We start from the raw sequence: 138,768 nt of genomic DNA, 5'->3' as shown, positions 1-138,768 counted from the left end.
CCACAACAATTTCCACTTAAAGACAATTAGAAGATGGATAATCTTCCAGTGGTCATATTACTTCCTCCAGTTCAGTTGCTTGCTTGTTCAGCGTGTGATGATGTGGTCGCATATAGCTCACAAAGCCATTTTCAATTATTTTCCAGACCAGTTCCTGAGTTCTTATAGATCATCAGTTGAAGGGGTGAAAGACACGGACTCCTGATGGCTCTTGAACAGGAGACCTTTATTGCCATTTTTCTCCACTACATATACTTTCCCCATAGCCCCATGCACTGTCCATGCGCCCGAATCCATCATACAGTTGGTTAGAGACCCTCAGACACGCACCTCAAGCCAGCCAGCAATTGCCCACTGCCAAAAGCTCCTCTTTAACACTGTAGCCAAGTTAATTTATCTTGACCTTGCTCAAGTTTTTGTCTCTACTGCTTATTTCCTCATTATCTCTAATTCAGGGACGTGTGAAACAGGGCAAAGCAACCTGCAAATTCCCTTCCCACAAGCTGCCTGCCTCTTCCACTTCCTCTTCCCCTCCTTGAAAGGGCGCCTTGGGGTGCGGCTGCCCCAGCAGCCTGGCTCAGCCCCAGCACAGTCAGCAGCTGCCAAGTTTCACTTTCAGGCACTGCATCAGGTAACAGCGTGACTTCCAGGAAAGCAGAAATTCTCTCCCCGCCGTGCAAACAGGAAGCTGCAACCAGTGCAGAGGCTTGGGGCCCTATAAAGAGTGGGGTCAGAGCTGGGCTGAGGCTGTGCAGGAGCTGGGCTGAGACGCTGCCGGAGCTGGGCTGAGGCTGTGCAGGCGCTGCAGAGCACCAGGGAGGGCAGGTGGGTCCCTGCTGACAAGCGCTGGGCAGGGCAGGGGCCACACGCGGAGCCCCCTTGGCCTCCTGCTCGCTGTTTCACCCATCCCCTGCTGGGCTGCGAGGTGCCAGGGGGGCAGCAGGGCTTTTCACACAGGTGAAATGGGCTCTGCTCGGGGGCACAGGATGGAGGAGCAGCTCCCTCCGGTCAGGCTGCTGCAGGAGGTGGGGGGCCGTGCTGCAAGGGCTGCCCTGGAGGGCAGGGAGGATCTGGGGGCTGGGGCAGCAGCAGGCAGGGAAGCAGGAGGCCCCTTGGGACAGCCCAATGCCCTGCAGAGGTGCAAAGCCTGGTGGTGGGGCTGGATGGGGCGGTGATTGCTGCTGCTGCAGGAGCCAGCCCTGCAGAGCCAGTGCAGCCACAAGCCCAGCTGGGCTGGAGCTGGTTTTTCTCTCACATGGGGCAGCTGCTGGGCTCTGGGGAGCAGCGAACAAACTCCTTACGTTGCTTTCCTATGTGCAGCTTTCCATTCCTTCCTAAACTCTCTTTACCTCGACCCACGAGCTTGTCTTGCTTTTGTGTCTCCACTTCTCTCCCCGTCCTGTTGGTGGGGAGCGGGTGAGCAGCTGCTGGGTGCTCCTTGTTGGCCGGGGCCAACCCAGCACAGGGTTCCTCTCCCTGCCTTGGGGGCTGCAGCATCACCCACAGCAGGCAGAGGCACGGTTGGGATGGAGTAATTTTTTTCCTTGTAGCTGGTATGGGCTGTGGTTTTGATTTAGGATGAGAATGATGCTGACAGCACCAATGTGTTAGTTGTTGTGGAGCAGTGCTTGCACAGAGCCAAGGACTTTCCCGCTCCTCACGCTGCCCTGGCAGCGAGGAGCCCAGGGTGCACAAGGAGCCAGCAGGGGACAGAACCAGGACAGCTGACCCCAAGGAATCAAAGGGATGTCCCATCCCAGAGGGCATCCTGCTCAGCAATTATATCTAGGGGAGTTGGCTGGGCTGGGGGGTGGCCGCTGCTAAAGCAAGGCTTAGGCTTCAGTCGGTGGTTGGTGACCAATCGCACTGTGTATCACTTGCTTTGGATATTCATTGGTTCATTATTATTATTACCATCATCATCATTATCCCTTCCTTTTCTGTCCTATTAAACTGTCTTCTTCTCAACCCACAAGTTTTTAGCACTTCATAGTATCCTAGAATGGTTTGGATTGGAAGGGACTGCGGTGGTATTATTCTGCTGGGCAGCTGAGCTCCACCACAACTGCTCTCTCGCTCCCCATCCTCATAGGAAAAGTGGGAGAAAATGTAATGAAAAGGGCTCATGGATTGAGATAAGGACAGGGAGATCACTCAACAATTATTGTAACGGGAAAACAGACTCAGCATAGGGTGATTAGAGAAATTTATTACCTATAACTAACAAGCTAAAGCACTGAGAAACAAATAAAAACAAAACAAACAAACAAAAAAGACAACTTCCTCCCCCCGAGCAGCACAGAGGAACCAGGAATGGGGGCTGCGGTCAGTCCCTGACACATTGTCTCTGCCGTTCCTTCTCGGTCCCTCTCTGTCCCTGCTCCACGTGGGGTCCCTCCCACGGGATGCCATCCTTCCCGAACTGAGCCTCCGGGGGCTGCCCACAGGCAGCAGCTCTTCAAGAACTGCTCCCACACAGCTCCGTACCACAGGTCCATCCTCCAGGAGCAAACTGCTCCAGCACGGGTCCCCCACGGGCAGCAGCTCCCCCCAGACCCCTGCTCCTGCGTGGGCTCCTCTCCACGGGCTGCAGCTCCGGCCTGGGGCCTGCTCCTGCGGGGGCTCTCCATGGGCCGCAGCCTCCTCCAGGCCACATCCACCTCCTCCACCGGGGGCTCCTCCACGGGCTGCAGCGTGGAGATCTGCTCCGTGTGGGACCCATGGGCTGCAGGTGGACAGCCTGCTCCACCAGGGGCCTCTCCACAGGCCCCAGGGGAACTGCTGCTGTGTGCCTGGAGCACCTCCTGCCCTCCTGCTGCACTGGCCTATGGAAGCTGCATGGCCCTCCCTTATCTAACATGGGGGAGCTTCTGGATTCTTCTCACAGAGGCCACCCCTGCAGACCCCTGCTAACAAAATCTTGCCACGTAAACCCAATATGGGGACCTTAAAGCTCATCCAGTTCCAACCCTCCTGCCATGGGCAGGGACACCTCCCACTAGACCAGGTTGCCCAAAGCCCCATCCAGCCTGGCCTTGAACACCACCTGGGATGGGGTGTCCACAGCTTCTCGGGGCAGCCTGCGCCAAGGCCTCGCTGCCCTTGGAGGGAAAGATTTCCTCCTTATACATAATCTAAACCTACCCTAAGTAGTTTAAACTCATTACCCCTTGTTCCATCACCCCACTCCCTGACAGAGTCCCTCCCCAGCTTTCCTGCAGCCCCCTTTAGGTACTGGCAGGCCGCTGTAAGATCTCCCCAGAGCCTTCTCTTCTCCAGGCTGAACAACCCCAGCTCCCTCAGTTGGAGCCCTGGTCTCCCTCAGGAGAGGTGCTCCAGCCCCTGGATCATCTCCCTGGCCTCCTCTGGACTTGTTCTAATACTTCCATGTCCTTCTTGTGCTGGGGGCCCCAGAGCTGAGTGCAAGACTCCAGGTGGGGTCTCAGAAGAGCAGAGCAGATGGGGACAATCCCCTCCCTCGTCCTGCTGGCCACGCTGCTTTTGGTGCAGCCCAGGGTACGGATGGCTTTCTGGGCTGCAAGCGCACATGCCAGCTCACACTGAGCTTCTTGTCAACCGGCATCTCCAGGTCCTTCTCCTCAGGGCTACTCTCAATCCATTGTCTGCCCAGGCCTTGCCTCCGGCATGTAGAGTGCACCTCACAGATTGTCATCAGCAAACTTGCTGAGGGTGTGCTCAATCCCAGTGTCCATATCATTGACAAAGATGTTAAACAGCTATGGTCCCAATACTGACCCCTGAGGAACACCACTCATTGCTGGTCTCCACCTGGACATTAATCCTTTGACCACAACTCTTTCAGTGTGACCATCCAGCCAGTTCCTTACCCACCAAGTGGTCCCTCCGTCAAGTCTATTTCTCTGCAATGTACAGACAAGGCTATCATGGGGAATGTGAGAAAAATCTCAAATAATTTTCTTCAGACAGGATCTTCTGTGAAGCTTATTTTATTCGCGATTGCAATGGCGGGCATCCTGTCAATTAGGAGCGCTTTTTAATAAACAAATCATAACCTTTTATTCCCTATTACCCAACACTTGATCACCTCCTCTGTTTCTTCATTGGCTGAGTACTACAGGTTCACAAGCTACTCGACGTTCCTCTATGCCATATATGTACGATTTTTCTTTTTTCTTTTCAACCCTTTAATTTCTCCTTTTTCCCTTTTTTTTCCCCTTTATTATGTTTTGAGAACCTGTGATCTTTGTTTTACTGTTCCCACACTGCTCATCCTGTTTTTCTCAAGCTTCCACCTTACTTTGGAACAGTGAGGCCTTCTACTGTCCACTTATCTACTTAGCATTTCTCCTTATTATGACTACACAACTACCTTGGAATACAGAAAATTAGTTCTCTACTGCAAAAATGCAACTTAGTTTCTTACAGGGAACCACGTCAAATGTTTTGCACAAGTCCAGGTAGGTGATGTCAGTTGCTCTTCCCCTATCCACCGATGCTGTAACCCTGTTGTTGAGGGCCACCAAATTTGTCAGCCACGATCTGCCCTTAGTGAAGCCATGTTGGCTGTCACCAACCATCTCCCAATTTCCCATGTGCCTTAGATGAGCTTCTAAGAGGATCTGGATTTTTTTTTCCTTTTAACATTTTTTTTCTTCAGTTCTCTCCCTCATCCTGCTGTGGGGGTGGGGGGAGCCAGCGAAAGATTGTGTGGTGCTTGGCTGCCTGCTGGGTTAAACCACACCATCCTCCAACACCACCCCAAGTGGGCTTCATGCTCCTCTGGCAGCTCCCCCAGGGCCCTTCCACCACGGCCCTGGGCAGGCATCGGCTGCTCCCTGCATCATGCTCTGAAAACAGCCCCCAAGACATAGAGTCTGTGCATTCCCAGGTCATCTGCCTGACCATGACAAACCAAGGCCCAAAATCCTAAAGAATCCTAGAATGGTTTGGGATGGAAGAGTATTATAGATCATCCAATTCCAACCAGCTGCCCTGGGCAGGGACACCTCCCACTAGATACATAAAATCATAAAGTATGCAAGTTAGAGGGAACCCACAAGGATCATCGAATCCAATGGGTCCATCGCATCCAATGGTTTATCCTGGGTCCCCAGAGAAACACCCAAAAATAAATAAAAATCAGACCGTGCATCTGAGAGCATTGTCCAAACGCTTCTTGAACTCTGGCAGGCTCGGTGACGTGACCACTTCCCTGGGGAGCCTGTTCCGGCGCCTGACCACCCTCTTGGGGAAGAACCTTATCCTGAGATCCAGCCTGAACTTCCCCTGGCACAGCTTCAAGCCATTCCCTCGGGTCCTATTGCTGGTCACCAGCGAGAAGAGAGCAGCGCCTGCCCTTCTGCTCCCCTCGTGAGGAAGTTGGAGGCCACCATGAGGTCTCCCCTCAGTCTCCTCTTCTCCAGGCTGAACAATCCAAGTGACTTCAGCCACTCCTCATATGTCTTCCCCTTTAGACGATTTACCATCTTCGTTCCCTTAGTTAGTAGTTTTGCATGACAAAAGTGTAAGGGTATGTGGATGGTGAGAGCATTGGCTTCATTAAGGTTATCCGGTCTCCGGTGGCTACTTGGTGGGCCAGAGATTGCCTCTCTCCAGGCAATCCCTTTCTCTACCTCGCGTGGGCGAGCGCTCTAAGGACGAGGAGCCAGTGACAGGTGAGACCAGTCCTGGTAGGTTATACATGGGTGCTGTTGAAGGCTGTGCCTTGTCCATGGCTATTTGTGTAGCCATGTCAGTGGTTGTGTGTGTGTCTGTCTGTGTCTGTCTTTCTCAGGAGTGCCCGAGGCTGGGTTCCAGCAGCAGGGCAGAAGAAATCTGTGGACCAGAAACTCTGGAGAGGCCTCTTCTAAGGGGTGGTGGCCTCCTCTAACCTGATGTAACAAAAGTCTGTTTTCCCCTTCCACAGCCATGGGGTCACAGGAGGAGAGAGCAGATGCTGGGGAAAAGGCACATCTTGCTAAGAAATTGCTGGCAGAAGCATTTGAGAAGGAAGGACTTGATGAAGAATACTGGCTCCCCAAACTGTCGGAGATATTGGGTGTTAAGTCAAGAGATGCTTTGAAACATCTGCAATATGAAGACTACCTTAAACTGGAGTGCGAAGTACGGTACGCCTGGGAGACCAAGGCACTCCGAAAGCTCCTGGGAATCACAGACAACAAAACAGCTGTTGATGAGCTGCAGAAGCAGCGCTTGGAGCTGATGAAGCAGAGACAAGAAGCAGCCAAGTCAATCCTACAGGAGCTGGAAGAAATGCAGAAGAGCCGCAGCCACAGCAAGGAAATGATAAGACAGAAAGAGGAGGCACTATGGCAAGCCATGGACATTCCCAAGGAGTACTGGGCACCACCAGAGAAGACATTGGTGAATGAGCTGGCGAGCATCCAGAAGCAACTGGAGCAGCAGGAGAAGTCCATGGGAAAGAGAGAGAATGTCTCCGACAAGGAGGTCCTGAGGCGGGCATCGGGAGGCCTGGCTCTGCAGGGTATTTACCGAACCAACAGCCTGGAGGATGTGCTGGCAAAGCGAGAGCAACTCATCAGGGTCCCCGATGGCTTCACGCTCACTGGTCCAGAGCAAGGGTCACTGCTTGAGAGGAAGGAGTTCTCCTCCTCTGCAGCAGAAGCCACTTTCACCAAGTCCATGGAGCAGCTGGGGTTCAGCATCAGCGCTTCTGCCAAAGCCGGGTTCTGGGGGTTCAGTCTTGAAACAGGTGTAGATTACAGCAAGTCCTCACAGTCAGAGGACTGCCATCGGTCACGCTCGGAGCAGACATACATTTGCACCGCCAAGTACCAGTACATCCCTCTGGCCTCCTACTACTTCCAAAAGGACCAGCTTCGCCTCTCAGACGCGGCCCTGCGAGAGCTGCAAGACATTGAACAGCTTCTGAGCATCACCCAGGAGGCAGAGAGGTTCCACCTACTGAAGAGCAGGTGTGCCAGCTTCTTCAGCAGGTTTGGGTCCCACGTGAACCAGGGACCCCTCCACTTTGGGGGTATATTCTGGTGGAAAGCATCTGCCGAAGGTTTCAGGGCAGAGCAATGGGAAGAGATGAAGCAACAAACATCTGAAGCACTGAACGGCTACATCGGGGCTAGCTTCAGCGGCTTTGGTAGAAATGCAGGATTGAAGGTGGATGCTTCAAACTCCAGCTCACAGGCATCATTTCAGGGAAGAGATAGAAGCAGCGCCCACACAGCAGTTCAGCTCTATGTGACCAAAACAGGGGGCCCATCAGAGACGGATTCCCTTCCCGAGTGGAAATGCGGGCTTGTGGCCAATAACGCAACCTGGTGTGTGATCGACCGGGGCTTTCAGCTGATCCCAGTGTGGGACATAATCCTGTCCAACCACAGCAGCGATTTTAAATCCTCCTATCAAATGAGCAGCAGCCTCAGGGCTGTGTACGAAGCGCTAACGAATCACAGCGTCAGCGTGATCTTTGGAGAGGAACTGGCCAGTGCCGTAGAAGAGGCTAAAGCTTTCCTGGAGCACGTGAAGACCTGGGAGGGGACGGTGGATGAAAAGAAACTGCTCACGTTGATAGATTTTAAACAGGGTCTGAATAACAGAACAAAAAATCACAGTGTCTGGATCAACATATGTCTGTCAGACAAAGCGTTGCAGGAGTTCCTGGTGAATACCGTTTCTTTTTGCCAGAAATCTTCTCCAGAAAACACCACCTATATCAAATCTCTGCTGCAGTGCCTGCTGGATCCTCACATCTATTCTGTCAAGGACTTCCCTGGGGCTTCCTTCATTATGCAATGGGTCTTCCACACAGAGCACATGCTTCCCGAAACTCCCAGTATTTGCAATCTTGAAGATCTTACTAAGACATTGCTGCAAATGAAGGAGTACATCCAGGAAGTCACCTACGCACCGGCAACTTCTGCATCCACCATTCATGAAGCAAAGATTAAAGTCACCTTCACTGTAAGCCTGGCTGTTTACTCTTTGCTCCAGTTTCTGCAGCAAGGCGCACAGGAAGACATAGAACTCTTAGTGCTCTTAGTTACAACCAGCACGGGATACCAAGTAGAAAGCAGCACTTTTCAGTACCTCCTTGGGTGTCCAGAAATTAATTTCATGATAAAGGAAATGCAAAAGGCACATAACGAATATCAGAGCCTGAAGGAACAGGATGTTTACAGAGCTCAGGCTTTCCTGCTGTTGACGGGCCTCACCATAACATCCGAAAATAAGAAGGTGACCCCTGAGCAGAAGAATGACCGCTTAGTTTTCATGAAAGAAAAGATGAAAAATGCATGGTCTACAGAGATGAAAACTCTCCTTGAAAAGCACAATGCATTCAAAGACTGGGAGATGCTGGAAAGAGATTTGCAATCCTTCATTGCTGGGCAACTGGAAGACACATCTGACAACCTGAAGAAAGACAGTATAATCAAAGACATGGAAGATGCTTTTCAAGGCATGCAGCCTCCCAGTCAATGCAAACCCAAATCAGACAGCAGCACATCCAAAGCAAATCAAGCCACTGCAAACCCAGAGTTCCTCAACTTACTTAAGCGCCTCGGGCTGGAAAGGTACTATCCAAGAAAAATGGGCACAGAAGATTTCCACGTAATATACCAGACATCTGTACACAACAGCCAGCCCAGCAAGGACAGCGAGCTACCATTTTACTTCCTGCAAAGGCTACTGACCGTGGATTATCGGGTGAGGTACCTGACTTGCAAGGAGGCAAGTAAGCCGGGAGTCGTGCCCACACCAAACACCTCGGTGGAGGACCACGAGCCCTCTGATTCCTTTGATGACTTTTTCAGTGACTTAGACGAAGGAGCCCCTGAATCTGCAAGCAGGGAGAGTCATGTGCACCCCATGGACCTCCAGATGGCAATTTTTCATTGTGCTGATGATTTCATGAGACAGTACCTTTCATCAAAGCTTGCTTTCTGCCAGTTTGCACTACCCCTCCTGGTACCAAACCCGTGCACTTCACAGATAGAGTTCCCTCTCTGGTCCCTCAGCCAAATCAAGAAGAGCTGGAAAGGGACGGTGAGATCGGGAGAGCAGACGAGGATTAGCAGTCACAACAACAAACTCATTTGTCAGGCAGAGACACCCATCGTGTCCTTCCTACGCATCGGCAGCTCTCCTTCCTCTTCCAAGTCTCAGCTCCTGAATGCCCTGCTGAGCAAGCAAAAACATGACACTTTTTTCCACCGACATTGCAAAGGCAGCACCAAAGACTGCTTCCTGATGAAAGGTGTTGTGGAGATCTCCTGGTACATTCCCCGTGGTAGCGACGACGACAGCTTTAACGGTCCTGTTGCTTTCTGTAACCTGCACGGAGATGCGAGGGATCACGAACTCCAGCTGCAGTTCTTACAGGAGATCTCTGACGTGAACGTGGTTCTTGTCTCTGAGTCTGATCAGAGCAACAAGAAAGGCAGGAAAATTTTACATGATCTGTGGCAGTCTCAGAAGCCTTTGGTTTGTCTTTTCACTGAGAAAGAGAGCATTGCAGCTGGCCCATCTAGCCAAAACATAAGAATAGGGATCAAGAACAGAAATGAAGCAGAATTAATGGGTGAGCTGACAAAGACCATCCGAGACCTAGTGGAAGGGTTGAGCACACTTGTTAGCCTCAATGCATGTCTGAGCACAGCTCGCCAGCATGGCTTCTTAGTCGATGAAGATGCAGAAGCGTGCGTGACAGCCAAAGAAAAGGCAATCACGCTGGTGAACCTGTTGAAGAAAGAGAAGTTGTCTGAGATCAAATCACAGCTACTGCCTCTTCAGGGAAAACTGTGGTACATGTGGTGTAAAAAGGACAAAGAACTCACTCGCTTGCAGGAAAAGAGGAACAAGAGCATAGAGCATCATCGGAGCCAAATTGAATTGGAGAAGTCTGCAATAAGAAAAAAGCAACTAGACAAAGCGTTCCCCCTCAATCAGCTGATGAAATCAGTCCTTGGCTTTCTCCAGTCACAGCCAGACGATATCAAGAAATTCTTTCTGCAGTGGATGAAGGTCTTCATGGACGACCTGTCCTCTGATCGCCTTGACGAGCTGAAGAGAGAGTATCATCAGTTATGGTCTCAAATCTTGGCATTAAAGAAAAGCAATGAAAAAAGCGACCTGAAAAGAATATTGATGAATAAGTTAGATGCCCTTTCCGATGAAATCAATGATTCGTCCATTGGCCTTGAGCATATTTTGAGAGAGGTAGGGCAGATTTATGAGGCGCTGGAATCAACAAACTCCGAAGAAAAATGCTTTATCACACTGCCTGAAATTGCCGCCGATCTGATGGTTTCAGGGTATCCCGTTGAGCTGATGGATGGTGACGCTTCTTACATACCACTGCAATGGATTGGAGCCATCTTTGACAGGTTAATTGAGAAGCTAGGGGACAAGCGAGTATTCGTGCTTTCTGTGCTTGGCATCCAGAGTACAGGGAAGTCAACCCTGCTGAATGCCATGTTTGGTCTCCAGTTTAATGTCAGTGCAGGGAGGTGCACCCGGGGAGCGTTTATGCAGCTCGTTAAAGTGGACGAGAAGCTCCAACAGGATTTGAACTTTGATTACATGCTCGTTGTTGACACAGTAGGACTTCGTGCCATAGAGATGGCCAATAAGCAGTCACTTAACCATGACAATGAGCTGGCCACCTTTGTCATTGGCATGGGCAACATGACTCTGATCAACATCTTTGGAGAAAATCCTTCGGAAATGCAAGACGTCCTTCAGATTGCTGTGCAGGCTTTCCTGAGGATGAAGCAAGTAAATCTTTCCCCAAGCTGCCTGTTTGTGCACCAAAACGTGGGCGAAATAACCGCAAAGGAACAGAACATGGAAGGACAAAGACGCCTGCAGGAGAAGCTGGATGAAATGACCGTGATAGCAGCCCAGCAGGAATTCTGTGACGTCACCTGCTTCAGCGACGTCATCCGCTTTGACGTGAACACCCACATTCATTACTTTGCTCACCTGTGGGAAGGAAACCCACCGATGGCACCGCCCAACCCCACCTACTCCCAGAACGTCCAGGAATTAAAGAGCAGAATTCTCCAAGCTGCCAAGAAGGAATCGCAGAGCAGCATTTTGAGGCTCTCCAGCTTGAAAGTTCGTATTAGTGACCTGTGGAATGCCTTGCTGAACGAAAACTTCGTTTTCAGCTTCAAGAATTCAGTGGAGATTGCCGCATACAAGAAACTGGAAACCGCATTTAGTCAGTGGACCTGGCAGCTGAGAAGTCACATCTTAGACTTGCAAATAAAACTGGAAAATAAGGTTCGGAATGGGGAGTTGAGGAAGGTCACCATGGAACACCTTGAAAAACTGGTGCAAGAGACAAATGATGCCGTCACCAAGAAGATGGAAATATTCTTCGGTGAAGACGGAGACCGTGAAATACTGATCCAGTGGAAAAGCAGCACGGAACTGAAGCTGAAAGAACTGAGAGAGTCCCTTCTTGTTGAAACAAGAAGGAAGTGTGAGAAACTTATAGAACTAAAGAAGAGCCGGAGTAAACTGGATGAGAGGAAGTCCAAATATGAAAAGGAGCTCCTGAAAAAGAGCAGACAGTTGGCCCTGTCTCTAAAAGGCCAGGAATTAAGCAAAAGTGAACTGAGAAAACAATTCATTTCTCTCTGGACGCGGTGGATTGCTGAAGTCTCTGTTGAAGTCTCTGCTGCTCCCGCTCTGGAACAGGTGGACATCGATGTGGACATAGAAGATGTCCTTCTAGATCACTTTAGGGAGCCTAATGTAGATAAACGAATCAGGAAGTTATACCAAAAGACTGTCTTTTCTCTTGACATAGAGAAACACGTGTCTAAGAAAAAACGGTTCGGCATCATTCCTAAGAGTTTTGACAATGCCGATGTGAGCAACATGCACCACATTACAGATAGCATCACAATGCGTGTGAAGGCAAACATTGAGAAGAAGGAAAAGGACAAAATGGATTACAGTCGAACTTTTATTCATGAAATACTAAATGAAGTGGAGAAAGGTATGAACTCTGTTCCTAACACTGCAAATTACAGTTTTAATAAAGATTACAGAATAGATTTATCACTGTACCTGTGCAGAATGGCAGCAGAAAGGTTTAAAGACATGCATGCAGCATTCAGGAAAGCAAACGATCCAGTCGTCTACCTGGAGAGCAAGAGAGAAGACTTCTTTAAAAGTTTCCAGATTTCCTGCCAAGGAGCCTCTTGTATCACAACATTTGCCGATTTCCTGTGCAGCAAGATTGCCCCAGCTCTTCGACATGCCATCTATGAGAAGACAGCTCTTGGCATAGCTCGAGACATGAAGGATAAAATACCAGATTTCAGTGGCAATAGATCCACTCTGGAAACTTGCATACTGAAATACCTAGCAGAAGAAGAAAATTTTGAAAATTTCAAGCATTACCTTAATTCCCCAGGAGACTTTTTAAATAATTACATTAAGACAAAAGTTGAGACATACTGTTTAGATAAGAACAGAAGGCTGGAGATGTTTTTAAGAGACTCCCTCACTCGTTACTATGAAAACATTCAATCAGCTGTTTTTGCATCCACCACAGTTGTCAAAGACAGAAAAGACAGAAACGATAAAATCTCTCTTTGGCTGGATGAATTCTGCAGAGCACTTGGAGACGTGCTAAGCTTGCCCAGAAGTGACCTGAAGAATATTGAACACCAGGAGATAACAGACATAGAGTTCCTGAATAACGCCATGACAGAAGCACTGTCTCCCCTGATTGATGACCTCAGGAAAGAGTTTGCTAATGCTCGTATGAGCTCATTTGAAAGGCAGCCTCACACAATACTGGCTGAGCAGTTTGCAGGGTGCCAGGAGGAGTGCCCATTTTGTGGGGCTCTTTGCACTAACACTATGCCAAACCATGATGGAGACCACCGGGTTGTCTTCCATCGTCCACAAGTTTTGACAGGATACAGATGGTATAAAACAGACAACCTAGTCATTGATATTTGTTCTAGCAGTGTTTCAAGTGACTGCTTATTCAGGATTGGTAAAGACACATGGATCCCCTACAAGAAATACCGGGATGCAGGACATCCCTATTCCACTTGGAACATTTCTCCTGATCCATCCATGCAAGCATACTGGAAATGGTTTGTGTCTTATTTCAGGACACAGCTAGAGCAATACTACAATGGGAAATTTCACGGCAAAGGAGAAATCCCTGCTTCATGGGAGACAGTTACAAAGCAGAATGCACTTGATGAACTGGAGAAATATTAGGCTAAGTTGGTATGAAGGAAAAGCTGCAAGTGCTTTGCATTTTAGAAGAACATAATATGAGGATAACCACAAAATATTGTTGTAATGATTATGACCTTAAACCATGTCAAGAAAACTAAAGGTAATTGCTTGCAAAGTTGGATGAAATAAGGAGTGCTTCTCATGCCACTGCTCAGCGATTCCCTTGCTTTGTGATAAAGTCAAAGTCCTCTTCCTTTCTTGCCATAAATATTTACATCAGCTTTGCCTTAAAGCAAACTAGAAAAATATTCCTGCAGCAAGCAGTCATACCGCCGAGATTAAGACCAAGTACCAGATGAAGAGCAAAGGCAGTATTAGAAAGTACTGATTTTACCAGCTGCTATGAGAAAAGAAATGACACTGGCAAAAGAGCAGTTTCCCTGCAGCAAATACTCGTCACACTTACAGAAAGGACAGTGGGGTCTGTGTGCAGGTGAATATTTGTGGGAAACTCTGCTATTTTGTTTTTTTGGGGGGGCAGGGATCGTTTTACACATTCATAAACTCAGTACTCAGGTGCTGTTCTCTTTCTGATGCTGTTAAAGCAGTTAATGCAGCAGCCTATGTGGATTTAGACAGCAATTTTAACTCTGTGGTTACTAGGTATATGTCCTAGGTTAAGATGTGCCCACACTTCCATGAGCCATTCTTACTCATGGGCCTGGGCCTGGCAAACTTCCCTCCAGCTCCTAGCCAACCCAACTGCTTTTGCCAAGCACGTCTGTGTTGGGTAAAAGCCTTTTATAACCAATGTAGAGAATTAGACAGCTTTGCAGCTTCCTCAGCATCTGTCAGCAGTGCGTGATCTTAGTGTTTGTGCTGTCAAGACAGGCAGGTGGCAACTGAACAAAAATGGTCTGGAGAACATGTAAGTGGCTCTGCCTGCACCAGTGCAGTGGGAGGAGGTTTTTACTGTGCAGTTTTTCTGCAGTCCTGCTGGAAACCCGATGACCAGAGTCTCCTGGAGAGCTGGCAAAAGCAGTGATTCATTATAATTCTTTGTAGTCTTTGCTAATAAACTGTTTGAGTTGGACTGGATTGGTCTCTGCATGCTTTATTTCCAGGTGAGCCACAATTATCATAGAATCATAAAATCAGAACAGTTTGGGTTAGAAGGGACTTTGAAGGTCATCTCATTCCAACCCCCCTGCCATGGTCAAGGCCACCTCCCACTAGATCAGGTTGCTCAAAGCCCCATTCAACCTGGCCTTGAACACCTCCAGGGATAGGGCATCCACAGCATCTCTAGGAAACCTGTGCCAGTGCCTCATTGCTGTCATATTAAAGATTTTCTTCCTCATTTCTAATCTAAATCTCCCCTCTTCTAGTTTAAGGCCATTACTGCTTGTCCTATCACTACACTCCCTGATAAAGAGTCCCTCCCCAGCTTTCCTGTAGAATCCTAGAATCATTAAGGTTGGAAAAGCCCTCCAGGATCTTTTGGTGTGGGAAAGGAATTCGCAGGTGGCTTTGCGCTGTTTCACATGTCCCTGAATTAGAGATAATGAGGAACAAAGCAGTAGAAACAAAAACTTGAGCAGGGTCAAGATAAAGTAAATTGGCTACAGTGTTAAAGAGGAGCTTTGGGCAGTGGCCAATTGCTGGCTGGCTCGAGGCGCATGTCTGAGGGTCTCTAAGCAATTGTATGACAGATTCGGGCGCGTGGACAGTGCGTGGGGCTACAGGGAAAGTATATGTAGTCGTGAAAAAGGGCAACAAAGGTCTCTTGTTCAAGAGCCATCAGGAGTCCGTATCGTGCATCCCTTCAAACGGTGACCCCGACGTGATAGGGGAGGAGCAGCGCTGCACGAGCGTCCGAAGGGAACCCAGCCGAACGAGTCAAGCTCGCAGCTGGACTGCAGCTTCAACCCCGGGGCATCACCTGAAGGACAGGTGGGCGGCTGGGCATCGATCATGGCAGCTAGCCTTTCGGCAGAGGAAGGGGCTACAGTGAAAGTACTAACCCAGCTCCTAATAGACAGGGGAGTAAAATCTGATCCGTTTAAGATAAAGCTATTATTGACATTGTCGCAAGCGCCGCCGCCGCTCCCCCGCTCGCCGCCGACCGCCGCCGCTGCTGCCCGCCCCGGGTCGGCCCCCCCCCGCCTTCAGCCCGCCGGCCCCTCTGCTGGCGCTGCGGGCCGCCGCCGGGAGCTCAGCCAAGGATGTGGGTGGATCCCCTGAAAAGGCAGCCACAGATCTCAGCAGTGAACACAAGCTCAATACATCCCAGCAGCTGAAAAAAGTTTTCAAAGAATGTGGTGCTGTAGGGGTTTCATTCCATGTTGGAATTTCATTAGTATCTCTAGGAATCTTCTACCTGGCTGTGTCAAGTGGTGTGGACATGACTGCAGTTCTCTTCAAACTTGGTTTCAGTGAATCATTGCTGCAATCTAAAGGGCTGCTGGTACAGGCACATTTCTGTTGGCATATGCTATTCACAAATTGTTTGCTCCAGTACGAATAATTTGTGTGCCAGCGATATGGATGGCAATGTTTAACAACAGCAAAACATTCCATTGTTCCTTATCCAGCTAAATTAGACGGCTAAGTACCTAAACATGCTTTCTCACAAACCACTGTGTCCCCTGCTCACCACCTTTGGGTTTTTCCAACTAAAGCAAGAGTTGCTGTTGTAACATCACAATTTGCATGAATAACAATCTGTGTAGCTCAAAAGATTACACTGTTTCTCTCTCGGGGTAGAATATTTGCATTGTGCCAAATGCTAGTAGATATTTTCGTATATTTTCTATGCTCTGTGATACCTTAATATATGCAGATTTTCAGACTTGTGTCCTCTTGTGTTAGAGATAAAACCATAAATGATGGAGAAATTACGTTGTGAATGCATCTTAGGCTGTTAAATATTTGTTTTTCAGATTTTTTTAAAATGTATGTATTTAAGCAAATTTGTTACCATATTTTTGACAATTTATGTTCATAAATGTTTTGAAGTAATTGTTTCAGGGAAAGTATCTGTGCTGCACTCTCAATGAAAATGTGTTAAAAAAAAAAGGGAAAAAAAAAAGAAAAAAAGGAAAAAAGAGAGAAGAATAAAAAAAAAAGAAAAAAGACAAAAAAAGAATAAAAGGAGAAAAAAAGAAAAAAGAAAAAGAAAAAAAAGAAAAAAGAAAAAAAGACAGAAAAAAAGAAAAAAGAGGAAAAAAAAGAAAAACCTAGTACCTTTGAATATTGTATCGGACTCGCAATATTCTGTAAGTGTTGCTCAGCGCATTGAGAGGGCACATTTGAGACATATCCCAAAGGAAAACTTGTTTCTAAAATTTAAAGAGCTGTTATTTTTGGTAGAGCAGCGAGTGCACCCATATTGTATTATTCACATGCAGAGCCACACCGTGTTACCTGGTATTTTTGCAGAGGGTAATGCACGTCCTGACCAGCAAAGTAATATGACCCTGACTGCCCTGGTGCCTAATGTGCTGGAGCAAGCATGGTTATCTCATGCCTTTTTCCATCAATCTGCCAAAGTCTTGGCGAAACAATTCACTATATCGATCGCTGATGCCAAATTGATTGTCCAAACATGTCCTGACTCAACAACATGTTTCGACCCCATCTTTAAGGGTAAACCATAGAGGTCTACGGTCCTTACAGTTATGGCAGACCGACGTAACGCATATTCCAGAATTTGGTCGCTTGAAAAATGTTCACGTATCGGTAGATACTTTCTCTCATGCTATTTCGGCGACAGTTGCGGTGGGTGAAACAAGTCGTCATGTCCAGGCTCACTTCCGTGTTGCTTTCATGGCGCTAGGCACCCCGAAAGAAATAAAACCCGACAGTGGCCCCACCTATGGTAGTCACTCGCTTCAAACCTTTTTTCAAACTTGGGGTATCCAACACATCACAGGCATTCCTCATTCCGCCATGGGTCAAGCCATTGTTGAGCGCACACATCACACCTTGAAAACACTGCTAAACAAACAAAAAGGGGGAGACACCAAGGAAACACCACAGAACAGGTTGGGAAGGGCACTTTATGTAATGAATCACCTATCATTACCCTTTCCTCAAAAGAGGTACTGCCCATAATAAAACATTACAAAAATACGCATTCCGCGCTGTCACAGGTGCCACAATCAGAGCAGGCCTTAGTAATGGTAAAAAATTTAAATACAGGTCTTTGGGAGGGACCCCAGCCTCTAATAACTTGGGGTCGAGGGTATGCTTGTGTCTTCACAGGTCACGGACCAAGATGGGTACCAGCAAGGGGGGTAACGCCACGGTTGGCCTCCTCCTCACAATTGCCGCTGTCATCGGTTATTGCCAGCCCTGGGTCTCCATCCAACCACGCCGCAACATCTGGGTCACCCTCACCAACATGACAGGACAAGAAGCGATGTGCCTGTCCCTGGCTAGTGCTAACGACCCATTTACGACATGTCTGGTGGGGAACCCGGCAGATAACAAAGACTGGACTGTCTACTTGCCACAAGCGCCCCTAGAGCCACAGGAATTAGATATCCTGGGATGTGTAACAGCAACAGCATGTGTAAGGTTTAATTGCTTGGGCAAAAAAACAAATCATGAAACAAATGGTCAACACCACACTTGCTCCTTGTTGCTATGCCTCTCTTGGTGTAATTATACAAAACTATAATAGCATCATTCCTTGCACCAGGAGCCGCTCTGCTCGGCTGTGGGATCGACTGTGGAACGGACGCCCCTAGGTGCACCCCGAGCATTTTTCCTCGGAGGGGTCTCCACTCTCAGCTGCTCACCATGGGAGTAGACAAGGACCTTCTGAAGCCGTGGACAAATTATTTTAAGTGATATTTTCTTGTGTTATGAATGAGAAGTGCAAGAGGCCTCTTTGCGTGATTGTGTGATTGTGCTGTGCGAGTGAGATGCAACATCGCTGTGAAGCAACATCCCTAGTGCTTAGTGGCTTGACCGATGTAGATTCTAGTAGGCACGCTACTTTACAATCATAATTCTGCATATGACTTTCACCCTGTTGCTTATTGTACCTTGCTTATTGCAATGTCTGCGGTGATTGATAGAAAAATCTATAGAAAGTGTTTGGTTGGTTGAAAATAAAAAAAGGGGAATTGTGGGAAAGGAATTCGCAGGTGGCTTTGCGCTGTTTCACATGTCCCTGAATTAGAGATAATGAGGAACAAAGCAGTAGAAACAAAAACTTGAGCAGGGTCGAGATAAAGTAAATTGGCTACAGTGTTAAAGAGGAGCTTTGGGCAGTGGCCAATTGCTGGCTCGAGGCGCATGTCTGAGGGTCTCTAAGCTATTGTATGACAGATTTGGGTGCGTGGGGCTACAGGGAAAGTATATGTAGTCATGAAAAAGGACAATAAACGTCTCCTGTTCAAGAGCCATCAGGAGTCCGTGTCGTGCATCCCTTCAGTCTGGTCCAACCATCACCCTACCACCAATGTCACCCACTAAATCATGTCCCTAAGCACCACGTCCAACTTCTCCTTGAACACCTCCAGGGACGGTGACTCCACCACTTCCCCGGGCAACCCGTTCCAACGCCTGACTGCTCTTTCTGAGAAGAAATGTCTTCTCATTTCCAACCTGAACCTCCCCTGGCACAACTTGAGCCCATTCCCTTCTTATCGATGGGTGTCACATTTGCAAGTCTCCAGTCATCTGCGACCTCTCCAGTTGACCAGGACCGCTGGTAGATGATGGAAAGTGGCTCAGCAATCTCATCTGCCACCTTCCTCAGTATCCTCGGGTGGATCCCATCTGGACCCATGAATTTGTGACAGTCCAGGTGGAGCAGCAAATCTGTAACTGTTTCCACCTGAACTGTGGGGGGGGTTATTCTGCTCCCCATCCCAGACTTCCAGGTCAGGAGGCTGAGATCCTGAGGATAACTGGTCTGACTGTTGAAGACAGATGTAAAGAAGGCATTGAGAATCTCAGCCTTTTCCTTATCCTCGGTAGCCATGTTCCAGTAAAAGATGGAGATTCTCCTTGGTCCTGCTCTTACTGTTAATATAGTTGTAAAAACATTTTTTGTTGTCTTTCACCACAGGTGCCAGATTGAGCTCATACTGAGCTTTAGCCTTTCTGATGTGGCCCAGCTCCCTCAGCTCCCCCAAACTGGAGCCCAACTCCCCCAGCGCCTCAAAATGGAGCCCAGTTCTCTGCAGCTCCCCAAAGCCAGGCCAAGACCCCTCTTCTCCCCCAAAAGGGGGTCCAGCTCCCTCAACTCACCCACAGCAGGGTCTAGCTCCCCTAGAATGGTGCCCAGTTCCCCTTGGTGTTGTGGAAACTCTTCAGCAAAAAAACTGCTGTCCATCTCACAGCAGTTTATGTGTTGTCCAGACTGTTCAGGGATGCTGTGGGCACATACACATATTCCAGCCCAGGATCCTCCTGCCCAGCTGCTGGAGCCCACGAGTCAGCACCAAGCGCTGAAGCTGTGAACGTGGCCTCCCCACCCAGATGCTGGTGCTAAGCCCTGCACTCGCTCCACACACACTGCTCCCCCAGCAGCTGTTTTTGGGGACTGTGCTGGTTTTGACCAGGTGTCACAATCTAAAGGGTGTGCATCCTGCCCAACCTGTGGGTGCATGGAGATCACAGCTGTGAGTTCATGGGATTCCATCACACAGAACAACACAAAGGCTCTGTTTTCTAAAAAAAAGGAAGTGTTTATTATAGATTACCACAAATCACCCCTAGCAATTATATTATAATCAACAAAGCTAATATATCCATATAAAATAAGCTATTACAGATATTACCAGGAAGCAAAAATCTATGTAATAAATATTGAGGCAATGGCACTAATTAATAGCTACAGCAATTAGAAGCAGAAGGAAGGTCATTAGATGTAGTAAAAATCATTAATATAGCAGCAAATATATACCAGCATTATAGGATCAACTAACTTATCAATAATACTATGACAGTGAAAATACTTATGGATTACAAATTTAGCTATAATATAACAGCAAATATAGTTATGGTAGGTTATACTTAGGAAGACTGTGCTTATGATAGGATATATTTATCAATATTGTATTTATGACAGATTCTGTACATATATATATATTTCTTAAATTGGTCAGGATTTAATACTGTGCTTGTCTCCTGCTGTATCCTTAACTTCCCAATAGAGGAAAAGAATACTTCTCACACTCCACATATCTTTACCAATTACTGCCACAGAGCAGCATTTTTCTTAGCATGACCTCCCTTACCACATGTCCAGTACTGTCTCTGTACATTCTTCTACGTGGCTCCTTTGACCAGATCCCATGAAAACAGCAGACACTCTCCTTCCACACGCCCTGACATCTCACTGAAAACACTGTGATTCAAGAGGATCCTTGGCAGGATATTTGGAAACATTTAAAGAAGTCTTCTCTCTTGCTCTCCAGGTAGACGACTGGATCGTTTGCTTTCCTGAATGCTGCATGCATGTCTTTAAACCTTTCTGCTGCCATTCTGCACAGGTACAGTGATAAATCTATTCTGTAATCTTTATTAAAACTATATTTTGCAGCGTTAAGGACAGAGTTCATACCTTCCCCCACTTCATTTAGTATTTCATGAATAAAAGTTCGACTGTAGTCCATTTTGTCCTTTTCCTTCTTCTCAATGTTTGCCTTCACACGCATTGTGATGCTATCTGTAATGTGGTGCATGTTGCTCACATCGGCATTGTCAAAACTCTTAGGAATGATGCCGAACCGTTTTTTCTTAGACACGTGTTTCTCTATGTCAAGAGAAAAGACAGTCTTTTGGTATAACTTCCTGATTCGTTTATCTACATTAGGCTCCCTAAAGTGATCTAGAAGGACATCTTCTATGTCCACATCGATGTCCACCTGTTCCAGAGCGGGAGCAGCAGAGACTTCAACAGAGACTTCAGCAATCCACCGCGTCCAGAGAGAAATGAATTGTTTTCTCAGTTCACTTTTGCTTAATTCCTGGCCTTTTAGAGACAGGGCCAACTGTCTGCTCTTTTTCAGGAGCTCCTTTCATATTTGGACTTCCTCTCATCCAGTTTACTCCGGCTCTTCTTTAGTTCTATAAGTTTCTCACACTTCCTTCTTGTTTCAACAAGAAGGGACTCTCTCAGTTCTTTCAGCTTCAGTTCCGTGCTGCTTTTCCACTGGATCAGTATTTCACGGTCTCCGTCTTCACCGAAGAATATTTCCATGTTCTTGGTGACGGCATCATTTGTCTCTTGCACCAGTTTTTCAAGGTGTTCCATGGTGACCTTCCTCAACTCCCCATTCCGAACCTTATTTTCCAGTTTCATTTGCAAGTCTAAGATGTGACTTCTCAGCTGCCAGGTCCACTGACTAAATGCGGTTTCCAGTTTCTTGTATGCGGCAATCTCCACTGAATTCTTGAAGCTGAAAACGAAGTTTTCGTTCAGCAAGGCATTCCACAGGTCACTAATACGAACTTTCAAGCTGGAGAGCCTCAAAATGCTGCTCTGCGATTCCTTCTTGGCAGCTTGGAGAATTCTGCTCTTTAATTCCTGGACGTTCTGGGAGTAGGTGGGGTTGGGCGGTGCCATCGGTGGGTTTCCTTCCCACAGGTGAGCAAAGTAATGAATGTGGGTGTTCACGTCAAAGCGGATGACGTCGCTGAAGCAGGTGACGTCACAGAATTCCTGCTGGGCTGCTATCACGGTCATTTCATCCAGCTTCTCCTGCAGGCGTCTTTGTCCTTCCATGTTCTGTTCCTTTGCGGTTATTTCGCCCACGTTTTGGTGCACAAACAGGCAGCTTGGGGAAAGATTTACTTGCTTCATCCTCAGGAAAGCCTGCACAGCAATCTGAAGGACGTCTTGCATTTCCGAAGGATTTTCTCCAAAGATGTTGATCAGAGTCATGTTGCCCATGCCAATGACAAAGGTGGCCAGCTCATTGTCATGGTTAAGTGACTGCTTATTGGCCATCTCTATGGCACGAAGTCCTTCTGTGTCAACAACGAGCATGTAATCAAAGTTCAAATCCTGTTGGAGCTTCTCGTCCACTTTAACGAGCTGCATAAACGCTCCCCGGGTGCACCTCCCTGCACTGACATTAAACTGGAGACCAAACATGGCATTCAGCAGGGTTGACTTCCCTGTACTCTGGATGCCAAGCACAGAAAGCACGAATACTCGCTTGTCCCCTAGCTTCTCAATTAACCTGTCAAAGATGGCTCCAATCCATTGCAGTGGTATGTAAGAAGCGTCACCATCCATCAGCTCAACGGGATACCCTGAAACCATCAGATCGGCGGCAATTTCAGGCAGTGTGATAAAGCATTTTTCTTCGGAGTTTGTTGATTCCAGCGCCTCATAAATCTGCCCTACCTCTCTCAAAATATGCTCAAGGCCAATGGACGAACCATTGATTTCATCGGAAAGGGCATCTAACTTATTCATCAATATTCTTTTCAGGTCGCTTTTTTCATTGCTTTTCTTTAATGCCAAGATTTGAGACCATAACTGATGATACTCTCTCTTCAGCTCGTCAAGGCGATCAGAGGACAGGTCGTCCATGAAGACCTTCATCCACTGCAGAAAGAATTTCTTGATATCGTCTGGCTGTGACTGGAGAAAGCCAAGGACTGATTTCATCAGCTGATTGAGGGGGAACGCTTTGTCTAGTTGCTTTTTTCTTATTGCAGACTTCTCCAATTCAATTTGGCTCCGATGATGCTCTATGCTCTTGTTCCTCTTTTCCTGCAAGCGAGTGAGTTCTTTGTCCTTTTTACACCACATGTACCACAGTTTTCCCTGAAGAGGCAGTAGCTGTGATTTGATCTCAGACAACTTCTCTTTCTTCAACAGGTTCACCAGCGTGATTGCCTTTTCTTTGGCTGTCACGCACGCTTCTGCATCTTCATCGACTAAGAAGCCATGCTGGCGAGCTGTGCTCAGACATGCATTGAGGCTAACAAGTGTGCTCAACCCTTCCACTAGGTCTCGGATGGTCTTTGTCAGCTCACCCATTAATTCTGCTTCATTTCTGTTCTTGATCCCTATTCTTATGTTTTGGCTAGATGGGCCAGCTGCAATGCTCTCTTTCTCAGTGAAAAGACAAACCAAAGGCTTCTGAGACTGCCACAGATCATGTAAAATTTTCCTGCCTTTCTTGTTGCTCTGATCAGACTCAGAGACAAGAACCACGTTCACGTCAGAGATCTCCTGTAAGAACTGCAGCTGGAGTTCGTGATCCCTCGCATCTCCGTGCAGGTTACAGAAAGCAACAGGACCGTTAAAGCTGTCGTCGTCGCTACCACGGGGAATGTACCAGGAGATCTCCACAACACCTTTCATCAGGAAGCAGTCTTTGGTGCTGCCTTTGCAATGTCGGTGGAAAAAAGTGTCATGTTTTTGCTTGCTCAGCAGGGCATTCAGGAGCTGAGACTTGGAAGAGGAAGGAGAGCTGCCGATGCGTAGGAAGGACACGATGGGTGTCTCTGCCTGACAAATGAGTTTGTTGTTGTGACTGCTAATCCTCGTCTGCTCTCCCGATCTCACCGTCCCTTTCCAGCTCTTCTTGATTTGGCTGAGGGACCAGAGAGGGAACTCTATCTGTGAAGTGCACGGGTTTGGTACCAGGAGGGGTAGTGCAAACTGGCAGAAAGCAAGCTTTGATGAAAGGTACTGTCTCATGAAATCATCAGCACAATGAAAAATTGCCATCTGGAGGTCCATGGGGTGCACATGACTCTCCCTGCTTGCAGATTCAGGGGCTCCTTCGTCTAAGTCACTGAAAAAGTCATCAAAGGAATCAGAGGGCTCGTGGTCCTCCACCGAGGTGTTTGGTGTGGGCACGACTCCCGGCTTACTTGCCTCCTTGCAAGTCAGGTACCTCACCCGATAATCCACGGTCAGTAGCCTTTGCAGGAAGTAAAATGGTAGCTCGCTGTCCTTGCTGGGCTGGCTGTTGTGTACAGATGTCTGGTATATTACGTGGAAATCTTCTGTGCCCATTTTTCTTGGATAGTACCTTTCCAGCCCGAGGCGCTTAAGTAAGTTGAGGAACTCTGGGTTTGCAGTGGCTTGATTTGCTTTGGATGTGCTGCTGTCTGATTTGGGTTTGCATTGACTGGGAGGCTGCATGCCTTGAAAAGCATCTTCCATGTCTTTGATTATACTGTCTTTCTTCAGGTTGTCAGATGTGTCTTCCAGTTGCCCAGCAATGAAGGATTGCAAATCTCTTTCCAGCATCTCCCAGTCTTTGAATGCATTGTGCTTTTCAAGGAGAGTTTTCATCTCTGTAGACCATGCATTTTTCATCTTTTCTTTCATGAAAACTAAGCGGTCATTCTTCTGCTCAGGGGTCACCTTCTTATTTTCGGATGTTATGGTGAGGCCCGTCAACAGCAGGAAAGCCTGAGCTCTGTAAACATCCTGTTCCTTCAGGCTCTGATATTCGTTATGTGCCTTTTGCATTTCCTTTATCATGAAATTAATTTCTGGACACCCAAGGAGGTACTGAAAAGTGCTGCTTTCTACTTGGTATCCCGTGCTGGTTGTAACTAAGAGCACTAAGAGTTCTATGTCTTCCTGTGCGCCTTGCTGCAGAAACTGGAGCAAAGAGTAAACAGCCAGGCTTACAGTGAAGGTGACTTTAATCTTTGCTTCATGAATGGTGGATGCAGAAGTTGCCGGTGCGTAGGTGACTTCCTGGATGTACTCCTTCATTTGCAGCAATGTCTTAGTAAGATCTTCAAGATTGCAAATACTGGGAGTTTCGGGAAGCATGTGCTCTGTGTGGAAGACCCATTGCATAATGAAGGAAGCCCCAGGGAAGTCCTTGACAGAATAGATGTGAGGATCCAGCAGGCACTGCAGCAGAGATTTGATATAGGTGGTGTTTTCTGGAGAAGATTTCTGGCAAAAAGAAACGGTATTCACCAGGAACTCCTGCAACGCTTTGTCTGACAGACATATGTTGATCCAGACACTGTGATTTTTTGTTCTGTTATTCAGACCCTGTTTAAAATCTATCAACGTGAGCAGTTTCTTTTCATCCACCGTCCCCTCCCAGGTCTTCACGTGCTCCAGGAAAGCTTTAGCCTCTTCTATGGCACTGGCCAGTTCCTCTCCAAAGATCACGCTGACGCTGTGATTCGTTAGCGCTTCGTACACAGCCCTGAGGCTGCTGCTCATTTGATAGGAGGATTTAAAATCGCTGCTGTGGTTGGACAGGATTATGTCCCACACTGGGATCAGCTGAAAGCCCCGGTCGATCACACACCAGGTTGCGTTATTGGCCACAAGCCCGCATTTCCACTCGGGAAGGGAATCCGTCTCTGATGGGCCCCCTGTTTTGGTCACATAGAGCTGAACTGCTGTGTGGGCGCTGCTTCTATCTCTTCCCTGAAATGATGCCTGTGAGCTGGAGTTTGAAGCATCCACCTTCAATCCTGCATTTCTACCAAAGCCGCTGAAGCTAGCCCCGATGTAGCCGTTCAGTGCTTCAGATGTTTGTTGCTTCATCTCTTCCCATTGCTCTGCCCTGAAACCTTCGGCAGATGCTTTCCACCAGAATATACCCCCAAAGTGGAGGGGTCCCTGGTTCACGTGGGACCCAAACCTGCTGAAGAAGCTGGCACACCTGCTCTTCAGTAGGTGGAACCTCTCTGCCTCCTGGGTGATGCTCAGAAGCTGTTCAATGTCTTGCAGCTCTCGCAGGGCCGCGTCTGAGAGGCGAAGCTGGTCCTTTTGGAAGTAGTAGGAGGCCAGAGGGATGTACTGGTACTTGGCGGTGCAAATGTATGTCTGCTCCGAGCGTGACCGATGGCAGTCCTCTGACTGTGAGGACTTGCTGTAATCTACACCTGTTTCAAGACTGAACCCCCAGAACCCGGCTTTGGCAGAAGCGCTGATGCTGAACCCCAGCTGCTCCATGGACTTGGTGAAAGTGGCTTCTGCTGCAGAGGAGGAGAACTCCTTCCTCTCAAGCAGTGACCCTTGCTCTGGACCAGGGGCTGCAAACACCAAGCACGGCTGTCGCAGGATGGCAGGAGACCGGCTGCTGAAAGGGCAGACTGCACTGCAAAGCGACGCACACCCAAAAAGCAGGCTCAACCTCACGCCTCCAGGGATGGATATTATGCCAGCTACTGCTCCCCAGGCGAGACCTTGGGGTTTTAACAAGCAGGTCCACGATGGCAAAGATGTTCGAGCCAGGGAGCTGGGAAGAAACATGTCTGCAGGGCAGGGGAAAATGTGCACATGGCAAGGGTTTGCTGGGCCAGGAGCACGCTCACTGGAAGCATCGCGCTTCATAAAGCCTGGAGCAGACGGAGCTTTCTCCCACCTGAGAGTGGGAGCAGAAAGGAGCCACCAGCACAAGGAGCTCCTGCCCCAGCAGCACCCCTACCGCCAGCAGGAGCACTGATTCCCACTCTGGGCATTCACATCATTATCTTTAACACGTGCCACTATATTGGCAGTGTCTTCTGCTGGGGTCTGCTGCCCGCGGACTGGAGACTTTATTTACGTAACATTTCTATGCAAAAACCTGCTGGGCCCCAGTGCCGCTGCTTACTCCTTGAGATCAAACACGTGGGTTTCATCCGGACTGCAGCGAAATGCCAGCCTGCGCTAGCGACGCCCACGGCTCCTTTAGAACAGCGAGCAATAAAACGCACACCGCACTTTGCTCCATTGCTGAAGGCACCCAGCTGCTTTTAAAAGCCACAATTTCACCTGTCTTGTGTGTTGTTTTTTTTTTCCCTAATGAAAATTAATTTAAGTGTATTAAAAGAGTCTCAATTAGATGACAAAACTGTAGAATATGCCAGCGGACAGGGTTTGGCCTTGATGCTCCCCCAGCTCTCTCCTGTGGCTCTGCAGCCCCATACCCAAAATTTGGCCCTGGTGCTGCAGAGGTCACCTAGCACTGCAGAAAACAAACATGCACACATCTCCGTGAGTTTTGTCTTAAAAAGCCATCATCATTCCAGCTCCCAAGGAAAACAGGAATAGAAAAAAGAAAGAGATGAACAGAAGGGGAGGGAAAGAAAAGCCACTACATGCTACAGCTCAGCTGGCTCAAATTGAAATTGGGGCTTTTAATCCACGAAGTAAAACCTAAAAGCAAATCCCCCTGCTCTAATTTTTGCCTTCCTAAAACTAATGTTAGCCCTAGAGTTGGCAGAGCCATTAGTCGTTAAATAAGCAACCAGCTGCTGTGGCCACAGGGATGTTTCAAGCAGCCTTCTGGCAGGGTGCTGCAAACCAGCAGGGACACGGTAGGGTGGCAGCAAGTGGGGACGGGGATTGGGATGCCCTCGGGCACCCGCGCTCCAGCACAGCCTCCGTTTCCGGTGCCAGGCTGTTGCTCACTGGTCAAAGTGGCAAGCAGGTGAATCTTTTCCCCAATACTATTTCTGGAGCAGAAGAGAAAAATATCAGTCTTATAAATAAACCCAGTAAATGCTCAAAGTTGTGCAAATACACCAAAGTTGCTCCCAACAAGAAACTCGCACCAAGAGCCCCCGGCTCCCCAGTGCCCTGAAGCTCCTGGAGCTCCCAGGGCTCAGGCAGCCCCACAGATGGAAAATCCAGGGGTGCTCGGGCAGCCCCAGGGTTGTGTGGGCAGTCCTGGTGAAGCTCAGGCAGTCGTAGGGATGCTCCAGAATGCCCCAGCAGCCCCCAGACGATGCTTGGACACAGGCTGCTTGGTGATGCTCATGCAAATCCAGCGATGCTCAGGCAGCCCCGGGGATGCTCAGCAGCTCTGAGTGTTTGGGCAGATGGAGAGAAGAGGGCACAGGCACGAGGGGAGCGCCCTGCTGTGGTACCGTGCATGCGGAGAGCACAGCTGGCGTTTCCTCAGCACCTCTACCATAGCTTGGCACAGCCCCAGCTGCACACTGGGAGAGGCTGGGTGTGAGAGGGGTCAGCACGTCCTCCCAGGCTGTGTTCTCCAGCAGTTTCTGCATTCTCCACCCTCCCACGGTGACCAAATCCACTTTGCAGGGGAGCAGGGCAGTCCCCAGGCCAGGCAGACCCTCGGGGACATGCGGCCACCCTGCAGCCGCACCACCCCTGCAGCTCTGCCCCGGTCACTCCCATCACTGCGAAAAGGAGCTGCCAGAGCCCCGAAACTGCAACCACTGAGCTTGGGGCTTCTCCTGTGGGGAAACAGCCCCAAAGGGGCCTGGTGCTGCCGGGGCTGAGCAGAGTCCCTGTGGGGATTCTAGGAGGTGAGATTTGGGATTAGGAGAGGTGAGATTTGGGGATGTGAGATTTGGGATCTGGGGAGCCTTGCCAGCAAGGACTACAGGAGTAAAAGTACAAACGGGTGCAACACCAGATGGCACGGCGTGAAACAAGCTGTGGTCCATGCAGGGGAGCAGCAGGACCTGGCCCCGGCCAGTGCTCCACTGCCCTGTGAGCTCGGGGTCCCCCGGCCCTCTGCAAGCCCCAGCCCCCTGCAAACCCCGGCCCCTTGCTCCTCGCAGAACAGAATGGGCAAATTGGGAGTAAGCCCCCATCAACTGGTGACTCCCCTGTCACCCACCACGCTGGCACCCTCAGGCTGCCCTGGCTGTGCCCCGGACCACCAGGGGAGCCGGGCACATGAGGGGTGCATGAGCCGTGCACGGGTGCGATGGGCTCCCAGCAAGGAGGGCAGTTCAGGAGCGGGGACCCTTCTTCCTTGTGCCCACAGCCCAGGCTGCCTTTCCTTGCCATCTGGGAGGTGGCAGGTCCCTCAAGCACAGCCACTCTGGTGGTTTCACGGCTCCAGCCACGTTTATTGAGGCCCTCAGCTCTGCCCCGTTGCTCTGTGCATCCCGCCAGCCCCGGGGTCGGAGGCAGAGGGTGCCCTGGCACCTCCTTCGTGGGGGGTCCCCCATCAATGTGCTGCTCCCACGCACAGCCAAGGAAGGTGTGACACCTCCGTGTCCCCTCTCTGTATCCCTGACACCCTGGGGTTGCAGCAGGATGCGGTGGCTGGGGACGGTCCCTGCTGCGTTATTGCCACACACCGCAGGGCGCAGTGGCACCTTGTGGGAGCCGGTGTCACCCAGCAGCGGGTGGCTCACGGGGCGAGGGGCGAGGGCAGACACCTTCTCCTCGTGCAGCCCTGCCCTGCCAGCCAGGTTTGGGCTTTTCTGGGGGACACGGTGGCCTCGGGACTCCTTCCAGCACCGTTGCCATGTTGCGTTCTTAATTAATTCCAGCCGCCGCTTTGTCATCCCATGGCATCTCCTCCCTGCCCACAAGCTCTCGTCCACGTCACTCTGGGGACAGAGGTGACCACAGTCCATCTGGGGGGACCCCCCCCGGCGTCGTCACAGCCGGTGCCCCCCGTGGATGCGCTACGGGGGATGCTCACCCCCGGCGATGCTCAGCAGCTCCTCCAGCTCCTGCTGCAGCCGCAGCCCCAGCAGCTCCCGCAGCAGCTCCCGGCGCCGGCTGCGGGGGGCGACCCCCATGCGCCGCAGGGTCCCCTCGGTCAGTCGCAGCAGGGCCCGGCCGGTGACCGCGTGCTCGGCCGCCAGCTGCGCCAGGTCCCCGTCCCTGTGCCGCACACCCAGCCAGGCGCACACCTCTGGCACCGTCCACTGCGCCGGGGGCCCCTCCGATACCTGCACCGGGAAGAGAGGGGTGAGCTGGGGTGTCCCCTCGCCCCCCCCCAGCCTGTACCTCCAGCCCCGTGGGAGATATGGGGTCAGGCTGGCTGCTCCATGCCCAAATTCCACCCCTCCCCGAAATGCGACCCTTCTGCCATCCCTGTGCCCATGCTGGTGCTGGCGCTCACATCCCCGTGGGGTCTCCCGCTCTCCCCCGCGGAGGCTCCAGCCCCCAGCCCCTGCCCTCGCTCACCTCGGCCAGCGAACATCCCTCTGACAGTGCCTCAGCACCATCCTGCACCTCGGCGTCCATGTAGGGGTCCGGCAGGGCGTGGGGGCAGCTGGGGCTCCCTGCAAAGGGGGCTGCAAAAGCTGGGGTGAGCACAGCCCCCTGCGCCCCTATTCCACACCGTCCCTGGGGTGTGGTGGCTGCCCTCCCCCCCTCCCCCGGTGCAGACCCCTCCTGCCCACCCAATTCATGCCCCCCTGGGCTGGCGTTGGGACAAGGCCCCAGCGCCCGTCCCGCCGCGTGGGCGCGCAGAGCCGGGCACACCCGGGAAGTGAGACCAGCCCTAGCTCCCCACCACCTCTGCAAGCCCGGGGGGGCTCCGGCGTGCCCTGGCACCCCCAACCCAGCCGGGACCCCTTCCCCAGCCCAACCTCCCCCTCCCCACCACCCTCTACCACACACCTCTGCCCTGGGTCGAGCAGGAACCCACCACACGGAAAAGCAGGAGAGCAAAAGAAACCTTTGCCCGGGCCCTCCCTCTGCAGGCACAGCCGCACGCGGGCACCCCAACAGCACCGCAAGGCTGCCAGGGGCGCGGCTGCTCTGCAAGCTCGAATCGTGCCCCCCCCTTCCTCTTGGCTACCCCAGCCCTGGCCGCACCCTCCCCATGCAGCGCCAGGGGCCGGTGAGACCCCGGCCAGAGCCAGACACGACATTTCCCGGGGGTCAGAGGAGCGCAGGGCAGGGCAGCGGCCTTACCGCGACCAGGCGAAGGAGCTCTGCAAAGGCTCCCCCCTCTCCCGTCCCCATTAGGTGCAGAATGGGCCCATCGCAGCCCGTCCCACGGCGTAAAAGCCCTCGTGTACCCGTACAGATCGACGTGGGACGCACCGGAGCAGCCTCACCTCCAGCGTGAGCTCCAGAACAGGGCGAGCCCCGAGGATGAGTCACATCCCGAAGGGCTGCAGCCCTGCCCGTACCTGCAACAGCCCCCGGCGCTTGTGCCCCCTTTCCATGCAGCCCCGGCGGGTTCCTGGGGACAGGTCAGTGCCCACGCAGGCAGGGCCAGCCTCGGTAACAAAGCAAGTACCCACACATTTATGTTGGGTGGCGATACGTATCTTTAAAGACTGTTTAACTCAACACATCCCGCGAAGTAGGAGTGCACCGAGTTATTAAGCAACTTCCAGCTGGGGGGGGGGGGGGGGGAGGGAAAAAGGTCTTGTGCAGCCAGGTACACGCAGAGCTCCCAGGACTTCCTCGCTGACAGAGCCCTGGGAATATGCTCCTACGTGTGTGGGAACGCCAGGGATTGCAGTGGTGCTACTTTACACCGTCCTACCCCAATCAGCTCGGAAGCACGGAAAGGCCGGTGTGGATCAGCCCCTGTTCTCCAGCCATCGTGCCCAGACCCCAAAGGGACCTCTGCCCTGTGAAACTCTTCGTGACGTGGACGCACCCAGCTACCCAAACGTGGGCAGAGGAATTGATTTTCAGCCACTCCGGCTGCCCAGCACGGTCCGACCGCAGCTCGGTGCCTGCACGCACCTCCCGGGGGGCCACTGCGCAGAGCCCTTGCGAGCCACCTCCGGCTCAGCTCTGCAGAGCTTCCCTCTGCTGGGACACCAAGTCCACTGCTACCGGTGCTTGACCCCGAAGCACACGAGGTGCTTACAGAAAACCAAAGTGCTGCCCCTTCTCCTCAGGTTCTCTCCCACCCGCAGCCACCTCGCTGAGCAGCGCTCCCGTCAGCGCGGAGCAGCAACGTTGCACAAGATTTCCAGCCACCACCACGCTGGCACCGCCCGCCGTCCCACCCAGCTCTTATCTCAGCTTTGCCTCCACAATTGCAGGGCTGCTCAGCAGCAGGTGACTTGCTGAGGCGGTTCCTTCCATACAAGGGAGCCAAAGATTTTTGGGGGAAGATTCTGTATTGCCTGGCATAACCCAAGCCACCCTCATCACAACAAAAACATGAAAAGATGAGGGAGGAAAATAACTCAGAACATTAACCAAAGGGGCAAGAGCCATCTCATGTTCCCAAAATTCTGGGAGAAAGATGAGTCTGCAGAACTGACGTTTGTCACCAGCTTGCTTCTGCCCAAGTGTTATCCTGTCCCTATTTCTCAATTTTAAAAACACCAGACACCAAAAATGTGTAATTAGGGTGCCACAGAGAAGCATGAGTTATGTCTGAAAAAGCACATGTTACTTTGGTGACTCATTTGGGCACAGGAACTCGAGGTGGATTGTGGAAGCTGTCTCCCGTTTCAGAAAGCAAATACCTGGTTCAACCTTGGAACCCAAAGCCCACACCTTTCAGGCAAGGAGAAGGGAGAGAGGAAAAAAAAAACACAAGCCAAACTTTTTTTCCTGGTTTATTGTGGCAAACATCAGTGACACTCAATTCTCAGAGGCAATTTGCTAACTCCATGCTGTTCAGACATCGTGCAGCAAACCTCCCCCTTTGAACCAGGTCAGCCACTTGAGTTTAAACCTGCTTCTGAAGAAGTTGTTACTCCCGACAACGGCACGTTACCTCACATCTCAGCCTGCCGACACTCAGCACTTTATGGATCTCCATCTCTGAGCTTCATTCTTTGTGCACCACTTGGAAATCATTTTTTTTTTCCAGGGAAAAAAAAAATAAATCTTGCTTACCAAAGAATTACAGTAGAAATCAGACTGGTTACAAGGACCTTGGAGACACTAAGAGCCACATTAACTTTTATTTTCCTCGACCTGGAATACATCTTAGAGTGCGTTTATTAGCTGAAAATTACCAGCAGTGTAGCTATAAGGTATTTACAAAGGCCACCAAAAATCCTTTCCAAGAAGGATTGTTTGTATGTTTTTATTAGTGCATTGAAATGGCATTGCCAGGCACAGGACACATGAATACTCGTTCAGCAGTCCCTTGTCCCATTACTGAGGGTAGAGTTCCACTAGCATTGCATGCCCCTAGAAATGGAGAGAGAGAGAGAGAGAACAGTCACAGAAAGGACTGGGTATTACGGGCAGGAGTCAACAGGAGATGCCCACCTCCCGCCCTTATTAAAATAAAGGTGAGGTAAGAGCCCAGAGCCGATTCACCACCAGGATTTGCTCTGGCAGCTCCGTGACAGCACAGGGCTGCTCCAAGTGCCAAGGCAGCAGCCCGGCTGATCAGCGCACCACGCTGCTCCCAAGGCAGCTCGTAAAGCACTCAGTGAGGAGAGAGCCAGGGGCAGGCCCTTGGGTTACCCACCCGGGCTGGGTTCCTACAGAACTACCTCCCGTCAGCACAGTGCTGAACCAGGGCTCCCATCCACAGCCTCGACTGCTGACGGCAACCAGGCACAGCCCATCTCCCACCCATTTTTCTTGTAAAGATCTTTCTTCCCAAGATTTGGAAGGACGACCCTCGCAAGCCAAAATTTGGGAAGTTTTTGAGAGCCAGCACACAAACCCCTGAGAACATGGCAGAAACCTCTCCTTCCCCTGTGTATCTCACAGGCAGCAACACGCTGCATCCCCGGATGATTCTCCTGCTGGGCTAGAGGGACTCGTAGGCGGTCAGGGCGGAGGGAGCTTGCAAGGGAACAGTGACAGACCCCACGGCATCATTACCTGCCCTCCTGCAGCACAGGCAGCAATCAGGCCATACTGCCCTCCCTCCTTCTTCAACCTGTGGGCAGCAGTAATTGCAAGGCGGCAGCCAGTGGCACCGAAAGGATGTCCCAGCGAGAGGGAGCCGCCCCAGGTGTTGAACTTCTCCAGAGGAGGGGCTCCAACCTGCAGGAACACGGAGGGACACACGTAATAATCGCCTGTCTGGAAGGAGACTGCGACAATACCAAACCCCCACAGCCAGCCTTGACTGCTGGGAAGCGTTCCTTAGCATGCGCAAGTGCCTGATGATGGCACAAAACTACACCAAAAGCTTTAGTGCTTCACCCCCAGTCAGGCAGGTACAGTCTGTGCTGTCAGAAGGAATACAGGAGCTCTGAGCCCCAGCCACTGCTTTAATTCCTGCCTCGCCAGCAATCGCTGCTGCGGCTCTAGGTCTCCACCTGCTGGCAATGGGGACGCCTCCACTCCCACAGAAACTTCTCACGCTGGGATTCACTGGCCCAGAGCTCAAGAAACGTTACTGCCCCTCACAGAACATTACAGCAGCTCTAGCCACGACGTGGAATCCAACAATGCTGAGTATAAACGAAATACAGAGACATCCTGGCTGTGTGCTTACCTTTGACTTCCTGCCCATGTAGTTTTGTGCAAACCAGTCTGAATCCATAGCTTTCAAGTTAGCCAGTATCTGCCCCTGAAAGGGAAGGGAGGGCAGACTTTAAGGAAAGCCTACAGACAGTGCTAGCAAACAGGAGATACCCCAAGATCAGCTCCAGCCACAAAACTAATACAGCCAACTGAAAAAGCATTTTACAGGAGCAACTCTGTTAGCCAACATTAACTCAACCTTAGAATCACAGACCTTAAAGATCACCCAGTTCCAGCCCCCTGCCATGGGCACGACCCCTGCCCCCAGCCCAGGCTGCCCCCAGCCCCATCCAGCCTGGCCTTGGGCACTGCCAGGGATGGGGCACCCACAGCTCCTCGGGCAGCCTGCGCCAGGCCTCGCCGTCCTCAGAGGGAAGGATTTCCTCCTTATACATAATATAAACCTACCTTTTTTTTAGTGTAAAGCCATTCCCCCTTGTCCCATCACCCCACCCCATGACAGAGTCCCTCCCCAGCTCTCCTGCAGCCCCCTTTAGGTACTGGCAGGCCGCTGTAAGGTCTCCCCAGAGCCTTCTCTTCTCCAGGCTGAACAACCCCAGCTCCCTCAGTTGGAGCCCTGGTCTCCCTCAGGAGAGGTGCTCCAGCCCCTGGATCATCTCCCTGGCCTCCTCTGGACTTGTTCTAATACTTCCATGTCCTTCTTGTGCTGGGGGCCCCAGAGCTGAGCGCAGGACTCCAGGTGGGGTCTCACAAGAGCAGAGCAGAGGGGGACAATCCCCGCCCTCGCCCTGCTGGCCACGCTGCTTTTGGTGCAGCCCAGGGTACGGATGGCTTTCTGGGCTGCAAGCGCACGTTGCCGGCTCACATTGAGCTTCTTGTCAACCGGCATCTCCAGGTCCTTCTCCTCAGGGCTACTCTCAATCCGTTCGTCACCCAGCCTGGATTTGTGCTTGGGATTGCCCCGGCCCAGGTGCAGGACCTTGCACTTGGCCTTGTTGACCCTCATGAGGTTCACTCAGGCACACCTCTCAGCCCGTCCAGGTCCCTCTGGATGGCATCACTTCCCTCCAGCGTGTGGACTGCACCACAAAACTTGGTGTCATTTAGCTAGAAAAAGACACTGTCCAATTAACAAGCCATGTCACCAAATTAACACATCCTAACCTGTTAGTAGATGACCTGCAGAAGTGGTTTCCTTCATACAAGGATCTTGGTGACTTAAGATTTTTTTTTTTTTTTTAACACGGTTTCTTGAAGAACCTGTACTCCCTTGGTGACCTCAAGCAACATAAGCCATCCTTCCAATGGATTGTGTCAGCGCATAAAATGTTGGTTATTAACTATATATATACTCCACTTACATATCTACATTCAGGGAAGACCTTAACAAGTGCTTTCACCAACACAGAAGTGAAAAAACAAGAGTCTGTCTACAGAACGGCATTTTACAGCTAGAGGGAGCCTTGGTGTTCAGAGATACTTACAGCAAAGGCTTCATGGAATTCAAACACATCGATATCAGCCATGGTTAGACCAGCCTTCTCCAGCACTTTGGGCGTTGCATATGTTGGACTGAAGAAGAGTTAAGAACCAGGAGTCGCACGTGAATACATTTCCTCCCATTATCATTCCCATTTTTCCGCAGGAAGCCACATTACATTCCGCCTCCCTAGGATGCACGGTACGGCTCTCTGCCTTTCCCACTCTGGCTGAAACAGCCCCAGGAACTACCACCAGCACCAACGTGCTGCGACTCCCTCCAGGAAACCAGGGTGGATATTTCTGCCACTGCTGCTCTCCCACGTTAGCCACCCGCCCTGCCAAGTCACACCTACCACACCAGCTCTCACACCTTCGTGAGAAGGCACAAAGAGAAAAAACAGAACCAAACATGCAATGGCAAGTCAAGGCCGTTGTACAAGTTCGGGCTGCTAGGGGAGGCTATTCGTCGTCGCCACCTACCCCAGCAGCAGTTGGTCCTTTGGGTCCTGGGACACATACACAAAGTCCCTGCAGAGGAGAAATGCTGTTAGTAACGGATGGAGGAGAAGGAAACGAGAGCGGGCTTCAGACCCCACATACAGCAGCCCCCCTGTTACCTTAGGTAGGCCTTCGGCTTGTACCCCATCGCCAGAGCCTTCTCTTCAGACATGATCAGCATTGCCGAGGCGCCGTCTGTCTGCAACAGGCAGAAGAACCCAGTGAGGTCGCTGCCCGACGAGCGGGCGCACACCAGGCACAAAAGGAGCCTGACAACCCCGCGGAGCAGCCCCTAAGAGAGACCCAAACATAGCCAGGGCCGCCAGGCTCTGCCACAGCGCTCCAAGATTTGCAAAGCTGGCTTTGCTGTTACAGAATCGCAGAGTTGTAGGGGTTGGAAGGGACCTCTGGAGATCATCGAGTCCAACCCCCCCGCTAACAGCGGGTTCCCAACAGCAGGTTGAGCAGGAAAACATCCAGGCCACTGCGTCCCCATTGCTTGCCTTGCCGAACTGAATCCCCAGGTTGCACTCCTGTTTGCCCGAGCTACACCCACAGGCCTCACGCACGACGAGGATTTTATGAGGAATTATTTATCTTCCAGCGTGTGCAGGAGCCCTGTGATACAGGACAAGTCTGCCTGACTGAGCGGATGGACAAACAACCTCCGAATGATGCAAGCACACCCTGCTGGAGCACCTCCTTACAGTCCACGACTCCCTCTGGTTTCAAGCAGGACAGAGGTGCCCAGCTGCACTATCGGTCCTTAGGACCAAACACACCTGTTCATTCAGCCCCATCCCAAAACTGGGGTATAATTCTGGGATGCCAAAAGCCACAGGCTCAACACACTGCAAAAAGGAACATCATGGCCTTGGCAACATGATCACTCCTTTCTGGGATAATAGTCCAGCCTGGCCTACAGCTCTGCTGCGTGCAGCACACCAGCAGCGTTTCAAGTGTTCCTAATACCAAGGCTATGGCATTATCAGGCCTCTGCAAGTCCCCACGAACCTTAAGGAGTTGGTATCACTGCTGCTTTAGGAGCCCCAGCAGCAGTTGTGCTCATCGCAATCTGTGGGACAGCCTTTTAAACACACGAGAAACTGTCAGGGCTGCACGCAGAAACAAGACTGTGCCTTCAAGCTCTTTGTGGGAGACTGCCAGTGGCAATCACCTTATGTCGAGTCTCAGGAACTGGGACCCAGACACACCTCACCTAATTCACAAAAAAACTACTTTAGATTTCAGCATGGTTGATGGTTGGACTTGATGTCATCTTGAAGGTCTTTTCCAACCTAAATGATTCTATGAAAAGAGCTTAGCTTAAAAGCCTTAGAGAGAAGACAAGGAGCATACGTGGAAGAGGGCTCCATCACAGATGTGCTAGAGAAATCTCCTCTTCCACTCTGTGCGTTACAGGGTAAGCCTTAACGTGACGAGCTTAGTCCAAAACTACCAACTTCTAGACTTACAATGTGATTGATCTCATCCTGGAACAGAATTTCTACAAATCAACCCCAGGTTGCTTTTTCAAGAGAGACAGCTATGGAAAGGCAAACATGTAAAAAGAAACAATTTCAGGGGCTTAATTCTTGACTTGAAAACAAAACAATCCAGTCCCCAAGTTCACTACAAAAAAAAAAAATCTTATAGCAGGTGATACCACAAAGGAGACAACTCATTCCCACAGATTACACCAGCTGAGTCTACATGCCTGTGGAGGCAGAGGGCGAACCAGACAGTTTCCCCGGCTGGCTCACGAACACCTTACCAGGAAGGATGAGTTGGCAGCTGTGACAGTTCCATACGGTTTGACAAAAGCTGGCTTCAGCTTGCCCATCTGCTCCATAGAGGAAGGACGGATCCCATTATCTTTGGTAACCGTATCTCTGCCTGTTGACGATTAAAAATAAAGTTCAGCAAACATGAATTTGTACATCAGGACTTCAGAAAAAAAAAGTCAGAAAATTATGCTTTTTATGACAGATTGGAGGAAGAAAAAGGGAACATCCATTTGCAGTATCAAGCTATTTAACATGGCCAAAAATATCACTTAAAAATTGAAGCTGCTTTACTTTCTCTTTAAAGACCAAAAAAAAATGAAGTGCTACAGTCTATTTACAATAAGGAAAAAATACCACACAGAAAGCCCAGTTGATAAAAAGACTTTAAATAGAGATTATAAAGCCTAAATTGGAGAGCTGAATCTAAATCAGTATATGCTTATGTGCCAAGTTTTGAGGAAGTGAGAGTGCTGGCAAGAACCAAATACATGCATCTTCAGCTATACTGACTGCTTAAACACACCAGCTAACAAAAAGCACCAATTCTAGTATAAAGACAGCATGAAACTGCAGAACTGTAAAACCAAGGTCTCATTAGGAAACTAAGTACAGAGTAAAAGTGCCCCAAATTAAAGCGCCCAGACCGTTTCACATCCGAGCAATGACCGTGAGGCCTGGTGAACTGGGATCTACCAAGTGGATCATATTTTCGGTGTTCCTACCCAGCACCTGATTCATCAGACCAGGATGAATTTGTTGCTTATTTCTATTTGTTGTTGATAGCTTGGGATATAAAAATCAGTCCTGATTTTCCTTGTTCTATCGTCACATTAGCAAGGATACAAGATGGATACTACAAAATTCAGATATGCAAGGATATGTTCATATATTCAGATATGCGTATTTAGAAACAAGCTCTTTTAGTAGTCTTCCAGGGAGCCAGAGAGGGCGTACCAAAGAGTTAAAATCTGTAACATACACGGAATGTTATGAATTGGTCCCCAGTGCTTCCTCTCCTCTTCTTAATAAAGCACTTCCTTATTTAACTGGTGTGTGCTAGCAGTGAAATACGTGCACTTTTACCTGGCACTTTGAAGGGTACCACATCGAGAAGCAAGCCTCCGTCCTGGGCTTTCTTGGCTAGCGTGTGAGAGCGGAGGGCATACTCATCTTGCTCCACACGGGAAACTGCAAAGGCAGCAGCCAAGCGATCAGCAGAGTGCCCCATGGTCTCGCTGGTGGAGAACTCGGCCACAGCTGGGAGCTACAAAAAAATAAAATAAAGTCAGCACACAGAAATGCCTCTCCCTGTAGCAGTTACAGGTGGTTTACAAAACACCACTAAGTTCAGACACTGGTTAAGCCCCGCACTCAGTGAACGAGACCCTTCCACTCCTTCAGCTGAGCTGTCAATATTAGAGCTATGCAAATAACAGGCGGTACCGTACATTTGACTGAGTCAGTTCTGGTATGAGAAGAATCGTCACTTTCAAAGCGTATGATTTCAGAAAAAATGGATAAAGTGAGATCCAGGCTGCTGCTAAATCCAGGGGTTCGAGAACCACTCTGGATATGCACACGGTGCTCTGTGAATGTAACAAGGGATCCCCAGGAGGGGTGACTGGACTTTTTGGGCCAAGATTAAACAACCTATCCTGGGACCTTAAAAGCTTCTGCTAAACACCTCCACAAGCAAAGCCAGAGACAGCAGGTGAGTTCAGCTTAGCTTTTATTCTTACAGCAGCACCCAGGAAATCCCTGCATGCATTTAAGTCTGCAATTTTAATATATTATTTAGACTTTGGATCTCATCTCTGCTACATGTACACTGAGCTTCCCTGCACTCCAGTTAAAGGTGACCAGCAGGAGAGACACGCAGTTTTCTTGTGAAGAGTTTGGTGGCGTTGGAGAGAAGTGCTCTTCCTTCCAACCTCCATCATGCCGTAGTTCACCTCCCTCATGCTCTCAGAGAGAGGCAAGAGTGGCCCCCTCTACAGCAGGCTCCTGACATTAACCAGCAGGCTACCCGTTCTCATCGGGGCCCAAACACGGGAACTGAACACATTCGGCACCTGGCACGACGCGGCTGGGAACAGCAATCATAAAGCAATATTTAAGAGGCATTAATCAAACAGTAACTACATTATTATACTAAGGATGCGCCTGTCCTGAGCATGTCACTTCATTATTTAGGAAACAAGAATTCCTCTGATGCTTTATGACAATGGCATGAGCTATGAATTGATGGAAAAAAGCTTCCATTTTTTAGTCTCCAGCACACAGTTTGGCCAGGAGCCGCAGGAAGAGGGAGGAGGTTTGAAATGTTGAAGTACATTAGGTTTCCTGAAGACCAACATGTAAGAAGACAAAGTCAAAACACAGCGGAGAGTCACAAATGCTACAAGCTGCATCAGACAACTGTAGCTTTAACGTAAATCGCAGAGATCCAATAAAGGAGAGCCATGGGAAGCTACCTTAGCCCTTTTTAAATCCATGTATGCTCTCCAGTGAAGCTAAAAAATAACCTGAGCCAACTTGTTTCACACCTCCTTATAAAACCGTTCAGTTTTTAGATTAGTAAGTTTTAATAGTTTTTAATAGCGTCTAAATGCCTGCAAGAAAAAAATACCTCAGGAGCAAAGTAGTCAGGGCGAATTTTGGAAATCAGAGCGAGCTTTTGGCCCAAGGTCTTGGCTCGGTTTAGAGTGAGCATAGTCTTCCTCATCTTCCTGCTGTGACGAATGGGAACATCCGACATTAACTCCACACCCCCTGCTACGACGACATCGCACTGTCCAGCTGCAATCAAGCCCACGCCTGCAGAAAGAGACAGTTTGCCATGAGGGCTGCAGGGAGAAGCAACGCTTACCTCATTAGTGCCTAGAACACTATATTTTATGTCCTTCTCCAGCCTCCAGCTTTGGCCAAGTGACACAGCACGTGTTTAACTGAGACAGAGCAGGACAAACAGACATTTTATGAAGCACACTAGCTTTGTAATTTTGCTTCCTTTGTCACACACAGTGTGGGAGAAGAGCATTCCCAGTGATGCAGGATACCAATTTTTTTCTCCTCTGCCCAGGCTTAACCAAAGATGACAGTAGCCTGAAAGGCAGCGACTTCCTTATCAAGATTTAGTCTTTACCTCCCAAGCTAACACGGATACTGAGCAGAGGCTGTGGCTGAATGCAAACAGAGCCAAGCTGCTGGCAGGCCTATCACAGGTGCTCAATTTGCAGTGTATTTTGTTAGTTCACAGTCTTTCTTCTGTTCCAGAATTTCTTCGCCTGCTTAGTTATGTTCACTAAGCAGCATGAGCCAGCTGAGGGACGGAGAGGAATTGCCAAGCTCGGTTTCAAACCACAGCTTGTTCTTCCAGCCAACGTACCTGTGGTCATAGCCTGGTTTGAAGAAATGCACGCCATGGTGACTGTATGGGCTGGAGTTTTGTCAGAGAAGCCAGCTCCCAAGGCAGCCTACGAGCGACAAAGAACGACTGTTAAAACCTGCACCTTTTGCTCCACGGGGCCAGATCTGCCTCCTGCCCAGCAACACGCCTTTGCAGACTAAGTTGAAAACAAGCACCTAGAGGACTTGTTAGTGTTAGGTCAGAGGTTGGACTAGGTGATCTTGGAGGTCTCTACCAACCTAGATGATTCTGTGATTCTGAGTTCCCACTCAGCCAACTACTGCAGCAGCGATTCCCCTCCCTGGACTCTGGGAACTGGAGAAGGCAGCTGCCCCCCTCTCAGGGCTCTCAGTCAGGCTGTGCAATCACCAGGTACAAACTAATTGCATGCCTCATCACTTCAAGAGAGCTTTCAAGCACCTGACGTTGTCTTTGCTTCACATTATTTGCAAAGGTGGCACGTGAAAAGAGTTATTTAGAGCCCTTAGGACAAGGCGCTGTGAGTTGCTTCAACCAGAACAGAGAACATCTGCAGTTCAGCAAGCAGTCTCGTTTGACCCAGCACAGGAAAACTGCTCACAACAAGACCTTCCCTAGTTGAGACGTGGCCAACTGGTTTAAAGTTCACCACTTGTTCCCAAGTTAAAATTAAACCGCGGCCTCATCTGACTGGCAGGTGACCAAAGCAAGTATTTGCATACACAAGGCTAAAGCTGCCGATGGAACTGGAGAGCCTCATAATCTCCTAAGCCTTTCCAGCACGTTACGTAATCGTTTTGCCGGGTTGCAGAGAATAACAGAAAATCACATGCCACCCGCATCACATTCCTGTAGCAGACCAACCTCTTTGCGTGTATAACGCGCGAATTGGGTGTTCTGCCTGCCAGAAGAAAGGGCAACTAAGCTACTGCATTTCAAATCGTTCAAACTCTGCATCTGACCAGGCAACTGAAGTAAATAGATACAAAGCAATCCATCACAGCATGCTCTGGTCCTCCCAACTACTTTGGACATACCAGCCTTTGAGCCCGATCGGTAATTAGAGCTGAGTGATCAGCAGTCATCAACAAAAGCTTCCCTTTCAGGCAAGAATCAAGCAGAGGCTTCAGAGCATTAAAACGTGCTTGATATTGGGCAGATTTCAACAAGGGGCAGAGCCCCATACAGTTACTTGTCTGCCAATACTGGCCCAACTAGCTTATATTCCTAAAGCCAAGTTACACTGGACTTTTTTCGCAAGGGCTTGCTATCTTCATTCTAGAAGAATGAAGAAACAGAAGAAACAGTGCATGTAACCCACCTCTCTGGCAACGTTGCTCGTTTTCACTTCCTGGATCACCGTGCCGTAAACAATGTAATCAACAACATCTTTTGGGACACTGGTCCGGTTCAGCAAGCCCCTAGGGAGAAGACAGAAACAAGGAGAATTTGTACCGTGCAAGCAACGGCGTTGCCACAAGCCCTCAAACATCTACCTGCCACTAGCTTGGCTGGAGAACACAGCAACGACGGGGCTGTAGCTGCCAGAGGTCCAAAGGAAATCTTGTGTGGGGGGTACTTAAGGACAAGTGCAACTGACCACAGACTGCAAATAATCGTAGCGGTATCACGACGCTTTATTACTTAATTTCATGAAACCAGTCACTATCTCCCTCCAGAAGTGGCTGTCAGTATCCTCCCCAGTTTGGAGAATTGGGGCATCCAAATTGTAGGAAGAAGGCCCCAGAGAAACCAAAGCCCATTACATTGGTGTAGGCACATGTAAAGCTTCCATAGAGATGCAGAAAACGAGCAGTGCATTTTCCCAGCTCACTAGGAAATATACTGCATTATTTGCTACAACATCCTGGCAAATATGGCAACACAGGAAATTCCGTTGTAGTGATTAAGGACAGTGGGATTCAGACAGCTTCACGCACTGCAAACCATCAAATAAAAATGAAAATACAGGCACTTCCATCAAGAATTTCTCTCCAGCAGCACTCTAGCCTCCCCCCACCCCAACGCCCAGGACACAGCCCCCAGGCAGCATTAGCACCCTGCCTGCCAACCACAGTAGCCCGCCCTGGCCAAACGCAGCACTCAGATTCGACGTGACTGCACCCAGCCTCCCAACCCTTCCTCGGGCTTTGAAATCTCCTTTCCTCCGCGGTAATGCCTTCTTTCTTCTCAACAGCACTTTGCCCTGCGCCTGAACAACAAAAATCCCACTGCTAAGGACACGCAGCTCTTGTCAAATCGCTACAGAATGCAAGGGACAGGAAGGTGGCGGAATTAGCTGGCTGCTCTCATTGCCAGTTTTCTCTCAATTGCAGATGGTTTTTCCTTTGAATTTTAAGCACACCTCAAGAGTAGCCCCTGTATTTAGAAAACTACGCAGTCAGAATTCAAATTAACTAGTTGTTCAAGTGAGACAACAACGAAACTCCCTGTCACCACACCTTTACTCGTGCCCATTGCAAATCCTGCTGCTCCAGCCACCTACTACGGCAGCAGCTGACCAAGAAAAATGAAGTACTGCTCAGAGACGAGACCAGTCAGCTCTGTGCGTGCCACTGAGCCAACACCAGGACCCCAGCAGTTCTACGAGAGTTTTCTGGGCTCTTTTAGCATTCCGCGTACTTACTGCAGTGCTGCTCTGGCTAAGTCATGGGGCATAAGATCCGCGTATCTGGAAGATAAAGAAGAAAAGCAGAAAATTAAGGGCAATCTTCTTCAAACCGTACTTTTTCCATAAAGACGGGATAACCGTCAGCAATCTGTCATTTCTGGGCTTGCAGGCATAAAAAATAATTACATTAAGATGACAAGTAAGGCAACTTTTTTCAAAAAATGACTCTACTGTTAACCAAGTGAGCGGGCATTTTCTTATTTTGTACTTACGAGGTGCCAGACTGCAAAAAGGGAATACGGACGCCCTCCACCACAACAATGTTCTTCACACCACTTTTGGCCAAGGTCTTCTTACTCTTAGGCTGGACAGCTAAAAGAGAGGCATACCTAACTGTTAACGAGAACACGATCAAGCCTAAAGCTGTTAAAATTAATAGAAAAGTATGGAAAATGTCGTCTTTTAGTGCATAAGTCAAAAGCGCTGTAGGTAGGACCCCTGGGCTGTGATCTTGTCTCTGTCTGGTTAATTATATGATCTGTGAAAGTGCTTTAACAACTCAGTATTTCCCTCGTCAGTCGAGAGACTCATCTACAGCTACACCGAGGCAACAGCACAGCAGAGAATCATGGCACAAACTCGTAGTCTCCGTTACCATCGGCAAGAGCAGTGCAAGAATAGACACCTCTAAAAACGCTGCACGGCTTCTGAAATGAGCGAGGCAGACCACAAAGCCCTGCAGCCAGAATAAGGCCTCACGCAGTCTCTCACTGCAGTGCAGCAAGGAGCACAAACAACGATCCACAACTGCTTGCAGATGTGCTCTTACTGCACGGTGACGGGGAGATACTTCATGGTCAGTCAGCACAGCTCAGGAACTAACCAACTTGCACTTCCCTGGGAAAGCAGTGGCAAAGAGCGCGTACAGTTACTGCAGGTAACTTGCTACTTTTCTTTAAGGCCTCCCATGATTCCAGGGTCAAGATAAAAGCAGTGTCCCGATGCAGTACCATTCAACAGGCCGCTGCCAGAGCTCTTCCGAAGCGACGATTAAGAGTTCAATGACAATTTCCTAACACAATCAGGCCTGCAAATCTTAGCAAGCATTTACAACATGGGGCAGCTCCGTTTACAGTCCATTAAAGCACAAAGATACTTTTTAAAAAAAGTGGATTAAATCCAGCTAAACACCGTGCTCAAGCAAGCAAAGGCACAAGTATGAAGCTCCGGCACTGTTCATGGGTTTTACAAGGCTCTCTGTACAAAGCCAAGGAGGTAAGGGGGAGCTACTGTTCAGGTTCCTTTCCAAAATCCAGGCAGCTCAAAGCATTACAGCCACCTGAGCCAGCCCATGGTGACTCCTAGAGCCCCAGATCACCCCAACTGCCCAGAGAAAGACAGAGCTAATAGCCCGTGTAACGGCGCAGTCAGTGGATCCACTAAGACCCGAGCCTCTTACTGGTCTCACTGGACATCAGAGCTAATCTCACAAGCTTCCCCTAGTCAGGGACAACCCCGTCCCATCCTGGGCAAGAGATGTGGTTACCCCTCGACAGCCTGTAACGTCCTGGCTTAGCTGTTCGGTTTAGACACCAGAAATCATAATCCATCAGGTGAGGACACTGTGAGCTCTGCAATGGGCACAGCTGCTGGGGGCGAGGGTCATTCACGTGTTTGGGGGAACTCCACTGCAGTGCTCTGCCTGTAGTTTTACTTGTTGGCACCTTCCGGGGGGCACTCTTGATCTACTGCTGACTGCACTGTGCTTCTGATATCTGTGCAGGATGAGACACGTCTGGAACAGGGAGGCAGCTTCACGACCTGCCTGTTAGCACAGACCCACTGCGATGCCTGGTGCCATCACCTTACCTGCAGCCTGCAACTGTGGAGAGCAGCTGAGCGACCGAGCGACTGAAAAACAAGGAAAGGAAAAGAGGATCTGTCAAATCTTAAGTGTTAAAAACATTTCCAGCTTCTGTAAGAAATATAAAAAGTTAAAAAAAAGATAACATCACAGTAAGACAACTGCATGCACCTACACATCTGTGAGATATTTTTTATTTCACTCTGTTCAAAAAAGTGGCGTAGTTCATACTGCCAGGGTAACACAAGATTCCTCCCACACTAGAAGACGTGGGAAGGACAAACATGTCAGCAATGGAATCAGTTGTTTAAAAAACAGATGACAACGGAACAAAGATTCAGCTACAAGCACCTACTCCAACCCTAACACAGAAAACGGAACTTTGTGACCTCCCAGTTCAAGCTTTTAATAAATGCAAAGATACTTACAGACCCTGGCAGCCCATGCTGAAGAAGCAGGGAGGTTTCGGATGGTATGGGTCAGCATGGAAGTCATTTTGATATCTAGAGGAGGCAAAGACCGCTATTAGTCCAATCTGACCTCTTCAGAACAACTTCAGAAGAAGCAATCTGCCTGTTTCACGCAGCCAAAAAAGCCAAGAAAGGGAAGGTGATCCAAGGGCAGCTGAGAGCAGCGGCACAGAGAACTACTTGCTGTTACTTTTCAAGCAGCATCTAACAGACAAGCAGACTGGGTTGTAACTGTGGCCTGCTGTAACGCTCTGCAAATAAACATCGCTCTCCCCGATGACCCAGCCCGGTACTACCAGCAGCCAGGGCAGCTTCAGGCTCCCCCCTCAATAACTGTTCCACCACTTCCCCCTGGAAAATTGTCCCAGCGCCCAGCCAGTATCACTGTCTGCGTGACTCGCCAGACGCCCTCTCCTTGGCACCATTTCACACCGCTGCCCCTAATTTTAACTGCTGGTGCTAACCCAGTAACTCCTGCGGTGTTCTCCCTGGGGAGCAGAACGAGCTGGGATCCAGCACCCCAGGCTTCACCTGCAGCCCATCCCGAAACGGGATCCCCAGCCTTCCCCACTGACAAAGCCTCGTCTGCAGCTTTTCCTCCCCAGAGTGAATCCCAGAATCATTCAGGCTGGAAGAGACCTCCGAGATCACCTGGTCCAACCACCCCCCAACCACCAATGTCACCACTAAACCACGTCCCCAAGCACCACATCCAGCCTCTCCTTGAACACCCCCAGGGACGGTGACACCACCACTTCCCCGGGCAACCCGTCCCAACGCCTGACTGCTCTTTCTGAGCAGAAATGTCTCCTCATTTCCAACCCGAACCTCCTCTGGCACAACTCGAGCCCATTCCCTCTGGTCCTATCCCTATTTATCTGTGAGAAGAGGCCGACCCCCAGCTCCCTACCCCTGCTGCCCCATTCCCTCACGCTCTCAGCAGGGCAGCACCGCTCCCTCCCCATAACACCCCTGCCCCAGAGGCCTCCCTTAGACCCCTCACAGACCCCCCATTTCCCCCCCCAGCTCCCCACAACCCCCAGGGCGCCCCCTAAGGAACCCCCCCACGGTCTGGCCCGGCCCTACCCGCCACCAAACCCCTCGGTACCCCCTCGCGTACCCCCTCAGGGATCCCAGAGCCCCCTCACGTACCCGAAACCCGCTCACAGGGCCGCCCCCTCCCCTCAGCAGCCCCGCAACCCCCCCCTCCCGGCCCCACCGCCCCCACCTGAGCCCACTCACCCCAGCGCCGCCACCACCTCCCCTCACGCAGGCCCCCGCTCCCGCCCCGCCCCCGGGGCTGCCCCTCCGCCCGCCTGATCAACGCGCTCCACCCCGCCCCTCTCCCGCCGCCCCCGCTCCCCTCTCGCCGCCCTTCTCGGTAGCTCCGACGACGATCGAGGCGCGGCGAGGCGCGGGGGCGGAGCGGGGGCGGCGGGAGGCGGCGGTTCTGCAAGCCCGGGGACGGGCAGCAGCGGGGGCAGCCTCAGAGGAGGGGAGGGGCGGGGCGCCGGGCGCGAGGCCCCCGCGCGGCCTCTCCCTCATTCGACCTCGCGCGCACGAAGATGGCGGCGGCGGTGCGGGCCATCGGCAGCCTCGGGCGTTTCGCGGCCGCCGCCAAGCACTGCCCGGCCCGGAGACCGCCCCCCGACGGTCAGGGGGGGACCCGCGGGGGGACGGGGGGAGCGTGGGGGGAGCCGTGAGGGGAGCCGTGAGGGGTCAGGGGGAGCGTGGGGGGTCAGGGAGAGCGTGGGGGGAGCCGTGAGGGGTCAGGGGGAGCGTGAGGGGGGCCGTGAGGGGGCCGGGGGGGCCGTGAGGGACCGTGAGGGCCGTGAGGGTCTGGGGGGAGACGTGACGGGCGTGGGGGGGGGCTGCGAGGGGCGTGGGGGGGGGGTTGTGAGGGGCTGGGGGGGGGCTGTGAGGGGCGCGTGGGGGGGTGAGGCACGCGTGGGGTGGTCTCGGGAGAGCCGTGAGGGGAAGGGGGGGGGTGTGAGCACGGGGGGCGGCACGGGGGGCGGTGTATGCACACAGGGGGGTGATACGAGGGGAGCTGTGTCCCCATGGGGGAAGGGGACACAGGGGAGACGCGGGGATGTGCCCCCATGGGGGGGGGTTGCGGATGGGGGGGGTGCCCACGCGGGGGAGGGGCACGAGGGGACGTGGGGGGGCTGTCCACGCGTGGATGTGTCGCCGGGGGGGTGGGGGGCTGCAAGGCACAGGGGTCTGAGAAAGGTGGAGCAGGGTTTGCCTGGGGAGCTGGCGGGGACCCCATGGTTGCGTGTGGCACCCCCCACCCGCGGCCGTGTCCCCACTCGTGGTCGTGTCCCGCACGAGGGTGTGGGCTCCGGGTTCCCCCCAGGGAGGGTCTTTCGCATGTCCCCACCCACCCTCAGTTTCTCCTGGGGCGCTGTGGTGTCCCCGCGGGGCAGGGGCTGCTGCCCCGCGTGTTTTGGGGATCCCTGCGTGGTTGCGGGGGGGGGAGGCCCTGTACTTGGGAGCAGCCACAGAACCACAGAGCTGTGGTTGGAAGGGACCTCCGGGATCATCCAGTTCCGACCCCAGTGGGGGGGGGCTGCGGGTGGGATTGTCCGCAGCCCCTGAGCTGATCCACGGGGGGAGGCTGTCCCCGTGTCCTTCCCGGTGTGCGTGGGGGTGTCCCCGTGGGGGTGTCCCCGTGTCCTTGGGCATCTGGCTCCTGGTGCTGCCCTCCAGGCGTGGCCGTGGGAGGGGGCCGTGCGCCTGCCCCCACCTTGGGTTTCTCCACCCCTGGGGGAGATCTTCATCCTCGGGGCCCCTTTCTCTGCACCTGAGGGCAAGGTGGCCCCGCGTGGCTGGGGACAGGTCCCGGGGCCCCGCGAGCTGCCTTCACGTTGGTGTACGGGCGTCTCCGCCAGTGACCGATGCTGCGCTGCGTTCACTCTGGGAGCTGGGACGTGATTCCTGCCGGGGAGGGCTCGGCCTGGTTGCAAACAGCCGATTTATTTCTGTGCCCCGAAGGCCTCGGGGGCCTTGTATGGGTGTGGAGCTGAAATCCAGCAGTGGTGCGGGGAGCCTAAAGCTTGTCCTGGAGACGTGTGCGTGCCCCGGGTGCTGCAGGAGCTGCTAATGAGCAGGGCCGTGGAGCTCCGGGGGCTGTCCCCAGCAGCCTGGTCGTGTCTGCAAAGCGCTTCCTTACAAACAGTCCTGGGGCTACCGCGAGGCCCCCTGTAATTAACGTCGCTCACCGTAATTAACGGTGTTTTTCTCGCGCCTTGTTCTGCCCTAACAAAGCAAGGAGGCTGGATGCAGACCTGGCCAGGGCAGGCTGAAAACACGCGAACGGCAGTGGGTGGGCAGGAGGCAGGCGAGGCTCAGGAGCCAGCCGTACCTGCCGGGCCGCGTGCTGACAGCTTCCCGGGGGGGAAAGAAGCTCAGCGTGTCGGGAGGGTCCCATCCACAGCTCCCGGCTGGGCGCTCGGTGCGGGCAGTCGTCATCCCAGGCCCCAGCTCGGCGGCTCTGCAGGGCTCGGCGTGGCCCCGGCTGCACGGGGCGTTTCCTCCCCACCGCCCATGGACGCCGTTCCCACTTCGAGCGGCGTAACGCCTCCCGGTGAGTGCAGGGGCGCAGGGGGGAGGGCTGGGCGAGGAGGTGGAAAGAAAGAGGCCCCGGCTCTTAGCTGCTGGGAAGGGGCTGGTTTTCGCTCTGTGCTGCGTCTGAAGGTCTCTGCTGATGCCGCGAGGGATTTTCTGGAGCGTTGCGTGTCCCTTTCTCTAGACAGCCTTTCAGGCGGAGTGAACGAAGTAGCAAAAATCAGACCTTTATTCATGGGTTTTAGTCCTAGAGTAAACGTCAGTGAAAGGGCAGAAGCGTGCATCTGGCCCGCTGCTGTGCCGTTCGCCTCACGATTACCAGGGAGGGTTTCTGGTCCTGGCAGGTTAGCAGTGCTGCTGGATGGGCTGTGACCGTACCAAGTGAACGTGCTTTTAGTTTGGGATGGGGAAGGTGTTAGTTCGGGGTTTGGAAGATGCTTTCCCCAAGTGTTCTGGGACCGAAAATAAAACATTGTCACTCGAATAGTGAGCTGCTGTTACCCTACTGCCACTGCTGTTCCCAGAAGAGCTTGTGTCTAAAATGTAGTGAGATTTGTCTCAGTCTCACCCTTATTTTCTTTTTTCCTGCCTTATATCTTCCGTTTTGCTAAACCTGAAAGCAGAGGGGAATTCAAGGTTTAAGGCCTTCTTGGGAGCAGTCTGTTCAGAAGTGACTTGGAAGAGGAGAGCGTGTTAGAGCACAGAAGGAGGAGTTTAATTCATCCGTTCACTTTTCTTGTTTTGAGCTGGGATCACTTTGTACACGTCATTCTGGACGCAGTAAGCACCCTGCTCTCGGTGGGCGTTGGGGAAAGCTGTCGCTGCTTCCCTTCCTCGTCCCAGCTTTGCCGGATCCTGCGTGTGGAAGGAGAACGTGATCACCTCTTTGCAACTGAGCTTTGGCTGATCTCCTTCTCCTTCTGCTGCAGCGTGCAGCAACGCAGGATTAAAGCGAGTGAGCTCGGTAAGAAGTCACGTGCTTGTGTTCTCCTCGAAGCGGTGGAGCCGTGTGGCTTTTATTGGGTTAAAACGCTGCCGTTGAGTTAAAGGTGCATCGAATTCTGCTGGGGAGCATCTCTCAGCAGAGGAACTGTTGTCAGACCACCCTCACCTCTGGGGAAAAGGAGCGCCTGGGTTCAGAAGCGCGTGGCTTGAGCGCACGCGAAGCTCAGGGAGGTGAGTGCTGAGCACGGGGGCTGCAGCCCGGGCCTGGCTGCAGCCTGCGACTGCTCGAGAGCGGCTTCGGAGCGGAGCCCAGCTCGCTCTTTGTTTGTACGGCGGTATTTGGGCACGTGCCACCCCAGCCCACCTGCTGGGACCGACCGGCGCGCAGTTTCCAGTCCCCGAGGCGTGGCGCCGCGTCTGCCGGGCTGGGGGAATGGAGCGCAAAGGTCGCTCCCCGCTGCCAGCGCTGGAGACGAGTGGAAGGAGGGTCGAAGTGCAGAGGAGCCGGCCCCGGGGCCGCGGGGAGGGAAGGTGCCTGCTGGTGAGGCGTTGCAGGCTTTTTTTTCCCCTCTGCTGGACTTTCTGCCTTGCTGGGACAGGGTGGGTTTATTCCCGAGTGTTATCAGCGCCGAGCAGCGAGCCTCTGCCAGCTAACAGCTGGGTTCCAGTTGGCAGAGGAGCCGTACGCTGGTGGCGGAGCAGCGCTCCTGCTGCATTTCATGTTTCATGCAGCCCTGGCAGTGCTTCAGCCTAGGTCGGTGTTAGAGGATCCTCTCGGGCAGGACCAAGGTCACTTGAACAGAGCTGACGCTCGTGATCCGTTTGTGTAGTGAGAGGTCACCGGGCGAAACAGAACTCAGCAGAACGAGGAGGTTTGGGATTTGTGAGTTCGGGTTTCACTTGCAGACAGGACTTGCTCGTCCTGTGGTCTGAGATCCCTGAGTGCTCTGAAACAGGACGAGTTTGTCCGGATGCTTCCGTCCGTGATTAGCGGAGGTGGATTTAGCATCCAGCTGATAGGCAGCAGAGGAGAGAATAAATATTTTGTGTGCTCCTCCTTTGTTCCTTACCACCTGCTCCCTGCCATCTGGGGTGTCAGTGCCTGGGGTGGCACCGGTCGCTGCCACAGGAGCGTGTGTTTGCAGAGGGATTGTACAGCAATTACGTTTGGTTTGCGGTGAACTTAACTTGTAGACTTGAAACTCCCCCAAGTGCAGCAGGGTCGCTACTTCGTTGTGCCGAACCGCGGGTACTGGTGGCAGAACACCCCCGTGTGCCGCCCGCTTCATCTCTTGTCGGCTCTTGGGGGAGAAAGCTTTGACTTTTGGCCTCAGTTTGGCATTCCTGGTATTGGGAAACTGCAGCGTGGAGGCTGTGCTCTGAAGGTCACTTCAACAGCGTGGAGTCTGCTGAACTCTGGTGGTGGCACGGGTCGAGCCTTCAGAGGGAGCTGGCTGCCGGTCAGGATTTTCTGTAGCACGTTCCTTGGCAGACGAGGGGAGGCCGGAGGGGACGTTAACAAAGGCCACGTACGCTGATATCGCTGAGAATTCCTTTAACATCTGCAACGTCTTTTCTTCAGGTTATGCTTGCCGCAACATTTCCACCTCCACCGCTCTTCAGGGTAAGCACGAAGCTCTTCTGTGCGAGCCCATCCCCTTCCCTAAAGGCAGCTGGCCACCAGCCGATAACACGTTCCCATTTGTTTCCAGCTAGAACCCACGTTAACTACGATATCAAAGGAGATGTCGCTGTTGTACGCTTCAACACGCCGAATTCCAAGGTACTGTTTGAATTGGCTGTGGTTAATTGGTGATCAGCAGAAGTGGCAGGAGTAGTGGCAGTGCGGAGGAGGCCCTGAAAACGCCGGTTTCAGATTAAGGACGTTCCTAACCTGCAGCCGTCAAAAGTTGTGAACAAAGAAATTGGAGCGTGAGCGTTTGGGTGTTTAAAGAGGTACCTGAAAATACCTGATGGAAAGACGTTGCACGTACCGAGATGAATTGTCTTAGCAGCAAAAGGTAGCCCTGAATCTAATTAAGTTCTTGGACTCGAGGTGGTTAAGGAGAGTGTCTGTTACACAGAAGAAAATAAAAGACCAGAAGCTTATAGGACCTGTGTTTGAGGACGCAAACCCACTGCTGGTGAGGTTAAGGAGGAAAGTGAGGTTACTTGAGGACCTGCTTCAGGGTTTCATCTCGGAGGTTTTTCCTGCCCTTATTTTGACACGGGATGAACCAACTTTTCTGTCAAATCTGGGCTCAGTGCGAGTGCCCCGGCAGCGTCATAACTGTGCCAAGCAATGGTCTGGCTGTTGGGGGAACTCCTGGGTGGGCTGTTCCTTCCTTCTGCAGAAGGCAAAAAGGGAAAAAAGGCTGTGGAGCTGCTGTTCCTCCTAGCTTCAGACACATTGGAATGTGCATTCAGACTTGCCGTTGGCTTTGGCTTTTTGTTGTCGGTCTGTCTTCCGTGCAAGTTTTCTGATGATAGGTTGCTTGATTCCAGTGCTTAATCAGAGATTAAACTCCACCACGGGCTCCCTATTTACAGCGTGTGTTTGCTACCTTCAGGTGAACACTCTGTCCAAACAGCTGAGCGCGGAGTTTACTGAAGTAATGAATGAGATCTGGGCCAATGAAGCTGTCAAAAGTGCTGTCCTCATCTCTTCAAAGCCAGGCTCTTTCATTGCTGGAGCAGATATCGAGTAAGTTTGCGGGCGTTACAGGTTATGCCGATGGAGCTCCCTCTGAAGCCCGAAACCTGGGGGCAGTGGCCTGGCGAGCTGTGCACACCGAGCAGCTTGTCACGGCCATCTCCCCGGCGTGAGGCCGAGCATGAAATCCGTGCGCACGGCATGTGCAGCTTGCTCAGATGAGGTCAGGGCCTTGACAAAGCGGAGCATGGCTGGTCAGAAACTCGATTTGGTCGTAGCACTGGGTCGCTCCTTCCTGCGTGCTGGGGTGCAGCCAAGGAAAGTTCCCTTCCTGGCTCCAGGGTTAGCATTGTGCTTCGGTCTGGGGGACAACAAGAGCAGATAATTTACGTGCAGAACTTCATTTAAGCCGGGTTTGAGTGCCTGGCAGCCTGCCGGCACGGCCCCTTGATTAGGCAGGATTTGGCTTTCTGCCACGCCGAGTATCTGAGCGGCCTCCGGGGCCGTTCAGCGTGGGTAACTCACGCAGGGCGTTGGGGACCCGTGTGGGTGCTCTCCCTGGGACCCGGAGTGCCACTGGCTGCTAGTCCTGACCTCGGGCAGGGCAGAAAAGTAGTTTAAAGACACAAAAAGCCAGAAAGCTCTAAGTTTTCAGCAAGGCAAATTACAAATCGACTTTTCAAAAACTTACTACCTCTTCCTCTGCCCCAAAAAAGGCCAGACACTTGATGCAGGTGGGAAGGAGGTGGTAGCAATAGCAGAGCAAAAGGACAGGCTGCGTTTGAGAGGTGCCGGCCGGTCTCAGTGCTGCAAGCCTGCTGAATTGTGCCTGCCTGGCAAACACCGTCAGCCTCCATGGGAATAACTGGCGGAGGGAGTATCTAACTGGCAGAGTGCAGCGTCAGAGCCTCGGCCATCTGCTTCTCTACAAAGTGATCCTGGGTTCCCCCTCCACCCCTCCTGGCAAATGCTTTGAGGCTTCCTATGACCCTTCCTCCTCTCCCCCAAAGGCTTTCAGAGCTCGGACACAAGGAAGCTCATTCACTGCCTGCAGGCACAGACCAGTGTCGGCGTGCAGTGACTTAACCCACTGAATTTAGTAGTCTTCCTGTGTCGTTCGTTAGTGTCAGGCTGTGGGACTAAATAGCTCTCGCCTGTCTGTCAGTCGCTGGAGCTTTGTGGGAAAGGGGAGCAAACTCCTTAAAGCACTCTCCGTTTTACTGCCGTTTTCTCAGTGCTTTTCCAGTTCTGATCAGCCTTTCTGCCTCACTGCAGCATGATTGAAGCCTGCAAGACTTCTCAGGAAGTGACTCAGCTCTCTCAGGATGGACAGAAGATGCTAGAAAAAATTGAGCAGTCTCCAAAGCCCGTAGTTGCTGCCATCAGTGGCTCCTGCCTGGGAGGCGGACTGGAGGTATTGAGCAATTCTGGGTCTGCCAAGCAGCAGGGAGAGTTGGTAGCACTGGTTCTCTGAACTATCCACGTGATGCCCAGAGGAGTACTGTGAGAGGGATTTGAGACCTGACGTGGATTCATTACATCCATTCAAATGAGTTTGTGGCAAGTTAATGGTTTGGTTGTGCTTCGGAGCTCTGCAATGCTGATTTTTCTGCTTCTGTTGAAAGAGCTAGTCACGTATGAATCCGTGTGGGCCAGGCTAATGCTTAGGTGAGAGCATCCCAGGGAGAGACAGGCTGTTTCCAGCAGGCGTTGAATCTGCATAGGGCTGCTGGCAGAGTACGTGCTGGAAACTATTTCTTTTCAAGTGAAATGAGTCTCACATCCCAGTGGTTTCTGTTCTTTTAAAGGCTCTTGGGAGAGGGATGAGTGTGGGGAACCTGGCCAGGCTCCACCCTGGCCTGCGTACCCTGCTCCATCACTTGCCCCTTCAGCTGCGTGCAGCGTCTGCTTCGTAATCTCCACTCGGTGTTTTGTAAACTGAAAGGCTCTGTGGTAATTCCTGGAGCAAAGTTGTTGTTAAAATAGAATAACTTTATGGGAATAGTCTCTCCAGTTGCATGCTTATTTCTCAATCAGTCACAGCCTTTTAAAATCACAGTGGTGATTGATCTGGACTTGGTGATCCAGTGATAAAACAGTGTCACAGTTGTAAATGGGACCATGCTATCCATGCAGCGAATGACTTTAGCCCTTAGTCTAGATGAGGTTTAAATTAATGGACTAGATAAGGTTTGAAAATAGCTTGGTTCAGATTGCTGGTTTCACATTCACATCAGTAGCTGCTTGTTGCCATCGGCCCTGCGTGCGTGCCTCTTGCTAGAAGAAGCTTTGAACGAGCACAGAGGGAATTTGGGCAGCTGAATTGGAGACTTGGGGTAGGATTAGGAGGAAAGCTGAAGCAGTGCGTACAAGAGACTTTTGTAATGGAAGCCCTATTCTTCTGTGGTCTTTCACAGGGAAACCTTTAGTTTTCCCTCCCTTTTTTAAGGTTGCCATTGCCTGCCACTACAGAATAGCAACAAAGGACAAGAAAACAATCTTGGGAACACCTGAAGTCTTACTGGGACTCCTGCCGGGAGCAGGGGGTACTCAGCGGCTGCCAAAGATGGTAAGTAGGAGAAAAAACTTACTCAGTAGTCCCTTGTGCTCATGGCATACTCGTTTGTTTAAAATCCCCTTTCTGCCCTTCCAGGTAGGACTTCCTGCTGCCTTTGATATGATGCTGACTGGGAGGAACATCCGCGCTGACAGAGCAAAGAAGATGGGTCTGGTTGACCAGCTGGTGGACCCGCTAGGTCAGACATGATGCCCCTCCGTTGCTTAGGAAGCCGATCGACTGCCTGTTGGTTAACCTCTCCACCTTGATGGGTGGAGAAGCCGTTGATGCCACCCGCAGTCTAGGCAGGGCAGAGCATATGGGCTGTGAAGTCCTTGCCGTGCTCTGCAGGGTAACCTCCGTTCCCACCTCAGAAGCATGTGCGCAGGGACCTTGAAATGTCAGGCTGAAGCTAGGCGAACAGGGAAAGGTTAGCGCAGAGGCGGCGGGCCTGTTGGCTCTCTTGCATAAGCTAATTATACAGATCAGAACCTGCATTCCTCATTTATCATGTCAGAGGGACAGATTGCGACCCATAATGAAAGAATAGATGACCAATGCCTACAATTACGCAGCCTGCAGATGTTAATCTCAGTGACAAGATCTTGAAAAGAAGCCAACCCCCACGGCTTTAGGCTCTCTGAATAGCTGTAACTGACTTTCAGTTGGATGGAGAAATTCCTTGCAGATTGCAAACCAAATTGCCCTTGCAAGTGCACATGAATTTGAAGAAAATTATTTTTTAAAAAAGTGCTGCTGTCTGTGCTGAGAAATGCAAGGCAAGCTCCTGTGTGTGTTGTCTCACAGGCCAGTGTTCAGTTGGGCAAGATGTTTTTAGAGTAGGATGTATTCTTAGCTCTATTCTTGCTTATAAAATGGATCCGTGGTACCCAGGCTTGAGTTAAAATCTGCTGAGTAAACTTTACTGCTGTATACTTGCTTAATTGTGAGTTCATGGAATCATGAAGGTTGGAAAAGCCCTCCAAGGTCACCTGGTCCAACCACCCCCCCTACCACCAATGTCACCCATTGCACCGTGTCCCCAGGCACCACGTCCAACCTCTCCTTAAACACCCCCAGGGACGGTGACTCCACCACCTCCCTGGGAAACCCGTCCCAGTGCCTGACTGCTCTTTCTGAGCAGAAATGTCTCCTCATTTCCAACCTGAACCTCCCCTGGCACAACTTGAGGCCATTCCCTCTAGTCCTATCACTGGTTATCTGTGAGAAGAGGCCGACCCACAGCTCCCCACACCTTCCTTTCAAGGAGTTGGAGAGAGCAATGAGGTCTCCCCTGAGCCTCCTCTTCTCCAGACTAAACAACCCCAGCTTCCTCAGCCGCTCCTCACAGGACTTGTGTTCCAGGCCCTTCACCAGCTTCGTAGCCCTTCTCTGGACACGCTCCAGGGCCCCGATGTCCTTCTTGTAGTGAGGGGCCCAAAGCTGAACCCAGCACTCGAGGTGCGGCCTCAGCAGAGCAGAGCACAGGGGGACGATCGCCTCCCTGGTCCTGCTGGCTGCACTGTTCCTGATACAGGCCAGGATGCCATTGGCCTTCCTGGCCACGTGGGCACACTGCTGGCTCATGTTCAGGCGAGCATCAATCAGCACCCCCAGATCCTTTTCCTCTGCATAGCTTCCAGCCACTCTGCCCCAAGCCTGTAGCTCTGTGTGGGGTTGTTGTGGCCAAAGTGTAGGACCCAGCACTGAGCCATGTTGAACCTCATCCCATTGGCCTCTGCCCATCAGCCCAACCTGTCCAGATCCCTCACCAGGGCCTGAATTGCCTTTTAAGAGCCAGCAAATTTGACTTTTTATATCAATGATTACTTTGGCTTGCCTAAAGGAAACCTGATGTGGTCGATGTGTTACAAATCCTGACTCAAACCAGATGAGGACATGGAAGAAACTCAAAAAACAAATGATATGCAAGCATTAGAGGCATCTCTTGTTCATTCAGACGGAACCCAGTGCCAGAAGGATTTCTGCTCCATATTCTCATGTTCGTTCTCAATGTCTGGGTGAAAGCAGCTTTAATTGAGGTGGTAATTTAGCTCATTATGGAAAGCTTTGAAGGAAAGAGACAGCATTAATCAGGAGGCAGTTTCATGAGGTGCAAGCGGTTTTCTTTCAGTAAGGGTTTCCACAACATTCTCGTTTCATTTAATGGTGTGCCCAGATCTGATTCTGCTTTATTTTATGCCAGATATTAGTAGACAGCTGGAAGCTCCCCTGGTTAGGTTACTTCAGCAGTTACGATGCTGAGTCTGGCTAGGTGCTACTAGGTAAAGCAAGTGAGAGATTTCTTGTACCTGAGGTCATAGGTTGAGGTTTTATTGACCATTATCTACACTACAGGTAATTTTCAAGGACATGGTGTTGGGTAACTGTGTCTGTATGTTTAATAGCAACGGTGTTGTCACATCTCAGTTGTGCAGGCTTTTTATACTATGCAGGGACATAAAGGTGCAACAAGAGGGAGGGGTGGCAGAGCACTTTAGTTAGAGGTGGCACTGTCAGTTACGCGTTTGGCATCTTGGTATTTCTGTATAACACCATGGATGTTAAATGTCTTGTTCACCAGCATCAAGAAAAGTCAAGGGGGGGGGGGGCAGTTCAAAGGAGTGCCCTGTTGCTGACTCACCCTTGCTTCTCTACGTGAGCTATATCCACCAGCGATAACTTCTGCTGCGTTTCCTCAAGACTTTTCTTCTGTTCACAGGGCCAGGTGTGAAGACCCCAGAAGCACGAACAATTGAGTACTTGGAGGAGGTAGCAATTGGCTTTGCCAGAGGACTAGCCAACAGGACTGTGTCTGCCAAAAGATCAAAAGGGCTAGTACAGAGTAAGTCTGTGGGCACCACAGCCAAATCCCAAGGGACTGTAGTGGGTATAATCCAGCTGTGCTTCTCAGGGGTATGGTCATGCTCCTACTTAACTCCATCTTCAACACAAAGTTATATGATGGTGCAGTTGTCTCTTGAGCTGGGTGAGCTGGTAGTTCAAACGTTGCTCTGCAGATCTGATCTTCAAGAGGCATGGCCAGAGCTCTACGTGGAGGCTTCTGAAGTGTAGTAGAAGGGATTCAGGCCTGTGGGAAGACAGGAGCAGCTACCTCCAGAGGACTGTCCAGCCTCAAAGTTCTAGCAGCAAGCTCTGTACAAAGCTTGTGTAATCAAGCAGGGAGAGGCACGTGGGTCTGCTCTGCACTAATCCTCTTTAACAGTGACCTTCTGCAGTTAACAGAGCCCAGGAGTTATGATATCTCTCTCTGAGTTCTGCACTGCAGAGCTGGTCTGATACCAATTGTATTAGGAGGACACCTTAGCCCAAAAGGGGCTTGTTCATGGAACAAGCCATCGATATTCTCCTGACCAGACCGTGCTACCTGTGGCTAGCTGAACTTCAGGTGCTTGTTTCCATTGCAAATATGTAACATTCACAGCTATACTCTTCACCTGTCGGCTTAGTTATTTAAAGGCTGGTTGTGCATATAGCACTGCACTGAGACATGTTTTGTCACGTCTTACAGAGATAACAGACTATGCTATGGCTCTTCCATTTGTGAGGCAGCAAGTCTACAAGACAGTGGAGAGCAAAGTTCAGAAGCAAACCAAAGGACTGTACCCTGCTCCACTGAAAATCATTGAGGTAATGCCTGCTGTGAGGCATCAGAAACTGCAGAGAAGGAGGATATGTGGGATAACAGGGCGACAGACGGGGGATGCTGTTTCCTTCCTCTGAGTCGAGCCACGCGTAATGATCTTTACAGAAGATCGGTCTTGATGAGGGCTAGCCATGTGGTCTGTCAAGGAAGCGTGTTAAAATGCAGAATAGCTTCCCAGAGCTTGGTCACCAGTTTATGTTGTACTGTGAGGGGGAGATCAAGAATCCCAACTGAGGGAAGGTTTAGCTGAAATAGTTTGTCTTAAAATTTTCAGTCTTCAGTTCCCTGTACGGTTTTTAATGAGATAGATTAACCTGTTTGAAGCCAGGAAAATATCAATTGCTGTGTTCATAGCACTAACCCCACAAAACCTTAAAACTTAGTTCTGTAAGTAGCTCAGGCATTGTATTACTTTCAGACGTTGTCCATGGTTGGATTTTTTCAAATGATTTTTCACTATTTAAGTTGTTGTCGAGACTTCCCTAAAACCTGTGAATGCCCCCCTCTGACTGAGAGCAGTGACATTACAGGAGCACAGTCCTACTGAAACAATTCCTGAAACCACAAGGTATGTGTGAAAATTAACCTGACAGAAAACTCACTGTCATGGTCGCTGCTCTGTGTTAGAAGGACAAGGCGATTCATAGCTCTGCTTTGAGCAGCATGGACGGGACCCAGCGAGTCTGAAGTCTCCCTTGAATATTGGGGAGGGGTCACTGGTGGAAACAGGAGGTGCAGCTAAACAAGCAGTCTCTTTAAAGCACGGCTGTTGACGGACATGCCTTTAACAGTGGGCTATCTTTATTGCTGTTCTTTGACTAGGTTGTAAAGGCTGGTCTTGATCAGGGACGTGATACTGGATACCTCACCGAATCCCAGGTAAGCAGGTTAGATCCCTGGTAGCAAGAAATAAGCTGTATAGTTGTGTGCTAAATGAGTTTAACCGTGCACAATGGATAATATTCTTCACGGGCTGCTCTGAACAGTGCCTGGATCCTTGCCTGCTCTTCTGGGAGTGGGGCTGTAGAAAAGGCCTATCTTGAGCAACAGAACTGTTGTGTTTTTTTTCAAGGTTCTTCATCTGTGAAAACAGTTTGTGCCTTTTCTCATTCCTGTCTATTTAGGCTTTTTGAGTTGGGAATGACCAGACCGGGTTCACTGATCTGGGTTTCACATAACAGGACTTTGTATTTGATTTCTCTGTGTGTCTGAGCCCCGTTTGTTTTTTCTGATTGTCCCATGGGACAGGTAACCTGGAGGTGTAGGTATAGTGCTGTCGGTCTCGTGGGTGTCTCCAGGTGGTTTGGTGCAAACAAGTAATTTCTTCCATGAACAAACTTCCATTTCGGTTTACTCTGGCACCTTTTTTCACCATCGTTTTTGTCGAGGGTATTGATTGTCCATTACTCATTTTGCCATTTGTCCAGTTTTCTAGTGCAGGTAGTTTGCAGGTAGTGCAGGTTTTTTTTTGCTGATAGGTAACTTTCAGTACTCATGAAAATTAGATGTTTTTGTTGTGATGTTTGTTTTGTGGTGATGGTTTGGGGTTTGTTTTTTGGTTGTTTGTTTTCAGCAGTGGTTTCTTACCCAGAACAGGACTTCTCTCTCCTTATCCCTCAGTGAAAGTGACCTGTTTGGTAACCACTGCAGTCAGAGTACTTGCTAGTGCTGGCCATTCAGACGGGACCCCTCAACAGGCTGGAGAACGGGGCAGACAGGAACCTCATGAAGGGAAACGCCAAGTCCTGCCCCATGGGAGGAACAACTCCAGGCACTAGAACAGGCAGAGGGGCAGCTGCCTGGACTGAGTCCAGCACAGGGCCACAAAAATGATTGAAGGCCTAGAGCATCTGACACGTGAGGGGAGGCTGGGCGAGCTGGAACTCTTCAGCCTGGAGAAGAGAAGGCTGAGGGGGATCTTATCGGTGTATATAAATACCCGAAGGGAAGCAGTAAGGAAGGCGTAGCTACATTCCGCTTGGTGGTATCCAGTGGCAGGATAGGAGGTGAAGGGCACAAACTGAAACCTGAGACATTAAACTTAAACATGGAAAAAAAAACTTTGTTACTCGTAAAAGTGACTGAACACTGGCACAAGTTGGCAAGAGAGGCTGTGGAGTCTCCCTCCATGGCGATATTCAGAACCCAGCTGGACACAGCAGCCTGCTCCAGGTAACCCTGCTTTGAGCAGTGGGGTTGGACAAGACAATCTCCTCAGGTCTCTTCTGACCTCAGCCGTTCTGTCTTCCTTTGATTCCGTGACATAAGCCTCTATATAGTTCTTCCTTTGCCTTTGGTTCTTTAGTTCCCTGGTACATAGGTTGAGTTTAAGGCCAATAAGGACTGTTAAGGGAAGTTAAATCTTTAGCTGTTTGAGGCCTGGGAGGTTTCGCTTCTTGGTATGCTGCTGCTTTTTTCCGTTCATAGGTCTAGCTTGTGGGAGGCTGAGCAGATGTTGCAAAGATGTCGATGATGTGCACACACGTTCACAAACACGTAGTATGCACACGGCTGCTGCATGGACAGCGCAGTGCCTTTACTGGTGACACCCACGTAAACACAAACCGTTCGCACTGACGTGACCAGCTGGGACAGTCAGGGTTGTTGCTCCTGTTTGGCTGGTCCAAACTGAGGTTCAGTTGTGGTTGTACGTGCGTGCTCACACACACAGCTTCAGTAGCTGGCCCGTAGGTGTTCGTTCTACCAAGCAGCTGGCCCCTCAGGCCCACTGTCTCCAGTTGCTGGCACCTAGACCTCATGTCCTAAACATTGTCCAGTCTTACTTGAAGTTTTCAGGTTACTAGAGAGACATGCAGAAAAATAAGAATTGAGTTTTATATGGAGGTAGGACATACTGGGTAGGTGCAGAGCTCGAGCAGACGAGCATACTGGCCAGTGGCTTGTTTGTGTGACCCTTTTATTCCACTTCATCTTCCAGTGCTTGTTCTTCCCCCAGGCATCTTGATCCCTCCTGTTCTCTACCCTTGTCTCCTCTGTACTAAACAACTTGTCCTTAATTAGTTTTTCCTCTTGATCTCAATTTTGCTGTATCTGTCCTCGGTCTTGGTATTTCTGATAAAGAGGAAGTATGTGGTTACCTGAGCCCTGCTGGCTTTGCATGACCCGAATCCCCATATTATCCACAACACTCCCATCTGTTCGTCTGTTTGGGACGTCTGTCCCATCACTGCCCCTTAGCCACCGGTGAAATCCAGCCACCTCTCATAGCACTGTCTGCAGCCTTCACCACCTTCTCGCACTGTCTGTCACGTCCAGCAGTTTCTCTTGCCATGTCTTGTAGATCATTTTGTTCTCATCCAGTGATGAGGTCCTGGTCTGAGATAGAGCTGTCTGCCCCTAACCTTAACAGCGACCTGGATACACCCTGCCTGTTCTAGTTATTCATTCCACCCCCATTTGATCTGATGTCAAATGAAAGACTCAGGATGCTCTGTTCCTTGCAGAAAAGAATTATTTTCGTTTCCTGAGAATAGCAGCGTAATGGAGATCTTACCAGGACCCCCTAAAGAATAAGTGCCTGTGTCATGCCTTTTCTAACGCCTCATTTCTTCCCCTAGAATAGGAGACTTGCAGATTCTCTTCCAGTCTTCGTGTTTCTGATATTTTAACAAGCCTCTAACTCACAGGACAGCGGTGAAGGAAGATACCGCCTGCTCTACACTACATTATATTAGTGGCTTTTCCTAGCTGATTTGGCTCAGACAACATCAATAGTTTGCTATCGCCCTGTGCTGTCTTTTATCATCCTGTCTTCTTTCCCATTTCTTGCCAAATGCTGAGGGGTTTGACAGGCCTTTAATTTTGTGGCCTCTCCGTGATCCTCTGAAAATAGCATCAGAGCACTGCTGGCAGTGAGAATTGGCCTGTTTAAAGATTTTCACAAAGTTGGGTGCAGGGCTCTTTCACTTGGAAGCAGGTGGGGCGATGGCCGTGGCTGGAGCAGGACGCTCGCGGGAGAGAAGGGTCACTCCTCGCTGAAGTCCAATGTCGGTGGGCTGCGCTCCTGTCACTGGGGAAGCAGAAGCGGCTCCTGCTTTGGTCTGTAGGACCCCACAGCTGCTGGTTGACTGAGGCAGCAGGGTCACCTCTGGGTGACCAGCACACCAGGGAGCTGCCAGTGAGTGCTCCTCCCCAGGGCTGAGCTGGGAGGGTCCCAGGATGAGTGGAAATGAGCAAAGGGTGTGGTAGTGGGAAGGAAAGAGATGGACACACAAATATGGTGGCTACTCTTGTTCCCTGGTAGACCTCTATCCCTGCAGACACTGTAGTGTGTTAGAGGTATATACTCTTTCAGATGCTTTAAATTATATTTTTTTATGGAAAAGGATGTCGAACAGGCAATTCTTTACTGCTTCTGGCTGCCCATACGGGAGGTAATAGTGCAAAGTAGGCTGTGCCTAGCACAGAGGGTGCCCCTTGTGCAAAGAGGACACACATGTCCCCCCGTCTTTTCTTCCACTTCTTCCCGGATGCCTAGTCTGTGTAGCTGCACGGGTGGCTCTGCTGTCCCTGTGCCACATCTTTGATCTGTGCATGCTGGAACTGTGACAGCTGTTAAAGGCCAAACTGTCTCCCTCCCTCTTCCCTTTTTGCAGAGCTTCGGCCACCTCGCAATGACTAAGGAATCCAAGGCACTGATAGGACTTTACCACGGGCAGGTGCGCTGCAAGAAGAACAAGTTTGGAACACCTCAGCGAGAGGTCAAGTAAGTACGAGTGTGAGATGTCTGAAGGAGCAGTTGGAGGACCTCTGCTGACAGATTCTTGGAACTTTGTGGCCTAGAGTCCTGCAGTGTGGCAGAGCAGAGAGATTTCCTGCCTTGGGAATGCTAATCCTCTGCAGCTTGGAGGTTCCACCCACAAATGAAATCTTTTTGCATGACCTCACTAAAAATAGTGCCTGGATGGACAGGATCTGTGCGAGTCTGATAACAACAATGGCAATTCAGCTATTTCGAGCTCTGATTGTCTTCCCCCCTCACCACTTTCTGTGCAGGACCCTGGCAGTGCTGGGAGCAGGGCTCATGGGAGCTGGGATTGCACAGGTTTCCGTGGATAAGGGGCTGAAGACCATTCTGAAGGACACGACGCAGCAAGGCTTGGACAGAGGACAGCAGCAGGTCTTCAAGGGGTACGTGAGTTTACAGGAATTCACTTGGGATGGGATGGAGCTTCCATCAAAATAATCTTTTGCTTGCAGGCAGTCAGGAACTCGTGACACCGTAGTTTCTCTGGAGTATTCTTTGAGGTTGCCCTGTGCAGTGTGCCAGGCTATTGCTATGAAATAGGCGCAGTGTATTCAGCCTTAGCTCCTTAGGTGGGTAGAGCATCACAGATGATTGCTTCATCTTTAGATTTAGCAGTAGCTTATAGAGCTAAGGGGAGGAAGTAATCTTGGCTGCCTAGAGGCCCATGTCAGGGGAAGCATTGGGTCAGACTTCTGAAAAGTTGGATTTCTGTCCTCTTCCTCCTTGGCTCAGCAGTAACAGTGCTCGTGTCTATGATGGACCTTCAGACTGATGCACCGAGTTGTGTGAACAGGGCTCTCGTTTTTCCAGATGGCAGGATGGGCCAGTGATAGTCCTGCTGAATCGCAGATGGTGTTTTGGGTCCCTGTTCCAGGAGGGGGGGATATCCCTGGTGTCGTGGTGCTCCTCCAGCAGTCTGGGCTGGCCTGTGCAGGCGCTCTGACAGAGATTTCTTCCCTAGGCTGAATGGCAAGGTGAAGAAGAAGAGTCTGACATCGTTTGAGAGGGACTCTATTCTCAGCAACATGACGAGCCAGCTGGACTACAAGGGCTTTGATAAAGCAGACATGGTGATCGAGGCTGTGTTCGAGGACATTAACATCAAGCACAAAGTGCTGAAGGAAGTGGAGGCCGTGAGTATCAGTTCTGGTCAGCTATGCTAGACAAGATCGCTGTACGATGGAGACTCGGGGTGTCCTGCCCCGCTGGGTTTCTCACGTTTCCTTATGCAGTAGTTTGATGCTTGGTGCAAATCATTCATTTCCGTACGTGTGAGCGTCCAGGGCAGCCTGCCTGTTCCGCGATTAAGGAGTCGCTAGTTCTTAGCTGAACAGGGGCACTTTCAACACTCCCTGACTCCTGGGAGCCACACAGGAAACTTTCCATTTTTCTGAGCACATTGCTACGACAGTAATGTATCTCCACAACATATCCTGTACTTGCCATCCCTGGCTTGCTGCCTCTGCTCTTTTCTGTTCAAGAGAACACGTGAGGAAGTAACTGGTAAAGCAGCTGGCCTGTGCTTCTTTCTGATGTCCCTTGCTGCAGTATCTGATGTGGTTGCAGTGGACTGGCAGAATCAGGGCTCCGAGACTGTCTGATACTGCCGACCTAGAGGGGGGATCAGTAGAAGTTGTGCCTGGCTGACTTGCGCTGCTGCTTTAGGATAAATTTCTAACACTGCTCTAATGGAGAAGATCAGGTTTGCCTTGTTCTCAAGTAGGTGCTGGGAATGCTCTGTGCTAGCACTGCTCTCAGGTCCTGTACATCACGTCTGACTTTGGAGCCTGTGCATTTAAACTGCCTCTTCCACCCCCTGCCACAGGTGATCCCTCCTCACTGTATCTTCGCCAGTAACACGTCTGCCCTCCCGATCAACCAAATCGCTGCTGTTAGCAAGAGGCCAGAGAAGGTGAGTACCCAGTGCCAGAGAGCTTGTGAGTGTGCTGAGCTGCCTGTTAGTGGCAAAATGACTTTGCTGTAGGTGAGCGTTGGGATCTTCTGCTTCTTCCTCAGATCATGAAACAGCTCAGCCTCTGCCCCCAGAGCCAGCTTTGAACAAAGAGCTTGTGATCTTTGGGCAGGTAGGAAGGGGATGAAGGTGGATTCCCATCAAGTGTGATATTGGCAAGGCAGTGTGCGTTAGGGAGGTCGGCGTGCTTCAGGAAACACTGATGCATACAGGGGGGCCGGGAAGCTATGGAAGGACTCAAGCTAAGAAAATTCCAGCCAGGGAGATTTCGTTCATTTTGATAAGATGGTTAGACATAGGAGTGACTTACCACGATGGGAACTTGCCTTCTCAGGGAGAAGGCACTAGTCTAGCAGCAAAAAGGGAGGAAAAGTTGGTGGCTGGAAGCTGAACTCAGAAGCGCTGAAACTGAAGCCACAGTCAGCCATAGAATCAAACTCCTGAGGGGCGTGGTGGGTTTTCTGCCTGGCTCCAAGTTGTCCATGTGAACAGAGCACTGAGTGCAGCGATTCAGCTTGTAGCAGAGCGTTTGGAACAGAGGACTCCATCAGTTCGCTTGAAGTCTAAACAGCTGTATCTGTATAATAGCTGCATCCTCATCCCTTAGCCCAGGCAAGTGCAGCCAGGTAGGAGCTGGGGAGCGGCTCTTTATCAGGGAGCATAGGGATGGGACAAGGGGGAATGGCTTTAAACTAAAGGAGGGGAGATTTAGATTAGATGTAAGGAGGAAATTGTTTACTGTGAGAGTGGTGAGGCACTGAACAGGCTGCCCATAGAAACTGTGGATGCCCCATCTCTGGAAGGCCAGGCTGGATGGGGCTTTGAGCCACCCAGTCTAGTGGGAGGTGTCCCTGCCCATGGCAGGGGGGTGGAACTGGATGATCTTCAAGGTCCCTTCCAACCCAAACCATTCTGCGAACACCAGTTCCCATGGAGCAGCCTGTCCTGAGCGCCTTGTTTGATGGAGCGACCCTCTGAGGTGTGTGAATGCACTGCTCTGGAAGGAGTCCGCTATGCACTTTTTTCAGTGCCCTCTTGATTTCCAAGGGTACCTGTGATTCTGTTAGCACGAGACTGGCAGATCTGACAGCGGCCCTGCAGGAGACCTGCACCCTTCAGGGAGGAGCAGCAGCAGGAGAGCAGACATGACAATGACACGGCAGCATCTGAAGTAGCGTGAGGAATCTGTAACCAGGTGGAGTCACCTCCTGTGGGCTAAGCCTCAGTCTAGGGCGGCGTTGATAGGAGAAGGGAGAAGTGTTTTCCCCTTACTTGAGGCGTTTGCTCTGCCTACGTGGGGCTGCAGAAAACGCAGGGTGGAGCAAGCAGTTCCCCTGCAGGGTAATAACACCGTGGCAAGAGCCAGGTTCTCTGAGATAGGTGGAATGTGGAGGCAGTAGCCCCCAAGGAAACGGAAGCTCTAGAGCTCATCTGGGAATTGTTACACAAATGCAAAGGCAGAAGTGCCCATGGCTGGTTTCCTTAACTCCTACAAGTTTCTCAGATCTGCCCAGGGCAGTGCCTTGCCCCTGCTGCTTGTCTTACAGCACAAGTCGTGTACTGCTGTGCCTCCCTGCTGCTGGAGGTTCCTGTGACCCTGGAGAGCCTCTTCCTGCTTTGCTGTTCAGGCCTCAGTTGCATCAGAAATGCAAATTGTGTCTTACTTGTACATACTTGCAAATAACATCCTCTTGCTGAATAAATTGCCTGTGTAATGACTCTCTATGGGGAAACTAATAGGAAATCAGTTAACTAATTAATGTATTTTCTTTAATTAGTTTTGCAGACTGTAGATGCCCTTCAAGGTGCCTCTGACTTAGGCAGAGCTTAGTGCCAAGTGTAGCTTCCAGGAGGCATGAAGGTGACATCCTGATTACATGGCCGTGTTAGCAGGATGAGGGGCACAGACGAATAATCTCCGCTTCAGTGTTGCTCCCAGAGGGAGGCTGTGCTTACCTCTGTAATTAGGTTCTGGAAACATGCCTTCTTGTCCTTAGATTCACTTCATCACCCCCCAAAAAAAAAAAATACAAGCAGAGCACAGGGATTCTGCTCAACATCTGTCTCTTTGCTGCTCCACCTTGAGCGTCCAGAAGAAGCACCACCCAGGCAGGCGGTTGCTCCCCCCGCTCAGCTAGCACCTGCACATCACACCGTGCACGTCATCCACCTGGGGACTGACCCCAGCTAAGATTCCCGGACAAGTTTTGCTGCCATATCATTAACAAGTACAGAGAGCTGAGCAGCGCTCTTGGTCCCGCAAGCGTAGTTACATGCGCACTGAGGCAAGAGCTGTGGGACAGGGGCTGCTTCCTGGGGAAAGCCAAGGAGAGAGAGGAGAAGTTGGAGAGGGATGCCGTGGAGTACATGGCTGGATGACAATGCCGTATGGTGGTGGGTCTTGCAGCCTGGGCTGGCCTGCTTCCTTCTGCAGCTGGGACTTGATTTTCCCGGTAGTTTACCATGGGAGCCAGAATTTGTCTTAACCCTGAGCTCTTCTTCTGCCTAGGTGATCGGGATGCACTACTTCTCCCCCGTTGACAAAATGCAGCTGCTGGAAATCATCACCACAGACAAAACATCCCAGGACACGGCTGCCTCTGCTGTTGCTGTTGGCCTCAAACAGGGCAAGGTCGTCATCGTGGTAAAGGTGAGGGAACACTGCACAAAACACAAGCTGGGATAATAAAGGAAAGGGTGGGCTTGTGCGCTGAGAGGAGGCTGAAACTTGGCTGTGGATGAGATGGAATTAGCTACTCATGCTGAGGAGTAGAAATGGAGATTAGAAAAGGGCAGGTGCCCAGGTGATGCTTCAGGTGTCCCTTGGAGCAGCCACAAAGGGTCAAAAGGCCCAGGTGCTGGCGTCCCTGCTCTAAGCCGCTTTCAGGAGGCTGCAGTCTGTAGTGGCATCCAAGATGGAACAGTCTTGGCAGGACTCCCACAGCCTCTTCTCCCTGGGGAAATGCAAGGACAGCGGGGCCTGTGAGCTGTAACTGTCCCCTTTCTGGATTTAAATCTTGTGCGAGAGGGAGGGTACAAATACGTGTGCAAATGTAGGGGAAGAGTTGTGCAAAGCAGAGGGAGAAGAGAGGCAGGGGCCGAGGACAGACAGCTGTGATCTCTAGGAGGAGAGCCTCAAAACGCCACAAGGTTTCAGTTGCTCATTAGGCTGATAGCTGCTGCGTGCACAGCCCTCAGAACAGGTCTCGTGCTCGTGAAGTAGAAAGTGTCGGTGATGCTGTGTTGCTGCGTGGGGGGTTCACCCTGTAGGCTCGGGGCAGTTTGATAAGTGTCAGTAAGTGTTAATAAGTGTCACTTTGGGCCGGACTTTTCACTGATGTGTGAGGCTGCCAGCACTGCACAGCTGGTCTCAGGCGGTGCTGGGAAAACTGGATGGTCTAAAGGTGCTCTAGGCATCCCTGCAGGCCAGGGGGAGACAGTGCTGCTTCCGTAACCCTCACCGCCACATCAGATGGCAGTTTGTAGCCAGTCTGCTGCTTCCTGACGTTGCGAGCGCTATCAGAGGTGAAACAACAGCTTAATGCCTGTTTCACTTGTGCTTAGCACCCTTTCACCCTGTCAGCCTGTTGGGCTTGGTGAAGCCAGGGGTCTTCTGCAGCCTGCTTGGGACCTTCAGGCACTATTCTAAATAAAAACACTCTCGTGGGGATTTCCAGGCAGTAAATTCTTAAGTCTTCAAACTCTGCTGAGCCCTACAGGTAAAAGCTGTTCTAGGAGTTGACTGCATACCATTAAAAATGGAGTTGCGTGTGTCTGAACTGCGGGCTGGGCTGTGAGACTCGGTTCTTGTGCTGCTGACAGGGGCCGTGTTCCCGCAGTTTGTTCTCACCTGCCTCCTGTCGCACTCTTCTCCCGTAGGATGGACCTGGTTTCTACACCACCAGGTGCCTGGGGCCGATGCTGGCAGAAGTGGTCCGAGTTCTCCAGGTGTGTATCCCGTCGGCTACAGGGTGTCCCCCAGCTCTGCTGCTTCCTTGCCCCGAACCAGGCTGGCCCTAGCCCTGGCCGAGGAGGGAAGCGGGTAAGGAAGCAGCCTGAGGGTGCAGCTCAGGCAGCTCGTGGAAATGCTGGTGTAAGTTACACCTGCAGAGTGGCCGCCTTCCCACTGCATCCCCATGCGCAGCTGAAGCTGGGGAGCTGCACGTTAAACTGCATGAGGCCAGATCTTTCCCGGTGTCTGCTAGGACAGGTTTCTCCCTAGATCCTGGCTTGAAGATGCTCGCCAAGTGTAAAAGCCCACTGAAGCCTGGTGACTAGCTGCCCCAAGTTCCAAACCCTTGGCCTAGCCCCTGCACTCAGGCTATGACTGGGTGTGTGTCCTCTCACCCAGAGCTGTTGGGAAGCTCATTTGGACAGCTGTTGTGGTACTGGACCTAGATTTCAAAGCATGTAAGGTACACGTGAGGCAGGGTGTGCATCGTAGATGCCCTTTTATCTGCGCTGTGCTCTGCTCGGTGCCGTGACGAGCAAGATGGAGATTCCTGCATCACCTGCAAGGCAGCTCTCCCAAAGCGGCGACCTGCTCCCCCTGGATCAGCCACCCAGGGCTGCAGAGCAGAGGGCAGTGTTGCCCGTGCTGCATTCAAAACAGAGGCTGGGAGCGAGGCAGGGGTGCACAGGCAGGTTTCTCTTGGATCTGCGGCTGAGCAGAGCAGGCTTGAGAGAGCCTTTCTGGGCTAGGAGTCAGGCCGTCCTCATCGGGGTTTGACACAGCACACGGTGGCAGGTGGACCGTGAGCAAATCTGCCGCCAAGGGCAGGAACCCCTGCCCTGCTCAGTCTTTGAGGTGTGCAGGTTTTTGCCCTGCTGAAGGCACCTCGCAGAAGAAAGCCCTGTCCTGCACGGGACTTGGTGTCAGTCATAAGGAATTTGCATCGCACTGTGTCAGTAAGTGGAAGCGAGGCCCCAGCCCCGGTGCCTGTGGTTACCTACAGCCTGTTCTTGGCTGCGCTGTGGTCTGATGAGACCTGGTGCAGGCAGTGCTGAGGGTTCGCCCTCTTTGCATAGTGGCAGGGGAGAGTGAGGAGTGGTACAAGCACAATTACGCTGCTCCTGCCTGTTCTCAAGCAGCCAGTGGGGCTGGTCGCAGCCTGCGGCCCCCGATGAGCCTTTCTGCCCCCATGCTGGGTTCCCGGGGCCCTCGCCCAGAGATCTCCCTGCTTCCCCCTTCTGTTCCTGCAGGAGGGCGTTGACCCAAAGAAAATAGATGCCATCTCTACAGCCTTCGGCTTTCCGGTGGGTGCTGCCACGCTGATCGACGAGGTGGGTGTGGATGTGGCCACGCACGTGGCCGAGGACCTCGGCAAGGCCTTTGGCGAGCGCTTTGGAGGCGGCAGCATCGAGTTGTTCAAACTCATGGTGGAAAAAGGCTTCTTAGGTGAGACACCGGGCTGTTCTAATCCAATGTTTCCCCTTTGTTCGAGGGCAAGTAATAACAGCCATCAGCCCCTTCTGCCTCAGGTGAGAGCAGTCAGAAGATAAACCCTCGGATGCAGCTGGACCTTCCTCTGCAGAAACGGCTGCAGCAGGCAGGGGTGCTGTGCAGAGCAAAGGCAGCAGGCAGGGGATCACGAAGTTCTCTCTAGCCCCTCCATTAAACCTGCACGTGCACTCTGGGAGGTAGGGAGCAAGAGGCTGGAAATGAATGTGCTGAAGTGGAGCAAGGCCCGAACTGAGGTTTAGAAGCTCCACGCGAGGGAGGATGACGGCTCTGTCCGTGTGGCAGGAGCTGCTCACTGGTGGCACTGAGTACAAGAGGTGCTGTTGCCTCCGAGCATGCCAGGACGGAGCGGTGTGCCCCAGGGGGCCCTGTGCTTGGTCAGTTCACCCTCCAAACACCACTTGCTGTGACCAGAGGCTGGCAGCGAGGGTTACTTAGCTGTTGTCGTCTCTCTCCCTTGCTCCCATGGCCAAAGGCTGTGTCTTTTTGCTGCTGTAGCCGTGGATTGTGACATTGACTGTCCTCTGGACCTAGCGAAGGCACTGGGGCCTGGCACGGGCGGCAGCATTTTGCCAAGGAGCCAGCTGGACGTGGGCCCCTTCCCTCCCTGCTTCATGAGGCAGGAAATGGGCTCGATCTGAAGTGCAGGGAAGCTGCCTGTGCTGGGAGGATTGCTCACACTAACAGAAGGGGCAGTCACGAGATCAGAGGCAAAGGTGTCACCAACACAGGAGACGCGTGGCAGGATCTGACTCTGCTTTTTTTTCCCCCGGCAGGCCGCAAGGCGGGGAAGGGCTTTTACGTTTACCAGGAGGGGGTGAAGAACAGGAGTGTGAATTCTGGCATGGATGAGATCTTGGCACGGTTCAAGGTGCCAGCCAAACCTGAAGTGTAAGTACCTGTGGTGGCGTGGGCTGGCTCAGCCCCTGCCCAGCTCCTCCTGGCTCCCAGCTCCAGGAGCCCAGGAAGACACCGTTGAACGTGGAGTCACTCTAGGTGGCATTTGGGTTCCCAACCAGCGTGCAGGGGGCAGGCTGTTGGCTCTGGAGAGCCCGTGCTAGCAGGAGTGGAACACCTGTGGGTTTAGCACCTTGCTTTAGCACCTCCTGCAGGAAGCTTTCCCAAGGTGGGGTTTGACACAGCGGGAGGGTTGGTTTGAGCAGCTGCCCTCCCTGACCTTCATGGGGCAGACCTGTTGCAGAGCCTGACGCTGAAATGTCTCCTGGAGCAGTTCCCATCTGGCCAGATGGACTCCTTGCCATCCTCACATGCCTGCCTGGAGTCACAACGCAGAACTTGGCAGCTCTTAGCCTCACAAGGCTGGGGACCTTTCCAATGAGTTCCTCACCCCCCTCAAGGCCTGTCCCTGCCCCCCACCTCTGCTGGTCTCACGTACTCCTCCATCCAGCTGCTGTGTAAGCCGCACAGCCCTTACAGACTCTTCTCTCCTGGTAGCTGCACCGAGGAGGACATCCAGATGCGCCTGGTGACGAGGTTTGTGAACGAGGCGGCCATGTGCCTGCAGGAAGGGATCCTCAGCAACCCCGTGGAGGGAGACATTGGTGCTGTGTTTGGCCTGGGCTTCCCGCCGTGCCTGGGAGGTGAGCGTGGGAGCTGCGGAGTGGTGTGAGGCCTGCCTGACTTGGCTCGAGCACTTCGTAGGGGGCATTTCTGGTGGGCTCTGAGGCCAGGTCTCAGCTGCGGCATGAGTGTTGCTCTCCCATGTGAAGCCTGAGCCAGGGACGTTGCTTCAGCGTTCCCACCTGAGAGCTGGCAGCGGGCCTGAGAGCTGCTTGAAGCAGTGTGGGGCATTTCTGCCGTGGCCCTGGGGAGTTCCTTTGCTGGTACAGTTGTTTCACAGAGGTGGGGAGGATCAGGGGACAGGAACCAGGCCGCTTGCTGTCTTCAGGTTTGAGCAAGAAGGCAGAGCCTTGCTGGCTCCAGCCTCATCAGCGCTTCCCATCACTCAAAAGAGCTTTTCTGCCTGATAGTCATGGGGGCAGGTGGACTGGGAGCTTTGCAAAGGTCCTGCATTTTTAAGTCCCTGGCTTTTGTGCAGCTGTATGGCCTTCAGTGAAAAATGAGGCTCTGATATAGAATCAGAGAATCATTAAGGTTGGAAAAGACCTTCAGGATCATCTGGTCCAACCACGTATCTCCTCTCTTGCCACCGTGACTGGCCTGGGCAGGCAGGCAGGCTTCTTGCAGCATTGCTGGAAATGGTTTCCCGCTGCATGCGGGACTGGGAAACGGTGTCCAAGGACCCACCTCGCAGATAAAGATGAGCTGATGAGTGCAGTGCACCATGGCTGAGGTTTCCAGCGAGTACATTGGCCTGGTCCTAGCCAAGAGTGTGGGCAAAGTCCTCTTGGACCCATCCGCAGCCTGGCTGGGTGGTCGTGGCCACGGCCAAGGCACTGGGCAAGGCATGAGCTGAGGCTCGGGTCACAACTGAAAGACAGTGAGGGCTCTAAGCCACGTGGTAGTGCTTCTGCAGGGTCCCTAGTAGTTCCCTCCTTGCAGCAAGCTCAGACTAGGAGAGGAATGAAAATAATTTGTCCCAGCTTGTGCTCGGCTTGTCCCAGCCTGCATTACCCCCAGCATATTCTGTGGCATCCGGGGACCCTCACAGCTTCGCTGCCAGTTTTAGGATGGGTATTTCAGACCAAGCAAAAGCACCAGCGAGGGCTGACACAAGGCACAAAGGCGGCAGCACCTTCCTGCTCCCCTCTGAGCTGGGCTCGCACAGGGGAAGGTCGGGTGCTGGCTCCACATGGCAGCAGCCAGGGCTCTCTTCTGGAGAAGGACAGATCTGCCATACCCAGTGCTGTCACCCTTCCGGGAGCCTCGGTGTGGTGTTTTTCCCTTCTTCAGCACCTGTCCCACTTTCCCCCTGTGCCCCGCAGGTCCCTTCAGGTACGCAGACTCCTACGGAGCCAAGCAGCTGGTGGACAAGCTGCGGAAGTACGAGGCCGTCTACGGCAGCCAGTTCACGCCCTGCCAGCTGCTGCTGGACTACGCCAACAGCCCGGGCAAGAAGTTCCACCAGTGAGCGGGGCCCGTGACGCCTGCCCGAGACGCACCAACAGCCTGAGCCGGGGGCACCGGCGCTCCAGCAACACCCAATTCTCTATAGGTTAATCTGCAAAGCACCCGGGGGAGAGGCAGGGAGAGGAAGGAGGGTGACAGCAGATTGCCTTGTGGCTTGCAGTCATTTCAAGTGCCTTATCAGCTACCGTGTGTCGGGCACATCCGTCCTGGGCCAGCGTGGGCCTGGTGGCTCCTTGCTGACAGAGAGCATTTCTTCTGTATCGGCTTTCGTATCGCAACCACCAGTGCTCCTGGGGCCTGGCAGGCAGCAGCATCCACGCGGCTGGCCCTGCGGCCTTGCCTTTCCATAAAGCACCAATAAATCCCCGTCTCCCGGGTTCGGACTCCATGCCTGCTTCTCATCCTGTCTCGCTGGGGCGCAGCCGCTTGGCACCGAGGAACGGAGCCGCTCAGGGTGGAAATAAAGCGTTCAGGCAATCCTCCAGGGTCCTCTCGGTGTGTCGGGGGGCCGCCCACGCTTGCTGGCAGCCTGCTGAGCTGTGAGACTGACAAAGTGGGGGGGGGGCACTGGTGGGGAGAGGCAGGGGAGGGCGGCAGTGCAGAACAAAGCCCTGCTCTGTCACCTCCGCCATCAGTCAGTGCCTGCGAGGAGCCTCCGGCTCTTTTGTCTGGCCCTGAGCGCCGCCGCCGGGGTTATCCTGGCAGATGGACCCGCCTGTAATTGCAAATCAAGCAGCCAAAGGCCAGAAGGGTCCCCCCGTGGGGAGAGCTCAATTTAAACTAAAAGGCTTTAAATCTCTGCGCACCTGTCGCTAATTTCAGAGCCAGCCTGGCCTCCACCTCCCTGCCTCGCTGCGGTGCCCTGCCTGTCCCCCAGCACCAGCAGGGTGCTCGCGCGGCGATGCTGCTCTTTCCATGTTGCGTTTGTGCTCGTTTCTCAAAGCCAGCAGTGCAAAACTTGGCCGAGACGTCCTCTCAGCCTGCCTCTGCTGTCCTGCTTGCAGGGCTGGTGAGCAGCCTTCAGCCCTCCCTGGGGGGGAGGCAGCGGCCCCCAGGACCTGTGCCCTGCTCTGGGGGCTGCACAGGAGCTGTGTGCGTGGGCTCTGAGCCTTGCCCGGAGCGGCTCTGCTTTCCCTGTGCCACCCCGCTGGTCCCCACACCAAGCCCCTGTCCCCCTCCTCCCCGAGCAAGGGGCTTCTCCGACAGCTTGTTCTCTCCCGGATGTTTATTACACTAATCCACAAGGATTAAGTTAAAGCAGTCAATGCAAACGCCGATATTTTCCAGCCTGTTGAGGCCAAAATTACTGTCCAGTGTTAAAACAGAAAGGGGGGAGCCCCAGGCAGTGGGGCCGAGCTCCCGGGGAGGAGGAAACCCCGCAGCCAAAGCGGGGAGAGGCACTGCGCGGCTGGGGCTGGGGGTACCCCATCACCTGGCTAGATCTTGGGGCGCCAGCCCTTGATGAACTGCATGATTTTCTTCACCTGGAGCTTGGTGAGGCGGAAGTCGTCGGCCAGGATCTCCTCGCTGAGCTGCACGAAGATGCTGCCGTCGATGCGCTCCCGCGCGAAGAAGCTGACGACGTCCTCGGAGAGGCCGATGAAGCGCAGGCACTTGGAGACCTCCTCCACCGAGAGGGCCGAGAGGTCGGAGGGGGGCAGCCAGGGCGAGCCGTCCCCGCTGGGCCGGGGGGCAGCCGGCGGGGCCCCCCCCCTCACCCCGCGCCGCCGGTGGCACCTCGATGACGCCCTGCGCCAGGTAGAGGCGGGCGATGCCGCCTTCGGCCCCGCGCAGGACGGCGGGCGAGAGCGGGGCCGCCCCGCGGATGACGATGCTGTCCCCCTCAAAACCCTTGGGGGGGCGGGGGGGGGCCGTCGGATCCGGCCCCTCGAAGGGGGCGAAGGGTTCGGGTGAGGAGGAGGAAGAGGGAGCAGCCGGGGCCGAAGGCGGTTTGGGCCACTCCGGGCTCTCCGGCCACTCAGCCGGGCCGGCGAAGGGATTGAGCGCCCCGAAGGGTGCGAAGCGTTTTTGGGGGTGCGGGGGCTTGAGGCGCGGGCAGCTGCGGAAAGGTTTCATGGGGGGCTCGGCCGCCGGCAGCGGGGTGGAGCGGCCGCTGCCCCCCCCGGCCCCCGCCTCGGCGTAGGCCCAGGGGTCCGACCAGGCGGTGGGGCCGGGCTGGGCGGCGGGGGGCAGCGGGCGCCCGGGGGCGTCCCCGGCTTTGCAGTCGCCCCAGGCGCAGGGGTAGCAGTACAGGGAGTAGGCGTCGGGCGAGGGCGAGCCGCTGCCGCTCCGCGGGACCGCCCTGATGGAGGAAGGCGAGCGTCACCCCAGGGCCACGCCGTGTCCCCCCCCAAACCTCGTGGTGCGGGGGACATCCCGCCCCGGGGGGGGCACCCCGCGTCGCCGAGCCACTCACCCGTCGTGGAGCCCCGAGGAGTAGTAGGAGAGGCTGGGGCTGGGCGAGGGAGCCGGAGCCAGCTTCGGGAAGCGCAGGGGGGCTGGGGGGCTGCGGGGTGCTGGGGGGCGGCCGCCCCGGGGCGGCACGGGGGGCGCGTTCAGCAGCCGGCACTCCTCCTTCACCTGCAACGGGGCGAGCACCGTCAGGGCCCCGTCGTGGCGGGGCCGACACTGCCCCGGGACCCCCCAACCCAACAGCAGGTCGCGGTGGGTGCACCCGTGCCCCCAGTGTGGGGACACCGCTGGGTCCCCCCAGCCCCGGGGCATCCCACAGCTCTTACCGCCTCCGATTTGGGTGGCACCGGGGGTGGCGCATCCCCCAGGGGCTCGTCCCTGGGCACGCCGGGGCGGCGCGGGGAGCCCAGCGGGGACGCGGCCCCGAAGGCGACGAGGTCCGGCCGCCCCGTGCCGCCGGGCGAGGAGAAGCTCTCCAGGCCCTGGTTGCTCCAGAGCTCCTCGTAGGGGATCTCCAGCGGCTCCTGAGTCCTGAACTCGGGCTCGGCCCAGTCGGGCGTCATGTATTCCCTCTCGGGGTCGGCGAAGTCGGGCAGCGGCGGCTGCTGGCGCGGTGTCCCCGTACCGGCACCCGGCGGGTCCTGGCAGCGGGCGGCCGCGTCCTGGGGGGCGCGGGGCAGCCCCCCGCCGTAGAAGCAGAGCGAGAGGCGCTGCAGGGGCTGGCTGAGCTCCTCGCGGGCGCAGCCCGGCAGGCAGAGCCTCAAGCGCCGGGGGCTGGCGCACTCCTCCGAAAAGTCGGGCTTGGCCTCCCGCACCGCCCGCGAGTACTCGTCGGGGTTGAAGCGCTCGTGGCAGTACGCGGCGCTGTCCCGCAGCAGCTTCTCCAGCTGGGGGTCCCCCCCGAGCAGCCCCTCGGGCAGCTGGAAGCGCGGCATGTCGGCCAGCAGGAGGAAGTGGAAGGGGACCAGCTGGTCCCGGCGGAGGATGCAGCACAGCACCACCGTCTTGGAGATGATGCTGACCAGCTTGTAGCAGTGCCCCTCACGGATGGCGTGCAGGTCGTAGGGGTTGCGCGCCGGGCGGCTGGGCACGGCCACGTTGACGGGCAGCCGCACCTTCTCGATGATGCTGCGGATGGTGTGCTCGCCCTCCTGGAGCCGCAGCTCGAGGGGGCTGCGGGTGCTGAAGCGGCCCTTGCACTGGAAGGGCAGGCTGAGGCTCTCGTTGGTGCGGTGGTTCATGCAGATCAGGCAGGGCATCTTGCCCTTCACCTGCTTGGCCCCCGCCGCCGGCGCCGCCTTGCCCAGCTTCCGCAGGAGGGTGTTGAAGCGCGACTTCTCCTTCACCGTCTTGGCGCAGAGGATCTCCGCCTGGCCCATCAGCGTCAGCTCGTCCCCGGCGTGCAGCGTGAAGTTGTACACCTCGCTGTCCTCGCTGAACTCCCCCGACACCACCTGCACAGGGACGGACGGTGGCTGAGCAGGCGCCCAGTGCCCCGTCACCGTCCCCTGGTGTCCCACCACCAGCCACCCCCTGGTGTCCCGCTGCCTTCCCCTTACCTCCCACCGCCAACCCTGAGGTCCCACCACCATCCTGTAGTGTTCCACCATCACCTCCTGGTGTCCCACTGCCATCTGCTGATGTCCCACCGCCACCTCCTGTCCCACCCCCACCCCTGCTGCCTCACCACCACGCTCTGATGTTCAGCTGCTGCCCCACCACGGTCTCCTGATGCCCCCAACGTCCCCCTACCATTCCCTGCTGTCCCCCCACCCCACCCCGCAGTGACCACGCCAACCTTCACGCTGAAGGTGATGGCCTCCATGACGAAGACGCGGTCGGGGAAGATGCTGGCCACCTCCTCTACGCTGTTGAAATATTGCACGGGCTCCCGGATGTCCCGGTCCTGGTCCAGCAGCTTGAACTTCCCTGCAGGGGACACCCAGCCCCAGAGCAGTCAGAGGGGCCCACAGGGCGTCCCCCCCCCCCCCCCCCGGCCCTGGTGAGCCGCAGCCACCCTGGCACGGTTCATCGGGGCAGCTGCTGATGAGCCCAGCCTGGAGTCCCCATCCCATTTGGGGCCCATCCCGAGCTCTCTCCTTCCAAAGCAAACCTCCGGGGGCACCAAGTTCCCCAGCGGTGCCCCTGCAGCACCCCCATAGGGGCAGAGAACACCCCCAAAGCGACCACAAAAATGCCCCAAGGATGGAGGGAGCGGCTCCCGGAGGCTTCCCGGCCCCCCCCCCCCCCCGCCTCAGCTTCCCCCAGCCCCACAGACAGCGGTGTGCGGGGGGCCAGGCGCAGCCAGGGAGCCGCAGGGCTGCATTCAGGAGCAAAACTCTGCCTTCATTAGCACGAGCGTGGCGGGGACGGGACCTGATGGGAATATTAACTCGGCGCCACGGCGCGGGGCTGCTCTGCTCCGGGCTAGCACAGAGGGGACACAAAAAGCTGGGGGAGGACGGGGACGTGGCACCCGAGCAGAGGGACAGGGACCGTGGCAGGAGCTGCCCTGTGCCCCACCGAGCCGGTTAACATGCTGCGTGCACCCCACCACCACCACCACCACCCCCCCCCGACCCCCTTGGGATGGGTGATCTGCCCCTCCCCCGCTCCACTTCCCATTATTTATTTATTAGCAGGACTCGTTGCCGCCATGGCGAGCACTTAAGAGTGGTCATTAAGGCCCCCGCTACGGCGGCCGCGGTGAGCTCAGCACCTTCATCTGCTACAGCAGCCCCGGCCTGTCCCCCATCCCCGTCCCGTCCCCGACCCTCACCAGTCCCCATCCTATCCCTGTCCCTGTCCCCACCCCAACCCGTCCCTGTCTCCATCCCCATCCTCATCGTCATCTGCATCCCTGTCCCCATCCCATCCCTGTCCCCATCCCATCCCTGCCTCCATCCCCGTCCCTATCCCATCCCATCCCATCCCATCCCATCCCATCCCATCCCTGTCTCCAATCTCAACTCATCCCATCCCTGTCTCCATTCCCTTCTGTGTCCCATCCCCCTTCCCATCCCCATCCACGTCCCTGTCTCCATCTCCCCCCCCCCCCCCCCCCCAGTCCCTCCCCCCATCCCTCCTCCCCCCCGTGCCGGGCTGGGTGCCCCCCGCACCGTCGGCAGCCCCAGCAGAGCAGCTCCTCGCCCCCACTGGTTCACGTCACCCCCACGCCGTGGGGACCCCAACTGTAGGCCCCCCCCCCCCCCCCCCCCCCCCGCCCTCAGCCCCAGTTCCTCCCGGCGGGGGCTCAGCCCACCCAGCCCCCTGCCTCGCGGCCCCTGTCCCCACCTGGGTACTGCAGGGGGATGTCGATTTTGGGGCCGACGACGTAGTGCCCTTCCTCCAGGCTGTGGGCCGTCACCGTCGTCCACTGGCGGCAGGAGTGGATCAGGAGCACGTCCTGGGCGCTCACCCCCTCCACCGACTCCCCTGCGGGGGGACGGGGACGGGCTGAGCCCCAGGGAAGGGGGGGGGGGGGGGGGGAGCCGGTGGGGGACACAGCTCTGGGGAGCCCACCCGTGGGTGCCAGCCCCCCCCAGGACAGCAGCACCCCCCTTGCTTTGCAGCACCCAGCACCGGTCCCCAGCCAGGTCCCGCTGGTGTCCCCCACACCCCATGTGCCACCAGCCCCGGGGGGGGGGGGGGGGGGTGAGGCTGCCAGGACCCAGCTCTCCCCTTTGCCTGCGGCCTCCCCCCAGGCTCCCCAGGGCCCTTTCCAGCCCCCAGCCCCTGTGTGCCCCCCCCCCGCCCCCCGCCAGCCACCACCTCCCTCCCTGCCAGGGCCTGGGTGGGGAGCGCCTGTCCCAAAGCTGGGGGCCGAGCCCCCGGCCCCTGCGGGCTGCTCTCAAATCCGCCCCCCCCCCCCCAGGCACGCAACACGGCCCCCCAAAAGAGAGAGCGGCAATGCCAAGGGCTAAAACACGCTCAGGGCCCCCCCCCCCCCCCCCCTTTTGCTCAGCTCCGCTTCGGGGGCCGGGGGGCCAGGGGACAGCACGGCCACGGGGACGGCGAGCCCCGGGCTTGGGGACGGCCGCGGGGGGAGCCCCGAGGGGGTGCGGGGGGGGGTGCGGGGGGAGCCCCGGGTGCCGGGCGATGGGCGAGCAGGTGCCCGCTGCCAAGAGCCGCCAGTTGCCCTGGAAACAATTTCTTTGTCCCTCCTGAAAGGCTGCAGCAGCGGCCGAACAAGAAGTTTATTGACACGGGGTCCGGGCTGCAGGCCGGGGCGAGGCGGCTCGGGGCGGGGGGGGGGGGGGGGGGGCCCCGGCACCCCCAGGCTGCAGCCGGCTCCGGAGGGGCGCAGCGAGTCCTGGGGGGACGCGTCCTGTTCCGGGGGGGGCTCAGCCTGTCCCCCTGACACCCTGCTCTGCCCCTACACCGTGCAACAGGGCAGGGTGCTCCCGGCTGTGCCCCCCCCCCCACCGGCCGCATGCCCAATGTGGCTCCCTGCGCACACCCGCAGCTGTGCACAGCCCTGCACCACCGTGCTCACACCCAGGTGTCCCCGTCCCTGTCCCTGGTTGGGGTCAGCACAGCCAGGCCCCCCCCCTTCCCCCCCCCCCCCCCCCCCCCGCTCACTTTCAGCACCTCGCACCCGCACGTCCCGAGGCGCTGACCTGAGCATCGGGCCGGCAGAAGCTGCCCTCCTGAGCCACAGCCCCGCTGCGTCAACCCCTGGGCACCCCTGGGCACCCCCCCAGAGACCCTCCCCGGAGACCCCCGGCCACCTTCACCCCTTAGAGCCCCCTCCCCAACTCGCAGGCCAGCAGGGCCAGACCGAGGGGCGAGGAAAGCATCTGAAAATGCAAGCCCAAGCTGGGGCCATCGCCAGCACCCCAGGGCAAGGTTGGGGGGTGGGGGGGGTCCGGGTCTGAGCCTGTTCCGTGTCTGGGGACCACCAGGGATGGGCTGGGGCGGGGGGGGGGGGGGGGGGGGGTGCTGAGGGGCTCTGTGCCTCCATCCCCAAGCAGGGGGTGCAGGCGGGGGGGGGGGGGGGGGCAGTCTGTGGCCGTGCCGGGCGCCTCCATCCCGAAATCTCAGCAACAGTTACCAGGGAAATGGGCAAAGGCCGGCGCTGGCCCGGCAGCACCGCACAGGCGGCCCCTTTGTGCCCCCCCCCCGGCCTGTGCCTGGGGAGGGGGGGAGGCACTGCTGGGACCGCCCCCCCCCCCCCCCCCCCGGGCACCCCAAAAGGTGGGAGCCCCCCAAACCGTGGGGCTGCAGGGGAGGAGGGAATCTGGGGGTGCAGCGCGGGATCCCCACTGCCACTGATGGGGAGGGGGCGGCTGGTGGCAGCCCAGCGTGGACGGACAGACGGACGGGTGGACAGAAGGACGGACAGACACACACACACACACACACACACACACACACGTGTCCTGCAGGGGACAGGGGTGACACCTGGCACCACCCCCCCCCCCAGCAGGGGACCCTCACAGCCCCAGGCCACCCGGCCTCCAGCCGCCCTCCTCCTCCTCAAGCCTCCGGCCTTCATCTCCCCTCGTGCCCTTCGGCCCCGTCCCTGTCCCATCCCTCCCAGCCTTCCCCCCCCCCCAGCCCCCCCCAGCCCCCTGCCCTCGCCTCCTCCTCAGCCCCTCCATCACCCGGTCTGCTCCATCCCTGTCCCTGTCTGTCCCAGTCCCTCTGTCCGTCCCCATCCGCTGCAGCCCTTCCTCCCTCCCAGCCCCTCTTTCTCCAGCCCCCCCCCAGCCCCCCCAGCTCCCCATCCCGCTCTCCCTGCCCCCCTCTGTCGCTCCCCCCGACCCCCCTCTCCCAGCCCTCCCCTGCTCCCCATCCCCTCCATCCCTGCCTCACCTCCTTCCACCGCTCCGTCCCTCCTCCCTCTGTCCCTGTCCCCCCGTCCATCCCCAGCCCCTCCAGCCCTGCCTCACTCCCACCCCGATCCTGTCCCTCTGTCCCTGTCCCCATCCCTCTGTCCCTGTCCCCTGCACCCCTCATGTTTCCCATCCCCGTCCCCATCCCTCTTTCCCTGTCCCTCTTTCTGTGTCCCTGCCCTCTTCATCCCCCCATGCTTCCCATCCCAGTCCCTTTCCTCTGTCCCTGTCCCTCTGTCCCCATCCCTGTCCCCTGCACCCCCCCACTCTTCCCATCCCTTTCCTGATCCCTGTCCCTGTCCCTCTGTCCCTGTCCCTCTGTCCCTGTCCCTGTCTCCATCCCCATCCCTCTGTCCCCATCCCTCTGCCTCCATCCCCTGCCCCCCCAGCCCCTCTCCCTGTCCATGTCCCTCTGTCCCCGTCCCTCTGTCCCTGTCCCCATCCCCTGTCCCCATCCCCATCCCTCTGTCCCTGTCCCTCCGTCCCCGTCCCTGTCCCCATCCCCTGCCCCCCCCGGCCCCTGTCCCTGTCCTTCTGTCCTTCTGCCCCCATCCCTCTGCCCCCATCCCTCTGTCCCTGTCCCTCCGTCCCCGTCCCTGTCCCCATCCCCTGCCCCCCCCGGCCCCCGGCCCTGTCCCCCTCCCTGTCCCTCTGCCCCCGTCCCTCTGCCCCCATCCGTCTGTCCCCACCCCTCGGTCCCTGTCCCTCTGCCCCCATCCCCATCCCCACCGCTGCCCCCCCGCGCCCCCCGCGCTCACCCTGCCCCAGGCAGACCAACGTGGGCAGCCGGCACTTGCTGACGATCGCGTCCAGGGGCAGCGCCGCGGGGCTCCAGCGGAGCCGGGCCAGCCCCGCCGCCAGCTTCTCCATCGCCGCCGCATCGCCGCCGCCTCAGGCCGGCCCCGGGCCGCGGGGGGGGGCGGCGGCAGCGCCGGGCTCCATCGCCGCCGCCACCGGCACCGGAGCCGGGGCAGGGGGAAGGGGAAAAGGGGGGGGGGAAGAAGGGGGGGGGGGGGGGGGGGGGGGGGGGCAGCCGGGAGCCGCCCCCGCGGCGGGGCTCAGCCTTTGCCCGGCCCCTGAGGGCTCCCGGGGGGCTGCGGATTCCCCCCCCCGCCCCGGCGCGGTTCCCCCCCGGATTTGAGGGGGGGGGGGGGGATGTGGGGTGAAGCCCCCCCCCCCGCCCCGAGCTGGGTGAGAAGGTGTGGGAGGAATGAGGTTCGGATATTTATTTTATTTACTGGGGGGGGGAGGTGCATGCAGGGTCCGGGCCGGGCGGGGGGAGTCAGGTCAGCACCCCCCCGGTGCCCCCGCAGCCGTGGGATGCAGCTGCAGGGGGGGCTCACAGAAGGGTTTGGGCGGGCGGGGTCCTCACAGCCCCCCCGGTGCCACCCCTGCCATGGGCACGACCCCTGCCCCCAGCCCAGGCTGCCCCCAGCCCCATCCAGCCCGGCCTTGGGCACCCACAGGGCAGTTTTGGGGTGCCTGGGGGTGCTGCATCCTCCCGAGTCCGGCTGGGGATGTCCCAGAGGACCCCAAAAGCCACAGGAGCACCCCCCGGTCCTGTCCCCCCCCACCCCCGGGCCCCTCTCCCCCGGGGACACGTGTGGACGGCACCGACACCAAGTGGTGGCTCGTGGCCACCCCAGCTGGGGACACCAGGGGAAGGTCCCCGGGCGCTGGCGACGTGCTCATGGCCAACGTGGGGCGGGGGGGCTCCTACAGCACCTCGGGGCTCAAGGCGCCGCTCCCCCAGCCCTTACCCTTGGGGATTTGGGACGGGGAGCCCGGAGGAGCAGAGGGAGCAGCGAGCACAGACGGGTCGATGCCCGGTGCTGCGGCCACGCCACCGCGCGCTGGGCTCTGCCACCACATGTCCCCACTCATCACATCTGGCCCCACTGGGACACGAGGGGCCGGGCTGGGAGCTGCCACCTCCCTGTGGGTGGCACGGTGATGGTGGCACCGACGGGCACCCGAGGCTGCGGCCCTGGCTGTGACGGCCTCGGCAGCAGCACAAAACCCCCTCCGGTTACCGACACCACGGCAGCGGGAAGCAACAAGGCCAAGTGCGGCCCCGCTGCGCCAGGGGGATGGGGACGGGGACAGGCAATGTCCCCAACCTGGGCACGGCCCTAAGCCTGCAGGGGGCTTGGGGCACCTGCTCCCCGCAGCTCTGGGGACACAGAGCTGGTATCTGCTGGCAGAGATGGGGCTGGCGAACACAAAGAATCATAGAATCACAGAATATCCCGAGTTGGAAGGGACCCACAAGGATCATCGAGTCCAACTCCTGGCACCACGTAGGTCTACCCAAAATTTTAGACGATGAGCATGGCCAGGTGCCTCCACCAGGACAGGGGACGTGGGTTAGTGGCGACATGGAGCACGGAGAAGCTGCAGCAAGCAGCTCCTGGGAGGCACGTGCAGCTCCCGCAAGGTGGAAACCCACCCGCACGGCCGCAGCCACAGGGGCAGGCAGGGAGGCTGCCCCCGTTCCACGGGTTTCCAAAAGCTCCCCACCACCTCGCTGAGGAGTTGGGGGCCGCAGGCTTGCCCCCAGGACAGCCCCACCAGCCCGCCCCCAGCCTTGAGAAGCAGCTGACGCTTTCTACGTGAAAAACCAAGTAATGGCTGTGTCAAAACGCGGTTCCTTACAGCAGGGACCAGCTCTGATCGGTTCGTTAACGCAGCCGAGTGGCCGCAGCCAGCACGGGTTGCGAAGCTCTGCGCACCCAGAGCCCCACGGGGACAGGGGGAAGGCGCCGGTAAGGGGCCCAGGAAGTAACCAGTGCAAGTTTATAAAAGCTTTTATTTGCTCTTGGTATGACCAAGAATGGGACAGTGATCTTTTATACAATTTGATACAGTAAGTGGTACAAAAGAATGTGTTTTAAATAAAAAGCCAGAGTGGAGTAGCAAAAATATTAAAAGATTAAGTAAAAAATTGTAGGCATGGGAATTAATCCTAGACCTGAAGTCGATGCTGTTTTTTCCACCATCCAAGTCCGATCGTACGAAGCGCGGCTTTCACCTCGCCCCGCGCCGCCCCGCACCGCCCCGGCCACACCGACGTGCCAAGTACAAAGCAGGTAACACGCTTATACAATAGATCCAACCTCGGGGTTTAGTTCATCATTACCGATTTAATTAAGTTACATTTTGCCATGACAAAAGGTAGCACTGGGGGTTCCGCTGCCGGCCGGGGACGCGAGAGCCCGCGGCTGCTGGCACGGCCGGATCCAGCGCGACGGCGCCCGGGCGGCTCGAGGGGCTCCAGGGGGGTCCGGGCAAGATTCGGCTTCAATCCCCACCCGGGGCCGGGGGGGGCTTCCACACGCAGGTGCCACAAGCAGTTAGTTGGCTAGCGAGCGGTAAATTTAGATACCAGCAGAAATAAAGTTACTGCAAATTCCTCCAACACGATTATTATTACTTTTTTAGCATCAGAATTGACTCTTGGTGCTCACTCCTCCTCAGCTGGGCCTTGCACTCCCAAAACAAAACAAAGCCACATGGTTAAAAGTCATGTTTTTATACGAACAGAAGAGGACCACCTAGACCTGTTTACGCGTGCTGACTGGGTAGGGAGGGGGCTGCGCTCCCCTGGCTGGGCACTACGAGCGCAGCGCCTACAGACGACCCCGACAGATTTACACAGAAGGTGCCAAGCCCCCTGCAGCAAATAAAAAGCTCACGTTTTAAAACAAAGATTATACAAAAAAAAAAAAAGATGTCTATTTCTCCGTTTTCCCTTTTTGATAATGTTGAAAAGTGCAGGTTTAACCAGAAGGTAGCCGGACGCTATTTACAGTGCTGGCCACCAGGCGCAGCGCGGGGGGACCGACCTGTGCCCGTCTGCCCACGGGGGTCCCGGGCCCGCCTGGCCAACAGCCACACGGCTGGGAAGGGCAAACACAGAGACAAAATGCCAAACCACGGGGAAAAGGGAGACACGCCGGCCGAGTTACTACACGGGAAGCGGTTCAAAACTAGAATTTCAATGTTAAAACACTGTCATTTCATTAAAATTAAATCAGCGTTAGTTACTACTTTATTTACTGGAGAAAGTCCAAAACCCAAGCGGACAAGAGTGAGGCGCGAGCTTGTCCAGCTTCAAAGAACGCGAGGCTCGGGGGAAGCGGCTGTTTGGAACATCTTTTTGTCCTTGGCTGGAGCAGCTCTCCTGCGCCGTGTTTTAAATGCAAGGCAAGTGAACGCACGACTGCTCCTGCAGCCCGAACGCCCAGTTCAGCGGGAGCAGCCTACAAAGTCAGGCTGGCAGTCGTTAACCCCCTTCCTTTCAAACCCGAAGCCACTGCAGTGCGCGAGCGCGGGTGCCTGGCGGGGACGCGGCGGCACAGCCCGCAAGCCCGTGCCCCGGGAGCGAGCCAAGACTGACCGCAGCACGAATGACTCAGAGCTTGTAACACTGGAAAGTGGAAAGTTTTCAGGGAGGTAATAAATTAAACTGCCGACTTTTTTTCTTCCTTTTTTTTTTCTTTTTTCTTTTTTAATCTAGTTTTACTCAGCCTCTTGCTAGGCTACCGAGCATCTTGTTGGAGCGGCTAACAGTGAGAGACAGAACTTAAAAGTTCATGTTAACTGCTGTCAGTTTGGGAATCGCATGTTATATTCATACACATAAAGTAGACAACCACATCACCCTCCATAGAAAACTAGTGCATGCAAATAACTCTTCCATATCATAAAACCCAATGGCTATGCAGGAGGAGAGAAGATATACTAGTGAACTGACATTGGCTAGAGGGAAATTAGTAGGTATCGTCAACATTTTACCTTGAAAGCTAAATCAGTGCTTTGTATTAAATTTTTGGCAAACATACCACGTTGCCATCCTTTTAATTAACACATCACACCATGAAGGAAAGCAAATAAAAGCAGCATGCAGGCAAAAGGAAAGAGCTGCGAGTGAGAAAAAAAATGGCAGCAGGAACAGTTCCGAATGGGTAGATCACCAAAAAGGAGACAGAGCAGATTAAATGCAGTATTTTTTGCACCACCCTTTGTCCTCGATGCATTACACCAACAATTACAGAAAGCAATCACAAAAGAGTTCAGTATTTTAAAATGATCAGGTATGGATGGTATGTCTCCTGCACATGCTTCCACCAGAAGAGAAACAAAAGCGAAAATAAAAGTTCCTTTCCACATAAGGCACAGGACAAAATAAACCCCATTCACATACTCAAGGCGAAAATGAGTGTTTTCCTGGCTCTTTTGCTGATGCTTCTAGAGAATATGGTGACTCAAGCACATTATCCATGACAGAAAATTCCACTGTTGTACAAAATAAATTGTTAATTCTAACTTTTATTCTTATACAATTTGCAGAGTAGAGTTGAATATGATTGCTATATGTTTTAATGTCAGGAGGAACGGGACTATAATACAACCAAAACGTAGTGGTAAGTTGAGCAGGTACATTAAAAAATGAAGTCGCGGAGATGATTTTGCTATACATGTTGAGGAAATTATAGTACGCAAGCTGTCCTAAACAGAAAAACAAAGGGAGACAGGAGCTTGTTAAGATGAGGAACAAAACATCAGTTTAAGGTTAAAAACGGGCAGAGTGGTTTGTTTTGCAGCGAGAAAAAAGGAGCGGTGGATGGCGATTGGTGATATAGGAGAACGTTCAGCAACACTTGCTCTTCCAGCCTGTCACCCCACCTCCACTGCTGATATCTACATTTTCACTGTTGGGCTCTTTTACAGGGGTCTGCAACGAAACAAGCAAGAAAGTTAGATAACTCCTGAGACTTTCGGAAAAAGAGCATTCAGAGCTGAAGAGGTAGAGGCTTACAGAAGGACTGACACCACCAAATAACATCCCAAATAAACTACGGACAAAGAGCTCTACAGAAACGTAGGGAATCCTCCTTCCCTCGCCAGCAAAAGCGTGCAAAACCAGTCTTAGGATTTTTTTGTGGCTGTTGTTTTAAATCAACAGCGATTAGAAATCTGGGAAAAGCTTTCAAACTAGGCACGCTCCAAAGTAAACATGAATTATTTCCAGATCCCGCTTTTAGAACTGACACTCGGACTTTGGTGGAGTAAATCACAGTGTGCAACTTACACAAGCTGAAGTTAAATTACGTGAACTAATGACCTTAAAAATGACAGAGTAATTTTATTTATGGATAAAGAAAAAAAAAGGCAAAGCAAAAAGCATCTGCCTTCCAGTTAATCAGGACACCAGATTCCGAGGCAGCGCACAAAACATCTCATCTGCACCATGGGTTGTAAGCTTGGTCTGACCAAAACAAAACTTGAAGTCCAGTGGTTTTGATCAGATGCTCACATCTATTTTCAGCTGTTTAGAAACTAATCTAAACATTCGTGAGAATACAGCACTTTAGCCCCTGCATTCCTTTTCTTATTCTCTACTCCACAGCCTTGCAACAGCAAGCCATCGCCCACCCTGCCCCCTTCTGCAGACAAATGCACTGAGGCCCGAGGTAAAAAGGTAAAGGTCAGGAGGCGCAGCAGGACTCTTTAGGCTAGGAACCCTCCTGTTCACCAAAGGCCAACGATTTTCAGTCGCTTCCTCACGTAAAGCTTGTCAAAAACCGATTAAGAAACAACTCCAAACTAGGGCTGCGACCAAGGCACATTGAGCAGAGGCGTATTCAAAAGGGCTGAGGAAAGACTCAGCAGTGACCTTGCAGTAGATTTCCAACCAATTAACCCAGACGACGTTAGTGATAGCATTCATGTGGGGGAAGATAATCCCGTCCCTACTGCTAACCTGGAGCACAGAAAAAATATGTAAACATTTAGGAACAAAGCACACGTGCTGGAGTTGGCCAACCCATGCCTCTCGAGCTCTCAGTTTCAGTGCTGGAGACGTGACCTGATCGCACGCAGGGACACGCCAGCACAGGGTTTAATCAAGTCCTTGGTACAGGAGAACACAAACTAACTGAAAATCAGCCCTGGAGCCTCCTGAATGTCTGCTCAGCTCAATCCAGCAACAAAACAGTGGCAGCTATTGGAAGCCGATGCATTTCCAACCTATGACAGACACCAGGGATACAAGTACAGCGGTATCTCGTAGCTCTGGGCATACAAAGCTTTGGGTACATGACTCAGCAAAGACAGCCCTCTTCATGGTACATTTCAGGAGAGAGAACCAGCCACCAGGAAGCCCTGGTGATCCATGTTCTTCTCTCAGCTGCAATTTAACCTGCCAGTCAAGGCTTCCAATGAAACGCGGAGGCTTGGAGGGGCAATCACGGAAACAAGGTAGAAGTGACAGGTCTAGTCATTCAGAATCCTGGCAGAAACTTAAGACTTTTTACACAATACTGGGTACTGATAGAAATGGCTAAAGGCATAGCTGAAAAATACAGGCAAATGCTAACATGGCAGGGCAGAAGAGGGGAAAAGACAGAATTCCTTTATTTGAGGAAAAAGGTCCTCACAGGATTCAACAACTATACGGTGAGCTATATTCTGGCACACCAGAAATAAAGTCCACGTTTTAAAACAGTAAGTTTTGAAGTACAGCCACCAGAAGAGTTCCGATGGATTCTCTGTTGCTGCAAGTTGTCAAATCCTTTGGCTGTAGTTTTACACAGGGACACAGTCTGTTTAAAAGAGAAATCTGAGGACACCCTGTGGCCCACCTCACAGAGAGACTGGAGAGACAGTCAAAACAGAAAAGCAACACCAGGGCTCATCCCTGAATTCCAGTGACTTCGGTCTCCTCAGGATTAAAATAACTTCAGGCATCTGAGACAGGAAGTGATAAACATTCACGTTCCCTCTCCACAAAGCAGGAAAGAATGAAGGTGGCAGGGAAAGGACAATTCTCTTCCAAATTAATTCAAACGTTTTAACTGCAAGCACGCGTGTGATACAAGTGAGTTTAAGGACCAAACAACTAGGAGTTCCTTGGTGCTTTGATGTATGCTACTCCCTCTAGATAGTACCAGTACCATAACGAAACATCAAACAAGCTTTAGAAGCTTTAGATGTACAAGTCTTCCTTCAGGGACTTGTTTGTCTTAGCATACCAAAGTAAAAAGCCACAACAATTCAGGTGAACATCAAAAGAAACAGACGCTGACATTTTAGGATTTTCTTCCCAAACAAATCCTGTAATCACCTACCTTTCGAAGAATGTCTTCTGCTAATGTGAGGAATGCCTTCTCAATGTTTATATTTGCTTTTGCACTAGTTTCGAAAAACCTAATACCATGCTCCCTAGCAATCTAAACCAAAAAAGAAAAAAGAAGGTTAGAGTTATTGTAGTGTTATTCAGTTGATGCTGCTGTAACTTTGGGATTAGTAACATTTATGAGCACGTAATATTCTTTCAGTGTGGCAGGCATCAGAAGAACTAGCTAAGCAAAATGTCACAAAAGAAGATTCAGAACTTAAATCAGAAACAGCAGTTAAAGTGTATTAAATTACAAGCTGATGCCTGAACATGAGGACAGATACCACACAAACCAGTCACACAACAAGTAACTTAACAAAGGTTGCTTGCAGAATTTCTGCTATCCAAAACAGAAGGAACTGCAGCTGAACTCACTCCATTCACGGCAGTCGTTCACAATTAAACTTCCAGGAAAACTTTTCTTAGGCTTACAAGGCAGCAAATCCAGCTATCTTGTTTGTTCCCTGGCATGCCCCGCCGTGGCATTTAAACCACCCGACAATGGCAGGAAGTCTTGGCACTGATTTGCTTACTTGGATAAGCAAGTTTTTGTCCACACCTACCTGTTCACCTTTTGCTTTAGGAACAACTCTTTTATCTTCCATGTCACACTTGTTTCCTAACAGCATCCTCTCCACATCTTCATTGGCATGCTAAAATGAGATAACAAACAGGTTTACACATCTCCCCCAGCAAGCAGCAAACAGCTACTGTACTTTTGGATTTCCACACTGTTTGAAGTCCAGGCTAACGCTTACACGTCTAGCTGACCAACTCTTTCCTGAGTCCTAACAAAGACTGTCAGAAATCATTCTTCAGACCCTACCCTTAAACTAAAGAGCTCATGTATCCAGGAAGTGGAATTAGACAACAACAACAGCACTGAGACAGGACTGCCACCATCCCAACGTCAGTTATTCTTCCCCTTCCTTTTTATTTGTGTAGTCTAAGTGTGAAGTCTTCCTTTCTGAAAAGGATTAAGTGCTGTTTTGCAACACGGATTCTTCCAGCTACCAGCATTCACCTAGCAAACCCTGGTTGGGTTGCATTCAGTGACATGAGAAAAGCAGCAGCTTCCTGCCTGGCACTTAGAAGCCTTAGGTTTTTCGTGTGCTAGACACACACACTTACAGAAACAATGCTACAAAGGCCAGAACACCGGAGGACAAAATGAATTCCAAAACTACAGCTGCCAACAATCAAGCTCCACGCACTGCAATGGCTCCAGCTGACACTATTGCTTTTTGGGGATTTAAGGGGTTGTCTGGATAGTTTTGCTGTAGACAAGTAAGTCTCCCTAACAACCACAACAGCGCTTTCAACCACTACAAAGCTAAACAACAGAAAAGGTGTTTATAAGTTAAAAAAATACTTTTTTTTGTTGTTTGTTTTTTTGAGGAGTTCCTGGGTTAAATAACAAAAGCAAATTTAAGCTCTCCAGCATCACGCTATCATGGGAGCATGACTGCATGTCAGCTTTGTGCTTTAGCTCTATCTGCTAAGTGTTTCATGTGGAAGTTGGCAAACTCATGCAGTGAAACGGCACTGACTCTCTACCAAGTGCATATACAACAGTACGTCACAAAGGGAAAACTGAAGTGAGCACCAGGCTAATGCTCAAGACCTGACGAGAAGCAGGACCCCATACACAGGGAATCAGCCTCATAAGGCAAAACAGACTACCAACGGGTTTCTCCAGGAATGCTGTATGAACAAAAATACTTCAGCTGCCCAGTCATTGAAATACTGCCAATATCCACCATAACAAGGCAAGAACATGCCAGCGATACCCATCAGACTAGCGGAGAAGCTCCAGCAGCCACAGCACGAAGTGTCACTTAAGTGGATAACTGAGGTACTTTGCAGCCTGACATGAGAAGCTGCTTGGAAAGTCTAATCTGAATTTACTTTCATTCCAACAGTCTTAATGCTATTTTACAGCAGAGTTACTAACACAACTACAGAGGGAAGAGCTTCATGCATCCAGCACTCCTGCTTATAGTAATAACCCATTTCACATTCCTCAGGAGAATCGCCCCCAGTTTTTTCCCTTCAGGTCATAAGGAGTAACAACAACCAGATGGCAAAGACACCGTGTAGATTAAGACACCAAAAACGTTGATTTTTCGTGCCCACAGAACGGCTTACCCAGCGGCAGACCTCTCAAATACAGCCAGCCCCGTGCATGAAACTGAGCACTTGGAACACCTCAATGAACTCCTGCTGGCCTGAAGCAGAAGTGCGTGGCGTGGTGCACCTCTGCAGAACTGGCCGCCTTTAAATACTTAACATTTCGCAAGGATGAAGGTGTGACATTGTTACACGTCTCTAGTTTTCCCAGTTATTTCAGAATCAGGGCTTAGGTATCCTGAAGAAGCGCCTCTTTGCGCTGAACTGCAGCTCAGAACACCAGCCTTCTGACTGAAAGTTCTGGTTATTGAGAGAGTATCTTTGACAATATTAGGTCCTTGTAAAACAGAAGCACTTAGCTGCTTCATTTGCTGCTGTCACTTGCAGTAATCCTGCACACGAGGGGACAGCACCCGTCAGGCGTTTCAGCGAGCAGCCTGAGTGCTGGGGCTGAACCTTGGAGTTCAGGCGCACCTGAAGTGAGCCGCAGGGCTTGTGCTACACGGGTCTGAAAACGTGAGGCGAGCAAAAATACGCGCCACCTCACACACAATGGCACGAATGACATCCTTACTCAACATCCTGGACACTGTGACTTTTTTTAAACAAAGCAACAAATCTAAAGGCCTTGGCTTCAAGCTTACATTTGGCTTGCTGCTGAGTCCCTTCCTGTCCTACCCGACTCTTTCCCCTCTTCTTACTTCCACACCCACCTCAATCCATGCCTTTTCATACACAGTGTAATTTCCCACTTCTCTGCTAGGAAAATTACAATCCCGAAGTAACATTTTTGCTCTGTAAGAGCCTTTCACCAGCCTCAGTGCTTCAAGCAGCAGTGCCTGGCAGCACCCACCTGCTGACACTCAGTTGTACGGGGCCATCTTCGTGCTTTCAAAAAAATAACGAAGCTGGAAGCCCAAACGTTTATTCCGTTAGAGGACACCATAACACAAGTTAAAACTAACAGTCGTGCTGCTCTCTAACAATTGGGAATTCCCTGAGAACAACCTCTTAGGGGTCCAGGCACTGAACGCTTCCGCATCAGTTTCTTCTGCTTCACTTGACCTTGCTTGAAATTTTACCAACTTTGTGTGGTAAAATGAGGTAAAACCATTTTGCCTTGTTCGGTACTCCCCTAACAAAACCAACAACTGGCTACGCAGCTTTCAGTAATTTGCTGGCATTCAACAAGAGCAGTTCGCAATGCTACCTGTAACAGCAATGATAAACCTGCAAATGCATCCGTGCAACAGTTTTGGCGGAGACAACAGAGTGGAGGTGATCATATTTAATCATCTTTGAGGACTACACAGCCATCCTAATAAAACGGGTTAGTAACACGGGTGATACATCATTCCACAGCTGCTCTACAGCTTATGGCTTAGCGCAGTTCCTCTGCACACCACCTCGTGGTGGCTGCTCCTCCTGGAAACAGCACTGCCCAGTTACCAACAGATGTGTTCCTTACCTCCAGGTATCCTCCAGCACAAAGTTTGTTCGTGCACGGATTTAACACATCTGGACACCGCCAGACTCCGTGTAGTGGTGCAACCCTCCCTGCTGCTGCGGGGAGAGCTGAGGGGGGGAAGGCAGGAGGTGGGCCAGGTTCAGAACAGCCTGAAGTGTTATTCCATTGATGGGCCAGGTTCAGGACAGCACCCAAACCCCACGTTAAGTCGCGCACCACACCTTGTGCCAGTACAGAAGCATAAGGTGCACTCGGTGGGACTCATCAGATGCTCTGCAGGTCACCACAAACAGCTCGGGGCTGGGATCGTACAGCCTTTACTCACCTCATCTATGTTTCTGAGCCACTTGCTGATGTTTTCAAAGCTCTTGGCGTTGGTGATGTCATACACCAGCATGATTCCCATGGCACCTCTGTAGTAGGAGGTGGTGATGGTGTGAAATCGTTCCTGCCCTGCTGTGTCCCTGCAAAGAGAGCGTGTATCAGAGGCAAGCTCTAAAGGAACCAACGGGGTTTATCTATTAGACAGGTGTGCGTGGCCCAACCCGCCCTGTATTACAGCGCTACTGATGGACGTGCACTTTCCAACGAGTGGCAGGAGAGGCAGCCGCAGGAAGGCCCTTTCCCTCCCAGATGCAGCTGAACATTCAGAGAACAAAAAAGGCAAGCTTCGGTAAGCCACAGAAACTCAGGGCTTGAAGCTTCTCTTCTGGATTTTACTTTAAATGAGATTTTTTTTTAAAAGAACACTTTTCAGAAAAAAACAGGACAGACGAAAGACATTGGACTGCTTAATGGGGCTCACATACCTTCGTTTTCTGCCTTCTTAGTTATCTGTTGAACAGCAAAGCAGTAAGTCACAGCGGGCCTGGTATCTTACCCCAGCAAATAAACCCGATATCAAGCCACGGTAGGAATTTGTTAATTTTAAACTTTGCATTTTTATTAACAACTCCAAACTTTTGTCCAAAAGAAGAAGCTTTTATTTCCAAGTCTCATCTCAGGGCAGCGTCCCAAAGACTTCTGAGCCCCAGTGGAGCGCAGCAACGGGGAACAAGAAATGCTCTCACAGCACTTCGGCGGGACTGTGAGCAACAGCATCAGTGCCTGAACAACACGCTCTCCTTTTACTGACCAGATGTAATGTTTCCTGCAACGTTACATCAAAGCGTACAAGAAATAAATCTAGGAGATGTACTGTAAGTGCAACATTAAGTTGCCTATTTCTGTAAGGAAGATGCCGAAAATGGACCATGAAAGATCACTGAAGACATCTACTTTCCCATCCAATTCTGAGATCTTTGATGGGCTGCACGAGATTTGGCTAACCAAACTCGCACACCATTGAAGTGAGAATTAGGATGTAACTGCACATTCTGTAAGTGTCTTTCAGAGGACACAGACCTAGCAGAGTACATGTTTACAGACATTTTCAGTGACGCTTTTTGCACCAGCTGCAGCCAAAGGTGTCTGTGAATCCAAACTGACCTAAGCTGACGCTGCCCAGCTGCCTTCAGACGACAGCCCCCAGTTGACCCGTGTTTCCTTGCTCAGAAACCAGTGACCTCGGAGCAGATTCCCCAGTTACACCAGTTCAGCTCACTTCCCTTTCAGCTGTTCCTGAGGCCGCAGCGAACGCCTGGGTGGAAGGCAGGCGCCGCCGGCCCCAAGCCTGGTGAAGACCCGGCTCGCCCACGGCCCTGTCACCAGGCGCTGGCTGTAGCTGCCCTCAGTTTGTTTGTTTAAGGACACGTCAGACTTCTGGCCACGGGTCAGCTGACGGACAGGGAGTCAGTCAAAAGCCCCCACGTCCCACAAAATCAGTGAAGAAAAGCTCCTGAGATGCAGGGCTTGCCAAGTTTCCTCTCGAGTCTCATCAGCTCCGTTGGGCTCGGAGCCCCGGCCTCTGGTCCAGCACTCCCTGAGGCCGGCTGCTCTGATCTCGTGTCTCCTCCTCGCGGGTGAAAACAGAGGGAAGAGGGCAAAGAGCAGAGCAGAAGGCCGAGGGGCAGGCCTTGTGCCGAGCAGCTTTGCTCAGGAGCGTTTCGCAGCCCCACGCAGAGCTCCGGCTGCCCTGCAGGAGCCCCGGTGCTGCAGAACCTCGGGGGTCCCGCGGCGCCCCGTGAAGACGCCTGGTGTTTCACGGCTGGCTTGGACGGTGCTGAATCCCTCTCAGTTCCTTTCTGTGCCATCTGGAAGTTCCTTCTGATGGCATCCCGAGGCTTCCCTTAGCACAGCTTAGGGCTGTCAATCCTCGACCCACTCTGGTTACCTCTGCAACGTGCATTTCCCTTCTTCCCCCAGTTACACACGCAAACACAGCTCCTGCACCTTCCCCGGACTGCCTCAAGCCACTCCAAGTTCTTTAGACTTTATTTGCTGGCCAAAGGTCTAAAACACAGCCTCACCTATCGCTCTGGACTACCCCTGATTTACCCGCGTGTAACCGGGGTGCAGAAGCCAGGCCAGTAATCCAGCGCCACACAGGAGAAGTTTCTAGAAGACTTCAGCATGCCTGTTCCTGCATCCCACTGCATTCCCTCGTCATTAAGCAGGTTTTCCTGACATCTGGGTAATTGGTCACACACACTGAACTTCAGAACTTTGCTTTTGTCTCTCCTGAACTTCACGGGGCTTTTTCCAGTGACATTTCTCCAATCGGTCAGAAGCAAGACGAACGATAAGCCAGCCCTCTCTACTATTTGCACTTGGCAACTTCATCTTGTCCTGCTTAGCTTTAATACAATAACCACGCTCTCTCTCCCTTCATCGAACCCACTAAAGAAAACATTGCCTAGCACGAAACTCGGGACAGACTCCTGCAAAGCACCTCACGAGACTTCTTACATACACACAGTTTATTTTCTCTCCTCGGGTGCCTTGCACTCACTTGATAGCACCTTCGCCCAATCCAGTTCTCCGTAGCTTGCTTTTATCGGGCAGGGACGTCTCAGAAGAGCCTTACCAAAACCACCAGGATTTACGGCACCTGCAGTTTCTCCCCGACTGACAAGGCCAGTAAGCACCCCACGAAGAACGCAGATTGATTTTTACACAGTTTGGCTTTGGCAGCGCTCAGCTGTTACTCATTGCCTGTCAAGTCCTACCCACCTACACCTAACTCGCTTAGCTACCTCCTACAGGATTTTTTCTGGCAATTGAAGCTAAGCTAATGGGTGAAAAGCAAGCTGGGGAGGGAAAATGCAAAGAGCCTGGGATTTTATTATTATTATTATTATTATATTTAAGTACTATCTTTGCCCTTTCCCCTCCTTAATGGATCTCTCCATTCATTATTCAAAGATAACTCTTAATGGCTGTGAGATTAGAGACCTGACTGAGGCAAACAGAGGAAGTGAGTTATGGTTTTCAAACCGCCTAGGACTGATGAATCCACCCTGAGTAAATGGCACGACGCAATCGGAGACCGCGCGCCTTGCTCACTGCCCTGCGTTTCCATTCTGTTGCTCATACCTCTAGGATGTAAGAGCATGCTCTGAAACGATGGGCGTGCATTAAATCCTCGGTGGAGGTAAAATATTTGTGGAAGCCAGCTAGCTCTCCGAGCTAAAATAAATGCGGACGAGGATTATGGAGACAGCCAAAGAAAATGAGGCCCTACTGCGCAAGAGGGAACAGAGAACTGGGTTTGTTTAGCTGCAAAAGGAAGACAAAGAAGGCTGTCCTGGGGGATCTGGGAAAGAAGAAGCACAAGGAAAGGGAAAAATCCATTTAAATTAGTCTCATGCCAACACTGAAGTATGCATAAACTGTATCGTATTAGAAGTCTAACCAACAGAGAAAGGAATTTCTGGGACAGCTTTCCAGCTGACCTAGCAGAGACTAAGGGAACCTTAAAATGTACTATGATTTGTTTACCAAAGGTTTACGTGGATGCAACAATGAGAGATTGGATCTGATGATCTGTGAAGATCCCTCTCATCGGCACAGCTTGAAATCATGGTCTTCAACATACCAAGCCAAGCAATTTCCCGCAGGATAATCCTAAGAATTTTATTACTGTCCCACTGTCTCTTCTTGCAGTATTTTGTAAACTACGCAGCAGAATATTGCATTGAACAAACTGTACCGCTGGTATCAGGCACACACTGAAAGCCTCAGCAACTGGGTCAAAGGCTTTCCTTCACAAAGGAACATCTGTAAGACACCTCGTTACTGGAAATTTTGGGTTTTCTCAAGTAATATTCAGCCAGAAAAAAAAATACAGATTTGTAATTAATGAAGTATCTGGTTGTTTTATGGGGAGTCAGACAAATGCCAAAATACGCTCTTCCACCTTGAGCTACGCACATGGTGAATGGCCTCAAAAGCTGTCAGCAGCAGGAGTTAACCTTTCGATGTTCCTAGGGTAATTGCAAGAATTAAGGAGAGTGATCATGCACTAGCTAGCAGAGCTGTCTGCAGCTCTGGCTGGCCACCACCGTCCTCGTTATATGCAAATTCCTGTGTTTAATAGGGAATTTCCACATGTAACTATTTCGGTTAGCTCTGCTGGTGCACATTTCCTTCACTTAAGAGAGGTGTTCCAAGCTGGACGGTTATTTTTGCAACAAGCTCGTTCCTGAACAAAACAAAATTCTGCAGAAACTTCCCTCGCCATAAATGTGTTCCCAGCGAAGATGCAGGGATGGAAAAAAATATTTTATGCTCTAAACAATTTAGAACTTCACATTAAGAAAATATAGCTACTTCTAAAATTGGGAATCAGACAAAATACTGTAGGAAAGCCCACTGATAGACAAGTTTTAGGCCAAGACTGGAGGGATCAGAGGAGCCTCTACCTAAATACTGTGTTATGTCTTGAACCCTATCCCTCCAGCGCTCCATGCCGTCAGCATCAGGGTGTTCGGTCTGCTGCTTTTTGCATTCACTCTCCCAATATCACCATCTTGTAAATCCACCCTTAGGATCAGCTCTTACAACGCACAGTTGTTTTCCCAGACTCTGGAGTCTGAAGAGAGAGACCAGAAAGCGGCTGTATTTTCTGCAAGCAATTTTCTCAGAATATTCTTGAATAACTGGAAAGAGGGCTCCTGGGCAAAATTCTTCTGCCACAGCAAAACAGGGTACATCATGATCCGCTTATTTATCAACTTCTGTTCAGAAATACCTGGTGGGTCTGGGTTTGTTTTTTTCCCTCCACGTTCTCCTTTCTCCACCTCCTCTCTGTTATGCTGAACAGGATCTTCTCCAAGTCTCTTGCTCCTGCTGGTGAATTTCCAGCAACTTTGATTTCCACCGTCCTTGACCTTACAGAGTCCTTCCTTCTCTTCAGCGTCTGCTACCACTTTGTATTTTTGGATGACAACAGTATTTCCTTTCAGCCTTCACTTCCTTCATTCCACCAGGATGAAAGACGCAGATCTGGCCTGTGTGTGTTCTTACAGGCACATAGGTGCCACGCCTGGCCAAGCCAGAGGTCTGACAGCACCCAGTCCTCTGTAGATCAAGGAATTCTGGAGCCAGAGATCACATTTGTGCACGTAACAGTTGAAAACAAGCTGCTCCTTCGTGAATTCCCTTGTGAACACGTGCACACCTGCAGCTACCACGACACCTTGTGATGAGCTTACCTTCACTTCTGACGTTTTGCACGTGCCACCGTCCAGCCTTACGCTAGAGCTAACGCTTCTGTATTGGGAAAGGCACTAAGTTAGAGCGGTCTCAGCCTACCTTTTCCAGCATACCTACAATTTTATAATTGTGCTTTGGTCACTCCTCTCACAGCCCAAAGAATCCTAATTTTTCCCAGTTCTTAGAACAGCTGTAACACCCCTCTGTCATCCTACTTGCCTCTTTCTAAGGCATGCTGATCAAAAGCGTACCTTACGTTCGGCTGTGACGCTTTCTTCCCTGCCCACTGGAAACTACCTCACCCATTGGACCAGGAAAACCACATTTAATTTTTCAATTGCTACGTCCTGCTAATAAGTTTAGTGAATTACGGCACACCTCAGCCTTCCACTTTCCATTTCAAAGCAATTCTACCTGAGGCCTGGAGAACGTGATATTGCATTTTTAAAAGCTGAATTTTTAGCTCCGCTACTCTGTTCCTCAGAAGCGTTTTTATCTCTTCTGCAACAGTAACACCAGCTTTTCCTAGAGCAGTGCTCCCTCTTATTTTGGCACCTCTGTTTTCCCTCCCTTCTCTGTACTTTGATAATTACTGAGAATATTAACATTTTTCAAGACACTTACCAGCGTCACTCCTTCCAGGCCCCACCCAGCACCGCTCTACTCCCATCCTGCCTTAGGCCCACTGCCGGTGCCTTTCCACATGGCACTGTATCACGGACCAAGAGAGCAGTATTTCTAAACGGTAGCCTAACCAAGACGATCCTGGATTCTTCCATCACATGCCAGCACGCAGAATTTGCCATACCTCAGCTCCTCCTGTTGCACCTGCACTGCAGCAGCTCATTCCTTTGGAAGGCCAGTCCCGAGAGCCCTGTCCCCTCCCGTCCCAGTCCCGAGAGCCCTGTCCCCTCCCGTCCCAGTCCCGAGAGCCCTGTCCCCTCCCGTCCCAGTCCCGAGAGCCCTGCCCCATCCTTCTTGCTCGCAGCCCAAGCTCTCCTCCAGGCTTGCCCAGCCGAACCAAGGCTACCCAGAGGCTCCCAGCACACAGACGTATCCCCACGTGCTCCCCGGGCCCACCGTTTCCTGCCTCCCCTTGTCCCAGCCTCCCCATTTCAATGCTGTTTTGCAACAAAGACATTTTCATTTGGAGCAATGGGAATACGCTTTAATCCTAGCTCGATCCTTACTGAACAGCAACCTCCCTTTTAATAGCAGTGAGCTATCACGTTACTTATCACCTCTGGCAAGGTTTAGCTCAGCTTGACCTTGCTATTCCTGCTTTACTCCTATATATGTATTTTAGAGGTCAAGGCTTGACTGAGATACTGTCATGTCTGCTCATTTTCCATACCCGAGATGAGGAAGGCAGCTAGCCTGCCTCGTACAAGAAGGAACGGAGTTGTATTAGAAAATGCCATTTTTATCTGTGCGCTGTAAAACTAATTGCCCATTGAGACTGCACCTCTACCCCAAGGAGTACAAAAGCCAGTATTAGTCACTTGTACTCCAGTGTCAAGGATTTTGAAGACATTGCAGGGCAGTAAAACACAATGGCCCAGCTTTGCAGGCAGGCAGAGAACAGCACGAGAAAGATTTAATACACGGGTGATGAAGGATTACATGAATCAGTGAGAGACAGGTTGATACAGTAATTTTGAACTGAGGAACAGCTTATTTCTATTGTTTTCTGCATGGGAAAAGAACCCCACTTCTCACCTACGTACATAACAAATGCTACCATCAAGTACTCGATCACTCCCGCTGATGCAGGATCCTTGTTCTGTTCGCTCTCGCCAGCGATGGCTCATTAAACACAGCGCCCTCGTAAACATCGAGCAACTTTATGTATGGAAGTCCTTTGAATCTGGGAAGCAGCTGACATATCCTAAGCTCTCTAAGGTACAAAATGCTGTCACTATTGTCATTCTGCAAACAGCTCAATATCACTGTTCCGAGACAAAACTCACATTAGGTACCAGTCTGGATAAGCACCATTAGTAATAATGATGATGAAAATAGGAGTAACAAGATAAAGAGAGGCCAAACCTGCCTTTGCTACCCAAGACGTTTAAGAATAAAACGGGCGGTCAGCAAGCAAGAGAACAGCATCATGAAAGGCTGGAATCAGAGCTGGTGGCGCCTTGGAGAGCCACGGCTGGGCTTACAGCCGGCTGGGCCGACGGCACCAAACCCAGCAGCTGCAGCCACGCAGAGAGAAACAGGGCAAAGGGAAACAGGGCAACCACACAGCGGGACGGCAGTTTTCAGGGAGGGGGAAAAGTCACAAATGAAGCAGTGGTTGTTCCCCCTCTAAGTTCTGAGGACGGACACGCTGCATGAAGCGTGCCTGACGCAGAAGCGCGCCTGCAACATAACACAAACTGAAAACCTCCAGGTGCTGAGCGTCTCTTCTCCTGCCCTTAACTGAAACCGACTGCTTTCTTTTCGTGGTCAGTTCCTTATCTTCTGATGAGCTTATTCAAGCACGGAGCTGGGTCCCAGCGGAAGTTCCACCTATGGCTCAAAGACAAGTTTTGTTTTGATTCAGCTACGTTAGCTCCTGTGCCCTTACTTCAGGTACAAAAGCACGACCGTGCTCTGGGCGCAAGAAAAGCTCCAGGTACAGCCTCAAGTTCACGTGGGAAACGTTTGCATCCCTTGCAAACTACGGTAGCGGGAGCGAGGTGTAATTCTGCAAACGTTACACAACCCCTACAAGTGCGGGGCGAGTTTAAGGACAGGAAGCGGTGGTTAAATATAGATGCGCTGCACAAAGCCTCCTCGCCAAAACACGCGGCTGTTCTCGCCAAATTAGCATTGGGCAAAGCTCCTCATAAAGGCAAGGCTGGGCTGCGGTGGCTCGGGCAGAGCCTAGATGCCCTGCTGGCTTTGGTTGATGTCGTTTTGGAATCATAAGTGCATGCTACGGGAGCTTTATTTTCCGCTTTCCAAGTCTCATTTCAAATGTGAAATTTCAAACTAGCAGGAACAAGAAGCATGCCTCTGTAGGTGCAGACAGCACCCTCCCATCTTCGCAACATTGAAAGGGTGCAATTTCATAGAACTTGGCTCAACCAAAGCCCTCTTTTCCTTTCTCTAAGCCACTAAAACCCACAGTGCTCACAGCTTCATTACAGTTTGCTTCTCTCTCTGTACACACGTCCCACATCCCCAGTATTCCCTATTTTCTGTTTTTCCATTTCATAACAACCCCATCCAACGCTGAGCTTAAGGCTTCCTTTTAAGTCACTCCAATGTTTGGCTCTACCCACAGCAAAGCCGCGTAACTCGCAGCACCTAGGCTGTTGTGGGAACAAGTAAGGCGCAGTAATTGTTAGAAGCTGTGCTTTGATCTGGGTTGAAAATCTGAATGCAGTCTAATGAGCTGCTATCAGAGCGAGAGATGCCCAGCGAGTCAATCGATGAAGCTCTATTACACCTGAATGCCTCTTTAGCTAATGCTCTCAGTCCCTTCCTTTTCGCTGCTCTGCTTTCAGTTCCCAGTTGATCTATACCCATCTTCCTGCAGACATCTCCATCTCAAACGCTGCCCTTGTGGAGCTGGTTACCCTTTGTGGCTCCCTGATGGAGCGTTCCAGCGCAGAGCTGCTTCACCATCCACGTGCTTCTTTATCGACCCGCTGCGCAGTTCCTACAGCAAAATCAACTTGGGGAACTCGTTCCCTTGCGGGATACAAAGCAAAATAACCAAGTTGTCTGATTTTTTGCAGGACTGGGATATGAGAAACAGCTCAGAGAAGGTGCAGAAAGACAGATCCCAGGTGGCTGAACGATCATCCTTCCCGATGAACAGTCCTCGGGCACTGCAGCGACTGCTCAGCCAGAGGAAGAACGCGGCCAGAGAGCCGAGAGCTCTGCACCTACAGACACCCACACCATCAGGCAGGACAAGATTTTTTATTAGTGGGGGACAAAAGGAGCGAGTTCTGGACTCTCAGTGCAGCTGGAGAACACATCAGCAATACACATACTCGGCTGAAGAGGGAGTTTTAATTAAAACGCAGGCTAGGAGAAGCCATTAGCTTCCTGACCTGACTTGTCACGGGGCTATTAAAATGGGAATAAAGAAAATCACTAGTTGGACAGGCACAAGAAGCTAAAGGAAAGCAGTGCAAGTTTTGCTTCGTGTTAGACCTTCCAACAGGACAGCAGTCACATTTTCAGCCAGCTGAGAAACTCTCTGGTTTACTACGGAAAACTATAAAGTAAGCGCTGAGTGACTGCACTTTCTCGCTGATGCAGAGGAAGGCTACTAGTCAATTTAAAGTCCAAGATTTGAGGCGACTCCTAATTTAAGGCTTCCAGTTTTAAACACCTCCCACTAAATCACAGACCACGAGGATCGTGACTTGCCAACAGCCTGCCCAACAGAGCAGCCCCGCTGCAGTGTCTGTAAGTGCAACACTCAGATCTCTTCCCCATTTCTTGAACAGAGGTTAGGAGAGCTTTACTACTTCCAAAAATACTCAACACCAGCACCGTTACATTCCTGCGTGTAACCCCCAAAAAAGCAAACCCTTCTCCCAAAAACCTGCTGAAGGAGGCCGCCCAGCAGGATGCCACCGCGCAGCTTCTTGGGCCTGTTACTCACCAGATCTGCAGCTTGATCTTCTTTCCTTGTAATTCAACAGTTTTAATCTTGAAGTCTATCCCTAAAACAAACAAATAAAAAAATTGGTATTTAATTACAAAACAAAGCAATTGCCCATCAGCTCAGAACGGCTCCAGACACAAGAAGAGCTTTTCCTCCTGCTGGCCCTCCTGGTGAAGGCGGGGTGCCCGCGAGGCTGGACGCAGGCAGGCGCCCTCCAACGCCCCCAGGCCCCAAGGGTGGCCCCAAGTGGCCAAGGGACACCGCCAGGTAACGCTCCTAAGGCAATCTGGTTTGAAAACCTTTTACATTTCTTGCTTATTTCTAAGAAAAACGTCATTTCTTTGCAAGTTTTTTGAGAACCTCCTAAAGGAGAAAATCTGGGAGTCTAGGTTTTAAAATGCTAACCAAAACAGCCAGCTTGCTTCTTGCTTTTTAAAAAGCGTTTTCCCCCAAACAACTAAGCCGCAATATTTTGTGTATGCTGAAAAATGACACGAAATGTTGTGGAGATTTTTTTTTTTTTTTCCTTTTTACACTTTCATGTCTAACCCTCGTGCTACCGCCATTTCAACAAACTCCTCCAGAAAGCCTGGCTTTTTCCTGAGGTTCTCTCTCCTTTCTATTAATCTCGGTCGAGCAACCTACCTCTAAGAGCAACGCCAGCCACAGATCCCAGTGCTCGCGACCCGCTCAGCACAGCTCGGAGCGGTCAGCACGTGGCAGGGCCCCGCACGGCAGCAGGTTTGGGGGGCTGGCTGAGGAGGGGACAAAGGACCGCTGTCCTGAGAAGACTCGGGAGAGGAGAACCCATCACACTGACTAGGGGCCGCTAGCCACGATCAGTCCTGAAGCCAGCATTTGGGATTTTCATTACTAATTCTGGTGTCATGAACTGTCTACCAGAGCGAGAGGCACCGGGCAGAGGACGATCCAAATAAGAAATCAACGATCCTGAGGACAGAATAAAAACACGGGGCGGCTGTCAGCACCGCGACATGCAGCATTACAGGTGATGTAATGGTAGCTGATTATTTCCTGGTAGCTGATTATTTCTTCCGTGAGCGGGGCTGTTTCTGCGCAACAAAGAGAGGACAGACGGACGGCCAACGGGCGAGCATTTTACTTTCACAGAGTAACCAGGAACCCATGCAATATTTGAGAATATTGCCAAGAACCAAGAACCAACCTGCAATATTTGCTAGGACAAGCAAATACAGTCTTGCGTGCACCTTCTGTGAAATCTCCGTCCGGGACCGGGAAACACGCACATTGCTGGGTAAGACGCTGGTGAAAGCTCACTTTTGTACACTCCTGTACTTTCTGCACGCTTGCAATGCGTGCGAACCGACGGCTCCCCCAGAGCGACGCAGCACCAGGCAGGCTGGGCCCGGGAGCCCGGCAGCTCCTGCGCAGCAGAAGGGCACAGCTCCCCGCCTCAGGGATGTAAGGCTGCGCAGTGATTCACGGCAGGAGCTGTACGCAAGGCAGGAGCTGTTCACCAGCCCTAGGACGTCAGCCTGGAGCCCGCACGCATCACTTTCGGGTACGTGTGCCATTTTCTTCCCCGTTAGCCGGGCAGCACAGCGTTACTCACACTAAGTTACAACTGCGAAGCAGTACAGCTGCTATCTTACGTACCTGGCTTGGGAAACAAGCCCGCCGAACGACCAGAAGCACCCTTTAGCCCGAGTTTTACCATCCCCACGCGGTGCCACGCGCAGCCAAGCTGCTTTGCTGCGATGTGGCGCTCCACAGCAACGCTATCGGCAGTACCAAACCAACGCCCAGGGCATTTGCCAAAAGATCTTAAATAAAGGTATATTAGGCAGCGACACCTGCTCTCAGGTCCTGCCCAGATAAAGCAGGATGTTTGACAGCCACCTGGGGCGTGCGTTAAGATAAAGCGAGCGGCTGACCTACCCAAACAAGTCAATTCTCCTCCGCACCGAGAGGGATTTAGCTAGCTCTAACACCTGGGGATAAAACAAACCTCCGATTCCACGTTATGCTCAGCTCCCACTGCAATTACAAGGTAATACCGGCTCAGCCTTCGAAGCAGAAGAGATGCTATCAACAGAGAGGACTGCCCGCCTCCAACTGCCTGCCCGGCGGCTTTGGCAGACTGGAAGAACTGGCCGTCGGCGTGGCCGCGATGCTCGCCCCAGGCCTCCCCAGCGAAGCGCCCGGCTCCCTGGTGCTGCAGGAACAGAGGCTTCGGAGAAAGCTCCTTACAGGCACGGAGCTTCCAGGAACACTCAAGTTCAGGAAAGAGTTTAAGATGGTAACAGGCATAAAAATTGAATGGCGCATTACTATCACAGGAGGGTAATGACAGACCTACTGAATTAAAGATGAGCACGAAACGAGTTCCTCATCAACTGTTGGTAAGGTATTCACCAAATTCAACAGGGGAAGCCGGAATCCACAGAAAAACCTGGACGTACACAGCCAGCCCACTGCGCCTTCAAGACGCCGACGCCTTTCCGAACAAAAACCTGGAATTTGCTGTGTTCCGGTACAGCTCACGGGGTTCAGCAAGGGAGCCTCCTCGTGGGAAGGCTGTCCAAGCTCTCTGGCTCACTCCTGGGAACTGCAAGCACCGGCTGCGTACAGCGACACCTACACGGGCCCAGGGCTGGCCAAGAGCTGACGGGTTTAAGAAGACAGGAGCTATATCTGGATTCTTCTGGTTCCTGGCCCTGCGGTACCAGGGCCTGAGCACCACCGCCAGCAGACCTCGCAGGACGTGCACAGCCTCTGCCGTCCCACAAACGCTGCCGGCCACCGCCACGCGCCTGCCTTAGGGGACGAGGAGCAGCACAGAGGCCAGGAGGAGATCTGGAAGCTGCAGCACCAGCCCTGCGCACCAGGCCACTGCAATCCAGCTCCTAAGTCTCTGTACCAGCAGCGGTTATCGCTGCCGCTCTCGAGAAGGCACGCCTGCTTCGTTTGGGTAAGGGCACCCACCCAAGGTCCGGTGAACGCAGAGCTATTTCCTCCTCCCTTCTGAGCTTCCGCTGCTTCCGATGAAAGACGTTAACGAAGACCCAGGACTTGCAACAGCAGAACACAGGACGTTAAATTCATAATCACCGCACCCAGTTATGTATCACTTTACACCTCTCCAGGCCCCTGCCAAGGTTCTGCAGAGAACCCTCTCCTCTCGCTAAATCACAATCCAATTATTCTTGAAAAGGGAAAGGCAGAATGCCATCAGCACGAGAGGGAAGGGGAAAGTTATTTTGCAGTCCAGAGCGGCAGACGACGAGCTGGCCCTCTGCAGCCAGCGGGGGCTCTGCGGGCACTCTCTGCGAACAAAGCCACCATTGAGCCGGGGAGGCCGGGCAGCAGGAAGCGCAGCGCGCGGATGCTGCGGCACCGGGATGCTGACGGCGAACCTGCAGGGCAAGCGCCATCGACTTCCCATCGTGAGCACCCTTAGTTATGTGCTATTTTGTGTTTCATTTCGGTATTTGACTCGCAGCTACACTATAACAGCATCGTGTAATTGCAACTGGAAAAAGAAAAGCAAGCGTGTACCACTTCGTGCCCCAGTGTGTTCAAACCACCCACCTTTGTGCTCGCAGGCTCTGGCACCAAGCGTTTTTCTTACTTGAACTCCAGCCACAGTCACATTTTCCGATAAAGACCGGATGGCCTCTTCTGCTTGCATCCTTTTCCAGCCGGCAGCACCACTACAGCCCCCAGCCCGAGCCCCAGCGCCTTCCCCGGAGGCTCAGGGGTGCACCAAAACCCACCTCAGACAACCAGAGCGAGGAGAGCTCCGCCAAGCGCCTTAACAGCTGCAGGAGGACATAAACCTTACCTTCACTGCCAATGTTTCGGACATGCCAGCATAAGCAAAGCCGGGGTGACCACGCAGAAAGGCGGCTACCTGCTACGCCTCCTTGAAACGCTTTTGAATGCATGAAGGAAGGAGGAAGCGCGGCCCTGCAGCCCTAAAATGTTCGTATTTAAATAGCAAAAAAAAGCAGTAAAAGACAGCTCGAGCAGGAAAATACAGCAGCGACGAAGCCTGCAAGTTTTTAAAATTACAAAGTTAGCTCTGGGGCAGAGACCTTTGCTGAGCTTGGCCTGGCTCTTTTGCACAGAAGTTTTTGATTATGAGACCCCAGGATTCTCAAGGCAGACTTGATACAAGATGGTCTTAAGCAGAAGATGACTTCTGGAACGAACTCCAAAGCCAGACACTGCTTTATTGAGTTTATTAACCTCTACGGCGCAACACAAATAAAAAGTGGTTCCTCCAACATCCCAGCGAGTAGCCTCCCAAGTACAGCTGAGAATTATAAACTCTGAGGTCAATCTAAGCCTTGCGTACGAGCCTTAATACTTCAGAATGCTATTTTATTAAGAATACGCAGACATTGGCGTTTGTTAGCAGTTTGTTATCATACTTCAGATCGAATGTCTCGTAAGAAAGCTTCAGATGCAGATACACCTTCTCCTTCCAAAGAAAGCCCAATGCAGGCACATCGGACGAGACGCGGGAGTTCTGGTTTTAACTGAACTCCTGGGGATCTCGGTTGCTGCTTAGGTCTTTGAAAAGATTCACTCTACAAGGCAGAGTACTCTACCCACACAGGATGAACACAACCTCCCCAACCACACGCGACAGCGCCAGTACCAGCACTATTTCTCAGAGGCCTTGCCTGTATGAGTTAAGCGACCAAAATCCCTACCCCTCCTTCACAGCTTTGCCACAGAACAGTGTCAGTGCCCCGACACCGGGACCTGGGACTGTGCTGCAACAATCCTTCACATTTGGTGCTAAAACAGGTGTTCTGGGCGCAAGATCCAGATAAAAAAACTAGTTCAGAGAACAACAGCACACGCCACGCCAAGGATCGCTGTGTGCCCAGGTACACACGCACCACCCGACTCCAGCCCGGCAGAGACCCGTGGAAGCGCACGCACCAATCTCTCGCGAAGAACCTTATATCCAAAGACTTATTTCAGAATAATGTTTTTTATATGCTTCTTAGTAAAACTTCAGCTGAACTCTGCTTCGATACTGCAGTGCAAAGCAAAAAAACAAGCACCCACCGTGCAGTGCCCCTGGTAAGATCTGCATCTTTTTAACCGAGTACGAGGAATCCTCGGCAGGTCTGCACGCTGATCATGACTCAGACTGTTCTGGAAGAGAAACTCAAGGTGTTCACAGTCTCATCCCTTGGCAAAAGCTCGAGCGAAAGCAAAGTTTTATCATCGAGAGCAAAATTCAGCTGACGAGGTAAGCAACAGGCAGCTCTAGGCCAGCTGGGACAAGCCTCACAGCCTCACGGCAACTCTTCCTGGAGCGGAGATCTGCCACCTCTGGCAGAAAGCACGGCTTTCAGCTACGGAGGAGAGAAAGCTCTCGTAACCAGTCTCTAAGCAGAGCTGGAACCCACGTCCTCCTCCCCAGCTGCTCACAGCTTGCGTGGACTTCTCTATCTACCAGGTCAACCTCTTCAGCTCTTAATTCTTCGCGAAGTTTTCTTTCCCAGGAGATAATTGTAATGGAACAATAAAAGGATTCGCTAGACAAAGTCTCGAGCTCCTGCTCACTCCAAGTCCGAATGAGATCACCGGAGACAATGCAGAAACCTGAACGTCAGGATGACTTTCAGGATGACTCGGTTTCTTTTGGGCGATATTGAGAAACTGCAGGCCCACGTAAAGAACTTGTACTTTAGGTCACATCGAGTTTGTCTAGCGAGACATTTATTCCGCAGGAATCGAGATCTCTTGCATCTGAGCTGCTTCTCTTTGCCCCGATCACACCGAACACGTTCGGCTACGTGGGGAAGGGGCAGCGCGGCCACAACAGAAAACCAGTGGCCGAGCCAAAGCCATGGGGAGGGAATCGGCACCTCCGAGCCCGACAACCTGCACACGCACGGCGCTGAGTCCAGACCGAGCAGCAACACCGATTCTGCTCGTAGCTTTGTAGGAAGGCGTACAAAGAGCTGTCCTCTTGGTCTTACGGCGCTGCAGCTGCCCTCCTGCCCAGCTTTCAAAGGGATTTAACCTCAGGAGCCAAGCGCGTGAGGCTCGCTGCCTCTCCAAGGGGAAGCTCACTTCAAAGACACACTTGCTGGTTTTCTGTTGTGCACGTGCGTACCTACAGACAGCACGGGCAGCTCCCAGGTACGCACGCATACACGGGAGGCCGCATCTCTTCCACACTCACACATGGCAATGAATTCTTTGAAGCAGCAGAAACCCTAGCACTGTTTAACACAAACCCACCAGCAACGCGAACAGCTCCCACCTTGTTTTGGAAAGGTGAAAACTAAGATCGCTGAAGGCACAGGTTGCAAAAATCACAATCCGCAGAGAGCCCTTAGTGTCACGGCCCCACCGAGCTCCGCTGTCACTCTCGAGGAGCGCTGCAGGTCCTCATGGATCACCTGCCGCAGGACACAAACGGGTCAGGCAGCCCTCGCGGGCTGGAGGCCTCGGGACAGGACGTGATGCAGCTCGTTTCAGAAGGAGAAAGAGGAACGAGGCACCTCTGGCCTCACTGTGGTGCTGGCCCAGGCTGTGCTCCCTGCCCGCAGATGGGGGAGCCGGGGAAGGATCAAAGGAAGGAGCTGCACGGCAGAAGAAAAGCTCCACGCAGGCAAAAGTTGTGGTTAGTACAGTCACAAGCACGTTCCCAGTTCCTCCCCTTGAAAAGACTGGTGCAAGCTTCATCTCAAATCAACTTTCACATCTCCGTTTCAATAAAAACAGCTACACCACCTGCAGACTAACGCACGGAGGAAGCCACGCTCTCCGGCAAAGTTTCTCTTGACCTCCCACTAAAACCTGCAAGCGCGCCAAGCGCTGCGGGCACCTCCGAAAAGACAAAGCAAAAATGAGGCACCTGTATAAAAGAAAGGTAGTAATACATTCAGTAATTGGTAGGTATTTCATGGCACCGTTCAGAACTTTTTTCAAAAGCTAACGAGGTGCTTCTGAACTTGCCTGCTCTGGTTAGGGGATGGAGCAGGTTGGGAGGAAAACAGGGAAAAGGAGAAGGAAACCACACCAGGTAGCAGCCACCAGTCAGTGGCTGTGTGTCACGGGTTTGCCTGGGATAAAGTTAATTTTCTTCGCAGGGGCTCATACGAAGCTGTGCTTTGGGTTTTTGATGCAAATAGTGGCGATAACGCACGGATGGATTGGTTGCTGCAGCTTGCAGGGAGCCAAGCGAGGAGCCCGGGGTGCACAAGGAGCCGGGAGGGGACAGAACCAGGACAGCTGACCCCCAGGGACCAAAGGGATGTCCCATCCCAGAGGGCGTCCTGCTCAGCAATAGAAGCTGGGGGAAAGGAGGAGGAAGGACGGGATGTAGGGATGACGGCGTTTTCCCAAGCAGCCGCTACGCGTGCCGAGCCCTGCCTTCACTCCTGCCTGCCGACGGGGAGCAGGGAACGAGCTCCTTGGTTTGCTCTTCTCGCACGCGGCTGTTGTTGGCCTGGTGAGCTGTCCTCACCTCAGCCCACGAGTTCCTGCCCTTTTACCTTCCCCGTTCTGTCCCCCAGCCCACCTCAGGGGGGAGCGAGGGGCTGGGTGGTGCTGAGCTGCCTGCCGGGTTAAACCACAACGCTGCGCTCTTGTCCTGCTCACAAGATAATTTTAGTTTCTCTGAAAAAAAGCAGAATTTTAAGCCTTAATACAGCACGCAGCTTACTGTGCAATCAGAGCAACACAGCCAGAGGTGGATGGAGACCAGGGCAGGCCAACACAGATCTCTTACCAGCCCAATACCTGGGGTCCAGCAGCCTGATTTCTGCTGTTAGCCTACGATAACTCCAAACGACCTGCTGCAAATCAAACTAAGCTATAAATAACTCGGCGTACCCACTGCACACACGCTGTTAGGACAGAAGCACTCGATAACTGAACTTTAACCATTGCCAGCCCCGCATCGTGTGCCAGCACCACGAGTGCCCGTCCCGAGCTAACCCTCGGGAGCGGTCAGCAGGGCTCGCAGGGCCCAGGGGACCGAGCTCACGCTGCAGCCTGCAGCCGCCTCTGCTCCGGGCCGAGCAGCCCCAGCTCTCGCAGCCCCTCCTCACAGCACGGGGGCTCCGGGCCCGGCAGCACCCTGGGGGCCCCGGCCTGGGCTCTCCCCACCCCAGGTGCCCCCTGGGAAGCCGCCGCCCCCTGGGGACCACCCCGCAGGCAGCGCCCAGAGCTGTGACACCGCTCTGAGCCGGGATCCAGCCGCTTTCCCATCCCTTTAGCACGGGACTGCAACGTCCCAGCTGGGTTACACGGATGCTCTTCCTGCCCACGCCAAAAGCCTCGGTAAGGTCAATGCCCGTTGCTGTCCGCTCACCCAGGGACCTAGCTGTTTCAGCAGAGATGACAATTCGGATGGTGAAGCACGATTGCCCTGGTAAATCCACGCTACGACTCCCAGTCACCTTGGCCTTCACAAGCTCGGAAATGGCTTCCACGAGGACCCACCTCCTGTTGTTCAGGAAGACTCCTTGTACCCCTCGGCTGTCTTTGCCATCCTTTCCTAAATCTTTGTTTCCAAGATTTTTGACGTTCAGTGACCAGGAGCGTGACACAGGACTAAAGATATAAGCAGACCATTTCATAGAATCACAGAATCCTGGAAAGGTTTGGGCTTCAGGGTCGCTTCCAACCCAGCTAATGCCAACCCCCTGCCCCCAGCCCCATCCAGCCTGGCCTTGGGGCACCCCCAGCTCCTCGGGGCGGTTTCTGTGGCAGCAACACCAAATCAGTGAATTCATCGGTTTCATCTGCCCCGCACTAAGGCTTTGCAGCGCAGAGTGTGCGAACTAGAAGAGCAGCAAGGACTCACTCGTCCTGCTCTGCGAGGTTTCAAGTCATGACAACTTAGCACTCGCTTAGTCACATCTGAACAAAGAAAGACCTATCTCGTATGAAATCTCCGGAAACGTACCCTTGGTTAATTCCAGGAGTCTTAGAAAGCTCCACGCCGACTGGGCACGGGAAGACAGCCACGGCGGCAGCGTTCTGTTTGAGAGCTGAGTTCTCATCAAGCTGGGCACGTGAGAACGGTAACGAGAAACCATCTTAATGGTTTAAACCACGATTCAATCAGTGTAATTCCACCAGCCACAAACGATGAGATTAGTTTTAGACTTCTTTGCTCCTCTTTCCCCATGCATCCAGTCACTGCTGTCAGTCTTCCCGTCCTCGGATCTGTAACTCGGAGGCTTCTCCTTTCAGGAAGGACCTTCCCTCGTGCTCCGTGAGCCGCCCATTCATCAAGCACGGCGCTATTTGCGTAACCAACAAATGCCTTGCCTTGGTTCCCTCCTTTCAGGGAGCGCTCACTCCTTTGTCATGGAGCGACCAGCCTCAATCCACACCACCTCGACAGCAAATTATACGGAGCAAGTTTGTCTTAGTGATGTTTGAAATAAGCACGAACTATGGAGGAGACCAGCTGTACCTCCAACCGCTAAGGACCCACGGGAGAATCTCGGGTTTGTCTCCGTACATGAAGTACCCCCAAAACTGCTATTGCTGCAGAGCAGCTATCAAGAAAAGTCGTTACGACCAGACATCTTGCTCGCTGCGCATCTTAAACCGCTCACTCACTCATAGCTTCTCCTTCGAGGAATGCAGTAGATTCTCAAAATCCAAAGAATCAACCTACCTTTAATGTTTAGAACCAGATCTGCTGAACTAGAGATCCTGAAAAAAAAGCCCAAAACATAAGAGCTTGCTTCCTTTCTCAGTGGACTGATGAAGTCCAACAGGACCTGAAACTCAGGCAGGAGTTGAGCGGAACGGGAGGTTTCTGTAAGTCTCCCTTGAAGCAGATTTTCAGTCCCTCCAAATCATTCCCACAGCTCTTTCCTGAACCCTCATTTTTTCAGGACGATTTTGTACTATCTTTATAAAACTCTTTACAGCCTCATTTTCACTATTACTGCATCAATACATTACCAACCCTGGAACGTATCCATAAGGGAGACTGCAGGCCAGCAGCAGTAGTACTGCTGCCAGATCATCCCCTCCCAATTATTAATTCTTCACGAAGCAGATGACAATCCTGTGAGGCAGCAACTCTAGTGTGACCTACATTCTTCCAGCCCAGATGCCTGCGTTCGTTGTGCTTCCAGATGCTGTCTCACATTACAAACAAGTAACCGAAACGAGACCGGCGTTGCAGGGATGCTGGATTTATGCAAATCATCTTGACCTACCGATAAGGGGGACCCAGCTGAATATTCATTTGGGTGACAGATCCGCCCAAATGGCTTTTTATCATCCCCCCAAAACCACAGAAGGCCATTGTTATCCAGCCTGACCTCTTATCTGAGAAAGGCCGCATTCTTTGAATTCATTCACGTCTTCGTAGTTTTCAGGAGGAGGGGATCTTCGCTCTGCTGCGGCTTCACCAGAGCTTTCCAAGCTGGCTGCCCCACGGTACGGCCACAGCCCAGAGAGAAGCAGCAAAGTTCAGGTTTACAAGATCCGGAATGACATTTTCCTAACCTGAAATTCTTTTTGAAGTGCTCCCGCTTCCCTTCAAAGCGGCAGACAAGCTGTAAGCATGCAAGCTTCCTTCGTGCATCAGTCAGTTCAAGGCTGAATATTAAATCTAGGTCAAGACGACAGCCTTCCAGCGCGCCAGAAACTCTCTTCCCTCCTAGCCTCACTTGAAACCTCCTCAAAGATCAGAGATTTGTACGAAAACCACGGGTTAACATCCACATCTTAACTCTGGAGTAAACCACCACCAAAGTCAGTATCACTACCAGAAACTCTTTAAGAGCACTTGAGGGCAACATTCAAGTGAGAAACATCAAGTCGTCAAGGACAGAGGCAGAGGTGCTGTGAATTGTTTATTCCATATACCAGTCTTTTTTTAAATACAGATTGTATTTAAAAAATTGGCAATTGTCCACACGTTTAGGGCTCAGAAGGCTCTAAGGAAGCAAACGGCGTTAAGAAATCTGGGATTCCACGAGGCTGCTTCTCCTGAAGCGGCGCTGTTCAGATGTTTAACGGACCGGTTACAACGAGAGGTGCTGTTCACCCCCGTACCTGGCATTAAAGCAGCCAACCCAAGCAAGCAGCGGGTCAGGCAGGCAGCGTCACCGTTCGGCTCACAGCTGTAGCTGAGGTCCCACCCCGTGCATCCGCTTGGGAGATGTTCTAAAACATCACTGCCACGCTCAACAGCGAAAGGGACAGTGACTTCTAGGAACCGCGCACATCTCAGCTCCCTTACTGTATTTATCCGCTGCATACACCTAAATACTGACCCGCAACCCAAAAGCTAATAACGAAGTTTACTTGCAAAGATCACTACACAATACGCCGTTCCTGTAAAATTAGGATAACGACATCTCCAAGGGAGGAACTAAGACATATGAGCCTAAAAACACCAATCAGAGGTGCCTCGCTGCCGGTCTGTAGGGAGAGGTACTTAACGAAGCAAGGCTGCATCTACAGGAGCTCCAAACAAGCCCGTTCCCGGCGCTGAGAGGTGTGATGGCCCCCACGTCCAAAGGGTGGGGGAAGCAGCACGTGCATTCATGCCTCAGCACTTCAAGCCACAATTTGGGCGATTAACAAACGCACCACCGGCGGTTTAAGGTGACAGAGACAGCTGAGGAGGTATGGAAGCAGCACCCGCCTTTCCATCCCCGGCAAAGCAACCTGGGGGGAGCGCTCGGCTGCTGCAGCCGTACCCACCAGCACCGGCCCCGCAGCGCCTCCGGAGCACGAAGCGCCGAGCGGCACGGCACGGCCACGTCTAACAGCCAGCCGGGGGACGGCAAGCAAAGTTCACGGGGCCACAACTGCAACCAGCTGAGTGTTGGTGGCACAGTTCTGATCTCTTGGTTCTCATCTGAGAGCCCGGGCAAGGTTCAGGAGAGAAGGAGGTAACCGGGGCAAGGAGCGTTTCCCAAAATGGATGCAGGCCCCGGGCCTCAATCCCAGAATCATCTAGGTTGGAAGAGACCTCCACGATCACCCAGTGCAAGCTCTGACCTAACACTAACAAGTCCTCCTCTACACCACATCACTGAGCTCTACACCTAAGCATCTTTTAAAGACCTCCAGGGATGGTGAACCAAGTCCTCCCCTAAACCATGTCACTAAGCGGCAGCTGCTGCCAGCACTTGAAATCTGGCCCATTTAACTTGTAAGCATGACTCCAGTTTATAACGTGTAAGCATGACTCCGGTTTATAACGTGTAAGCATGACTCCAGTTTATAACGTGTAAGCATGACTCCGGTTTACAACGTGTAAGCATCACCCCGGTTTATAACGTGTAAGCATGACTCCAGTTTATAACGTTTAAGCATGACTCCGGTTTATAACGTGTAAGCATGACTCCGGTTTATAACGTGTAAGCATCACTCCGGTTTATAACGTGTAAGCATGACTCCGGTTTATAACATGTAAGCATGACTCCGGTTTATAACATGTAAGCATCACCCCGGTTTATAACGTGTAAGCATGACTCCGGTTTATAACGTGTAAGCATCACTCCGGTTTATAACGTGTAAGCATGACTCCGGTTTATAACATGTAAGCATGACTCCAGTTTATAACGTGTAAGCATCACTCCGGTTTATAACGTGTAAGCATGACTCCAGTTTATAACATGTAAGCATCACCCCGGTTTATAACATGTAAGCATGACTCCAGTTTATAACGTGTAAGCATGACTCCGGTTTATAACGTGTAAGCATGACTCCGGTTTATAACATGTAAGCATCACCCCGGTTTATAACGTGTAAGCATCACCCCGGTTTATAACGTGTAAGCATGACTCCGGTTTATAACATGTAAGCATCACCCCGGTTTATAACGTGTAAGCATGACTCCGGTTTATAACATGTAAGCATCACCCCGGTTTATAACGTGTAAGCATCACCCCGGTTTATAACGTGTAAGCATGACTCCGGTTTATAACGTGTAAGCATGACTCCGGTTTATAACATGTAAGCATGACTCCAGTTTATAACGTGTAAGCATGACTCCGGTTTATAACGTGTAAGCATGACTCCGGTTTATAACATGTAAGCATCACCCCGGTTTATAACGTGTAAGCATCACCCCGGTTTATAACGTGTAAGCATCACTCCGGTTTACCTGTTCAAAGCACGACAGCCATGAATTTCGGGTGCAGCAAGTCTCCCTTATGCTCACACCCAGCACACTGATGTTGAGATCCCAGAAAATGGTTCGGTCTCACCTTGGTGCCAGTAACCTGCCACAGAAGATGGGGACAGAAGCCATTTTCAAGGCAGGACCGGTTATGAAGCCTTCTCAGCCTCTCCTCCCTCACTCATTAATAAGCATTAATCCGATTTTTGTCTAACGGAGTCCAAGCGTACGCAGCCTCTAACGCTCGGTGATGGTCCTTGGCGGGGCACGCGGTGCAGAAGGATGGGAGGGGGGCACAGAAAGCAGGCAGCTCAGCCCGCCAGGGTCCCACAGGCCAGCATTCACTTCAGCATTTTCCTCCTGGGGACGGAGTTCCAAGAAGTCACGTGGAAGTACAGTTCCAATGCCCATGGAAAAAAAATCTCTGCTCAGAAAGAAAACTGAAGCTTCCTGTTGACACCACCTACGCTGCCGCTTAGGTCTGTGAAACCCCGAACAGTTTCAGTTTCGGCACAAGCCGTTACTTCTTCCAGAAGAAAGAAACTTTCTCATTTTGTTATTCCAGAGGCTAAACCTTACACAAGGCTCCCACAACCAAAACAAAAGAAAATGAACAAAGGAGCTATTTTAGTGATCTTTTATGCATACCAAGAGACAAGAGAGACAATAAGGTTTTTATTCGCAAGGTAGTAAGGAAAAAAAGGCAAAGCTCTAGCAAGAACCACTACTTCAGAGCTGTTCCGTGCAGCAGTAACCTGCTGAGTGTCACTTAATTCCACGTTTGCAGGCTGATTGCCCCCACAGGACGTAGCAACCACGGGGAATTCTGTCCTAAACCACCAGGCACACGCGCTAGGGATGTTCAGGTTCGATTGCATCTGATTAAATCACTTTTCATGGGCGCCTTAGCCTACTTACGCTATATTCGTCAGCTCGAAAATCAACACGGCACACGAATCTGCTTTCGTGCACGCTGCTGCTATTTGTGAAGCAGAAAATTTGTCACTACTTGCTGCAACAGTAATTCTGTCCTCAGCTACATAAAAATAAAACTCAAGTCAACACCTACCCTGGCTACTTTCTACTCACCAGCTTGAGGAGAAGGCTAGCACAGAAAGAAGGCGAGCGGACCCATTCTGTCTGCTTGAGCAGCAGCGCTAGCTCCGCCAGAGCAGCACCTATGGGTCTTGGAGGTCAGCAGAAGATTCAGCCCCCGGATGAGAGACAAATACCTCCAAGCTCTCTGCAGCTACGACTCACTGCCACGCCCAAGCTAAGGCCGGTTACCTTTTGTTTGGGGAATTAAAGCTCCGTACTGCTAACCTCACGGAGGAGAGGCCACCGCTGCCGCTTGCAGCCCAGGCACGGTGCTGGGACGCGCGCTTGCAGTCCCTCAGCCGCGCCAACAGCTGAAGGCACCGAGCACCGAAGCAAAGCACGGGACTGCGCGACCGCCTCCAGCTTCCAGCAGCAGAACCGGAGGGTCAGGAACTCCTCCGTCATTTCCAGACAGGTTCGGGAGTCTGTCTGCATGCCACAGTCATCACCGCTATCCGAGACCTGAGTCTGCGATGCTTCACACGCTTCCCAGGATGGGTGAAGTTTTCAGAAGCGCATTTTTCTGAGGGCCAGGCAGTTACTGCATTTGAACTTTTAGGTATTTTCTCTGGTGAAACAGTCCGGGAAGCTGCCTTTTCCAGCCCACTAGAAGGAACGCACGTACTTGTGACTTATTGCTGGAAACACGGGTTTCTTTCCCTAAAAGCAGTGAATGCTGCCACTATTCGTGAACTTACCCCGCTGACTCCAGCTACCCGGAGCACACCACGGCGGCCGGCACGGGGCTTTCACTGCCGGCAGCCGGAGGCACCGCTGCCAGGAGCAGCAGCCCCGTCCACCAGGGCTGGCGAGGGGCTGTGACCCAGGCCCTTCTGCCAGAGGCTTTCAATGCAGAGCTGCTGGGTAAGGCCGCGCCTATGATTTCCTACGGGGACGCCAAAGAACGGCATTGTGTGCGGTGTTAAATATAGCATGCGCAAACTGGAGCTTCGTGGCTTGTACGACACGGGCGCAGGTCGGTCTGCACGTGCCTGAGGCAGCCGCCGTGTGATTTAGGGTGCTCTCCGTTACCGAGCGTCAGCATGTACGTTCACTCCAACATCCAGGTTTCAGAAAAAGCTTTACTTTATGAACACTTCAGCATCAAGAATCAGAAGCCTTCACAGAGGCGAAGCAGTGCAGGTTTTCATCTCTGGTTTAAACCAATTCCCAGGACTCTAAGACCATTTCCACGCTGCGAGCAGCTGGTGACGCCACCTCGCTCACCCCATGGAGACCAAGTTCTACGCCCGCAGACGTTTCCACCCAGCCTCCTGAAGTTCTCCAGTGAGCACAAAGATGAGCAGCAACGTTCCCAGGCTATTTAGCAGGAAACCTGAAGCAAAGGAGGAAAAAAAACCGCCCACTGCTGCAATACTGCCCAGAAGCATCGCATTTGTCAGGAAGTTTTTATCGCCTTCAGTAATTATTACTGATCCTGCTACACTCAAATTGAACTCGTGGAAAGAGCCCGAGAAACAGGGATCGCGTACCTTTGAGGAGGGTGGAAAGAACTGGGAGAACGCCATCAGCACTGCCTAGAATCACAAGTTCCTCCTACCCCAACACCGTGGCCTCTCCCCCAAGGCAGCACCGGAGGCCACGAGACTCGCTCGGATGCTTCCAGTTTGCTGCACGCTGCAACAAGGCCGGTTACACCTCGTCTGCAGGAGGAAAAAAGCCTCACGCTGGCACCGTGCAAACCCTCAGCCCCAGCGAAGGGGCACCGTGTGCCAACCGACGAGAGAAGACGTGCGCTCACAAGACAGCTCCGGAGATCCCCGCTCTCCACTCCCATGGAGTAAATCCCTTTCCCCTTGCCCTGCAGGGAGCCAGCGGAGGTCGCACCGTCAGCTGTCCTGTCCCAGCACGGGGCTGCTGCAGCTCCCGACGGCGCCTATCCTGCGGCTCAGCCTCCCACTGCAACACCGAATGGGGCTGCGTCGGAAAACAGCGTCAGGACATACACAAAGAATTCAGGTTAAAGGAGAATTTTAGCGACAGCTGGACCAGCAGCACCACAAGTCTCAGGGGCTGAAACCGAGGGCGACAACAGCGCTGGCCACAGAGGGAACGCTGAAGGTCCCCCAAAAGCTAGGTGAGGAGCACTGGAAGCGGCTCTGAGCAAGACGTCACTGCCTTCTTCATCCGTCGGCTCTTCCACCTCTTGAACTTTGTCAGGAGCTCTTCACAAAGCTGGGGCCATTACCTAACGCCCAAAGACCAAAGGGAGCTCTTCAGACCTCCAAGGGGAATCTCTCCAGACCGCAGCGCTCCTGATCGCAGCCAGCAGCGGCTCAAACACGGCGAGTTCAGCCGCCCCCCAGGCCCCGTCCTGGCAGCCAGGACCGACGGCCACAGGCGTGGAGCAGGGAGCGAGCGCTTCTGACACAGCACCTCGGGCAGGGACACGCTAACTCGGGATGCTCAGCGTCCCTTCTGGAGAGATCTTCCTTACCCCGAGGGCAGCAGTCCCCTCGGCTCTGCACTTCTCGTCCAGCTGCACAACAGCGCTCCCGTGTCCGCTGCTTCTTGCCCCCGTGCCCGAACTGGGGGCCGCATCCTCCTGGCTGGATCAAGGCAAGCAGCTCGCCAGTGCAGGCAACGCAGCCAGCACTGGGACCACGGCCTGTGCCACACGGCCACCACCAGCAGCCTCGCGCTGTCACAGGGGGAGTTCCTGAGATGCCTCTGTGCAAGCCACCAGCGTTTCTGTCCACCAGCCCTGGTCACCAAACCAGGAACGAGAAGCGCAGATGTTCGGAGAACTCACACCTGGGCCGTGCTGTGCCGCGCGCGCCAGCAGTAAGCGCAGAGCCCGCGGAGCTAGCAGCGCTACCTCTGTTTTCGCCAGAAACTCCAGCAGTTTGAAAAAAAAAGTGTTCTGTTGTTTATTGGCAAGATCAAAAAGTCGGGTTGAGATGAAAGCACAGCACGCCTACCGAAACAGACGTGGTGGTGGGATCCCCCGAACCAACAATCAGACAGCTATACTGACGCCGCGCTTCTGAGCTTCCCCTGAAGTGAGGGAGAGGCGTACGTGCTGCCACGTCCGGATGGATGCCATCTCTGATTTCGCCTCGCCCCAGTCGCAGGAGCCCCGACAGCCAGCCCGTGCTGACAGCTCAGCCTCTAACGAGCCAGTCACGCTGCAAGAAACCCCCTTCAGAAACAGGAGCGAGAGGGGAAGACGCAGGCTGCGGCAGGTTTGGGAGCACAGAAAACTAGGACCGCTACCTGAGGAACTGGTAGCGCCTCAGTACTGCTGCCAGCACGTTCAGCTTTCTTCTTACTCGCGGAAGTTCAGACATCTACTATAGATCCGCAATGGCTCTAGAAGTGCAGCGAAGTCGGTTAGCCGCAGGGAAGTCAGCTGCCACGGGGTTCGGTGGGGAGGAAGGACCAGGAGCGTGGCGACATCAGGAGGGCAGGAGGCAGGGGAGAGGACGTGAGGCACTGTCAGAGCTCGGCACGGTAACTCGCGCGTCCAGACGCCTCAAGTCACTAACCGACCATCTCGAGTACAGACGATTCATCTTCAGAAGACAGACGCGCTGGTGGGACCAGGGGAAGCCAAACCCACCTCAGAAGCAGGGACAGCTTCTGGTCAGGACCAGGCGCGTGCTGCCGAGGGCACGCTGCCGCAACGGAACAGAAACCAGTCCGATCTCATCGGCCACAGAGGAGACGAAGGCTCGACAAGACCAGCTCCAGCGAACCTCCTGAGACCCTCGTGAAGCCAAGGACGGGCAAGGACCTCGCCCTGACCTCAAGCAGAGGAACGGTGCCGCCCACCCGGGCGGTCACACCTTCTGAGGGCCCTGAAGCTCAGCTCCGGGGCCAAGGCCCACTCGGGGAGGTGCCGATCGCAGCCCCGTCAGACGTCTGCGCTGCAGCACTCCCACCACAGCGCAGCACGCCACCCGACTCACGTCACCTGGAAGAGATGTTTCCGGCACGCCCCTCTTCCAATGAATGCTTCGGCGTATCCGGGACCCGGAGAGCTAGCCGGCAGTCTGAACGCACAAGGTGCCAGTCAGGACAGCATCCTCGAGGAAGGGGTTGTACAAGCAGAGATGTCGGCGTAGGCCTTCGGCACGTAGCAGCAGCCAAGCCAGCAGGCCTCTCTCGGGGAGCGCCAAGTCACACCGAGGAAGCGCAAGACACGAACGGGCGTCTCTCCACACAGCACAGCACAGAGCAGTCACAATCCCAGCGGGAAAAAGCCTCGAGTTGTTTCAGCTACAGAAAGGAGCAAAACCACGCAGAGCCTTCAACTTCGACCCACACAAGGCTTCTAGTCACGCCCACGCGGAGCAGAAAGCCCCACACGGCTACGCGGTCCTGAAGCGCCGGAGGCGACGTGCAGCAGCCCCGCTCGCTCTGCAGCCCCCGCACCACCACACAGGGAACTCCCACGGCGCCGGGCTCTGACGGCCCCTGGTGCAGGGCGGCGTTTGAGGCACCCTGCGTTACGCAGGCCCGACGCTTCCACGTCTCGTCGGGTCCCTCAGCCGAAGGGCCGCAGGGCACTGCCGCGGAGGGAGCGCGTGCGAGCGGCTCCCGGCCCATCTCCCTGCCGGGCAGGGCTCAGCCCCAGGCAGGACGAGGCTCCCCCAGCCGCCGTCCTTCCCCGGGACCCCCGGCTCTTCCTCCGCTACGCGGCCAACACGCAGAAGTCGCTGCCCTTCCCCGGCTCCGGGATGGAGGCCGAGGGCGAGCTGCTGCCAGGGCAAAGCCCTGTGTTGCTGCCGCCTCGGCACTCGGGGCGGCAGGGGCTAAGGCAGAGACCCTCCGAGTCAGGATTTCTTTTTCCCTGTCCCCCAGTTAAGTGTTTATCAACGGACTCTCAGTCGGTTCTCTAATTAATTATCAATGCTAACTGCAAGGACAGGAAAAGACGAGGCGTTTTCTCATCTGCGGTTTAAAGACAGGAGAAACGCTTTCTTTTGGGAAGAGGCAGATCGGGAAGTCGAGGGGAAAGCACTCCCCTGCCCCCCCGGCTGTGCCCAGCGCCAAGCAAGGCGCTACAGAACAGCCCTTGGTTTGTGAATCACGGAGGGGCCGAGGTTGGAGGGGACACCGGAGATCATCCAGCCCAAGTGACCAGCACCTACACCCCCGCCTACCTGCTCCCGAGCAAGTTTCCTTCCAACCTCACCAGGCATTTCACTCGGTCTTGTAAAACCCAAGAACGGACTACGAGGACAGCCTGTCAAATTCAGCCTGCTCTCTGAACCCGAAACCCGCTTTTACCCCAGGAAACATTACTGACTCCGTTCGCTCTTTAGCTGCGCCTCTTAGCGCCGATGCGACCCTTCAGCCTGGACGCGGTGCTGCCCTATCTGCAGCCGCCGCCACCCGCACCCCTTCCCAATCCCCCCCATCTCCCGGCACTCAGCACGCCCAGGAACCGGCTGCCTGTTGCCTGCGGGCAAGCACAACCAGCCGTCAGCGCAAGGACAGACGGACGGAGGAGCAGCCGGGCCGCGTGCACGTCACCGAGGAGCTGAGCAGCACTCTCACCCTTCGCCCAGGGTTTCCGCCCCGGGGCAGGGACAGCAGCAGCGCAGGAGAGCAGCGGGCGCAGCCGAGGGCTCCGTCCTGCTTCGTAGCAGGGGCCGGGAGGGGAAGGGCGCGGGGAACACGCTGGCACTGCCACCGAAGGCCATCAATCACGCGACATCCGCCATAAAATCAGTTTGCCCCAGTAACCTCTCGGCGTGACTTCTACCCCCCCGGGTGTCCCCACACCCCCGGTTCCCCCAGCACACCTCTACGTGGTGACGTTAAGCAGCCAGATCGGGGAACGGCTGCAGCCCAGCTGAAAAACGGCGATGGCGGAAAGCTTCAGGCAGCTCCGTCCCTCGGCTCTTCCCCACACAGCCGTCCTCGTGTCCCCGACCAGCGGCGCCAGGCACACGCCACCAAAGCTGCTGTTTGTTATCCGTGGCCCCAGGTGCGGAAGCGAGCTGCCCCCGCATCCCGCCCGGAGCCCCCCCAGCTCTGCAGCCCTCCCAGGGGGCACCCAGGAGGAGCACCCCTACGGTAGGTGCGCGGCAGCCCCGACGCGTCCACTGCCACTTTCTGCTCCCACGCTGAACCCATCCACGTCCTGCCCTCCAAGGGCTGCTGCGGCAGCAAGCTTCACCGTTCGGTTACACGTGCAGGAATTACCTTTGCGCCTCTGCCCGTCTGGTGACTTCTCCACCCCAGGCCACGGAAGTGACTGGAGAGGAGTTCGGGGCGTGGGGGTGCTTGCTTTGGGGGCTGCTCTTCGCTTTGGGGGCTTTTCTCTTACCTCGCCCGCTGCATGCGAGGAGTCGGGTACGGACTGAGCACAGCCTCGGCGCGGCATGAACAGAACCCAAGGCTGGTTGCTGCCACAAGTACAGAAAACAGAAAAGGAACACAGGGCAGAAGCCAGCCAGCGCTTCCTACTGCTGTAGAAATACTGTGATTTATTTTTTTTTGGACCCTAGAAGTTGGGAATCCAGGTCGGTTCATTACAGCCGCCACGGAGCTAAAAGCGCTTTGGCAATCCAAAACAATTTCTGACTGATTTGTTTCCCTACGGCCTACCAAGTTTTTCCCTCCGTTTGCTGTCTGGGTCTCCTTCCTTCCTAATATTAATACATTACAGTAACAGGCAGACAAACCTCACAAGATATAAGCAGAAACTCGTTAGTTATATTTTTGATATCTGAGGACTTCTTTAAATTTGACTATCTAAACATACCATTATACAACGATTCCAAAGCAAGCGCTCAAAATCACTTCTAATAAAGGCCAAAGAAATTAAAAAATAAAAACAAGCTGAGAGAAAAACCGATTTCATCAGCAAGCAGTTTTCATATACCTTTGCCCTTAAAAGAACGCGGTGTTGCACGCTCCTAGCACAGCTCCAGCACCAAGACCTCCCCGTATTCAGAATAAAACACGCAGCGATCAAACCTCAAAATCTTGCTGCTTTTTCTCCACCTCTTTGTATCTGTAGAATGGCTTAAACACTGACTTGCAGTCCTCGCAAGTAAAGAACAGACAGGGAGAACACCCGGATCTCCCGCGTGGGCTACGACCCACCAAAGTTTTACCAAAACCACTGGTTTCCAGAGGGGCTCTCACAATGACTACACGCTCTTTGTCCCCCGGAGTACATTACTAGAAGCATTCAGGTTTCACGGGAAAACATTTCTTGTGACTCACCTTAATTTGCATTTTACTTCGTCAAACAATAGCAATTACGTGCTTGAGCTCATTCTGACATTCAACTCTTCAGGCAGCCAGCCCTCCCCACCCGCTCACAGCGCCGGCAGCCCAGGCTGGCGCTTTACCCGCTGACCCCGCACGGCTTCGCCGCGCGCCTGCGGAGCTGCCGGACCCTTTCCAATGGTTCACTTCCAGCCGTCACCAGCCTGACGCGCTGGGTGCCAAGAAAAATCGACTGCAGGAAATTAAGCACGTATCGACTGGAAGCTACTTACGCTGCCGCTCCTCGAGCAAAGGACCTCAGGAGGTGGCTGGGGACAGGGGCAGGCAGCGGGGGCCCCCCCCACACCGCGCTCACGGGTGGCCGCAGGAGCAGCTTCCACCGACAGACCCGACCCGGCGGCGGAGCGCCCCTGAAGCGGAACTGCACAGTCACCGCCGCTTCTTAAAAAGAAACATCAAAGCCATTTTCGCAGCCCGGAATTGCTGTTTTACCAGAACCAGAAACGGCTCGCGACAGGCCAAGCCCTCTCTCGTTCGGTCGCTCTCCACCTGCGAGCAGCAGCGCCGGAGGAGAAGGGCCCTGCTCTCCGCGGGGAGGTTGCGATGACTTAGGGATTCTCGCAGAAGGGCCACGGGGATTATTTACAGCACCTCCAGACGGGGTAATGAAATCATTCACACGCGCACCTCGTCACAGCAGCAGCCTAACTGCTGTTTTATCAGGAAATATTAGATTGAAGCGATGCGAAGTCCAAGAGAGCCTCCCCGAGCACACGGACAGCAAACACCCGAACTGCCGCCGTGCATCGTGCTTACCCCATTCCTGAAACGCGCGAGGGCGAAAGTAAGGGCGTGCAAGTTGCTAACGTGAAGTAGGAACGCACATTCCTGCGTCTGCATTTACATACGCAGAGGAGCCTTTGCTTTGACAGAGCTGACCCCCCCCCCCACCACACACCCTTCACGCACAAGTTCCGGCAGTCTCCGAGACCCATCTCCTACGCGGGCCGGACCCGTCCCTGCCCCCAGCCACCCGTGCAGCAGCACACTTTACATGCTTCGCTATCTCAGGTTCTTGGTGGAGCTCCGGGTAAACACAGAGGCATGAATCAGAGCTAACAAGCTCCTAAGGTGGCTTCCCTCTCTCTCTCTTTTTTTTTTTTCTTTAATATAAGGAGAGATTCAGCCAATAAGCCGGTCGCCTTCAATGTCACCTGCTGCGTACACGAGCGATTTGGAAACGGCATTTCCTTATTGCTACAGGTCAAAGACTCATCTGAGCTCTTTCCTGAACGTCTCCTGTTCGGCTGCGAAACCCGCCCGGCCCGGGCAGCTGCCGCAGCAGGGGTCAGGCTATCGCAGCAGTCACCTCCCCGGGCCGCGTGCCCCTCCTGGATCGCCCGTATTCCTGCCACTGCTGCACCAGGAAAACCTGAGAGCGTTTGAGAAAGCTCACTTTGAGGCAGAGTGCTGGATTGCTTTGTCGTAACGATGCCGACAACAACTGGGCAGGTGTTTGAGCCCACTGCAAAAGCTGAGGATTTTTCCCTCGTGGCTGGGCTGCGCTTAAAGGCGTTTGCGAACAGTCCCCGTTTCACTTGGCATTGCTTGCACAGACGCACACCTCCCCACCAGGTTTCCTCTTTAAGCAATTGCAGACAGAAGAACTCAGGAAACAACGCACTGAAGCCACCTTCATGCAGTTAAGCACCTGAAATTCAGCACCACACGGAAAACCCCAAATCTGTCAAATTCCCCTGCGAAGACGAAAGCCTGACACCCTCTGACCCAGCAACCCACCTCGAGTGGTGCCTGCTGCTGCCATACCTAGACATTCAGCTCAAAATTTAGGAAATGAAACTTGTCTTGTAGTGTATACGCGCTACACTTTACCTACTCCAGAGATACCCGCTGGTCTAGCTCGGTCCGACCGCTCAGAAACACCCTCAGCCTCCGCTCGTGCACGTTTGCTGCTAAACCTGGTGATACTCTACCGGAAACCTCAAAACCTGCCGAACGATGAAGCCCGAGAACTCATTATTAAAATCACTGGTCACTAAAACACAAGCTCTCTGGAGCAAGAGCCACCATATATATATATATATATATATAAATACCTGCTGACTTCTTAACCAAGACGTTGGCTGCTTCTAACTTTGCCAATGGCAAGGAGCCTTCCCAGCACCCTCCGACAGCGACGGAGCCATGTGATCCACGGCACAACTTGCCAAGCAGCACAGAACCACGCCGCGGCCCCAGCAGCAAAATAAACACAGCCTCCAGTAGCCAAGGCACGGGATGGTAAAAGTTGACATTAAGCAACCTTCACCGCCCCCACCCCCACCGACCAAGAACTCCTCAGCAAAACCGCGAGCTGAAGCCCCAACAGCTTCCAGACGACTGCTCCCTGGCGCTTCGCTGCCCTCCAGGCCCAGACATCCTTCCTTTCGCTTCAGATTACCAAGGTCCCGCTTGCGAGCGTCTGTTTTACGTCTCAAATTCTGAGCTATGATTTTCAGGGTAAAGTTGGGGCACTGAGGAGGAAGCACACAGGCGTGTGCTCGCACCTAGCGCTAAGGTTCACGCTGGCACCGCGTTCTCCTACGCTTGGTCAACAGCTGCATTGCCAATGGTTTAAGGGGCTTCCATCGGCCACAAAAAGCCGGATCCAACTCATTTTTTTCCCCGACGTGTGGCCGGTGCCCGCACACATTACGCCACAAGGTGCGGTGGAAGCATTAATTCCCTTAAATCGCCACCGAGGCCAGAAGGTTCGAAGCCGCCGACCTCAACACTCGATCTGCAAAAACAAGGCGGCGGCGAGGAGAGGGAAAGCAAAACCCCCCGCGGGGCCACGGAGGGAGGGCGTCGGGCAGGCGAGGGGAAAGCGGGGCGAAGGCACGGCCCTCGCCCACGGTGAGGGAGCTGGGACCGGGGGCTGGGGAGGGGACATGGGGTGGGGATCCGGCCCCTGGTGCGAGACACTGGGGACACGGCTGGGGATGGAAGGGGGCAGGGGGGTGACAGGGGGATGTGGGGGCGGGGGGATACGGGGATACGGAGGCAGGAGGACAGGGGGACATGGGGACATTTCGGGGAGGGGGGGGGGTGGGGGGTGTCGGCGGGCACTGACCGATGGTGGAGATGAAGGTGGTGTTGAAGGCATCGTCGGAGAAGCGGAAGAGCACGCAGGTCTTGCCGACGCCCGAGTCGCCGATGAGCAGCAGCTTGAAGAGCAGGTCGTACGTTTTCTTCGCCATGGGGAGGAGGCGCGGCGGCCGCCGCCGCCCGCTCCGGCCCGCTGCAGGCCCCCCGCCGCCCTCACCACCGGGCCCGCCCCTGCCGGCAGCACCGGCGACGAGGAGGAGGAGGAGGAAGGAGGAGGAAGGAGGAGGAGGAAGGAGGAGGAACGGCGGAGGAAGGAGCCGACGAGGAGGGGGCCCACAAAATGGCTTCCTGCCGCGCTCCCCGCGCCGCCGCGGGCCTTCGCTGCTCCTCACCGGGAGGCAGCGGCGGAGCCCGGCCTCATAACCCCGGCCCCGCTCGGCCCTGCCCGGCCCTGCCCGGCCCGGTTCGGTTCGGTTCGGCTCGGCCCGGCCCGGCCCTGCCCGGAGCTCCCGGCTCGGTAACGGCGCAGGCCGCCAGGAGGGGGGGGGGGGCGGCGGGGGGGGGCGGCACTGAGGGAGGCGGAGGCGCGCACGCCGTGACGTCATCGCGCACGCCCGCCCCTGCCGGGCAGCAGGCTGCAGGCTGCACCGCGGTGACGTCACGCGGAGGGAGGGGGGGAGCGCGGTGCGGGGTGGGGGGGGTAAGGGCGCGGCGCTGCCTCCCCTTCGCCGCCTGCCCCAGGCGGAAGTCCCGCCCCTCCCCGCGGCGCCGATTGGGCGCGGGCGCTGCCTGTCTCTCCCGGGGGTGACGTCGCGCGGGGAGCCCCTGGGGGAGGGGGAGGGGCTGCTCCCGTGAGGTGATCGTGGGGCGCGGCTCCCTCAGAGGCGTTTCCGGGAGCCCTGAGCTTTGAGGAGTTTGTGCCACTTTTAATAAATATTAATAAATAAAGGTTTATTTTCGGTGGCATGCTGGACGCCCCACAGGATGTCCTGCCGTGGAAAGGGCCGTCGTTGAGCCCGACTCCTGCCTACGCACGGGAGTTAAGCCATGTGTCCAACAGCACGTGCCATCCCCAAGCACCAAACCATGTACCTAAAAGCATTATCCGGACATTTCTTGAACCCCAACAGGTTCCGGGCCGTGTCCACCTCCCCAAGGAGCTCATCCCAGCACTCCACAACCCTCCTTTCAGTGACAAACCCCTGCCTAACGCCCAGCCCGAGCTTCCCCTGACTCAGCTTTAAGCCCTTCCCTCGTCTCCTACCACCAGTCACCACATAATTCACCTAATTCCAAAGATCTACTAGAAAAAAAAATAGAATTGTGCCTCAAAAGTAGCCTCACTTCACTGACAGAGAGGCAAACTGGGGCAATTACAAAACATTTTTACCTCTCCCCTACGCACAAGTGCACCTTGCAGGTCTTTATTGAAAATGTCTCCTAGGTATGAATGAAAATATTTTCTTAGTATGCACGTAAATGAGTATTTAAACCTCGGCATGTAAATATTTAGGTCATGCAATAAATGTAACTGTCTCACCCTCTGTAAAATACTTGTGTACAGCTGAAATGGTTGGAGGGGAAAATGACAGTGCCAACGGAGAGCTCCACCGTGAAGAGACCGCCACAGGTACAAACGGGGTCCACAGGCAGCTGGTCCCCAAAGGTTCATCAGCACAAGCACATCGCTAGAGGTTTTCACAGATTTTTATAATAAACGTTGGCCCTAGAGAGCTTTGTTTGCAATGGAGTCCAAAGAAGCTTATCTTTTAGGCTCCTGGAGAGGAAGTAACAGGACATCTTGCATATTGCACTGCAAACAAGGAGTATTTTCTGCTTGGGTGTAGCCCCCGAGTCCCGCAGAAGACACCCTGCCAAGGACAAGGACAGCCGTGCCCTGCGGTCCTGCTCCAGAGACCATCACCACAAGGCTGGCACATTTGGGATGTCCGGAGAGGGGCAGAACAGTTCTCACAGCTCTCCCCACCACGTCTTCCCAAGGATCTTCCTTCCTGACGTCAGGAGGGCACCGATCCCACGTGACAAGGGCTAATTACTGAATTAGGAGGAACAGAGCCAGGCTGAACAGCTGAGGTTGCAACACCAGGCTGAAGATGCATGCCCTTCAGATCTTGCAGCGGGGAGGGAAAAAGTGAATCACACGCCAGTTGTGCAACAGTATTTGAGTTTGGGGAGGTTTGCTTGAGGAGAGCTGCAACACGCTGGGTTTGCTGGTTAGTCAAATCCTCTCACAAAGCAGGGCCCAGCCCTGGGTGTACGCAGGGCTGGGAAAGGTCTTTGTCATCCGCGAGGCATCACCAGCCCCACGGCCTCAGCAAACACCTTTGTTGTCAGCAGGCAGGGCAGGGACGTGACCTGCGCTGCTCTGCCCCAGGCATGGGCTGGGCTGGCAGGCGGGGGTCTGGCTCCTGGCCCCACTCCTTGCCTCGAGGGATGAGCTCTGGGAGCCCTCTGGGACAGGCTCCACGGCCCCGCAGTCGCCTGCAGCTCCCACCATTTCGGGAACTGCTGGAACCCGAAACCTCAGCAAGGACAGGGTCCCTCGTGGGGCTGGCAGTACAGCCCCAGATGCTCAGCACGTTGTCTGAGGAGGAATGGAAAAGGAGCTGAAAGGACTGTGCGTGCTGCCACGCAGCGCTGTGCTCTTCTCAGAGCATGGCCGTGCTGCCGAGCACCCCGGTCCCTGAGCACCGAAATCTGGCCTGCGGGTGCCAGGAACCCTTCTGGTGGCAGACAAATGCAGCATTCAGCTGCCCTCTTGAATTTGGTGTTGTTGTGGAGGCAAGGGTCTCGAAATAAATCTGTATTGAACTATACCTAGGAGCTGGTCGAATTTTTTGAGACACTCTTGTGTCTCAAAATGTAAGAAATGTAAGAAGTGAGCTTCATCAGAAAGATGAATTCCTGAGAAGGGAAAGTAAAAGTGATACAAATCCAGGAGGGTCCCCGCACTGCTTTTCCTTTGCAAGTACTTGCAGGCGTTGCATTAGGTTTCACTGGCCTTTCCAGCCACCCTTCAGCCTTCAGGGGATCTGTGCAGCAAGATACAAGCAAGCCTCCTAAAAGTGCAACCTGCCGTGTCTGGAGGATGGGTCAGCGTCTGGAGAGGCTCCTACCATGGCTGCTGGCAGGGCCGGGGGTTCTCCAGCTTGGTTTGTGCTTCCCTGCCTCTTCCTACATCTGTCCCCCAGCCCAGCTGCAGCGGAAAGCCAGAGAATAAGAGGAACAAGAAAGCCAGCTCCACGCCTCTGAAGCAGGGACCGTCTCTTCCCAGATTCTGTCCTTGCAGCCACCCTGGCATCGAGAGCAGAAGTACAGAAGTACTTCATCAGCACTTGAAGGCGGCAGGAAGGTCACGCAGAGCCCGGCCAGCCTTCAGCAGAGGGGCTCGGTGTGCCAGGGACGTATTTAGCCCCGCGTGCTCCCAGCTCGGCCGCTGGTGCCCAGCGCGGGCGGCTCGGCCAGGCTCAGCCCCATGGCAGGCAGCGAGGAGCTTTCTGCCCTCTTGTCTGCACACGTATGGGGCACACGTATGAGGAGCCCTTCCCCAAATTTAAGGCTTCGGGGTCTTGTTTCTCAGCACCCCAACCTGTTCCAGACATTCTCCCCTGCGAAAGTCCATCTGCTGACAAAGCTCCTGCCCTCTCCTCACAGCACCGCTCGCCTGTGGTAATGCTGGGTCACGATCCCGCGCTGCCCGCGAGCGGAGGAGAAAGCCCGGCATTGTTGTCACTAGTGCTTTGCAGAGCCAGTCACCGCCTTGTTTTCTGGGGTTTTCACCAGGGAGGGAAGCAGCAACGAGAACAAGGGGCTGCGTGGCGGTGGGGTCGGTGCCATGAGGGGCAGCTCATGAGCAAAAGGCTCTGCAGGAGCACAATAACAATTAGTCATCGGTCACCCAAAAAGGAAGATAAAATGTTAGCCCCCGGGACAGTGTAGAGAAGCACCCCACCCCTGCACCAGAGGTTTGTTCTGTTTGAAGGAAAGTTTGGGTGGATTTGGGGAAGGGTGGGAACTCCTCGCTGCAGATTTAGCGCAGTAAAACCAGAGCTCTGCCTCTTCAAATTACATCTTGCCAGCAGATTATTAAATCCTTTAATCTCTGGGCATCGATGTTGATCTAGTTGCCTTACAGATATTGCTCACACCACATCTGTTGAAACCCCATTCTGAGATAAACGCCCAGCACCTCCCACCTGGCTGCCAGCACTCCCTCTTCCCCTCTGTCCGCTCCCCCTGGGTGACAGCAGAGATGGGAAGAGGGACGTGGGACACAGCCCAGGACGCTTGCTTGCTTTTCCTGCACAAATCCCACCAGGACAAGGCCACTGAGCGTGGTCTGGGTGCGAATCGGGGCAGAGCTGGGACCCTCTTTACCCCATGTCCCGGTGGTTCTCCAGCCGGGGGGTCCTGGTGGAGCCCTGGGGCCACCTCGGAGGGCCTTCTCTGAGCACACCCAAGGCCAAGAAGCCACGCTTTGCAGGGTCTTTGCTGCTCGTCTCCCCTTCCTCAGGAGATGCAGCTCATTGTTCGTCCCGCTGCCGTGAGCATCTGGGGTCATGCTGGAAACGGGCGGTTTCCTTTAATTACACGCCTGCGGACTGGAAGGGGCTGGAGCTCGGCGCTCCAACTTGGCTCCCTTACCGAAGCCGCCGTCTAATTATAGAAGAGTCAGCTGCCAGCAAACTGATCCGTCCTAAATCCAGGCTTCGGTTAAGCTGCACTTGCCCCTCCGACTGCCCCCCCTTGGGATATGGGGTAAATCTACCCGAACAATCCCCTTGTTGCCCCCGGGGTGGGCTGCGGGAGCCCTGCTTTCACTGCCCAGCCTGAGCCCAGCCTCGCTGCCTGTTGGGTGCCCTGCAAATGCCCAGGCTGCAGTGGGAAAATTCACCCAAAGAAGTGATCTCAGCCTGACGGGGTGGGCTTGAGCACCAAGAGCCCGAACCACAGCCCCAGAGGCTGGTGGAGGAGATCCATGGGCAGAAATCCACGGGAGCTCAGCAGGGAGGAGCTGCGAGCGCCTGGGAGCGCGATGGGATGCCCTCGGGCTGCGGGCTCGGCTGCCAGGAGCGGGGAGGTCCCCTGGGGTTGCTCTTTCAGCAGCTTCTGCACCTTGCCTGCTGGACGAGGGGCGTTTGGGAGGCGTTTATAGCACAGTCAGAAGGACTTGGCAGTAACTGGAGACTAATTCCCCAGGTATCTTTTGCAGAAACAGCATGGCAGGACACAGACTCTCAAGTTCATAGGGAACAGAAAGCGTCTGACAGCGAGATGGGAGCTGCCCCCTGTCCTCTGTGTTGCTGCTGGACAAGGACAGCAGGCGGTGCTGGGGTGCTGCCCACCTGGGATTTAGGATCAGAGGCCCCTGGGGGCTGCTCCCCGTGTCCCCCACAGCTACCATGGCAGAGGGCTGAGGCCACCCCAGGGACCACGCTGGCTGCAGAGGGTGCTCCTGGAGCTTCTCCTGAGCTCGGCACAGGTTCCAGCAGCCTGGGAGTGCTGCCGGGGCAGTGGTTGTTCCAGGGCTTTCTCCAGCTTATTTTCCCACTTATTTCTCCAGATTATTTTCCTGCCATGTCCCTGATGGGTCTCTCCAGGGCACTGGGAGGCCTCAGGGGCCATAAAAGCACCAGGGTGGGAGGAAACCAAAGGGAAACCGTCCCCGGAGCCCCACTGCCAAACACCCAGGGGCTGGGGAACTGGCTGCTGTCAGGACAGGGCAGAGCAGGGGTGGGCACGGTGTCCCAGGGGTGCCCACAGCGTCCCAGGGGTGCTGAGGTGTGCCAGAGGTGGCTGTGGTGTCCTAGGATCCTAGGATCAGCCTTGGTGTCCCAGGGATGGCCACAGCATCCCAGAGGTGACTGATGTCCCTGGGGTGACCATGATGTGACCGTGGTGTCCTAGGGATGGCAGAGGTGTCCACAGTACCCAAAGTCAGCCAGATTTCTCGGGGTTGTCCCATTAGTAGATGCCCTGGGGATGGCTGCGATGTCCCAGGGTGGCTGTGACACACAGGGACACTTCTATGGGGACACTTGATACTATGATACGAGGAAATGGTCTCCAGTTGCACCAGGAGAGGTGTGGATGGGACATCAGCAGATTTTCTTCATGGAGAGAGGGTGGCGGGGCCCAGGGCAGCAGGGGAGTCCCCCTCCCTGGAGGCATTTAAAAGACGCGAGGACGTGGCACTAAGGGACATGGCTCAGTGGTGGGACTCGGTAGGTCAGGCTGATGGTTGGACGTGGTGGCCCTGAAGGCCTTTTCCAGCCGAGGTGACTCCTTGACTGTGGTGGGGAGAAAAGGCAACGCCGAGCAGTGCCCGAGGCCACGGGAAGCCCATGCAGCATTTTGGGGCTGGTGAGTGCAGCAGGAGGGCAGGAGGTGCTCCAGGCTCACAGCAGCAGTTCCCCTGGGGCCTGTGGAGAGGCCCCTGGTGGAGCAGGCTGTCCACCTGCAGCCCATGGGTCCCACACGGAGCAGATCTCCACGCTGCAGCCCGTGGAGGAGCCCCCGGTGGAGGAGGTGGATGTGGCCTGGAGGAGGCTGCGGCCCATGGAGAGCCCCCGCAGGAGCAGGCCCCGGGCCGGAGCTGGGAGTGTTTTGCCCGTGACAATAATTGTGGAGTGATCTCCCTGTCCTCATCTCAACCCTTGAGCCCTTTCCATAGAATTTTGCCCCCTTTTTAGTTTGAGGAGGGGGAGTGAGAGCGGCTGTGGTGGAGCTCAGCTGCCCAGCAGCATAAAACCACCCCACAGGCCCTGTCCCCACCACCCTGGGGACAGCTCTGAGCTCGGCCACCAGCCGGCCCCCTGCTGACACCTGCAGGCGAGCGAGTGTCCCTGCATGTCGCCCTGTCCCTGTGTGTCACCCTGCCCCTGCACGTCACCCTGTCCCTTAATGTCACCCTGCCCCTGCGTGTCACCTTGTCCCAACAGATGGCCCCAACGCACTGTGTCGCACTGCCCCTGCCATCACCTTCTCCCTGCGTGTCACCCCTCCTGCCACGTCACCCTGTCCCTCTGTGTCACTTTGTCCTCATGTCCTGCCCTCCCGAAATATCACTCCCTCCCGTGTGTCGCCCTCCCACATGTCACCACAGCCCCCTTGCACCATTTGCCTTGGGGACACCTTGGGGACACCAGGGACCAGGCTCCCTGCCCCATGGCACAGGGGCTGGGACCTTGGGGGTGACACGGGGATGGGACACGCAGCCTGTGCCACCCCATGGGGGGGGCTGACCCCACCTGGCTGCTGTGCCCCAAGGGGTGGACCCCTGCCCTGGGCCTGGTGCAGAACGGTGACATCCCAGCGGTGTCCCCATCCGTGTTCCCATCCGTGTCCCCAGTACTGTCCCCAGAGCCCATGGCGGTGCCACTGGGCGACACCAGGAGCTGCTGGGGGTTGAGACAAGGGGGCTGGAGCCGGTGGGCAGCGGGGGGGGGGACTCGTCCCCATCTCCATCCCCACCTGCCCCCCCCCAGCTTGCTGCCCTGGTGCATAGGGGCCCCGAATGCCCACGGGGAGAAGTGGCATCGCAGCCCATGGGGACCCCCCCGGGCCCACGTGTGGGGTACGGAGCTGCCCAGCCCTGCTTTGCAGTCTGGGGGGGGCACCCAGGGGGCACCCCGGGCCCCAGCCACCGCCCCCTCCATCTCCCCATCATCTCCTCCATCCCCTCCATCCTCCCTCAACCACCCCCTGCACCCCCCAAAAACATCTCCCCACCCCCATCCCTTCCTCCACCCCCCCCACTGCCCCCCAGCCCCCCCATCACTCCCTGCCGTGCCCCCCCAGCCCCTTCAATCTCCCCCCATCCCTGATCCTTCCCCTCTCCCCGACCTCGAAGCCCCCCACCGGGGCTGTGCCCCCGGGGACCGTCCCCCTCCCCAGGGACTGGGATGGCACCGGGCAGCCCTGCATGGTAGCAAATGCCCTCGTTAGTTAATTACGGGATAATCTCTGCTTCCGGCTGCCGGGCTCCATTAACCACCAGGACGGTTCAGCCCCCACCCAGTCGCCGGCTGCCGGGGATGGTTCCTGATGGTTCCTGACCCTGGGGGACCGGGACCAAAGGGGGGGTCGCTGTGGGGTGTGGGGGGAGCGCAGCGACCCCAGGCAGAGGGTGAGGGGAGCGGGACCCGGTCCCTGCACAGGCTGGGGGGCCGAGGCCAGCACCTCCCACAGCCCCGTCCTGCATCTCCCGTCCCCCACCCCGCTCCTTGTGTCCCACACCCGGTACCCTGCATCCCACATCCCAGTCCCGCACCCTGCACCCCATATCCAGCGCCTCCATCCCAATCCTGCATCACGTCCTGCATCCTGCATCCCATGTCCCAAGTCCCATACCCTACATCCTGCATCCCACACACCCGTCCTGTGTCTGTGTCCTACACGATGTGCCCTGCATCCTGCACCCCATCTACTTCTTCTTGCACCCTGCACCCCACATTCCAATCCTGCGTCGTGTCCTGCATCCTGCATCCCACAACCTGCATCCCATATCCTGAATCATGTACCACCCCCCCCACATCTTGTATCCCAGTCCTGCATCCCACGACCTGCATCCCATAACCCAAATCCTGCACCTGGCATCCTGCGTCCCAGTCCTACATTCTGCATCCCACATCAGGCACCCTGCATCCTGCATCCCACAACCTGCATCCCACATCCCGAATCCCGCGTCTTGCATCCCAGTCCTGAATCTTGCATCTCGCACCAGGAAGCCTGCACCCCACATCACATCCCAATCCTGCATCCCATATCCCAAATCCTGCATCCCAGTCCTACATCATGTCCTGCATCCCACACCCTGCCTCCTACACCTTGCATCCTGCACCCCTCACCCCACACCCCAAACCAGGTACCCTGCATCCCACATCCCACTCCTGCATCATGCCCTGCACCCCTCAACCCACATCCCATACTGTGCACC

General features: G+C 53.5%; 6 protein-coding genes, 1 long non-coding RNA gene and 1 pseudogene across 15 annotated transcripts; 3 read left to right on the top strand and 5 right to left on the bottom strand.

The window, feature by feature from the left end:
* The first annotated feature begins 621 nt into the window (after positions 1-621).
* LOC121067557 (interferon-induced very large GTPase 1-like) lies at positions 622-14,281 on the top strand. Its single transcript, XM_040552226.1, has 2 exons — positions 622-825; positions 5,909-14,281. The coding sequence occupies exon 2, from the start codon at positions 5,911-5,913 to the stop codon at positions 13,231-13,233; it is 7,323 nt and encodes a 2,440-aa protein (XP_040408160.1). The 5' UTR covers positions 622-825; positions 5,909-5,910; the 3' UTR covers positions 13,234-14,281.
* Positions 14,282-20,570: 6,289 nt separating this feature from the next.
* Positions 20,571-26,422, bottom strand: LOC121066931 (annotated as a pseudogene).
* A 2,534-nt stretch (positions 26,423-28,956) lies between these two features.
* Positions 28,957-30,314, bottom strand: LOC121067555 (sterile alpha motif domain-containing protein 12-like). The gene is made up of 3 exons (XM_040552225.1): positions 30,274-30,314; positions 30,056-30,153; positions 28,957-29,817 (listed from the first exon to the last, which is right to left on the bottom strand). Exons 2-3 carry the CDS (start codon positions 30,113-30,115, stop codon positions 29,548-29,550), a joined length of 330 nt encoding a protein of 109 aa, XP_040408159.1. The 5' UTR covers positions 30,116-30,153; positions 30,274-30,314; the 3' UTR covers positions 28,957-29,547.
* Positions 30,315-30,521: 207 nt separating this feature from the next.
* LOC121067556 lies at positions 30,522-32,734 on the top strand. The gene is made up of 2 exons (XR_005818334.1): positions 30,522-31,074; positions 31,738-32,734. It is a non-coding gene; the product is annotated as an uncharacterized LOC121067556 (long non-coding RNA).
* On the bottom strand, positions 32,732-47,663 carry HADHB (hydroxyacyl-CoA dehydrogenase trifunctional multienzyme complex subunit beta). Of its 8 annotated transcripts, none has more exons than XM_040552217.1 (16): positions 47,616-47,663; positions 46,332-46,406; positions 45,909-45,950; positions 44,312-44,411; positions 44,055-44,099; positions 42,729-42,828; positions 41,408-41,495; positions 40,649-40,836; positions 39,103-39,283; positions 38,007-38,128; positions 36,352-36,431; positions 36,215-36,262; positions 35,737-35,824; positions 34,263-34,337; positions 33,641-33,805; positions 32,732-32,992 (listed from the first exon to the last, which is right to left on the bottom strand). In XM_040552217.1, the coding sequence occupies exons 2-16, from the start codon at positions 46,396-46,398 to the stop codon at positions 32,957-32,959; spliced, it is 1,425 nt and encodes a 474-aa protein (XP_040408151.1). In that variant the 5' UTR covers positions 46,399-46,406; positions 47,616-47,663; the 3' UTR covers positions 32,732-32,956. The 8 variants fall into 8 exon arrangements, with proteins under 8 accessions (XP_040408151.1, XP_040408150.1, XP_040408154.1 ...); XM_040552216.1 differs by having other exon boundaries at positions 46,332-46,577; positions 47,616-47,647; XM_040552220.1 differs by having other exon boundaries at positions 46,332-46,476; positions 47,616-47,647.
* Positions 47,664-47,881: 218 nt separating this feature from the next.
* Positions 47,882-75,496, top strand: HADHA (hydroxyacyl-CoA dehydrogenase trifunctional multienzyme complex subunit alpha). 2 transcript variants are annotated; one of them, XM_040552214.1, is made up of 20 exons: positions 47,882-48,026; positions 52,471-52,512; positions 52,601-52,671; positions 53,459-53,592; positions 54,817-54,955; positions 55,991-56,110; positions 56,195-56,297; positions 58,821-58,943; positions 59,631-59,749; positions 60,588-60,644; positions 64,382-64,491; positions 64,782-64,916; positions 65,495-65,666; positions 66,359-66,445; positions 69,015-69,155; positions 70,385-70,453; positions 71,708-71,903; positions 72,743-72,857; positions 73,422-73,567; positions 74,873-75,496. In XM_040552214.1, the coding sequence occupies exons 1-20, from the start codon at positions 47,939-47,941 to the stop codon at positions 75,016-75,018; spliced, it is 2,313 nt and encodes a 770-aa protein (XP_040408148.1). In that variant the 5' UTR covers positions 47,882-47,938; the 3' UTR covers positions 75,019-75,496. The 2 variants fall into 2 exon arrangements, with proteins under 2 accessions (XP_040408148.1, XP_040408147.1); XM_040552213.1 differs by lacking the exon at positions 47,882-48,026 and adding an exon at positions 49,863-49,962.
* Positions 75,497-76,198: 702 nt separating this feature from the next.
* GAREM2 (GRB2 associated regulator of MAPK1 subtype 2) lies at positions 76,199-84,185 on the bottom strand. Its single transcript, XM_040552212.1, is given in 7 exon segments — positions 76,199-76,708; positions 76,710-77,319; positions 77,434-77,597; positions 77,756-78,883; positions 79,228-79,358; positions 80,724-80,864; positions 84,025-84,185. Coding segments are annotated over 7 exon segments (2,541 nt in total). The 5' UTR covers positions 84,137-84,185; the 3' UTR covers positions 76,199-76,453.
* A 1,872-nt stretch (positions 84,186-86,057) lies between these two features.
* RAB10 (RAB10, member RAS oncogene family) lies at positions 86,058-130,372 on the bottom strand. Its single transcript, XM_040552215.1, has 6 exons — positions 129,835-130,372; positions 105,257-105,317; positions 95,372-95,510; positions 92,012-92,101; positions 91,399-91,500; positions 86,058-89,003 (listed from the first exon to the last, which is right to left on the bottom strand). The coding sequence occupies exons 1-6, from the start codon at positions 129,959-129,961 to the stop codon at positions 88,920-88,922; spliced, it is 603 nt and encodes a 200-aa protein (XP_040408149.1). The 5' UTR covers positions 129,962-130,372; the 3' UTR covers positions 86,058-88,919.
* Positions 130,373-138,768: the final 8,396 nt, after the last annotated feature.

The sequence above is a fragment of the Cygnus olor genome, chromosome 3 (assembly GCF_009769625.2).
Source record: "Cygnus olor isolate bCygOlo1 chromosome 3, bCygOlo1.pri.v2, whole genome shotgun sequence".
NCBI lineage: Eukaryota > Metazoa > Chordata > Aves > Anseriformes > Anatidae > Cygnus > Cygnus olor.
The sequence above is the reverse complement of the archived record's forward strand: the minus strand, read 5'-3'. Positions and strand labels throughout refer to the sequence as shown.

Bases quoted from the DNA above. Each gene is read 5' to 3' on its own strand.
- LOC121067557 (XM_040552226.1), top strand. From the start codon at position 5,911: ATGGGGTCACAGGAGGAGAGAGCAGATGCTGGGGAAAAGGCACATCTT.
- LOC121067555 (XM_040552225.1), bottom strand. From the start codon at position 30,115: ATGGACGCCGAGGTGCAGGATGGTGCTGAGGCACTGTCAGAGGGATGT. The intron at 29,818-30,055 runs GTGAGCGAGGGC...TTCCCGGTGCAG, and splicing joins AGGGATGTTCGCTGGCCGAG to GTATCGGAGGGGCCCCCGGC.
- HADHB (XM_040552217.1), bottom strand. From the start codon at position 46,398: ATGACTTCCATGCTGACCCATACCATCCGAAACCTCCCTGCTTCTTCA. The intron at 44,100-44,311 runs GTAAGTACAAAA...TTTATCTTCCAG, and splicing joins TTTTTGCAGTCTGGCACCTC to ATACGCGGATCTTATGCCCC. The intron at 33,806-34,262 runs GTAAGCACACAG...GTGTTCCTGCAG, and splicing joins ACATGGGCAGGAAGTCAAAG to GTTGGAGCCCCTCCTCTGGA.
- HADHA (XM_040552214.1), top strand. From the start codon at position 47,939: ATGGCGGCGGCGGTGCGGGCCATCGGCAGCCTCGGGCGTTTCGCGGCC. The intron at 48,027-52,470 runs GTCAGGGGGGGA...TCTTTTCTTCAG, and splicing joins CCGGAGACCGCCCCCCGACG to GTTATGCTTGCCGCAACATT. The intron at 56,298-58,820 runs GTCAGACATGAT...TTCTGTTCACAG, and splicing joins CCAGCTGGTGGACCCGCTAG to GGCCAGGTGTGAAGACCCCA.
- RAB10 (XM_040552215.1), bottom strand. From the start codon at position 129,961: ATGGCGAAGAAAACGTACGACCTGCTCTTCAAGCTGCTGCTCATCGGC. The intron at 105,318-129,834 runs GTCAGTGCCCGC...TGTTTGTTTTAG, and splicing joins CACCTTCATCTCCACCATCG to GGATAGACTTCAAGATTAAA. The intron at 92,102-95,371 runs GTGAGTAAAGGC...ATCTCATTTTAG, and splicing joins GGCTCAGAAACATAGATGAG to CATGCCAATGAAGATGTGGA.